General features: G+C 40.1%; 5 protein-coding genes and 1 non-coding gene across 9 annotated transcripts in view; 1 reads left to right on the top strand and 5 right to left on the bottom strand.

Annotated features, from left to right (window-relative positions):
• Nucleotides 1–5,722: 5,722 nt before the first annotated feature.
• On the bottom strand, nucleotides 5,723–54,561 carry LOC122647513 (L-ascorbate peroxidase 3-like). The gene is made up of 6 exons (XM_043840904.1): nucleotides 54,503–54,561; nucleotides 54,249–54,385; nucleotides 53,125–53,249; nucleotides 28,277–28,326; nucleotides 5,951–6,016; nucleotides 5,723–5,870 (listed from the first exon to the last, which is right to left on the bottom strand). The coding sequence occupies exons 2-6, from the start codon at nucleotides 54,359–54,361 to the stop codon at nucleotides 5,814–5,816; spliced, it is 411 nt and encodes a 136-aa protein (XP_043696839.1). The 5' UTR covers nucleotides 54,362–54,385; nucleotides 54,503–54,561; the 3' UTR covers nucleotides 5,723–5,813.
• Nucleotides 54,562–57,619: 3,058 nt separating this feature from the next.
• Nucleotides 57,620–58,859, bottom strand: LOC122647514 (L10-interacting MYB domain-containing protein-like). Its single transcript, XM_043840905.1, has 3 exons — nucleotides 58,725–58,859; nucleotides 58,266–58,604; nucleotides 57,620–58,189 (listed from the first exon to the last, which is right to left on the bottom strand). The coding sequence occupies exons 1-3, from the start codon at nucleotides 58,857–58,859 to the stop codon at nucleotides 57,620–57,622; spliced, it is 1,044 nt and encodes a 347-aa protein (XP_043696840.1).
• A 3,452-nt stretch (nucleotides 58,860–62,311) lies between these two features.
• LOC122647512 (cell cycle checkpoint protein RAD17) lies at nucleotides 62,312–107,812 on the bottom strand. Of its 2 annotated transcripts, none has more exons than XM_043840903.1 (13): nucleotides 107,624–107,812; nucleotides 107,188–107,455; nucleotides 105,388–105,451; nucleotides 97,571–97,647; nucleotides 97,340–97,387; nucleotides 86,085–86,141; nucleotides 85,119–85,221; nucleotides 67,795–68,105; nucleotides 67,336–67,690; nucleotides 66,723–66,842; nucleotides 63,603–63,813; nucleotides 63,458–63,518; nucleotides 62,312–62,709 (listed from the first exon to the last, which is right to left on the bottom strand). In XM_043840903.1, exons 2-13 carry the CDS (start codon nucleotides 107,383–107,385, stop codon nucleotides 62,467–62,469), a joined length of 1,848 nt encoding a protein of 615 aa, XP_043696838.1. In that variant the 5' UTR covers nucleotides 107,386–107,455; nucleotides 107,624–107,812; the 3' UTR covers nucleotides 62,312–62,466. The 2 variants fall into 2 exon arrangements, with proteins under 2 accessions (XP_043696838.1, XP_043696837.1); XM_043840902.1 differs by having other exon boundaries at nucleotides 66,723–66,848; nucleotides 107,624–107,811.
• On the bottom strand, nucleotides 83,441–83,539 carry LOC122647515. Its single transcript, XR_006330913.1, has one exon. It is a non-coding gene; the product is annotated as a U6 spliceosomal RNA (small nuclear RNA).
• A 4,849-nt stretch (nucleotides 107,813–112,661) lies between the features above and the next one.
• LOC122647511 (probable methyltransferase TCM_000168) lies at nucleotides 112,662–116,391 on the top strand. The gene is made up of 4 exons (XM_043840901.1): nucleotides 112,662–112,799; nucleotides 112,892–113,296; nucleotides 115,672–115,932; nucleotides 116,025–116,391. Exons 1-4 carry the CDS (start codon nucleotides 112,704–112,706, stop codon nucleotides 116,379–116,381), a joined length of 1,119 nt encoding a protein of 372 aa, XP_043696836.1. The 5' UTR covers nucleotides 112,662–112,703; the 3' UTR covers nucleotides 116,382–116,391.
• Nucleotides 116,392–119,643: 3,252 nt separating this feature from the next.
• LOC122647509 (synaptotagmin-2-like) overlaps nucleotides 119,644–123,661 on the bottom strand; it is a 16,455-nt gene continuing 12,437 nt past the window's right edge. For 2 of the 3 annotated variants that reach the window (XM_043840898.1, XM_043840899.1), the window contains 5 exons: nucleotides 121,561–121,637; nucleotides 121,221–121,467; nucleotides 120,784–121,134; nucleotides 120,139–120,268; nucleotides 119,644–119,849 (listed from right to left, as the gene is read on the bottom strand). In XM_043840898.1, coding sequence (XP_043696833.1) covers nucleotides 119,701–119,849; nucleotides 120,139–120,268; nucleotides 120,784–121,134; nucleotides 121,221–121,467; nucleotides 121,561–121,637 — 954 coding nt within the window. In that variant the 3' untranslated portion in view covers nucleotides 119,644–119,700. Of the gene's footprint in view, nucleotides 119,852–120,138; nucleotides 120,269–120,783; nucleotides 121,135–121,220; nucleotides 121,468–121,560; nucleotides 121,638–123,661 lie in introns of all 3 variants that reach the window. The other variant, XM_043840897.1, reaches the window with a different exon arrangement.

Genomic DNA, 123,661 nt, shown 5'->3' with positions numbered 1-123,661 from the left:
CCTTGGCGCATTGTGATATTCTCTTAGGGTGACCATGGTAGCAAAAGGCTGGTATCTTCTACGATGGGGCACAGAACACCATCAAGGTGAAAATAGGAGAGTAAATGTACTTGATGTTGCCTCATGCGTTGACGGGTATGCCTCGACGGCAACAGTTCTATCCTCTTAGCTATGAGGCAATCTATTCTCCCCACACATACAAAGGGAATTACACTCTATGTGCCCCCTCAACATCAAGATCATTACAAGGGCATCTTGGGTTTGCGACCTGTTGTAAGTTGGGCAAGTTGAGTACTGTTTCTAGTATATTCTGTCTTGAGGGCATACTTGTAATTTGTACTCTTTCTCCCCTATTATAAATAATGCTTGGCTGTGCCTATGTTTCCTAGGGACACAAGTCATCATTCTCCCATTCTGTTTCACATCATGGTATCAGAGCGGGAATCAGTCTTAGAATCCCCACACTGGTACCTATGCTGCCGCCACCATCGTGACAACACAGCCACACCACCGCCTCCACCGTGCCAGCCACTCCCATTTTTGTTTCTCTCTTGCGATCTAGCTTGCCACCACCGCCTCTCTTTTCTCCACCGACTCACACTGCCTCACCTTAGCACCGCCTCACACCACCACCACCACCACCACCTTACCCCACCGTCGTGACTTCCCTCTCTCTCTCTCGTCTTTGCCTCCCTTCTTTTCTCCATCTAAAGCCCTCTTCCCTTCTCCTAGGCCTTCTACATGAACTAACCCATGGAGGTTCTCTTTTTCCCACCAAGGGTCCTTTGTTGTGCCTAGTTTGTTTTCTTTGGCCTAGACCAGCAATCCTCTTTGTTATTGCTTTTTCTCCCTGTGATGCCCCTTTACTACAGCCTTCTTTTCACCCTTACCTTGCTGTAGCGAGCAGTTGGGTCTACTTTTTGATCAGCCATCATGTCCGGCGAAAGAACCACCTCAACCAACACTGAAGGGACGAGTCGTGGTTCCTCCAGTGAGTTTCGTTCCCGATTAGCTCCATCAAGTTGGATAGTGGCAACTACCTACTGTGGTCACACTCTTGCTTACTCTCTATTGCTGCTCGTGGTTTTACCAGATATCTTATGGGTGAAACTGTGAAGCCTACGATTGCTGGTCCTTCGTTATAGAAATAGATTTCTGATGACTCTCTTGTCATGTCCTTCTTGATTAACTCTATGCAACCTTCGATTGCTCATGGCTATCTTCTCTTGGACTCCGCTGAGAAGATTTGGAAAGCAGCCAAGAAACCTACTCTCAGGTTGGAAACGCTGAACAGGTCTATGAGTTGAGGAAGATAATTCATGGGACTACTTAGAAGGAGATGTCCTTATCCTAGTATTACTCTGAGCTGCGCAGCATGTGGCAAGAGCTTGATTTCTATGAGACCTTGTAGGCTGCATGCTCTACTGATGCTGCCAACTTCAAGAAAGGAGAAGATATGATCCGTGTTTATGATTTTCTGGCAGGATTGAATATGGAGTATGATCATACTCGGTCTCAAGTCCTTATTCGGGATCCATTCCCTTCTCTGGAGCAGTCTTACGCTCTTGTTCAGCTTGAGGAAAGCCGACGGACAGCCATGCTTCAGCCCGTTTCTCAAGAGAGATCAGCTCTCTACATTGGATCTGGCTCTTAGTCTAGGTATGCTTCTATTCGCTCTACTGGCCGTCCTTTATCTGATCGGGATGGTCTCACTCGTGAACCGGTGAAATGTGAGTACAGTGGGAAGGAACGCCACACAAAGGAATACTGTTGGAAGTTACACGACCATCCCACCTCCACTGCTATAGGTGGACGTGGATGTGGTGGTTCTGATCTGGCTCATGCTCACCATACTGAGATGACTCATCCTGCACCTACCGAGGGCCAGTTTTCGCCGGATGAGATGCTCCTTCTCCGCCGCATGATGTCCATGCTGAACATTACCTCTTCATCAGTTCTGTCTCCTGCTCCCTCTACCACCTCTGGTTCGACCTCTTCTGTCTCCAACTTTGTGCACTCAGGTATTCCTTTTGTTAGTCATTGTACTTCTACTCTTACCTCATCTTGGTTAATTGACTCCAGTGCCACAGACCATGTGACTGGCTCTTCTAGTCAGTTTTCTACTTTTTCCCCGATTCATATAAGAAACGTGTTCAGGTTGCTGATGGTTCTCTGTCTTTAGTTTCTGGGAAAGGCTCCATTTCCCGCTTTACCTCTCTACCATTATTATCTGTCCTCCATATGCCAAATTTTTCTACTAATCTTCTTTCTATTAGTAGTATTACTCGGGACTTAAACTGTAAGGTCATCTTTTTTCCATCTCACTGTGTGTTTTAGGACTTGGAGACGGGGCAAATGATTGGCAGTGGTAGATTAAGCGGTGATCTATATCTACTCGAGGAAAGTGCCCCTACAGGCTTCAATTCTTGCTCCACAGGCTCATCAGTTGGATTTATCATTTGTCTGCTTTTGCTTCCGCTTTACAGAGTAACATCAGTGGCATCAACGTTTAGGCCACCCACCTCTTAGGACTATATCTCTTGTTTTTTCTAGTCTATATCAGAAGTGTAATCCTAATGACTTCTTTTGTGATGCTTGTGTCTTTGCCAAGCAAACTTGTGTTGTTACCCTCTTTCAGAGAATGAGTACCGAACCATTAGTTTTAATTCACTCTGATATTTGGGGCCCTTCTCGATGTGCGTCTATTTATGGTTATCGTTATTTTGTGACTTTTATTGACTGTCATTCTCGTGCTACTTGGGTATATTTGATGCATCATAAGAGTGAACTATTTCATTGTTTCCAGCTTTTTCATTGTATTCTTAAAACTCAGTTTAATGTTGTTGTTAAGGTCTCTATAGTGATAATGATTGGGAATATTGTGGGTTCTTTTCAGTCTTATCTTCTTGTTGCAGGCATCATTCATCAGACTAGTTGTATGGATACTCTGCCCAAAACTGTGTCGTAGAATGTAAAAACCACTACCTGTTGGAGGTCGTAAGTGCTCTAATGTTTGAGATGCATGTCCCTAAGCACTATTGGAGTAAAGCTGTCAGTACTGCTGCTTACCTAATCAACGGCATGCCTTCTCGTGTGCTTGGTTCCCGGTCACCTTTGGATGTTCCCCACCACTGGTCCTCTTTTACTCTCCCTCTGTGTATCTTTGGTTGTGAGTGTTTTGCATGCAATCACCGCCTTGCAAGTAAACTTGACCCTCGAGGGCTCTGATGCATTTTCGTTGGCTATTTTGCCACTTAGAAGGGCTATTAGTACTATCATACGCCTTCTCGTTGTGCGTTGTCACTATGGATGTCGTGTTTCACGAGTCTACTGCCTATTCTTCTTCCTCGGTACCTCTTCAGAGGGAGCTTTCTAGTGACGATGTGCCGATGATTTTTCCTCTTGACAGCCCCTCATTGTCCCTTCCTGAGCTTGATGTACACCCTTCTGTGCAAGGGTAGCAACCGAGTATTGACAATGTACCAAGTGTTATACCATTGCATGTTTTTACTCGCTCTCGGTCTCACAAAGATTCAGCAGATATTACAACTACCACTGCTCCACTTAGCCAATCGCTTCCCTCAGATCCAGGGCCGCCCATTACCTCATCACAACTTGGTAATCTTCCCTCTCTTAGTGGTGTTGACTCTTTGAATTTGCCCTACTTCTCATGTTGTATCTTATGATCCCCTTACTCCTTCCTATCGTACATTTGTGTCTTCCTTGTCTTCTATTTTTGTTCTCCAATTTTGGCAGGATGCAATGGCAGATTCGAGATGGAAAGAGGCTATGATAGAGGAGATGAGGGCCCTTGGAAAAAAATGATACTTGGGATTAAGTTTCTCTCCCTCCAGGCAAGAGCCTTGTGGGCTGCAAATGGCTGTACACAGTGAAATAGAGAGTTGATGGAATGGTGGATAGGTATAAAGCCAGGCTGGTTGCAAAAGGGTTTACCCAAACATATGGGATTGACTACCAGGAGACCTTTGCACCTGTTGCAAAATTGAACACCGTTCGAAAAGTTATCTTCTCATGTGCTTTTAATTTGGGTTGGGTACTACAACAACTTGATGTTAAAAATGCTTTCCTCCATGGCAAACTTGAAGAGAAGGTATATATGGAAGTTCCCCAAGGATTCTCAATCAAGGAAACTCAAGGGAAGATGTGCAAACTGAAGTGTGCATTATATGGGCTAAAGCAATCCCCTAAAGCTTGGTTTGGGTGTTTTCACAAGGCCATGGTCACAGCTGGGTATACTCAAAGTAATGTTAATCACACCTTGTTTATTAAGCGGTTTGGTGATCACATTACCGTTCTCATTGTCTATGTTGATGATATTGTTCTTACTGGAAGTGACTCAGCTGAAATAGAAAAATTAAAATCCTACTTAGGAGTTAGGACGAGAGTTTGAATCAAAGACTTGGGGCAATTGTAGTACTTCCTTGGGATTGAAGTTGCTCGTTCTTCTAAGGGAATTTCTCAAAGGAAGTATACCTTAGACTTTTTATCTGAGACTGGGATGCTTGGTTGTTACCCTGTTGATACTCCTCTTGAGGCTAACACTCATCTAAAGGGCCAAGATGGGGAGCCGGTTGACAAAGGAGGATATCTGCACCTTGTAGGAAGGTTGATATCTCTCTCCCATACTCGACCAAACATTGCTCATGCTGTGAGTCTGGTGAGTCAGTATATGCATAACCCACATTCTACTCACTTAGATGTAGTGTATTGTATTCTAAGGTATCTGAAATCTGCTCCAAGCAAAGGGGTTCTTTTTTTCTCCTTATAGCCACAAGCGTGTTGAAGCCTTCATTAATGCCAATTGAGTAAGGTCTCTAGATGATCGAATGTCCAATCTGGCTATTGTACCTTTGTAGGAGGTAACATCGTGACTTGGCGTAGCAAAAAAAAAAGTTGTTGTTGCTCTGTCTAGTACAGAGGCTGAATTCCATACTATGGTCCATGACATATATGAATTGTGGTTGAAGAGTCTCCTTAAGGACCTTGATGTTAGCACTCACTCTCCAATGTTGCTGTATTGTGATAGCAAATCTGCTATTAGCATTGCTCATAATCCAGTTCAGCATGACTGGACCAAGCATGTGGAGATTGACCGACATTTTATCAAGGAGAATCTGGACCAAGGAGTCATATGTATTCCCTTTGTACAATAGGGTGATCAGTTGGCTGATGACTTCACCAAAGGGCTTAGTAGCAAAGTGTTTCATCCTATTTTGTGCAAGTTGGGCATGTGTGATATATATGCACCAACTTGAGGGGAAGTGTTGTAATTTGGGCAAGTTGGGTACTTTTGTTCTAGTATATTCTGTCTTGTGGGCATGCTTGTAATTTGTACTCTCTCCCCTATTATAAATAAAGCTTGGTTGTGATCCCTAGGTACAAAAGTCATCATTCTCCCATTATGTTTCACATCACAACCTAACTCAATGGAGTCGAGTACTTTTAAGAGCGGAAAACTGATGTAGTTGCATATGCTTAGTTGGACCAACTTAAACCGATATGGAAACCCAGACCAAAGAGACGGGGTCCAAACCTAAGTTTTGGTCCAGTCGGAGACTAGGAATTTAATTGAGTTCTTTATCACTATGGTGGGCCCATAGCAACCCAAAATTTGACTTTGGTAACTCGGGGTTGAATTATGACCTTACTGGATGAAGGTCCCTGTTTTCATTAAATGAAAAACAGCTAGCTGGCCATCTGATCCGTACTCCTACTATCTTTAACAACCCTTAATAAAAGAACGAGCTGAAAGCTAGAAACTTCAGATGAATGTCACTATATCAAAATGGTATTCACAAACCTCTCTTAGCATTGGGAAGCCGCCCTTCTTTGGGAGAAACCAATGAATCCTGATGCAAATATAAAACTTGTTACTAAAGAAAAGAGGGTTGGAGCAGCCATTTTACCATGACATGTCACACTACGATACCTTTCTACCAGGAACAAAATCAATGGTGGGGCCTCCAGTGACCTCAACAGCAACAACTCCAGCAAGCTGCGAAAGGAATCAATTCAATCATAAGCTCAATAGTGGTTCATGCATGGACTGAAATACTAGCATTCACATGTTTATATATAAGCAACAAAAATCAATTCAAGCTACTGTTAAACAACTAGCATTACTGATGCAGAATTTAGGCCATACCAGCACAAGAAGAGAAGAAAACAGGCAAAAATAGTCTGAAGTTTCCAATCTGTCCCAGATTTGAACCATTTTTCTGGTTCCTTTTCTGTCCTGCAGTTTCCGTTCTTGATTCTCCTTGTAACCAGAATCATGGGGCTTGGTTTGGGCTGTTATTTTATTAGTTTTGTTTTATTATAAAGTTGTCAAGCCAAGCTGGATTAAGTGACTATAAATCCAGTCGTGTTTTGATTCAGTTTGTCAATTTCCTAGCTACATTAGGAAACCCACATTACAGCTATCAATTGGAGGGTTTCCCAGTCAGTTCATCTGTCCTTTTCAGATCAGGATTTGTTTAGGCCTTTCCTGAGTTGAGTCTGAGTCTGTCCAGATTCCATATAAGCATAGGGCTAAGCCCTACCACACGATTCCTGTGAATGCGAGGCTTTGTTGCTATGTGGGTCTGTGGATTTCAGGCTTTCTCCTGTGAATTCAAAAGGGATTACTCGGTGGATTCTGAGTAGTGCTGCTGTGGATTCAGTAAGTATGATTCTGGTGGATTCCAGGCTTCCAGCTTAGGTGGATTCCTGAACTGGTTTTCTATCCTATCTTTCACCGATTCTTCATTAAACAAGTCAGAATTTCAGTCTCAGCTTTAACTCTTGATCAATTGCTGAATTATTAATCATATACTTTCTGGAAATTCTTGCCATCAATTTTGTAACAGAACAGAACCCCAAATCTGACCAGCAGTGAAGAACAAAGAAGAAGAAGAAGAAGAAGATGGAGAAGAGAAGAGAAGAAGAGAGAGATCGATTGAGAGGGTTAAACTCCCTCACGATTTCTGTGTGAAGTAAATCGTGAGGGGGCAATCTTATTTATAATCTCAGCATTAATAAATTACAAGTAAACTGCCCAAAATACCCTTAAGACAATGGAATATACTAGAAATACAAATAAGACTAAAACACCCCCAGAAACCCCGTAAACTCTAATCGACAACTCTTAACACTCCCCCTCAAGCTGGAGCGTAGACATCACCAAGATCCAGCTTGGAACAACCACTCAAGAATTGAGGTCGAAACAAAGCCTTCATAAACATATCTCCAAGCTGAAACTGGGAATGAACAAAGGGAGTAGTAATTAGCTTATTCTGAACAGCATCTTGAACAAAATGATAGTCAACTTCAATGTGCTTGGTTCGTTCATGAAAAACGGGGTTGTTGGCAATATAAATGGTAGCTTGGTTATCACAATACATCTCCATGGGCTGATCACTAGAATAACCAAGCTCACGAGCAAAAGAACGAACCCACATCAACTCTGCAGCTGTATGAGCCATAGCTCTGTAATCAGCCTCAGCCCTAGAACGAGCAACGGTGGTCTGTTTCTTGCTCTTCCAAGTGACCAAATTACCTCCAAAGAAAGTACAATAACCTGTAGTCGATCTTCTATCGCCATCAGAACTAGCCCAATCAGCATCAGAGAACCCAATAATGCTAGTGTGATCATGGCGACAGTAAACCAGCCCCTTACCTGGAGCACCCTTAAGGTAGCGTAAAATACAACAAGCAGCATCCCAATGTACTTGCTTAGGTGTCTGCATGAACTGACTAACAACACCCACAACAAAGGAAATATCGGGACGAGTAACTATAAGGTAGATAAGTTTACCGACCAGGCGTCGATATTGATGTGGGTCACTAAATTCCTTGTCATCAGAAGTACCAAACTTGACATGTGGATCCATAGGAGTATCAATAGGTTTGCAACCCAACATTCCTGTCTCATCAAGAACATACTTCCTCTAGGACAGGCTAAGACCTCGAGAACTGCGAACAACCTCAATACCAAGAAAGTACCTGAGGCTACCCAAATCCTTGATCTGGAAGTTATCATGTAAATACGTCTTCACCTGTGCAATCCCAGAAGCATCATTACCAGTAGCAATAATGTCATCGACATAAACTGCTAAGATGACCATGTTAGACCCTTGACGTCTAACAAAGATGGAGTAATTTGAATAGCACTGAGAAAACCCACAACCAGCCACAACACTGCTGAATTTATCAAACCCCGCACAGGGAGACTGTTTCAGTCCATAAATGGCCTTATGAAGGCGACAAACCCGGACACTATCCTCCCCCTGAACAACATAACCAGGAGGTTGCTCCATGTACACCTCCTCCTATAGATCACCATATAAGAAGGCATTCTTCACATCCATCTGAAAGAGAGGCCAATCAAGATTGACAGCCAAGGAAAGAAAAATGCAGACAAAATTCAATCTCGCAACAGGAGAAAAGGTTTTGAAGTAGTCGACCCATAGGTTTTGTGTAAACCCCTTGGCAACTAAACGGGCCTTGAGCCGCTCCACAGTGCCATCTGGATTGTACTTAATCATGTACACCTAATGACACTTAACAAGATCCTTACCAGGCGGTAAGTCAACCAATGACCAAGTCTTACGAGAGACCAAGGCATCCATCCCCACATCCATAACATTTTTCCACCCAGGGTGGGATAAGGCAATCGAATAAGAGTTGGGAATAAAGGTAGAACGTAAAGCAGCACCAAAAACACGATAATGAAGTAGGAGATGAGAAACAAAAACATAGTTGGCCAATGGGTAAAGGGGGGTCTGAGTGCAAGTGCGAGTACCTTTCCTCTTTGCGATAGGGAGATCATCAATGTCTAAAATTGGATCCGTAGGCAAGGAGTCAGCTGGTGGCGATGGAGAGGCAGCCTCAATAGGTTGAAATGGCAGTGGCAGCGGCTGCTGTTGGGTACGAGCGTGTAGACCTGCACCTGCGTGGGACTAGGATTTGCAACTAATGGGATAGGAGGAGGAACAGGTTCAGCCACAACACGATTAACACTACCAGTATCAACAGCAAGATCCACACCAATGGAAGAATCAACAAAATAAGGAGAGTTTTCGAAGAAGGTAACATCAGCGGAAACAAACTGTTGGCGAGAGATGGGATCAAAACACCTATAACCCTTCTGGGTACGAGAATAACCAAAAAACAAACACTTGATAGCTCTAGGAGATAGTTTATCAAGACCACGGGAAAGCACATGAACAAAACATTGGCAACCAAAGACACGAGGGGGGAGAGAGAAAACAGCTAGATCAGGAAAAACAATATTAAATGGAATTTGATTATTAAGCATAGAGGAAGACATACGATTAATCAAGAAACAAGCGGTTAATAGTGCATCAGCCCAATAGAGTTTAAGAACATTCATATGAAACATCAAGGACCTAGTAATGTCTAACAAATGGCGGTTTTTGCGCTCTGCCACACCATTTTGTTGAGGTGTGTAAGAGCAACTAGTTTGATGAATGATGCCATTGTCAGAACAAAAAGAGGAAACCTCACGTTGAATTATCTCTAGGGCATTATCAGTACGCAAAATTTTTAAATGAACACCAAATTGAATACGAATTTCATTATAAAATTGTTTGAAAATAGAAACAAATTCAGATTTATCCTTCAAGAGGTATAGCCAAGGATTTAAGTATCGGTATCGGGTATCGTATCGGTCAGGCGATTTTAAGAGACGTATCGTATCGTATCGTATCGGAGATACGTATCGATCGGTGCAGAAACACATGAAAATGATCAAAATACACATGGAAATACACTTTTGGACAATAAAAACAATATAAACAAGCAATTTGTGTCATATATCATGCATATATACTAAGAATTGTGAATAATCAATAACCAGACAAGTGCGGCACATTGAAATTGTTATAAAAGATTAAAAGATGAAATTTCTTACATGTAAAGTCACTCAATTGCCATGAAGAATGTCGGGGTGGATCAAAGTCATGTCTGTAAGGGTCTTCAACAATAGGAGTGACTATTGTGGTAGATTTTAGGGTAAATATATAATCTTCTTGGAATGTGATAGATCTATACATAATATAGTACATATATTATATACATTAGCATTTGTTTTAAATTTTAGAAGAAAATAAAAAAAAAAATTCATTTTAAAGAAGCAATTTTCGGTTTTGGGTAAAAAATGCAAAGAAACATGGATTTTGAACTCAAATCTTTGTAAATGTATACAAAGAATGCAATACTAAGTTAGTTTAACATATTCCCTTTGAATCATAGCAAAAAAAATACCAAAAATCAAAGATTTAAACAAAAGAATCAAGTTTTTTTCAAAAAACCTACCTTGCCCTTCAAGAACACCTTTTGATTTCGAATGTGGGCTGTTAGATGCAGCAAATGATGAGATTTCACCTCCTTTAGGATCGTTTTTGGCAAAGGAATCAAAGCCCTCAACAAATCTTTGGCAAAAACCAAGTTTAAAGATGTTTTTTTATGGTTTCTCAAAGCTGGAACTGTTTTTTTTCCGCCAGCCTGATCCTGCTCGAGTCTTCTGTTTTGAGAAGATTTGGGCCCATGTGGTTTTTAAGTTGCCGATACGTATCGAGACGTCTCGGTATGTATCAATATGTATCGGTCGATACATATCGATACATACCGAGACGTCTCGATATGTATCGTTATTTCAAAAATAATAAAATAATGGTTTAAATCATGTCTCGTCTGTATCGATACGTATCAATCGTATCGTATCGTATCGATATGTATCGGTCGATACATACCGATACATTCGAGACATTTACATTTAAAAAAAAAAAGATGCGTCTCGACCTGTCTCGTCTCGGCCATGACCGATACTGAGACGTATCGGCCGAGACGATACGCTCCGATACTTAATTCCTTGGGTATAGCCATGCCATACGAGGCTGATCATCAATAAAACTAACAAAATAATAAAAACCTAACCGACTCTTGACCCTACAAGGACCCCAAATATCAGAATGAACTAACTGAAACAAAGAAGTACTCCTAGACTCTAGACTCAAAGGAAAAACAATACAATGATGCTTGCCAAGCTCACAAGCTTCACACTCAATGCGGGAGACAGATTTGCAGCTAGGAACAAGATGGCGCAGCTTGGATAAAGAAGCATGTCCTAGCCGATAGTGCCAATGTAAAGGAGAAATGCCAGAAGAAGTAGCAATCGCTGCCGTAGAAGTAGATGCCAAATCAAAGTAATAGAGGCCACCCTTCTCATGTCTGCCACCAATCGTCGTCTTTGTTGCAAGAGCTTGAAAGACACAATGAGAAGGATGAAAGGTTATAGAACAATTCAAAGTCTTAGTTAATTGACTAACAGAGAGAATATTAAGAGGAAACTTAGGTACATGAAGGACATTAGACAAGGAAAGGTCAGAAGATAAGGGGATGTCCCCATGACCAGTAACAGGTATAAAAGACCCATCGGCAATAGAAATCTGAGATGGGACAGCGGACTGTGTCAAAAGATGAAAATAAATTGGGCTTACCAGTCATGTGAGAAGAGGCACCGGAGTCAATGACCCACGGAGAAGATGAGGAGGCGAAACATGCAGTAGATGTACTTGAGTGGGCAAGAACAGTTGTAGTTGTAGAGGAGGATGCCTCACGTTGCTGCACTCGTTGTAATAGTTGAGAAACCAGGTCATTAGAGGAACTACCACCATCAGTGGAAGACCCATGAGTAGTGTCAGGAGGATGCATAGGATCAGCCGCTCCATCAGAGACTGCAGCATTAGCAAATTGCTCACGTGGCCATTGTGGTTTGCCATGTTTCAGCCAACATTTTTCAACAGTGTGGTTAGGACGACCACAATGAGAACACCATCGAGAGCCACCATCACCAAAGGAGGAACCAACAGAATTGAAAACAGCCCCACGACCACGACCAGATCCAGAACCACGACCTCGAGAAGAGGTACCACGACCACGACCACGCCCTCTAGTAGAGATAAAGAGGGCGGAAATATCCTTGGAGACAGGAGCTAGATCAGACTTCACCACCGAAGGAGAAACAACTCTCTGGATTCGACAATATGCTTCATTCATAGATGGAATCTTCTCCTCAGCCAATAATTGGCTTTTGACGGATTGAAGATCAGGATCCAATCCAGAGAGAAACTTAGTAACCAAAAACTCAGATCGTTGGGATTTAATCACAAAGGCATCAGTGGAGATAGGCTGGTACACATTGAGTTCTTCCCACATTCCCTTCAGTGAACAGTAGTATTCGCCAAGAGACTTCCTTCTTGCTTGAAAGAGAAAAATTTCTCATACAGATCATAAATTCGAGACAGATTAGTATCTTGAGAATAGCTTTCCTTGAAGTCTTCCCAAACACCCTTGGCAGTTTTATGAAACATAACATTAGAGGCTATGGATGGTTCCATGCTATTCCAAAGCCAGCAAAGAAGGGTTGCATTTTCAGCCTTCCAATCGTCATATTTGTCATCAGTAGAGGCTGGCAGTGTCATAGTCAGATAAGACATCTTCCGACGAGCAGTAACATAAGCTTCAAAGGCTTGAGACCAAAGAAGGTAGTTAGAGGCACCATTCAGCTTGATTGTAGTAATCTGAATATTAAAGTTGTCCGTGGGAGGCTTAGAATCAGCCATGAGGTCAAATAATATTGTTAGAAAATACCTGGGATAGATAGAGAGCAGGGACAGCCAACAATAATGAAGACAAACCAAAAATCGATTTCAGCCCAAACCTAGATTAGGGTAAAAATCGACAACTTCAGAAAGGAGGCTGAACAGCCCAAAATACAATCAATTGTTGGTGTAGACAATCACTAAATAATGAGGAATAAAAGTCCCCAAACCAGCAGCAAATATGGAGAAGAAATCCCAGGAAAAAAAGAAACTCGATTCTCACAGGGTTTTGAGAAATCGATCACTTCATGCAGCAGAAATCTCGAACAGCACCAGACACAAAAAACACGATCATTCTTCAGCAAAGCATGGAACCCTAGTCCTTCATTAGGGTATGACTAGGGTTCAGACAAGAATATACAGCATCTGGTTGCTGCAGACCACGATAAGGGAGCAAGAGGAAGGAGAAGCCTTCAAAACAAAAGAACTGTTGATCAGAATTAGTGCTCTGATACCATGTAACAGAACAGAACCCTAAATCTAACCAGAAGTGAAGAACAAAGAAGAAGAAGAAGAAGAGATGGATCAATTGAGAGGGTTAAACTCCCTCACGATTTCTGTGTGAAGTAAATCGTGAGGGGGCAATCTTATTTATAATCTCAGCATTAATGAATTACAAGTAAACTGCCCAAAATACCGTTAAGACAATGGAATATACTAGAAATACAAATAAGACTAAAACACCCCCAGAAACCCTGTAAACTCTAATCGACAACTCTTGACAAATTTGTTTTTTTGTTACTCAGTTTCTGCTCTTTTAGTTTTCAAAACCAGATTGATTGCAGGAATACTAGTTCTTTAGTTCAGTTCAACTTCTTAAACTAGGGATTTTCGGAAACTGTTTATTATTTTCCTGAATCTGAATACTGCTTACTGCTTAATCTTTATTTAACTCCTTAATTGATTCCAGCTTTGAACCCTAAAGCCCTTGCATCGATTCCGCTACTTTATTTGGGTTTTCCAGTTTCCTAGTCAAAGTAGGAAAACTCCATATCATGTAATCTGACCATCAGAACTGCATCTTATCTTATAGTCTTGTTGTACCGGTCAAACTAAGCCTTCGACCAAAATTTCTTCCCAATCAGTGCTTTTTATTAAGTAATTGAATTTCTCTATTGCTGGCTATTGTTCTTATCCTGTTCTGGTTTTATTTGAGGTTTTCCAACTCTAATCCCTTAGGTGACTAGATAAGCCCATTAATTATTAATTACATATCTAAATAGCTGATTTAATCCAATGTAAAAGGATAGTGTTCTCCCTTTGATGCAGATTGTAGACGCATGAAATGGCCTGGTTCATTATTGAATCAAATTTTGACCTAAGCCAGGCCATGCGATTGGGATTCTTTGTAATTCATAATTATCGTTTTAAATTAGAGTTTTAGATATATATATATATATGGTCATGAGCCTTTTTGCGAATCTCATACACTTGGGCAGCATTCCCAATATGCCCATAAGTCTCTTTGGCGGCACTCCAGATCTGATTGGCTGTCTCCAGAAGCATGAAATTGTCGGACAGATCTAGTAGTATAGATTGCAACAAGTAGGACAACACCATGGCATCATTGGACAGCCACTTCTCTTGCGGAGCCCCAATGGTAGCTGGCGTGGGGTTAGTCCCAAGCATATGGCCAGCCAGCCCTCGACCAGCAATGGTCTAGTAAGTGGTCCGAGACCAATTGAGGTAATTTGTCCCATCGAGTTTGATAGGAGCAGAAAGTGGAAGGAAGTCTGTCCGGGACTGTCCATCCTGCCCAGAGGTTGCAGAAGAGGCATCTGAGCCAGTCATGATGATTCAAGAAATGCTCCAATAAACAAGGCAGCAACACAAGAACTTACTTGCTGAAAAAAGGCAACAACAAAATCCCCTAGAAATCTCCAATGAGATAGGCTGAAATATTGACTGAGTACTCTTCAATGATGATGGAGGAAAGTAAGAAACCCTCAAAAGTCACACCAAACTGAGAAGGAGAACTATAAGGGGCAATTCATCAAACGCTCGGTGAGCACACTTGTATGCTGAAATCAATGAGTGTTGATATCTTGACCAATACTTGGAGGAAGAGCCTCAAATTTGGATCAAACACTATTCTAGTGTTGAAGGATGCTGATTGGTGTAGAAAGACAATTGATAGCAGCTGGCCAAGGGTGCTGATGTGGATCTTCAAGGATGGAAGACTCAATCGCCAATGTTTGGGCAGATTCGATCTTCAAGAGATGAAGACTCCAAAAATCGCAGAAAGTGGCAGCAGCTAATCAGTCCAACAGCATCTTCTAAACCATAATCTGATTGAGTTAGGTAGAGGACAACACAAGATCAATCAATCACCTCATTTGTGCTTCCGTATTGCAGATTTCAGACCAAGAAGAAAGGGAGAAGAAGAAGAAAAAGAAGGTGGAGAAGGTGAAGAGAGGGCTGTTAGAGAGAGGAAGAAACGATGGGGTTAAAGCTGGTTCTAACCCTAGATCAGATTTGCTCTGATACCTTGTTAGAAGAATGAGATAAGAATGGGAGAATGGCTTGAGAATTGTTTCCTTCACTCACAGCCCCTTCATTTATATTTTTCACTTATAAGCAGAATTACAATACTGCCCCTGTATAGCCGACTATGCTTATAACAGGGAATAAACAAGAGAAAGGGTAAAAACCCCAAAATATCCTTATCGGGTTACATAACTCAACATATATATATATATATACATAGGAAGGTAGCTCTTTGATTGAGTTGTAGTTTCCCAGTTTATGACTTTTTCTGTTTTTATGTTAGATACTACAGGAGTCTTTTCTTCTCTTATTTATATAGCATGTACCTATGATGGAGTTTCAGATGTGGAGAATGGATTGGGTTTGTTTGTGTTGTTCCCTTCTCTGCTCTATCTCTCTCTTTCCCTTCCCTCAGGTACAAAATACTTCCCTTTTCTCTTCTTTGTTTCCTGTATTCCCTTTGAGCCTGGTACCAACAGCCCTTCCATATCAGCTTCTATCTCCCTCATTCCCTCTCTTTCTTCCTGATATTTTGGGCAGTTATTCACCACCCTAGGGCAATTCAAACCATAGACTCTTACCCTCACCAGTTTCTCCTATTGTAAGATTGAAGCTTCAGTTTAAGGTTTTAATAAGTGAGTACCACAAGCAAGGATTTCAGAGCTCCTATTCTGTAGTTGTGCTATTACTTGAGTTTCAGGGGCCCCTTGAGTTGGGATTCCATCCCTAAAATCCCAGCCCAACTGGGTCATGTGTGAGGGTATTCTACTCTTTGAAGCAACACCTCCTCCCGCCGCTGGTTTGGTGTCATGAGGCTGAAGACAAACTCTCCTCCCCCCCCCCCTTCTTTATGATATGGTATATTGTGTTCATCTTTCCTTTTTGCCCTCCCCTTTTATCCTTATTCATGTTTTTATCTTTATTTTTGTTGCTTCCAAGAGTACCCCTGATCTATAAATCATAAACCTCTTTATGTCCTTTACTCTTTATCTTTTTGTTTTTTTTGGGCAAAGAAAGCTAAAGCTTAAAAAGGGAACTCAGACCTAAAACAGATTGGTGAGGGCAACAAGCCACTCACTCACCCAAGAGAAATAATAAAATAAGGCTACAGGGGATCTATGAGGCGCACCAAGGGGGTCCTTATCCTATTCGATCGTGTCGGGGGATCTCGGCATATAAGCCAGGCCGATCAAGAGCCACACGGGCCAAAAGAGCCTCCTCCTCTGGCGAAAAGGAGGATGGAATTTTTTGCAAACCCACCCCTAACTCCTTTTCAACCTGATGTTTTTCTACCGCTGCGTCCACCGCCTTAACACCAAGACCTACGTTCCTTTGACTTCGAGTTCTGCCAATAACTGGAGTTTCCAAATGGGAACCCACAAAACCACCTCGAAGAGCATTCCTACGTCCATCACGATTTTTTCGACCCAACACCTGACACCACCCGCCTTGCACCTCCTCTTGATCAGATTGGTCATAACCCGACCCACGAGAACCCGATCTTTGAACTGAATCCACCTCATTAGGCATATTTAAAACGATAGCCCCATCTTGAAAGTGGGAAAAATGCACCGTTGAACTCCCTCCCTCTCTTTGGTTCGGCATCAAAGATTTACCTTGATGCCCCGTCTCAACAGTACCATGTTCTTCAACACATCCGTCAATCTGATCTTCTAGATCGGATTCTGATCCATGACCCAAATCAGACACTGACCCGATTTGAGCATTCAAGACCCCAGAAACGTGAGTGTATCCACTGCCTTCAAATGCCAGCTCATTCTCTTGTAACCCCTCAACGAGATTTCCCATGTGAGGAGAACTCGGGCTGGCTTGAAGCGCAGCCGTGGCTATCCCTTCTTTCTCTCCACTATTAACGAGGCTCCTGACTAAATGGGAAGATTGCACACCTTGAATGGAAAGAGATTGAAAACGTTCCAAATTCAGAGACTTCCTAGCTTGCGAGTTGATTCTATTACCCCTAGAAACCGAGGTAATCCTTTCCACGTACACTGCTCCAGGAACCTCCGCAGCTTTGTCCATGGCGTCCTGCTTAGCTTCATCAAACTTTATATGGCGTCACTTCAAAACCTGATGACAATCTTGCTTGCAATATGCACAACGGCCTAACCCTTCTTCATATATCACCTTTTGAAAAAAGCTAAACACTGTGTTCGAACCAGGTTCATGGTGCTCCACTTGCACCTCCTCTAGGCGCGAGACTGGATCAGACACATTGATTTCCACTAGGATACGGGCAAAATAATCTAGTATACCCTGACGTGTTCGTCGGTCTAACGCAACTGGCCGACCTACTGCTTTCGCAATTGAAAGAAGCACATTCTCGTGCCAATACTCGAGTGGGAGATCTGGGAATCTTACCCAAACAAGTTTTGTTGTAGATTGCTTCTCATGAATATTGAAATCTGGTTTCCAGCGTTGAAGCCCAATCAGTTGAGAACCGATCTTCAAAGGACTTTGGCGCCATATTTCTGCCATATCTCCCTCGCTGTGGAACTGAAATATAACAAATTCTTTTCCCAAAGGATGCATTATCACACCCTGCTGAAGGTTCCATGTCTTTTGCCTCTTGCCGCAGATCATCCAGAGAAATCAAACGGAAATTCACGCAACCAATAAGTGCAAATCGAAAACTCTGCCTTTTTGATTCATACTCCTGTTGAGGAATGACAATCCGTCTAAAGTTTCCTGCCTGAATCGGTTCTGGAAGAGAATCGATTTCAGGCCACGAATTTACTCCCACAACCCTAGCGTAGGATTTCCTAGCCACCATTAGTAGAAGATGTGAGTAATACTTGGAAAATCCCAAGGGTCTCCAGTGCCCATCAACGGCTCCATCCCTCCTTTACTCTTTACCTAGATAGGGACTCTCATTACAGATTGACCTATTTAGGCACTTGGGTGGGCCCATAGCGATCCAAAACGTGATTTTGGAGTCCGGGATTGCATTATTTGGTATCAAAGCCCAACCTGACCATGGAACCGTACATTCTCAAGACCAGGGTTTGTTTTCCCAATAGGAAAATTGTACTTTATTCATGGATAAAGGGCAAAGAGAAAAATCTGTCTCGCTCTGTGGTGACGTTATCGAACACCGACAAAATTATCATTGAATTTGAAAATGATGTTTTCATTGAATTTTAAAATTCTTCTTATTTTGATGGTACTTATTGTGAGGTGTTTGATTCTTTAAAACACATCATCAGATTTGGTTGACAATGGTTGGAAGATCGCCAGGGTGTTCTCGATCTTGAAGCAAATGTAAGTATGTTAAAGCCTTCTCATATACCATGACAGGGTTATAACGTGATAACTTCTTAATGATGGTCGAAGTGATATCCAGTATGCAGCCTCAGGTAAGGGTGTCAATCAGTTCGGTTCCATGCCTTGATGGTGTGAACCAAAACCGAACCGAGAACCGACTCGGTTCTGTAAGTAGAAACCGAATCCGAACCTGCTCGGTTCGGTTCGGTTATGGTTCTAATTCGGTTCTCCAATACGGTTCCAATTCGGTTCTCCAATACAGTTCCATTCTACTAGGCTCTCAATTGCTGTTGCCTTGTTGTGTTCTCAAGAAACTCCATTTGGATAAATAAAATACTCTCAAAACCTTAAAGGAACCCGAAATATTAATAAATAAATAAGAATCTCAAATGAGTTCTCCACTTTCAAATCTTATATTTTAGCTTACCCATCAATAAAGTAAGAGAAACACATCAAAATTATAGTTGCAAAAGGAAAGGTAACACCATAAAAAAAAAAAACTTATAGGGTTTTGGATTTAAGTGTGGTATTCGGTTCGGTTAATACCGACGGTTTTTAAAGTGAACTGAAACCGAACCGAATTAAATGCTCATATACCAAAACCGAATCAAACCGAATTACGGCTCGGTTTAAGTTTCAGTTTCGGTTTGGTTTTGATACCCTTATCCTCAGGATGAGATGAAAGAAGCATGGTACTAAATCTTGTTTCGTTTCGGTGTTTCGGTTTGACCGAAATTTCCAAGATACCGAAATTTTGACGAAATTTCGTCGAAATATGGTATTTTTCTGTGGGTGTAAAATGCCAAAAATGACCGAAATTTTCGAAACGAGATGACCGAAATTTCCGTCTGAAATATTCGAAATATTGCATTTTTTCATATCGGACTTGCGTTTCGTGTCGGACATGTCGAGATACTCAAAATATTCGATATCTCGACCGAAATTTTGTGAGTTTTAGTACATTGGAAAGAAGACAGTGTGATCCCTCAGCCCACTGAAGCAGAAAAGGAAGGAATTGCAAAGGACTCCCAAAACACACCATTCATGACTATATACTGTTCGTGAAGATGAGAAGATGGTATTCGTGATTCCGCCACAATTCTTCGAAGAGAAAGCTCCATTACTTGAAGACTACATTCCAAATGTCCTTGAACTGCCAAAGTTTTATTATGGATTGAAGTTAGACGTACTTCATGCGAAACTCATTCCTCAACTCTAGAAAATTCGAGGTCAAGTTTTTTTTGAGCCGGGGAGAGTTGATGTAGATCGTAGACAAAGAAAATGGCTTGGTTCATTATTGAACCAAATTTTGTGCAATTGAGATTCTTTGTAATTTTAATTACCTTTTTATATGGGAGTTTTAGATAGACTTAGATACAGAAGAAGGTAGCTCTTTGATTGAGTTGTATTTTCCCAGTGTAAGACTTGTTAGCTAAACTGAGAATGAGAGAATGACTTGAGTGAGTTGTGACTCTCCTCAGTCCCTCTATATAGATTTCATTAATTAGGACAGAATTACAAGTATACCGTCCATAGCTGACTATGATAGCTAAGAAGAGAAATAAAGAAACAAAATAACAAAGGAAATGTCCAAAGTACCCTTATCGGGTTACATAACTCAACACTCCCCCCTCAAGTTGGTGCATATATATCATGCATGACCAACTTGACTAAACTAGGATGAAACAACTTTCCACTTAGCCCTTTGGTAAAGACATCTGCAAGTTGATCTCCTAACTTCACAAAGGGTATACAGATGTGCCCACTTTCTAACTTTTCCTTGATGAAGTGTCTGTCGATCTCCACATGCTTAGTACGATCATGTTGCACTGGATTGTGAGCAATGCTGATTGCCGCTTTGTTATCACTAAACATCATTGGATGATGAACAGAACCACGAAAATCTTGGAGCAAACTCTGAAGCCATAATAGTTCACATATGCTCTGGGTCATGGCGCGGAATTCTACTTCAGCACTGGACCTAGCCACCACATTTTGCTTTTTACTTCGCCACGTGACAAAGTTACCTCCGACAAAGGTACAATAGCCTGAAGTGGACTTTCTGTCAAGGTTACCACCCCAGTCAGCATCTGTGTAAGCCTCAATACGGAGATGATCATGTGGAGATAAGAGAATCCCTTTCCCTGGAGCTGACTTCAAGTAGTGGAGATTACGAAGAACAGCAGCCATATAGGTGGAGTAGGGATCATGCATGAACTGACTAACCAAACTAATAGCAAATGCAATGTCTGGTCTCGTGTGGGAAAGATAGATCAGTTTTTCCACCAACCTTTGATAGCACCCCTTATCAACTGGATCACCATCCTTCTCTTGTAGTCGAGTAGTAGCCTCTAAAGGGGGTGTCACATGGGTGACATCCTAACAAACCAGTCTCTGAAAGTAAGTCTAGGACATATTTCCTTTGGGAGAGGAAGATGCCTTTGGGAGAACGGGCAACTTCAATCCCAAGAAAGTACTTGAGCTATCCTAGGTCCTTGATTTCAAATTCTCGGCCCAAGAATATCTTTAGGTGAGAGACTTCCTCTGCATCATTGCCAGTCGCCACTATGTCATCGACATAGACTATGAGAAGTGTAACCTTATCTCCATTCCACTTTATGAACAAGGTATGATCGGCATTGCCCGGTTTGTATCCTACAGAGATCGCTTTATAGAACCTGCCAAACCAAGCCCGAGGAGATTGTTTCAGCCCAGATAATGCCCTCTTCAGTCTGCAAACCTTCCCATGAGTCTTGTCACAAGAAAAATCTGGTGGGACCTCCATATAGACTTCCTCCTCCAGTTCTCCATGAAGGAATGCATTTTTCACATCCAATTGCTGCGAATCTCAGCTAAGATTGACAGCATATGATAGCAAAACCCGAGCGGTGTTCAACTTTGCCACTGGGGCAAATGTCTCCTGATAATCAATGCCATAGGTCTAGGTAAAGCCCTTGGCCACCAGCCTGGCCTTATATCTGTCTACTGTTCCATCAGGCTTCTGCTTGACAACAAACACCCATTTGCAACCCACTATTTTCTTGCCTGAAGGAAGAGCCACCAGCTCCCATGTCTCATTTTTTGATAGGGTCGTCATCTCTTCCAACATGGCTGTCTTCCACTTTGGATCTACTATTGCCTCCTGCCATTTTTTAGGAATAGAAACAGAGGAAAAAGAGGACACAAATGCATAATAGGAATGGGACAAAGCATCAGAGGAAACAAAATTGGTGATAGGATGTTAGGTGCAAGATCTAACGCCCTTACGGGTAGCAATAGGTAAATCAAGAGAGGATCCTTACCAGGCAACGCAGCGGAATCTGGATTTGGATTGGGTTCTGATGATTGGAGAAGTTGTACAGTAGTGGTGATCTCAACATGCTTTTTGTGTTTCCGGCTGAAGACTTGATCCATAGGAATTTGACTCACAGGTCTTCGTTTCCCCTGAATAGGAGGCACACTAGAGACTGGAGCTTCTGGAGGAGAAGGAGGCTCCCCCTGAGTAGGAGCTAGATCTAGATACGGAGGAGGCTCCCCTTGAGTAGGAGCTGGTAGAAGATCAGGCACATCTTCAAACACTGGATCATGCTCCCCCTGAAGAGGTGGCTGAGGATAGTATGCCAAGGACTCATGGAAGACAATGTCCATGGTAACAAATGTATGCTGAGAAGGGGGATGATAACATTTGTATCCTTTTTGGGTAGCAAAGTAGCCCAAAAAAATACACCGGATGCTCTGAGGATCAAGCTTACCATGAAGGTGATGATTGCGAGCATAGCAAACACAACCAAAGATTTTTGGGGGGACCACAAAGGAGGAAGAACCTTGAAGGAGGTCAACAGGAGTACGCCCATCAAAGACAAGAGTAGGCATACGGTTAATGAGGTAGGCAGCAGTGAGTATAGCATCACTCTAATATTGAGGAGGCACCTGCCGTGCAAACATAATGGCCCGAGCCACTTCTAAAAGGTGTCGATTTTTCCTTTCGGCGACTCCATTCTGGGCAGGGGTGTCTACATAGCTGGTTTGATGGATGATGCCATTCTCAGCCAAATAGGTTTGGAATTGACCTTCCATGTATTCTCTACCATTATCACTCCAGAGAATTTTTAATTTGGCATTGAATTGGGTCTGAATCATACAATGGAATAGCTGGAAACATCGAAAAACCTTACTTTTGTGTTACATCATATACACCCAAGTGATCCGAGTAAAGCAGTCAATGAAGGAAACAAACCATCTATAGCCAGAAATAGAAATACAACGGGTAAGGCCCCACACATCAGTATGAACTAAAGCAAAAGGAGAAGTACTTCCTTTATTGATTGGAGAGTAAGTAGAACGAGTCTACTTGGCCAAGACACAGGCTTCACATAAAAACTCATCCTTGTTATAATCCAAGCCGACAATGCCATAGATGGAGATCCGAAGAAGTTGTTGAATATAACTGATAAGCCGAAGAAGAAATTGGTGGTGGACAAGTCTGACCCGTGTCGAGTATGTAGAGACCACCATGTACCTTACCACCCCCCAATTGTGTGGCCTTTCTCCAGATCCTGTATGACATAATGAGAAGGAAAGAAGGTTATTTTGCAGTTCAAATCTATAGTTAGACTACTAATGGAGAGAAGATTAGTAAGAAAGGAAGGAACATACAAAACAGAATTTAGGGTAATGGTAGGAGAGTAGTGAATAGAACCCTTTCCAGGAATGGGAGAAAGGGAACCGTTCGCCGCTCGAACAGTATCTGTACCAGAACAAGGAGATTAATGATGAAATGCATGAGAGGAGCCAGTCATGTGGTAAGTGGCACCGGAGTCTATGATCCAAGGACTGGAGACTGCCAATGCACAATGACTATCGACCGGAATACCTGAGACAAAGTAAGAACCAGAAGAGGCAGATGATGTAGGTGTCGTGGAAGGTGCAGCGGAAGATGGTTGGAGCAAACGACGGAGAGCAAGTAGCTCATCTTGAGTAAAACCAGTGTCAGTAGAGGGGACTATAGCAGTAGGAGCAGAAGCTTCAGTCAGACAAGTCTTCGGTTTGAGCTTCCCTTGGCCTCGTTTTGCCTCGAAATCAGCAGGCTTCCTATGTAGCTTCCAACACTGAGCCTTGGTGTGATAGGGCCTGTGGCAATGCTCACACTTGACAGGCTCTTTGGAGGCAACATTACCACTGTCAGTAGTGGTAATAGGAGTAGGGCCTGCAGTAGTCTGTAGGGCAGACCTAGCAACACTAGGAGCTTGTAACATCGCAGCCCGACGAGTCTCCTCTGTATGAATCATGGCGAACTGCTCCAGTGTAGGAAAGGGAGACTGGTTCAGCACTTGCATTCTAATAGGGTCATACTCCACATTTAGACCGGCCAAGAAGTCGTACACATGGATACTATTGACATGTTTATGGTAGGCAACAACATCAATAGGTGTAGAGGGCTGATAAGCGGAGTAATGATCCAATTGCTGCCACAAGCTCTTGAGTGTAGCATAGTATGTAGAGACAGACAACTCCTTCTAAGTGAGCTCATTAGCTTTCTTGCGAATCTCATACACTTGGGTAGCATTCCCAACACGCCCATAAGTCTCCTTGGCAGCACTTCAGATCTGATGAGCTGTCTCCAGAAGCATGAAATTGTCGGACAGATCTGGTTATATAGATTGCAGCAGGTAAGACATCACCATGGCATCATTGGACAGCCACTTCTCTTGCGGAGACCCAGCTAGTGGCATAGGGTTGGTCCCAAGGATATGGCCAGTCAGCCCTCGACCAGCAATGGTCAAATAGGTGGTCTGAGACCTCTTGAGATAGTTGGAACCATCAAGCTTGATTGGAGCTAAAAAAAGGAAGGAGGTCTGTCCGAGGCTGCCCATCTTGCCCAGAGGTTGTAGAAGAGGCATCTGAACCTGTCATTGAAGCAGCCCAACAAGGAAGGAAGACCCTATGCACTTAACCAAGAGAAGGGAGATAATCGATCTCAAGAGGCAATTTATCAAACACCTGGTAGGCACTCTTGAAAAAACACAGAATTTGCGGCTGAAATTAAGGTTGAAGATTGTTCTTGATGGTAGTAAGCAACTCCGAAAGAATCAGCACCAACAAGAAGTTCAGCAGCTCTAATCAAGAAAAGTCGATTAGAGTTCAGGTTTTGAAAAAAAAAAAAAAACTGAAAAAGAAGATCCATTAGGGTAGGATCTTCAAGGGAGAATGGAAATAAATGATGGCTGCTGATTAGGAATGAAGGAAAAGGATCTTGAATGCAAAGGGCTCTCCTCCAAAGCAACCAGCAGCAAAAAAAAAAGGAAACCTAAACCCAAAAGTCGATAAATTTCAGGGTTTTGAAAACGCCTGAAAAAAAAGGATCGATTGGAATAAAGGGCTGATCAGAAGGGTTTGAAGGATGGATAGATGCTGTGAATGTGTTGCAGGTGAAGATCCAATAGAGGGAAGAAGGGCCTATAAGAGAAAGTAGGCTAAATCTTCAAGGATTTGGAACTCTTCAGTACCGCAGAGAAGGAGGCAGCATCTATCGAACAGAAAAGTGTCAAAACATAAGAGAAAAAAAGGAGGTAGGGTTGAGGGCAGCAACTAGATCATAAGATCACCTCATTAGTGCTGTCCTAAGGTGAAGGATGGAAACCAAGAGAAGGAGAGAAGAAAGGGAAAAGAGAAGGGAAGAGATGGAGGGTTTGGGAGATTGGATCAGAATAGGGTTAGGTCTGATACCATGTTAGCTGAACTGAGAATGAGAGAATGACTTGAGTGAGTTGTGACTCTCCTCAGTCCCTCTATATAGATTTCATTAATTAGAACAGAATTACAAATATACCCTCCATAGCTGACTATGATAGCTAAGAAGAGAAATAAAGAAACAAAATAACAAAGAAAATGCCCAAAGTACCCTTATCGGGTTACATAACTCAAGAAGACTTTTTCTATTTCTGGCCCGGGCAGTGATGTAGATCGAAGCACAAAGAAGAAAATAGCAAAAATAAAATTCAGGAGAAGTTACTGTTCACGTGAATAGTGCTGCGGGCCCACCTTGACAGCTGGCTTGTAGGAGAATTGTTGAGATTCTTTCAATCTTCTAATTTGATTAGTTTCTATTTTCAAAATTAGAAAGAATATTTCATTGCAAATTGCAATAGAGTCTTAGGTAGTTTCTAATTTCAGATTTAGAAAGTAGGCTTACCTTTATTTTAGAAGTTTCTATTTCTTAGTTCCTAATTTTAGAACATTGTCAATTTAAGTTTCTAAGTTTTGTAAATTGAGGAGCAAGTTATTGCTGCCTATTTATATGTAAGGCTTTTAGAAGCCAAGGAAACGATTTGAGTAGTTGAATGAAAAAAAATTGCTTTGAAGCAAATGATTCTCTTGTCCAAAGGCTGTGACATTAAGGGCTGGGAGGCCTGGCTTAGAGAGCCAAAATCCTAGGGCTAATAGGAACCTGGCTGTGAGAGCCAAATCCTCTATATCCCTTTCTTCTTCTTCTTCTTCTTATCATTTTTATGTTCTTCATATGTAACAGAAAAGTAGCAATAAAAAGAAAATAGAGTTGCAGTTTTAATTTGTTCTTTTCATTGTATCAATCCTGCTGCAAGCCTGCTATCGATCTCCCACTGGTTTCCCTGGTTCGAGGTCGACTTTGCATTAGGCAGCTTGGCTGTTGTTCCCTTCAATGCTCTCTCTCCCTTCCCTTAGGTACGAAATACTTCCCTATTCACTTTCTTCTTTCCTCTTCTCTTCCTCCTCATTTCTCTTCTTTGCTGTTTCCCCTTTGGGTTCCCAAAACCATATACCCTTGGTACCGTGCTCCAGTGGTACCAACAGCCCTTCCATATCAGCTCCTATCTCCCTCATTCCCCCCCACTTCTCCTATCTCCCTCATCCCCTCCCCTCTTTTCTTCCTTATATTTTGGGCAGTTATTCACCAACCTTGGGAAATTCAAAACCACAGACTCTTACCCTTGACCCATAGTTGTCAAGGCGTCGCCTAGGTGACCAAGCGTCCAGGTGCCATGACAACTATGCTTTGACCAGTTTCTCCTATTGTAAGATTGAAGCACAATTTTCAGGTTTCAATAGGTGAGTACCGCAAACAAGGATTTCAGAGTTCCTATTCTGTTGTTAGGGTTGTTGTGTGGTTGTGCTATTACCTGAATTTTAGAGGCCCTTGAATAGCGATTCCATCCCTAAAATTCCAGCCCAATTGGGTCATATGTGAGGGAGTTCTACTCTTTGAAGCAACTCCTCCTCCCACCACCGATTTGGTGTCGTGAGGTTGAAGACAACCTCTCCTTGCCCCCTCTTTACGATATACTATGCTGTGTCCACTTCCTTTTTTGCCCTCCCCTTCTATCCTTATTTTTGTGCTGCTTCCAAGAGTACCCCTGATCTATAAATTGTGAACCCCTTTATGTTCTTTACTCATTACATACCAAGTAACCCCTTGAGAAATCTGGTTAATTACTGGATTGCCATTCCTATCAAATATTGACCAATTTCGGAAGTTAGGTGGGCCCATAGCAATCCAAAACAAAGTGTTCGAACCCAGGATTGCATAACCTTTGTTCTTTTGTTCAGGTAACATGAGGATGTATATTAATGTATGAAAACCTGGAAAACTCATACATTATAGCATTAAAAAGACAATGTTTGTCAGATGCAGAAAATACTTGTACAAAAGAATGACAAATAGCTTCGAATAAGTACGAAGGTGAAAGCATTAAACTTCTTAAGATTGAAGACCAACTAACCTGTAGAGACACATAATATTTCCCAATCCCCCCCCCCCCCAATTACCAACAAATGGCAAAAGGCAAAATTTTAATGATGCATCTTAAAGGATGAAAATATAAATAGAATTTTATTGTTTATAAACTGACAAGTTATTATTATTTGTAGTCAACTTCTATAGTTCTATTTATTGATGAATTTCTATTATTTTTTATCTAATTTACCATTTATTTGTGAGATGGTGCAGGTTAGAAGAAATAAAAGAACAAGGAGCAGGCCAGAAATCACCGTGGGAGAAATAATGCAAATACAAAAAGTTGAACGGAAAAATAGGATTCGTGTAGCCAACCCCATAGTTGGGATAAGGCTTCATTGAGTTGAGTTGAGTTGGATTGAGTCGAGTTGGGTTGTATTCTAATAAAACTTCATTTTCATCCTGAAACTAGGGATGGGACATGAACAAACCCTCATCCACGCTCACATGAAAATGGACATGCACATACATATCCACATGTAAACGCATGATCAATATATGCGCACACACGCACACACACACGCACACACACATACACACACACATACATGCACGTCTACAAACAGAAGTTCAAAGACACAGAGACACAAAAATATACATGCATATGCAGACACAAGCACCCAATCACCTGCACACCCACACAGAGGGCAAATTTCTGGGGTGGGTTGTATTTGCATGAACCCCCTCCCACTTGAAACTATGTAGAGAAGTAAGACAAACTAATCCCTCGAGTTTCAATAATTATTGTAATATGTTGTGGGTTTTTAGAGAGCAGTGATTCTCGTAGGATAGTTTTTGGTCATTTGGAAAGAAAAAAAAAGAAGAAGAAGAAGAGAAATATGCTTGTCCCACCCACAACAACAACAACAACAACAGCAACATAGCCTTATCCCACCTAAATAGGGTAGGCTACATGGATCTTAGCTCTCCAATCAGCAAAATAATGATTAAATGGAAGTCTCAATGTCATTAGATCTTCTTCATAATTTCTAAATGAAACAAATTAATCTCCAGATAACAAATATAGAAAAGCTTTCATTCCAACAGTTACCTGGTGAAGGTCTGCATATGTAATCTTTGGATGCTTTGCCTTCACTTCTTCTGACCTCAGGAAAAGATAAAAAATGAACAAGATGTTAAGAGGAAAATATTTGAGAGAGAAATATTGTTGTTAAGAGGAATTTAAATTCAAAAGTTCCAGCGAAGAAATTCTAATTGAAACAACTTTTTGGCCTCTAATACTCAAACTGAGTCAAGTTAGCATACTAATAAAAATGAACAAGATGCTGCAAGCCTGCAAGAACAAAAATTATTTCATATGGGAAAGTCAATTCAACCATTAGCTAATAAATGGATGTTACAAAGGATGCATAAGAACAGGATGGAACTAGCTATGAGTGTCATGCACCCATTAAGGAATGAAGGAGTACTATCAGAAGGTTTGATGTGATTTGACAAGAACCAGAAAATAAAAAAGACAAGGAGAAGAGTTGCATAATGGGTGCATTCTCGTACTCGAGTCAAACTGATGGATTGTGGTTACACCAACACAATAGAAAGGGAATGGAGTCTCACTACCATATTGGAAGTCTCAGCCCTCAAAACGGAGCAGAAAAAGATTCAAAGAAATTGACTCTCCACAGAGAAGGAAAGGGAGGCAGAGAGCATAGTTGTCACAGCGTCTAGGTGACCCAAGGCGTTGGATGGTGCCTGGACACAAGGCAACACCAACAAGGTGCCAGCCAAAGCAACCAAGGCATCTGGACACCTAGGCAACACCTTGACAACTATGGCACAGAGAAACAATGATATTTATAGATGTAGCTAGGGTTACCTGGGCTCAGCAAGGTTCTCAAATGCATGATGGATCCCATATTCCAGAAATCCATCTATGAATATTGTGATTTGTGACCTCAATACCTCATTTCATGTTGTACAAACCTAAGGGTCAACTTTAATACACCTACTGTGCTTTCTTTCTTAAAATGGGAAAAGTATTCATGATATCTTTGTTTTGCTATTTTTATATTTAAAATAGAAAAATCTGTTTGTCAACAACAAAAATAATTGCTGAAAATCAGCATTCAGCATCCCTGGTTGAAAATCACTTCCCATGTGGTCAATATGAGATGTATGAATATGACCATGATATGCGCCCAAGCCCTTCAACCATCATATATTGTGGGGCTATAACATATAGTAAACCTGCTATATAGTGAGACGACATCCGTGGTAATGTAGCCATTCCAGATCTTAATCTTCCAAATACATCTTCTGTTCCTTTACTCAATTATTCGAAGTCAAAGTTGAAAGAATTAGAAGGGAGGTGGGTGAGAGGAATTGAGAAACTAAAAGGCATTCCCTTGTTTGATGGAGAACTGTTCTCTGTGAAAATTAGAACAAACAAAATGGCCGGTGAGTAGAAGATGATGATAGCTTATTATGTCTAGAATTTGCAGAACTCAACATTGAGCTTTTGCTTCTTTTTTTTTTTTTCTTTTCTGAATCTGATGCAACCATTCCAGATAGATCGCAGTTTAGAGAGAGAAAGGTAGGGGGAATGAACCATGTTGGTTCGGCTTGTCTCCAAACTTCAACCCTAGCAAAGTTGGGAGAAAGATGTAAGGAAAGAAAAGAATGATTCGTAACAGCTTTGTCATGAGTTATTTTTATTTGCCAGAATCCCAACATGCCCTTACTAATAAAATCTTCATTTTAAATGCACCATCAAAAGCAGAAGACACACAAAGCTAGTTTTGTTTCCTTGTCTATAAAGGTATGTTTCTTTTGTACTTAAAAAAAAATGTATTCTTTATCTGTTCTGAAAGAAAACAGAAACAAACTCCAACAAAAAATGTTGTTTTTAAGAGCAAAATTGTTTTCCCATCAGCTGAAAATGAAAAAGTAACCAACCATTCCTTTTCTTTTCTTTTCCTTTTTTATTATTATTATTATTATTATTTTTTTTTGGGGGGGGGGATGTAACCCAGCCACCCATAAATATTTTTTCAACCCACTTAGGTGGCAATCCAGATCTTCATCTTTGTAACCGATCAGAGGGTGGGATACGAGGGGAATATATGGGTTCCTAACCAAGTAGGTGGGGTGGAGTCGAACGCGCGACCCCGTAGGACTTAGGCCAGCGCTCTCCTGAATCTGGCTGCCTCTATCACGCCAAAGGCTCTTCCCTGTATCCCGAATCATAATTGGATTACGTTAGAAAAATATTTATGGATGACCATATGAATGTATAGACCAGATTGAGGATAATATATATTAACTGAATTGTAAACAAGAACACCATGTGACAGGATATCCATTCGGGCAAAGTTTATCTGGTCAGTCCACCTGGAGAAGCCCGAGCAGGATAGCTGTTTGGCACAAAATAACTGCCCAAATATTGTGGACAGGTAGACCATAAGGTCCTCTACTCACATATCAAGAGCTCCATTAGAATTGGGCAAGTGGCAGAATTAAGCTCGGAAAATCCTGGAATACCAATAAAGTATACAACAAGATATGGACTATGGAGAGGATGCATAGCGATCCAAACCATGCATTATTCGAATTAAATTGCCACATCATCCAGCCATGTAGCACAACTAGGTGAACTGTCGAGAGCTTTCTCTAGACAGGACCATGTTTTGTCAATTTTCCCAAAATATTTCCTTCATTCAATTATCCACTTGACCCAGTGGTGCAATCCTGGGTCTTGCAACCTTGCCTTGGGATTGCTATGGGCCCACAAAAATACTAAATAACTCAAATTAAGAGTTCAGCGGCAAAACTGTAAATATTATGAACAGTTGATCTTTTTGGAATATAAAACAGAATCAGGAGTGAGCTGGAAGCAATTGTTTAAGTAAAGGGTATTCCTGGAAACTGAGAGGGAAGCGCTGATTCGAGTGGAAGGATGAGAAAGGGAGGATCAAAGCACACACACTCCCACCGTGAGAATCAATCTCAGTTCCAATTCAATAATATCTAAAGAAAAATAAAGACTCCTAAAAATAGAACCACTAATTGATCTTTCTCAGACTAGAAAACAAACTCAAACAAGAAAATAGGAAACTAATAACTCAAAGCAAATCCCCTACGTAGCTAATTCCTACAAAATAAAATATAATAAAATAAAAGATTACAATGGTATCTCCTAACAACACCCTTTGGACCAAAAGCCAGTTTTGGGTCCAGTTCGTCTCGATCTGGGATTCTAGATCAGATCATGTCGGTCAAGCCATGATATGACTACTGCATCAACTCTCTTCCTCTGAAAAGAACTCGTCTCCGTCGAGTTTGGATAAGGACCAAGGACACCATCTAAGTCAACTTGTTGGAGGAGAGGAAAACGATCCTGCTGTCTGCTTAAGCATAATGGTCGAGAGGTCCTTAGCGGGAATGAGCTTCATCTCGACACCATCAGTATTCTCAATTCTCATAACCACAATGTTGTACCTTCTTGTCAAAGAACCATGGTCGACCAAGGAGGATGTGACAAACCTTTAGAGTTAGAGCGTCACATTACACTATATTAGTCAACCCACCAATAGAATATGTGAGTAAACACCGATCGTCGATTTTAAGATTAGTGTTGTTCACCCAAGCAACCTTGTAAGGATTAGGATGTGTGATGTAAATTGGCTGTCTTAAACCAGTCGCAGGTGCAGGGATTCTTCCCTACACTAGCAGTAGAGTAGTATCGGGTAGGTTTAGGGATTCTGTTAGAACCGTAGAGGTATTCTGGACATATTCTTGTTTCTATTATGTTTCTATTATATGGGCTTTAGTCCCACATTGCTTATTTGTAATTCTATCCTCTATTTTCAATAATATAAATAAAGAGCTTGGGGTGATCATTAATCATCCGAGCCTTACTCTAATTCTAAATCTGTTAACATGGTATCAAAGCAGGTTATGAATTAGGGACCTTCCCCTTCTCGATTTTTTTTTCCCCCCTTCGATTTTCTTTCTTCTTCTCTTCTTCTTCTTCTTCTTCTTTTTCTTCTTCTTCTTCTTCCTCTAGCTTGATCCCCTTGCTTCCATTCTCCCACTAGGGCAGCACTGATAAGGTGATCTACAGATCCAGACGCTGCCCTCAATTACCTCTTCCCATGCTGAAATTTTGTGATCGATAGGAAAGAAAACATACCTGTCTGCGATATTTGGAACTTCAGTTTTTTGGATTGTGTTAACAGCCTTGGGAATGAATGCTTGGATGATCTAGATCGATCAACCAGCCTCTTATTTATAATAAAATCAAATTACAGCTAAAGTATGAATCCCCCCAATCCTATTCCTATTAGGAATTCCCACTATAACTAGGAATCCCAAATAGAGATCGGATAGAAGGAAAAAACAGGAAAAAACAACTAAAACATAAACTAAATAAAACAAATAACTGAAACCAACAAGGACTAAGTTACCCCTATCGAGTAAAGTAGCCAATCTCAACACTCCCCCTCAAGTTGGAGCAAAGATGTCGATCATGCCCAACTTGACTATATTGGGATGAAACAACTTCCCAGACAATCCCTTGGTGAAGATATCTGCAAGTTGATTAGTAGATGTCACAAAGGGAATGCAAATCAACCCTCCTTCTAACTTCTCTTTGATGAAATGCTTATCCACCTCAACATGCTTGGTATGATCATGTTGTACAGGGTTGTGTGCTATGCTGATTGCAGCCTTGTTGTCACAGTACAACATCATATGAAGACGAATAGGAACACCAAGATCTTGTAGCAACCCTTTAAGCCAGAGTAACTCACAAATACCCTGTGCCATAGCTCGAAACTCAGCTTCGGCACTAGAACGAGCAACAACATTTTGCTTCTTGCTACGCCACGTGACAAGATTTCCACCTACAAAAGAGCAATACCCAGAAATAGATTTGCGATCTGCAGAACCAGCCCAATTAGCATCAGTGTATGCTTCTATCCGTAGATGACCATGCGTAGACAACAGAATTCCTTTTCCAGGAGCTGACTTCAAATAGTGCAAGATACGAAGAACAGCCTCCATATGAGAAAAGTAGGGATCATGCATAAACTAGCTCACAGTACTCACGGCGACAGCAATGTCAGGACGAGTGTGTGAAAGATAAATCAGCTTCCCTACAAGCCTTTGGTAACGGTCTTTATCGACAGGCTCACCCTCTTTCTCCTTGAGTCGAACAATAGGATCCATAGGAACATCTGAAGGACGACAGCCTAGCAACCCGGTCTCAGCCAATAAGTCTAGGACATACTTCCTCTGGGAGAGAAAAATGCCTTTAGAAGATCTGGCTACTTCAATTCCAAGGAAGTATCGTAGTTTCCCTAGATCTTTAATCTCAAATTCTAGTCCAAGGAAGGTCTTCAGCCGTCTGATCTCATCACCATCATTGCCAGTAACCACTATATCATCAACGTGGACTATAAGAACAGTGAGTTTTTCACCAGCCCTCTTTATAAAGAATGTGTGATCAGCATTACTCTGCTTATAGCCCACATAAATCATGGCCTTGTGGAACCGGCCAAACCTTGCTCGAGGTGACTACTTCAGCCCATAAAGTACACGCTTCAGTCTACACACTTTTCCTTGGTTTCTGTCACAAGAGAACCCTGGTGGAATGTCCATATACACCTCCTCATCCAGTGTTCCATTTAGGAATGCATTTTTTACATCTAGCTGCTGCAAATCCCATCCAAGGTTAACTACACAAGATAATAACACACGAACAGTATTTAACTTTGCAACAGGTGCAAAAGTTTTCTGGTAATCAATGTCGTATGTCTGAGTAAATCCCTTGGCCACGAATCGTGCCTTATATCTATCCACAGTGCCATCCACCTTCTGTTTCACCACAAAAACCCATTTACATCCAACGGTTTTCTTCCCAGGTGGAAGAACCACAAGCTCCCATGTGTTATTTTTCTTCAAAGCTTCCATTTCTTCCATCATAGCTGCCTTCCACTTTCCATCTGATAAAGCTTCCTGCCAATTGTTAGGAATACGAACAGAAGAAAGAGAGGAAACAAAGGCACGAAAAGATGGGGAAAGGGAATCATAAGAAACAACATGAGATATGGGATGCTGAGTACAAGTTCTGACACCTTTGCGAAGAGCAATAGGTAAGTCAGGAATATTACCAGGTGGAGAGACAGGTTCTAGATCCGGGTTCGGCAATTGGATGGGTACTAGAGCAACAGTTGATTGAACCTGCTTATGTTTCCTTGCATAGGTCTTCACATTACTGTCATCAATCCTCCACTGAAATTCACTAATAGTCCTCTGGATAGGAGTCTGGACCGGGGTAGATTGCTCCCCCTGAATAGAAATGGTCTCCCCCTGTATAGGAACCTCTCCCCCTAACTCAGGGGGAGTACTAGGGGCAGGCCGAACTGGTTCAGACTCGTGGTAAACAGACTGAAGTGGAGGTGGAGAGTCACTAGTCAGCACATCTTCACTAACACTCTCCCCCTAAAGAGGTAGGGACACATAATAAGGAACACTTTCATGAAAGACAACATCCATGCTGACAAAAGTCCTGCGGGATGGGGGGCAATAACATTTGTACCCCTTCTGCGTAGCAAAGTAACCCAAGAAAATGCAACGGAGACTACGTGGGTAAAGTTTACCAGGGGACCTTGTATCTCGGGCATAACAAACGCAGCCAAACACCTTAGGTGGGACGATAAAGGAAGAAGAGCCAAGTAATAGCTCAATAGGGGCTTTGGAAAGAAGAACCCGACTGGGCAGCCTATTAATTAAATAGGTTGCAGTAAGGACAGCATCCCCCCAATAAAGGGAAGGGACATTGCGAGCAAACATAAGGGCCCTAGCCACCTCCAAGAGGTGGCGGTTTTTTCGCTCAGCTACACCATTTTGGGTCGGAGTGTCGACATAGCTGGTCTGATGGAGGATTCCATGGACAGCAAGGTATTTTTGGAACTGACCTTCCATATACTCTTTCCCATTGTCACTCCTCAAAATTTTAAGAGTGGCAGCAAATTGGGTCTTAATCAATTGATGAAAGTGCTGAAAACATGAAAAAACTTCATTTTTTGTGTGCATAAGGTATACCCAAGTGAACCTAGAATAGCAGTCAATGAAAGTGGCATACCACCGATGGCCAGTCAGGGAAGTTTCCTACTAGGCCCCCACACATCAGTATGAACAATATGAATAAGGAAGAGGATCGTTTATTAGAAATAGGATAAGTTGAATGTGTCTGTTTAGCCAAGACACAAGGCTCACAAAAAAAGTCTTCCTTATTACAATCTTTAACTAATGCTGGAAATAAATTTGATAAAGTACCTAAGGGGGAATGGCCTAGTCTAGAGTGTCATTTATGTCTTTCAGAAGAGAAAGATGTTGAAGATAAAGCCTGAGTAGGTGTAGGATCGCCATCAAGCAGGTACAATCCGCCGTGCACCTTACCGGATCCAATCGTCTTCCCCGAGTCCAGTTCCTGAAAAACGCAGTGAGTGGGAAAAAAGGTTACTTTACAATTCAGGGATTTAGTGATACGGCTAATGGAAAGAAGGTTAGTTGTAAATTTGGGAATATGCAACACGGATGACAGTGTAAGGGAAGAAGAACAACCAATGGATCCTTTCCCTGAGATGAAGGAGAGGGACCCATCTGCAATTTTGACTTTATCCTTACCAGAAGCAGGAGAATATGTATTAAAAAGACTAGAAGAACCTGTCATGTGATCAGTAGCACCGGAGTCTATGATCCATGGAGTGGATACTACTGATGCACAATGACCAGCAAAAGAAATACCTGTACGGGCAAAGAAGGAACCTAAATTAGCAGCAGACGTAGTAGAGGCAGCAGATGTGTTCACCATACGACGCAAAGCTTGGAGTTCTTCCTGGGAGAAACCAATGTCAGCAGTGGGAGTTGGAGCTACACTTTCAGTGTGATTGGCTTTGTTTTTAGACTTAGCACGACCACGTTTGGCCTCAAAATCAGCAGGCTTCCCATGTAATTTCCAACACTGAGCCTTAGCGTGATATGGTTTGTGACAATGCTCACACTTCACAGGCTCTTTGGTAGTAGTAGTAGAAGTAGCAACACTGTGAGGCTGATCTCTCAACTTTGGAGTAATCATCATGGCAGCCCTTCGTGTCTCTTCACTGTGAACATAAGAAAAGGTCTCCTCTAGAGTGGGGAAAGGAACCCAACCAAGGACTTGCACCCGAATAGGGTCATAGTCATCATTAAGGCCAGCCAGGAAATCATAGACACGGAATTGGTCTACATAAGTGTGGTAGGCAGTAATATCAGTAGTAGTAGTTGGCTGAAACCGAGCATAGTGATCCAATTGCTGCCATAAACACTTGAGGGCAGCATAGTATTTGGTGACAAACATCTCCTTCTGAGTAGTGGTTTGGAGTGCATTCTTGATTTCATAAACCTGAGCACCACTACCTGAACGACCATAAGTGCCCTTGACAGCTGTCCATATCTGTGTAGCAGTGTCAAGGAGAAGCTACTGACTAGAGAGGTCAGTGGTCATAGAGTTCAGAACAAAGGACATTACCATTGCATCATTGGCAGCCCATTTAGTACGAGCAGCACCTTCTTCAGTAGGCTGTTTGGTGGTGCCAGTAAGATGGCCAGTGAGTCCCCTACCAGCCACTGTTAGGGATAATGATCTGGCCCAAATTAAGTAGTTTGTACCATCAAGCTTAATGGCAGCAGCATAGGGAAGAAAATCAGATCTAGTTTGATCTCCTCCAGAAGTAGCAGTAGTCATCTCTGAGTCTCCCATGATTCAGCCAGGCAGAAAAAATCAGATCTTCAAAAAGAACCTGATTCGAATGTGAATGATGGGTTTTGAAATTGCAGAATTTTCAACCGTCAAAATGGGCAGAAACCTTGGTCAAGTTTCCCTCTAATAGTAGGGAAGATAGCTTCCAAATATTAGCTCTTTCTGATGAGCCAATAAAAAGCCCTAAATTTTGACATATTTAGGAAAAACATCTGATCGCAGAAACCTGATTGCAGAACTTGATTGCAGAAACAAATTGCAGGACTGGTTCTAAACCAATCCTGCAGTCTTCAAACAAGGACTGGTGTAGACCAATAAGGGCAGGAATCAATCTCCATAAGTGCAGAAATCAAACTTCAGTTGAAAGAATAGCTCGATCTCCAAGGATGGAAAATCCTGCCGGCAGATTTAGGTCACACCACTATTCTTCGATCTTCAATGAGGTGACATTGAGGGCAGCAACTGAATTTGCATTAGATCACCTCATAGTTGCTACCCTGATGGAGAGAAAGAGGCCGAGAGTGGTGGAGAGAAAAGAAAAAAGGAAAAAACAGAAACCGAAAAGGGGGAAGACCAGAAAAACAGAGAAAACTGAGAAAAAAGAGAGGGGAGAGAACCAGAAATCGAGAAAAGCTGTTCTTAGATCAGAGTTGGCTTTGATACCATGTTAACAGCCTTGGGAATGAATGCTTGGATGATCTAGATCGATCAACCAGCCTCTTATTTATAATAAAATCAAATTACAGCTAAAGTATGAATCCCCCCAATCCTATTCCTATTAGGAATTCCCACTATAACTAGGAATCCCCAATAGAGATCGGATAGAAGGAAAAAACAGGAAAAAACAACTAAAACATAAACTAAATAAAACAAATAACTGAAACCAACAAGGACTAAGTTACCCCTATCGGGTAAAGTAGCCAATCTCAACAGATTGTTTTCATCTCTACTACAAGGGACCAATCCTCCTTTTTGAAGACCAAGAACTGCAGCAGTCTCTCTCCTCAGGGACTGTTCCTATCTTCCCTTGCATTCAAGACCTCCTAAGATCAATTTTTCACAAAATCAGGGTTTTTTTCAAAACCATGACAATTTTCGATCTAAGAGTTTGTGACGTCTATTGGTGCTGATTTTTTGAAGGCTGGTTCTCCACTTATAAAGACAGATTCAGCTCCAATTTGAGCCTCAACAATTCAGTTTTTGGGCCTTTTCTTCCCTATATCAATTTCAGCCAAACAGGGTTTTTTTTTTCAAAACCCTAAAAAAATCGATCTAGGGGCTACACTTGTCTCCTGTTGCTGATTTTTGGAGACACGTATTCTCCCATTGAAAGGGGATTCTCCTCCAATTTTCAGCCCTTAATTTGAATGATTTCTTGGGTTTCTTATCACCACCACAGCCCTCCTCTGCGATTTGGGTTTTTTGGCTGCATTATGGGTGACTCTGAAGTCTCTACTGGCACCTCTACTGCTGATGGGCTTGGTAGGAATGACAACCGTGATCTCCTCCCTAATCCTATCAAACTGGATGGGAGCAATTATTTGATCTGGCCTCATTCGGCATACTTTGCTATTGCTGGCCGTGGGCTTACTGGCCATATTGATGGTACTATCATCATGCCGACTGCCCCTGGCACTCTCTTAACCAGATGGATCTCAAACAATGGTATACTTATGTCCTATTTGATTGGCTCAATGCAATCAGACCTTGCCGATGGTTTTCTTCTCCTTGATACAGCCCATCAGATTTGGTCTGCTTGCAAGGAGACATATGGGCAACTCGGTAATGATGCACAGGTGTATGAACTCCGGAAGAAGGCCAATAATACTACTCAGGGGGAGTTATCTGTCTCCAAATACTATACTACTTTGTACAGTCTCTGGCAGCAACTGGACCATTTTTCTGATTACCATCCCACTACAGCTGCTGATATCACTGCATAAAAGAAGCATCTGGACAAAACTAGGGTGTATGATTTTTTGGCTGGTTTGAACATGGAGTATGACCAGATTCGTGTTCAAGTACTAGGTCATTCCCCTTTTCCCACACTTGAACAATCCAATGCATTGTCTCCTCTGAAGAGAACCGTCGGGCTGCTATGCTCCACCCTCCAGTCTACTGCCCAGGCTACCCCTGCACCTGTCGGACATGTTTCTCTTGGTGATTCTACTACAGGGACTATTACTTGTGAGCATTGTCACAAGCCTTACCACACCAAAGAGAAGTGTTGGAAGCTTCACGAGAAGCCAGCTGACTTTGAGGCAAAACGGGCTTCCAAGAAGACGACAAAAAAAAAAAGGCAAATCACTCTGAATCTATTCCTACAGCCCCGGCTACTAACACTGGTCTATCCCAGGATGATCTACAGGCTTTCCTACGAGTGCTAAGGTCTTCCGCTGTTGCTGCCTCTACTACATTAGCTCCTGCCACCTCTTCTACTCCTTCAGGTTCACACTTTGCCCAGTCAAGTAATCCATTTGGTGGTCATTGTGCTTTTGTAGCTTTCATCCTTGGATCATAGATTTTGGGGCTACGGATCACATGACCGGTTCCTTTAGCTATTCCATCGGTACTCCCACTTCTGGGAAAGACAAGGTCAAAGTAGCTGATAGTTGGTTCCCTGTCCTCCATATCTGGAAAAGGAATCATCAACTACACTTCCTCCCTTACTTTGTCTTTGGTTTTGCATATTCCTAATTTTACTACTAACCTTCTTTCCATTAGTAGTTTTACTCGTGATCTTAACTATAAAGTGACCTTTTTTCCTTCCCATTATGTGTTTCAGGATCTGGCCTCTGGGAAGACAATTGGATTGGGTAAAGTGCATGGTGGCTTGTACCTGCTTGATGATGGTTGTCTCACTCCACCCCCGTTACCATCTCCACATCAGAACTCCATAGTCTCTTCTGAAATTTACTAGTGGCACTCTAGATTAGGTTACCCTCCATTAGGAATGTTAGCATCTTTATTTCCTACTTTAGTCAAAACATGTGATAAGACCGATTTTTTTGTGAGGTTTGTGTTCTGGCCAAACAGACACGTTCTACTTATTCGATTTCAAATAAAAGGAGTTCTTCACTTTTTCAATTGGTGCATTCTGATGTTTGGGGCCCTAGTCGTAAAACTTCCCTTTCTGGTCATCGTTGGTTTGTTTCTTTTATTGATTATCATTCTCGGCATACATGGGTTTATCTTATGCACTCCAAGAGTCAAGTTTTTTCCTATTTTCAGTATTTCCATAAAATGATCCAAACTCAGTTCCAGGCTACTCTCAAGGTTTTGAGAAGTGATAATGGCACCGAGTATAAGGAAAACCAATTTTAGAAGTATTTTGCTGATAATGGGATTATGCACCAGACTAGTTGTGTCGATACCCCAACCCAAAATGGTGTGGCTGAAAGGAAGAACCGACACTTGTTGGAAGTGGCCAGGGCGTTAATGTTTTCGCACCATGTTCCTTCCCAATATTGGGGGGATGCTCTCCTCACTACAACCTATCTCATTAATCGGTTGCCTTCTCGGGTTCTTGACTCCCGCAGTCCAGCAAAACTTTTACATGGGAATTCCACCTTTGTGGTTCCTCCCAAGATGTTTAGTTGTGTGTGCTATGCCAGAGACACGAAAACTTATGGTAAACTTAACCCTCGTGGGTTGTGGTGTGTTTTCTTGGGTTACTCTCCAACCCAAAAAGGTTATAAGAATTACCAGCCCCCTTCCCATCATACTCTAGTCAGTATGGATGTCGTTTTTCATGAACGTCTTTCCTATTATCCATCCCCACATCTTCAGGGGGAGAATTCTGGTTCTGGTGAAGAAGTGTTTGTGCTTCCTCCCCTTGAGGTTCCTCCTCTCCCATCTACTTTGGAGCCTATTTTGGCTGCTGCCCAGCCTCCTTTAGAGCCTATTTTGGCTGTTGCCCCTTCTTCCGCAGGGATTCCTTTACAAGGGGAGATTGTAGAAAATAATGATGGTTATGTTCCTAGTCAGGGAGAGTTGACTCCAGTCCAGAAAACCATCAGTGAATTTCAGAAGAAAATTGACAACTTGAATGCTATCACCTACCAAAACAGATGCTCCAAAAGAGGGCAGCATCAATCCACTGTGGCACCAATACCCATCCAATTGCCGGCTCAGGATCCAGATCCTCATCCTCCTCCTCCTGGTGAGACTTCTCCTTCTGAACTACCTATTGCTCATTACAAAGATACTAGGACTTGCACCCTGCATCTCATTTCTCTCTTTGTTTCTTATAGTTCTCTTTCTCCGTCTTTTTGTACATTTTTGTCTTCTCTTTCTTCTATTTCTGTTCCTAAAAATTGGCAGGAAGCTTATGCAGATGGAAAGTGGAAGGCAGCTATGTTGGAAAAAATGAGAGCCTTGAAAAAAAAAAAATACTTGGAATCTTGTAGATCTTCCTCCAGGGAAAAAACCAGTGGGAAGTAAATGGGTGTTTGTGGTCAAACAGAAGGTTGATGGCATTGTGGATCGATATAAGGCACGTCTGGTTGTAAGAGGCTTCACTAAGACATATGGGATTGACTACCAGGAGACCTTTGCTCCTGTTGCAAAGTTGAATACAGTTCGGGTTTTGCTATCTTGTGCAGTCAATCTTGGATGGGACCTACAACAGCTGGATGTGAAGAATGACTTCCTAAATGGAGAACTTGGTGAGGAGGTGTACATGGATATTCCACCAGGGGTTTGTTGTGACAGTAATCAATGTAAAGTGTGCAAATTGAAGCGAGCACTTTATGGGTTGAAGCAGTCACCTAGAGCATGGTTTGGTCGGTTTCACAAGGCCATGGTTTTTGTAGGCTATAAGCAGAGTAATGCTGATCACACTCTCTTTATAAAGCGGGATGGTAAAAACCTCACTGTTCTTATAGTCTATGTGGATGACATTATGGTTACTAGCAACGATGGTGATGAGATCAACCGATTGAAGAAGTTTCTTGGGCAGGAGTTTGAGATTAAAGATCTACCGAAGCTACAGTACTTTCTAGGGATTGAGGTTGCCAGGTCTTCTAAATGCATCTTTCTCTCCCAAAGGAACTATGTCCTAGACTTGTTGGCTGAAAGCCTGAAACTGGTTTGTTAGGATGTCACCCTTCAGATACTCCTATGGAGGCTACTGTCCATTTCAAAGAAAAGGAGGGTGATCCTGTTGATAAAGGCCTGTATCAAAGGCTAGTGGGGAAGCTGATTTATCTCTCACACACGTCCAGACATTGTTGTTGCTGTGAGTACTGTGAGTCAGTTTATGCATGACCCCTATTCTTCTCATATGGAGGTTGTTTTTCGGATGCTTCACTACTTGAAATCAGCTCCTGGAAAAGGCATTCTTCTGTCTCCTCATGGTCACCTACGAGTAGAGGCGTATACCGATGCTGACTAGGCTGGTTCTGCAGATCGGAAATCTATCTTAGGGTATTGTTATTTTGTAGGGGGCAATCTTGTCACTTGGCGTAGCAAGAAGCAGAATGTGGTGGCTCGTTCTAGTGCTGAAGCAGAGTTTCGTGCTATGCCACAGGGCATTTGTGAGTTACTTTGGCTGAAAGGCTTGCTACAAGACCTTGGTGTTCCTGTTCATTTTCTTATGATGTTGTACTGTGACAACAAAGCTGCAATCAGCATTGCTCACAATCCAGTACAGCATGATCGCACCAAGCATGTTGAAGTGGACAGGCATTTTATCAAGGAGAAGTTGGAAGACAGCTTGATTTGTGTTCCCTTTGTGAAGTCTACTGATCAAATTGCTGATATTTTCACCAAGGGATTGTTTGGGAAATTGTTCCATCCTAATCTAGTCAAGTTGGGCATGGTTGACATATTTGTTCCAACTTGAGGGGGAGTGTTAGAACCATAGGGGTATTCTGGACATATTCTTGTTTCTATTATGTGAGCTTTAGTCCCACATTGCTTATTTGTAATTCTGTCCTCTATTTTCAATAATATAAATAAAGAGCTTGGGGTGATCATTAATCATCCAAGCATTACTCTAATTCTAAATCTGTTAATAGATTCCCTACACTAGCAGTATATCGTGGGCTGATGTTAGGGTTTTTTTTTTTTTTTTTTAAATATTTTAATTAGTCTTTTATTGAGTTGTAATTCTAGTTAGGATTCCTAGTGCAAGTTTGAATCCTAGTTAAAAGTCCTGGTTAGAAGTCCAAGTTCCGTTTTGAGTCATAATATGAGTCTACTTTTCTTTTCAGCCATAAGGCTATAAATATGTAATAGCTCCAATTGAGCTCCCACGATTTAATGAATAAAGAATTTTACTTTCTGCAACAACACAGTCCTGAGATAGGCTGTGAGGGTGAGATACCTAGGCTGAGATAGCCTTCACTACCTCTCTCCATTGATTTGCATTCAAGTGTTATTCCAGTTTCAGTTCTGCCCCAGCCGATATCTTGAAGACTCATAATCAGTTGTTGGGATTCTGCTGCAAAGTTCAAGAATCATTCAATCTATGAGTAAGTGTACATCCCAACCCCCAAACCCTTCTTCTTCTAATCCTCTAAACCAAACCCTAGCATTTCCCCCCCCCCCCCATCTTTGAACATCATTCCCATACCCTAAATTCTGCCCAGATCCACCCAAACTTGGACCGAATCTCCCTCTCACTCTTAGGGAAACTGGATTCAAGCCCCTGCCCTAAATTCCCATCCTAAACCCTAGATTCCCTCTTCTTCCACTCCCAAAACCCAGAAACCCTAAACCTAATCCATTGTTCGTTCAAGTTTATACACCCAACCTCAACAAAACATCTCAGCACCTTCACTGGAAGACTCCCCCCACATCAACCTACCCTAACCCTACCATTGAACCCTAGGTCCCATCAAACCCTAACCCTAATATCACAATTTCACTTAATTTGACCTAGCCGATATCCCCAATCCATCGGAGAGCCTAGTTATTGGTTCCAGTTGGTCTCCTACCAATCTAGAATTACATTAATGTGGCTCCATCTTCAAACCAAGTTTGCAAACGGCATTCTTAGAAACGACGTTGGTATAACTATCACTGTCAATTACCATAGTGCACAAACTGTCGTTGCATCTCTCTGCCACCCCTACGTGAGTAAGGTGTTGCAAGTTGGTTTGGAAAAAATTGTTGCGACGCCAATCATCCTCACCAAAAACCTTGTGTATGGCAAAAGAATGAACGAAGAACATAGCAATGCTGCTACTCTCCATCACTATCACTGTCGCTGACCTTGCTACGTTTACACTCATGCTCTGCCTCCGAACATACTATTCCGTTGTTCCGTTGCTCTTCTAAAGCAATATCCCTGAGTTCGTTCTTATCAGCAAAAGCAACTAGACAATTAGGAGTTAAGACACTGAGCAAAAAAATGACACACCCTTTGTATGTAAATTGTAAAGCACTGTATTTCAGCCCTTGACTTCGGAGGTGGTCTATCAAAACCATGACCTCCAGGTGGAGAATAAGGGAGGTTTGGTCGTGAAGACGTCATGGAAGAACCACTAACCTGTGTATTGCTGAACAACTTCTCCGGGTAAGAAGAAAGTTTGCTTGCACTATCACCTTTGGAGAAGGAGTCTGGAAGCTTCTCCAACTACAAGGTTTCTTTAGACTGTCTTCTACCTGATATGCTACCTACACAGCATCCTTCATCACAGGCAGTCGACTGGAAGCCAATGTAGCACTAATCTGAGGGTGCAAACCATTCTAAAACTATGCCACCAAGAAATCTTCATCCCACTCAAAATCATAACGAGAGACTAAATAGAAAAATTCTGCACATATTCCTCAACACCCATGGTGTCTTGACTCAGCTATGGAAACTGAGATGCATTTGCTACTTGTAATCAGTACGAAAAAAAACCTTTGATTCATGGCCTCTCACATATCAGTCCAAGTATTTACCAACCCAATGCCTCAAGTCTGATTCTATTGCTGGTACTTGATCCACCAAAACTCAAGCCATACCCTTCAGTTTGGCTTCAGCAAATAAAATCTCCCTGCCTACAGTCAACCCGTACCATCAGAAGAATGAATCCAGGCTGTGAATCCAGTTCAAGTATTGGTTCGGATTATCCCCGTAGAAATCAAGGACATCTAATTTGACTACTCATTTAACTCCATGGGGAACTCATCAAAAGGTCAGCCATATGGTGGTGGTGATATAAAATGTGGTGGCAGTGATGGTGTAAAATGTCACAACGGAGGTGGTGGTGGTGGTGCGGCATGAGGAGGGGCCTGTTGGACGGAATTGGAAGAATCCCCAGATTGGATGAAACTCTTTCCTTTATCCAAAGGTATTAGTTGATCAATAAACGCTTAGAGAGATGACATCACAGTCTGAAGGGTAGTAACAGTGGTGTTGAGGGAATCAACACTATCCTGCAGTGAATTGTTTGACGTCTCTAAGGCAGTCACCCTGTCTGTGAGAAGAGCAAGGTCGGCTTGGGTTTCCTCCTTGTGGGAGTTAAGCTACTGAATAATCTCACTATTGGCTACCATGGTTAGGGTATGGAGGACTTTCAGCTCTGCTGCCAATTGATGCAATCTTGGGTCTTAATGTAGGACAGATTTGAAAGCTTCAATCAATCCCAGAACAGAATCGTAAATCAGGGAAAGGGTCACACTTGAGAGGTACTCAGGCTGTGGTAAAACTCATGGGAAAGGGTATGAAACAGATTAGAAACAAGTCAGGCTGTTAGGTAGCTGTTAGAGATCTGGAACAGAACATAGATATTTAGATATAGGTCTGAACCAAAGTAGAATTCAATATCACAGGTCACTATGCAATCAGCAAATTAAATCTTCCCTAACGATTTCATAAAACAGGTCAAAACTGCAGAAAACTTAACACAGGGACTGCTTATGGGAGAAGATGAATAACTGCAGATCAGGTGGTCAGTTTGGTCTGAAATTCTGATCGAATCCCCCTCCTGGATGGACTAAAACTCGATCAAAATATTGACCAGTTCTGACGGGTTGATTGAAGTGAAAGTGGTAGACTTGGGGAATAAGAAATCAGAAAGTTAAGGCGACAAAATTAGAAACTAACAGAGTTGAATGGCTGAACTTACTCAACAGTGACTAATTGTTGAAGACAACCTTCTAATGGCTTTAGAGAGATGTAGGGATGAAGAACACAATAGGTATCAACCTCCCGGGCTTCCCACCGCAAGGAGTCGACTGGATCGAACACCAGCCCCTTCCACCTTAGATCAAACTCTAAGGAAACTCCATGGGGAGCAAGCAAGCATGGAAACTGCAGCAAGATGTTGAAGCAGAAATCGTGGGTTCTCTTGTGCCCTCTTGGGTTGCTTTATAGAATAACAGAAGGGAGTAGCAGGGTTCCAAAATTAGAAGGTTCCCAAATTAGGAAGTTTCCAATTTGGTTCCCCTTTGCTTAGAGTACAAGGCACAATCAGTTTCTAAACTGATGTGAACCAACTATTGACAATTACTAAAAATAAAAATAAAAAGTAAAAGTAACTAATATCAACTAGACCAACTGGACTAGACCACTACTTAAATTGAACCACATAGAACCTGTTCAATTGAACTAACCCAAAACAACTTAAAAATAAACTAAGTAAAGAAATAAGCTAGCTAATCCCGCCTGCAACCTTATTACCCATACTTTAGGCTCACAAAAGTGGTCTATTACATAGAAAACCCATGGAATCTAAGGCCCAACATATCTACTCCCAACCCTAGACTTATTCCTAAGCAAACAAGCCCAGTTTGGTGATGAGTCTGCATCAACTCTCCCCAGCTTGTAAAAATTCATTCTTGAAATTTGTAGGGGTGAGGGGGAAACAACACATGAGTTGCAGACTTGACCGTTTCCAAACAGAATTATGGTTGCTTGTAGACTTTAGGAATGTAGTCTTCAAGGCGTGGAGTTTTCTCTTCAAAGAACCATAATGGCATAACGAACTCTAAGTGATCGACCTCTGAATCAAAATCAACCATGAACGTCGTATGCATAGAGTCCTCAACGTTGGTAACCTTCTCATTTAGGATTTGAGGCACAAGCTCTTCCACTTCATCATGAATCTCGAAGACTTGTTGTGGAGTGCTCTCAACCACTACTGTATCTTCCACTATTTCAGTTCTGTCTACTTTGATCTCTTCAACATAGACCTCTTCAGCAATTTCTTCTACCTGTTGACCTTCCGTCTTTGAAGTTTCAAGCGCTGCCTCTTCTTTATTATCACAGTTCATTGTGATCACTTCAGCTTTATCTTCAACTTCAAGCTCCTTTTCTTTGAATGCTTCCTTCGTTTCTTCCTTTGATGGTGCAAAGTTGAGTTGAGTTTGCGCTCTAACATTAGTGGTGCTTGACTTCCAATAATCCTCAAGTTGCAAACTGAATTTCATTGATGGTTGCTTTAAGTTGTCTTCAATTCTAAAAGTCTTTTGGAAGTAACCTAGTCGAAGGGCAAGTCTCCTTGGGATATGCTCTGGAAGGTACTGGTTCTTCAACTCGTGCTTCATCTCTTCCCAAGTCCTAGGTTCACACCTTCTAACTTTAAGCCTCCCTTTATGGAATGTCCACCATTTTCTAGCTTGACCAGTCAATCGCAAGCAAAAGTGAAGCTTCCTTGCCTCAGTCGTTCCGTACCAGTCAAAATATTCATCTAGAAAATCTAACCAATAAAGGAATAGGTATGTGTCTGCCTGTCCATCAAAGTAGGGAACTTCAGGCTTCTCCTTCTTTGTAGTAACATCAGTCCTCCTCTGTGGACCTCTATCCATGAACCTATGAGTACGGTTGTCTGTTGTAGGCTGTGTCGTATGTTTTGCCTCACCTTCAAGAGCTGCATAACTACCTTGTATAGGGGTAGCAATTCGGTTCTCCTTTGTTTTCATCCAATCAAGCAATTGCTGGAACATCTCCAACACCCTAGCCATAGAATCAGGTGGGTCTGTAGTTCTTGAACTATTCTCTGCCATAGCTCTAATAACACTTAATGTAGGACAAATTTTAAAGCTTCAATCAATCCCAGAACAGGATTGTAAATCAGGGAATGTGTGAAACCCACCTCTAATTTGAACTTTTTTTGAACTTGTGTGATTACAGGTTCTGGGTCTGTGTCTATGCTAGCCTCTATGTTGTGGGCTGCATCAGTGGTAGAGCAATCCATTGACACACCTATGAAGGATTCTGAGGAGCTAGGACAGCTAACTATCCTTGAGTCTGAGAATCCTGCCAGGTTCCAGCATATCAGTTTCTTATGCCAAACATGCTGAATCGAGCATATGCAGAACCTCACCATCTCCTAGGCCAGTCTCTAGGCAAGAATCCCTTTCTATAAGTATATATATATATATATATATATTTGCTTAAATACTGTATTAGGGGCAGAATAGTAATTCATACCTAGTGGGACCCACACCCTTTGTAAATCTAGACTGCTTAGGTGCCAACATACCTAGGCCCACCTTCATGAGTTCTTAAGACTTAAGTTATAACTTAAAAACTTGAATTAAGTAATTAATTTACTTTAAAAATAGATTTGGAAATTTCATTCCTAAAACTAATTCTAATTAAAATATAACAAACAGCCCTTAGTAGGACTTTCTATATAAGGAATCCTTAGTTTAGGATTCATTTTACACCTAAACAAGGAATCGTTTTCAGCCTTGGAAGCTTAGAAGAAACTAAGGGAAAAGAGAAAGTAAAAGAAGAAGGAAAGCTAGAGTTGATCCTTTCAAACTTAGAGATTCACTTGGAGCTTGGGAGTTGGGGCTGCCATCATCAATTTCACTCTCAATTCAGGTAGGGCATCTAAACCTTGAATCTGTTTTCCCAAATTCCTTTCTTCTCTCTTCTATTATGGCTGAATTCTTGACCCATACCAACCCTAGTATGATGAACCCTAAGTTTGGTTGTTAGTGATTCTAAAACCTAACCTAATTAGACCAATCTACTGTCGTAAGACATCATCCAACCTCAACCCAAATTTCTCAACTTCTTCTCTACTGTTCTTGTTGTTTTCTTCTAAGGGATTAAAACCCAATTTAACCTAGACCTAGGGGATTAGATTGTTTGTGACAGAATCCCAAATTGGACATAGGGGCAGCTTGGTAGATCACCAAAGCCATGCTGAAATATCAGCCCTTTCTTTCTTATTTGGTTTCAGCCATGTTTCCAAATTACAAGAATTTCTATTTTATTTAATTTTAATTAGGAAACCTAATTTGATCTTGCATGCAAATGGGTCATAACTTTCCCTTTACTGTACGCTATTAAAGCCCTAAACCAATTTGGGAAAATAACCCCATACATGTATGATCCATGAGTTTTGGATCTCAAAACAGCCACTGGTTGTCCAACCGGATTCAGACAGTTGAGTCCTACGGTCAACCGGATTCAGCCAGTTCTGAATCCGGTTCTACCCACAGGCTTGGTTTTTTGCTTCTTGTATACTTTGGGCTTTTGCCCAGGGCTATGTTAGACCTAACAAAAGTTGTATATTGGTTATATAGGCAATATTAACATCAAGAGGTGTAATAATTTGTGTGTATTGAAGCTTCAATTGACTAGGATTATCCTCCAATACAGGTAAGGGAATTCTGACTTTTCTTTAGGAGTGTTTCTTCTTTAATTACTATTTATGCTGTTGCATGTGCTGACTGCCATTGACATGCATCATCATAGTAGTATAATCATGTAGTTTTGTAGCTTTTATTTTGTATTAGATGAATGCATGTTATAGCCTTATAGGTGTCATTTCATATTGCATTTACATACTTTTACTATGATCTATTGTGATGTATTGAGAAATGATGTCGGACTTCTAAATTACTATCTATTGCTGCCTCAAATGACATCATGTTTAGAAATGCATATGGTTAGGCTATCATAAACCCAAATGCTACAACCCTTGCCAACAGGGGTAAGGTGTTGGATAACCCGTGGCAAATCTGATGGGTTAATACAGGAATGTCATTCACTATCCCAGGTCTGATGAGTACATACCGGAATGGGAACAATAGTAGGGTTATCACGGGGGGTTCGTCGGGGTTTGATGTGTACATTCCGGAACTGGCAGGTCCCTACCGTAGTAGAGTAGTATTCTTGGGAAGACCGATGAGTTCATTCCGTGACTGAGAATATCATACCTTCTACAGTAGCATTTATACCTCATAAGACTTAGAATTGATGCTAGTAGCATTCTTAGATATAGGTCATGCATCATGGACTATATGTTTGTGTTTGCATGTTTCCCTTGTTGGGCTTAGTGGAGCTCACCCCTGTGGATCCCTCTTCTTTTTCAAATAGTGTTGTTGGTTCTGAGAAACCAGATGATGTGGATATTCTTGCTTCAGACTTCCACACTGATGAGGACCGTACGGTACAGAAGTTTGAAGTTCATGAAGCTTACTGCGGATGCGATGCATGCGCGTTCACTTGATGGTGCCTGATGGAGCAGGCTATTCCTTTTGTGTTATAAACTACTTTTGAGAAATATAATATATAGATACTGTTCTACTTTTGTTTTGTGGTGCCTTGTGAGAACCAAACTATGTAACACAAAGTTCAGTTAATATAAATATTTAGTTATCACATGATCTCTTTATTATTGTTGTTATTATTACTGTTTATTCTCTTCCGCTGCGATGATTTACTGTGTTTTATGAACTGTGAATAGGAGTACTGCACTTATTGATCCTGGGGGATTGATTGGATGCCCTTACTAACCAGGTCGGGGTGTGACAGAATGAGTCACACTTTAGAGGTACTCAGGCTGTGATAAAACTGATGGGAAAGGGTATGAAACAGATTAGAAGCATGCCAGGCTGTTAGGTAGCAAATAGGGATCTGGAAATAGATATAGGTCTGAACCAAAGTAGAATTCAATACCACAGTTCTCTAAGCAATCAGCAAATTAAATCCTCCATATCGATTTCATAAAACAGGTCAAAACTGCAGAAAACGTTACGGACTGAAGTTAAAAGGAGACAAAATTAGAAACAACAGAGTTAAATGGCTGAACTTACTCACTGAGTAATAATTGATGAACACAACCTTCTAAAGGCTTTAGAGAGATGTAGGGATGAAGAACGCAATAGGTATCAACCTCCTAGGCTTCCCACCGCAAGGACTCGACTGGATCGAACACAAGCCCCTTCCACCTTAGATCAAACATTAAGGAAACTCCATGGGGAGCAAGCATGTATGCAAACAGCAGCAAGATGTTGAAGCAGAAATCGACCTTAGATCAAATATTAAGGAAACTCCATGGGGAGCAAGCATGCATGCAAACAGCAGCAAGATGTTGAGGCAGAAATCGTGGGCTCTCTTGTGCCCTCTTGGGTTGCTTTATAGAATAATAGAAGGGAGCAGCAGGATTCCAAAATTAGAAGGTTCCCAAATTAGGAAGTTTCCAATTTGGTTTCCCTTTGCTTGGAGTACAAGGCACAATCAGTTTCCAAACTGATGTGAACTAACTATTGACAATTACTAATAATAAAAGTAAAAAGTAACAGTAACTAATATCAACTAGACCAACTGGACTGGACCACTACTTAAATTGAACCACATAGAAACTGTTCAATTGAACTAACCCAAAACAACTTAAAAATAAACTAAGTAAATAAATAAACTAGCTAATCCCGTATGCAACCTTATTACCCATACTTTAGGCTCATAAATGTGGCCTATTACATTGAAAACCTATGGAATCAAAGGCCCAACATATATACAATCCAACCTTAGACCTATTCCTAAGCAAACAAGCCCAGTTTGGTGAAGAATCTGCATCAGTCTTGAAACCCTACCTTGATATCGCTATGGTCCATAAGAATACAAATAACTTAAATTAAGAGTTCAGTGGCAAAACTATAAATATTGTGAACATTTGAAGATACTTTTGAAAGATAAAACAGAATCAGGACTAAGCTGGAAACAATTGTTTATGTAAAGATATTCCTAGAAACTGAGAGGGAAGCCTGATTCGAGTGAGAGGGTGATAGAGGGAGGATCGAAGCACACACACTCACACCATGAGAATCAATCACAATTCCAATTCAATAATCTATTCTTTTTTGTGTAGCCTTGGATTTACAATCAGATATAAAGAAAAATAATGACTCCTAAAAATAGAAACTACTAATAAACTCTTCTTAGACTATGAAACTAACTCAAACAAGGAAATAGGAAACTACAACTCAAAACAAATCCCCCTTCGTAGCTGACTCCCAGCAAAATAAAATATAATTAAACTATCCAACCCCCTTTAGACCAAAAGCCAGTTTTGGGATCCGTTCGTCTCGGTCTGGGTTTCTAGATTGGGTCATACCGGTCCAGCCTTGATATTGCTACTGCATCACCCAGCTAGACATGAAAAACTCTCACAACTGCATAGTGATTTGAGAGAAGCATGCATGATGAAAACCCATTCATGTTGTTGGCTTGCTACAGTGATATGCCCTCTCTTCTTCAAACTAGCCATGGCCAGGGATCTTTGCACGAAAAAAGTGCAAGCTAAGAATCACTGTGGAAAAAACAAAAAAGGATGCGCTGCTTCTTCCAATAATTAACCACCTAGATTTTTCACAATCCACAAAATGTGTTTATTACCAGTAATAGCCTAATAGGTTCCATTGTCATATATAATGATGAGCATCAACCAACAAGTTATTCACTCTGTAAGGAATTTTCATCCAATTCTCTAGTCATTTCACAACTGAAATCCCTCAGAGAAGAGCACCAAGGTGTCATTGTAAATTTGGAAGGGCAAAGTAATAGAATTACTAAAGCACTGCATTAACCCTATTTCTAAATGGCTCATATTACGCTTATTGATGCGATCAGAGTTCAAAGATGGCTTAAAGAAGGTTAGAGGCAGTACTAAGGCATTATTACATTTCATTTTCATTATAACAAAAGAAACTCTAGTGATGTTTTACTTTCTTCTAGATAAAATGGGATGTGCTTGCTCCTAAAAATGAAGTACCATAGATCCATTCCCATAAAACAACTCTTAAATCAGTAACATATCCTAAAGGAGATGAGTTTATGGACAGCTAATCGAAAAGCCTACATTACTATGGCTTCAACTAAAAGCACAGTTATATTAACATGCTCACATTCAGAATAGTAAATTAATTCATAAAAAATACGAAAGGGCAGAAAATCTCACCACAAAAATCTATTGCTATTTTTAATCCATTATTTGCACCATGCATGTACTCTTCCTCACTACGGATTGAACCATTTGGACCACCCGTATTTGTCTTCGCATCATATGTGCCAGCATCATGCCACCTGCAAGAAAGAAGAAAGCACAATTTATTTTCGATTGGCCCCTGTACACTTCAATCACAAGGTATCAATGGCCTAAAATTTTGTAGACATAAAAGGGTTAACTAAATAAAGAATAATTCAATGAGATGGACTCTATACATAAGTTATGTGAAAATGAAATGAATCCATATGTAACTTATGTCAATAGGATGATCAATATATGGACACGTTGCTCAACATATAGTATAAGTCAAAGGCAAAGGAGTTAATAAGAGCCAGCAAATATGCAGCCAAATTTTCACTCTTTGAATTGAAATTAACTTGATCCCTATTCAGTCCCTGGGGCAAGCCCAGTGGCATTATGGTAGCCCTCTCTGGATAACTAATTTTAAATTGAACTGAAACAGAAACCTTCAGATTGGTAATGAACAATTCAACAATGTAGCAGGTTAACTGCCAATTGAAATCATCAGAGATATGTATTTTCAACACTTAAAGTCCCAACCCAACACCAAGCAAATCGCTACATGCTGATAGACTGAAATAGCCAACAAGGGTAAGGGTCAGAGGAGATTGAAAATTGATTAAGAGCTACTTGAGAATAAGGTTAAGAAGACGTTGCGGTCGAGTGGAAATCATTTGCAGATTACAAGAAAAGATATATTGGATAATGAGATATATGCCAGTTGAAATTGAAACCACTTGGGAATAAGTTTATAGGTTGAACCAAACGTAGGGAAGAGGGGTGTGTGAATTCACTTCTAGCGTACAGGTTAAGATATAAAGAAGATCTCCTCAAAGGGAAACCCGAAAACCAGCAAATTATTAATCCAGCGCAAAAGAATCAAATGAGATGATATCAGGGCCAAGAGGTGAAATAACTCAAATAAACGAAAACTCATAAGAAGGATGCATTACCAATTTAAAAGAAACCCAACAAAATGTGAGAAGCCATGCAGAAAGAAAACCAACATCACCACTAAAACAACAAGAAAAAGAAAGAGGGAATTAAGCAATTACGCCAAACGCAGCATGATAGGGGCACAATTCTTGAAGGAGATGAGCACGCGAAGATCCCTGCGAGCTTTCTCGATTTGCTTCAGGTACTCCGCATCTACTACTGGAGCCGCCATCGTTGTAGCTCACAGTCACTGCAACTGAGCTTCAGGAACAGAGGAGAACCCAAAAAAAAATCCCAATTGGTTCTTGTTAATTTTAAACGCAAAGAAAAGAAGCGAAAGAGTTTACAAGAGAGAGGAAGGAACGGATGGATTTGCCTTGGAATTTGGATAGTACAACGAAAGGAAGAGAAGTAACGTCGCCCACAACTATCCAAGTTATCAGATACGATGAGATTATGAGCTTTTCTGTGGGATTTTATTGAATTCGACTGTTCGACTCTTCTTGTTCAACATCTGTCTTTGTTAATTAATGAAATGGGTTAAAAAAGATAAAATAGTCATCCACGTTCTTACCAATCCATTGCATTATCTTCTCATTCATATGTTTTACGTCACGCATTAACGGCTTAACCACTTCTAGTTGTGACTTGTGAGCTAGTCTTGTGACTCCAAGAATGGAGAGAAAAAAAATATTTTGTCTACCAATTTGTAGAGCTTAAGGACAACCTGCCATCAAGTTCTTGTATGCCATATATGACAGTTATATACTTCTCCTCTTGGTATAAGTTTCCTTCCACTCATAGAAGACAGTTCACCCATCATCCTAGGGTTCACAAACCCCTCTTAGGGTTTAGCATATTCCTAAATACCCTCTTGATAATCTTTCTCGCCCATCCCATTCACCGTTGGTGAAAGAAACTCGATCCCTTCCTCTTTTTCCTTTTTTTAAAAATTCGTGTTTTAGAGCAGAGGGGCCCACCCCTATTGATCCTAATTCAGGGTCGATCTAAGGTATTGCTTCTCCCTTTTTTTTATTTTTTATTTTTTGTAAAATTACAAAATATAGGCCAAGTATAGGAGAATGATAGAAATGTCCCATACTCTATGGTCCCCACACCTTCTTTTTTAGTTATATAGTTACGAGTAAGTTAGTCAAGTAATTAGGTAATTAGGTAATTATACAAGCATGCCTAGGGTTAGTTCTATAAATTAACAATTTAATTAGTATGTATTTAAGTAGATATGCATTACTTAGGGTAATTAATCAATGTAGTAGGGTAAGCATATAAAGGGTCAATATATGCAACTCTCTTTATTTTAGTAGTGTAAATTGGTAGATCAGACAAATAATCGCATGCATGGGTTATACACGTATGGAAAGAATACTCAAATTTAGTATTTAGAGAAAAGACCGGCTTTCGTTGGGCGGAACGGATGTCTAATACCTTTCTGTCTCTGTAACCTGACCGTTACCCAACCTTTGTCCAAACCATGAGTATGGAGCTCACTGCTCTTACCTATAGGGAACACGCCATATACGGGTCCTAGGCCCTTATTCTACGTGGCGACTCCATTTTTTCATCCTCAATTAAGGAAGACAAATTGTATGACTATTATCCAACAGTTAGTTGGGACCCATACATGCATGTGTTTGGCAGTGGCGAGCATTAGTGTGAAGACATGGTATGCTGGCGGGGGGCATACATGCTCTCCACCTTTACTCTTTTGGGAAGAGAGAGGCAATCAAATTAGAGTTGCCACTAGATTAGGTTCTAGAACCCACAAAACAAAGGATGCCTCCGCGACTATCTAATAGGGACTGATTGAACCATCAGTCTAAGTACGATTCAATATTATAGTCCGAGGGTGGTGTTAGGAACTCCAGTCTGCCTAGCAAAACTGATCCTCCTATTATTTGGCCAAAACTAAGTACATACACTATCTATTCTACACTAAAACACAACGAGAAGCATAAAGAAAAGTATGGAAAACAAGAGATGAGATGGAAGTCACACATGCGAAGTGTTTGGTTGCAAGGTAGTGGTTAGTATACAAAATGTAAAATAAAAAATAAAAATGCAATTATCAAACAAACCTTAGAATGCAAAACCTAAATGCATGAATGTATAGAAGATGTTAGAAACAAAAATGACATAACAATATGTCACTGTCAAATTATTTTTGAAAACTTTTCTGTACTCTTATCCTAAATAACTTTTGAGAATAAAATAAGGGAAAATTAAAGGTGTTAAGTTTTAAGTATGCCTATAGAGATATCGTTCATACACTCCTTTAATTTAAATAAACAATTTATTAAGAAATTTGATAGAAACAATTGCAACAAAACCTACACACAGGCAGATACATTTAAAGCCCCAAATAAGGAAATCAAGAAGTGCTAACGTATATAGGTAGATTCATTTAAAGCCACAAACAAGGAACATCAAGAAGTGCTAAAGTATATAGTTAGATTCATTTAAAGCCACAAACAAGGAAGATCATTTTAGGGTCCCTTAATTTAAATAAGGGGAAAAGATCCCTATGACAACAGCTTTTTGGCAATATTGCACGCGGGCAACCTCCTCCCCACCTAGATCACTGTTTACCCTAAAATGTCATAATTAACCCTCTATTTTCAGGGTTCCCGTAATACCCCCCTCCAACGCCAGAAATTGCACAAGGGCATCGGAGGAAATCCTCCCCCCATTAAATAAACATTTTATTAAATAATTTGATGGATAAAATTGCAACAAAATCTACACAAAGGCAGATAGATACATTTAAAGAAGCAAACAAGAAAATCAAAAAGTGCTAAAGTATATAGGCAAATGCATTTAAAGCCACAATCAAGGAAGATCAAGAAATGCTAAACTTACTAAAATCTAGGGTCCTTAATTTAAATAAACACTTTATTAATTGGAATTGTACAAACTTCCACGACTCATTGGAATTGTGAAAGGTTGGAAGGCGGCAAAAGAGCAGGAACCTCGCCATCTGAAGTATGGTGCACCACTAGGGACACTAATTTTAGTCTTAATAATCCAGACAATGCCAATATCCCTTGGAATTGCATATCTATTTTTTTAAGAATTAGCAGACTTAACATCTAATTTCTCCTTAGCAAAGTTTCAAATATGTTCAGAAGACAATTTAGTTAGTTTCATAGAAAGTATGGCTCTCCACGCCACTAGAGATAGGAGTGATCTTTCCTCTTTTGTATAAACTTCCAGTTTTAATTATATAACCAAAAAAAAAAAAAAATTTGGTTGAAAAAGAGGACCTTAATTTGATAGATACAATTGCAGCGAAACTTACATACAGGTAGATACATTTATAGCCGCAAATAAGGAAATCAAGAAGTGCTAAACTATATAGGTAGATACATTTAAAGTCACAAACATAGAAGATCAAGAAGTGTTGAAGTGACTAAAATCTAGGGGCGTGGCAAAGTAAGAAAAAACGCCATTTCAGTAGAAGCCCACTACTTCGTCAACCTATTGATCTGGCGAGAGAAATATACTTTCCCTTCAGCCATGTCAATCGTCTGTCAATTCTGAGGGATAAGAATGTTTCTCTCGCGTTGGGACTATCGAATAGATCCAAAGAAGCAAAATAGATACAATCTTCGAGTCCTTCTATCTCATCTAATGCTTTGATGCAATTGGTTATAGAAAACAGGTCAATGCTCTGCTTCACAGCAGCAGTCCTCAACCTTGAAGCACCAGCCATCTCTAATATGGCTTCAGACATAACACCATCAATTCCATTGTGACCTCTCTTCCAATGACCTGAACTGGGAGGTGTCAATGGGTCATGCTTGTTTTGCCCATTTGATACATTCAGATCTTCATCTTCATAGGGTGAGTAAGACTCCTCGGCCACAAAAGTTGATGGTGCAGCAGGATCCATTGACATGCTCAAAATTTCTGGATATGGCAACCCAAGAGTCTGTTCAACCACATGAGGATTCCCATTAGGCCCCAACTCCGAGAACACCGTGCAAAGTTGTTTGTAAATTGGACAACCATTGTTTCGAATTGCTTCAGCATCAGGGTTTACCTGCAAAAAGGAATTTAAAATGGTGATGAGGGTAGAAAGACAACTAATTAACAAACAAAAAGGGAAATTTTTTTACCTTAATGTATTTATCCCACACTTCATCAGTAGCTGTTATTGTTCCAGTGGCTTCATCCCAATTAAACTCGCCTTGATTGAGAAGTGACTTCACTGTAACATACTGTCTCCTAAGAACACTATACCGATTCTTCAATTGCTCCTTATTCCATTTAAGACCTGTTTCTTTAGGGAATTCATCACATATGTTCTTCCATGCTTTCCTCCCAAATGAATTGTTTGGCCTATTACCCTTCAGAACCTGCTGAACCATCAAGTCTACGAGTCTCTTAGTAAGGGAAGTAGTCCACTTGGCCCTCTGATCCTGCTTGTAATGATGTCTACGGGGACGACCACCCATCTACAATTCCCAGAATATACATTCTGGTGAGGCACCCAGAAGCACATTGTTGAAGTATTCAACTTAAAAGTAGTAATAGAGAAAACAGGGAAATAGACATAAAGCCCATTATGATTTCACCATCTCTACAGAAACATAAGGGTTCATGAATCCATGATGCATAATTACGGGCACTGCATAAAAATCTAGCAAATAACAATTCATGGCTCCAAAGGGATTTTCCTTAGAAGCTGGGTTCAGGAACCCATCAACCATAGCCTGGCCTTCCAATTATGTTGGAGGCTCCAGCCTAATATGGTATCAAAGCCCATGGTTCCTTGGTTCTTTCCCTCATGCATTTTATGTTTCATTGCACTTGCACGTGAAAGGGATGTTGGGAGTTATAGAGTTATATCCTACATTGGTTTGGTTCCTGGGGCCTTTATGTACTTGAGGAGCTCACTCCACTTAATGCCTTAAGGTTTTGGGTTGGTTCCTCCAACAAAATACGAGTTTTTCAAATTTTCAACAATATTCAAGAGGGACTATATAGAATTCAATTGGTGTAGAGTTTTTAAGATTTGCTATGTTTGGGTACAGCCCACCTCAAATCTCAAAAGAAACCAGCAATTAAGCACACCTCAAGGATTGAAGCAAATTAGCCAGAAGATGCCAGTTTCATACCTTCAAACTGTTCCACTCAAGCTTTCAACGTTATACCTTCTTTTAATTTTCATTCTTTTATCTCCCTCTGTTTCACCCAGGCAGAGTTGGTCTCCCAAAGCATTGGTAGGTAATCTCAGCTAACTACATTCAAAACCCACAAAGATTTCTAAGTTGAAAGATGAAATTGAAATCACTGAAATACTTTATACAGAGAGTAGTGTTGGCAGCTGTGAATTCGAACTTACTGACCACAGGCAGTATCGGTATCTAATCAAACAACCAGTATTGCTATGACATCCATTCCAGAAAACAATTCGGGGTTTTGAACCCAAAAACGAACAGAAATGCGCGGGAGTGAACAAAGAAGAATTGAAATAAAACAGAGAAAAACCCAGAGCCTAAAAACCCTACCTGAGAGTTCATGTAAATAACAAAAACGGTAAAACGAAGTAAAACAGAAGGAAAGACTGAAAGAAAGCTGATCACCTCGATAAAACCCTAACGACTCGGAGCTTCGACTACGCCATTTTTTTCTGCTTTTTTTGTTTGTTTGTGAAAGGTAAATAGGTAAAGTTCCCTTTCAGATTTGTTGAAATTTCAGGTTTTTCCCTCGAAAAAATTGTCCATCCAAACCACACCTTCTCCAAAATTTCAAACACATTAACGAATAACAATGCTTGCAGTGCTGCGCGGTAGTAGCCATTGTTCTGTGGTTCCAACGTAGAAACCGTTAATTTAGAATTTTTCTTTAGGGGCATGCGGCCCAGAGAACATTCTCCCTTTTCGGGGCATTGTTCTCTGTGCTGCAGTGCATGCTGTGCCTACGCACATGAGGATAGGCGCAATGACCACCCTGCCCCCCTGAGTGGTAAACCCATGTGCTGGGCGCAGCGTGCACTGTGACCCAGAGAACATTCTCCCTTTGCTTTATATAATAAAGAAATGTCATATAGCCTAATTGTACATAAAATATTCCAATCTAGCAGGGAAATGTAGAAATTTAGGGTCAATCCGAAACAATTAGTTTGCCCTCTTAATTGGTTTTTTTTTTTTTATTATTTATCAAATTTCATGATACAATTCAATTATATAGTTCATATTGTATTAGATTTTCTTATGTATTTTGAACCGTTGAATTAGGAAGTGGGGAATAGGGTTCCCCACAACATGAGTGTAAGAAGGAATGGTATCATACACAAAGGAGTCCACATGGGTTAGAACATGAGAGAATGTATCAATATGGGCAGACGTTGGAATCTGTACTTTGGCGTCGTGCATTTCTTTTTTGAGTTGCATTATTATGCTTCTATTTATTCCTCTTTTGAATTTTTAGCCAAGTTTTGAATATGATTCCATCACGTGTAAGGGGTCGTTGTGAGGCTGTGTGACCCTTGCACCACTAGGACAAGGGGAGTGCGCACAAGGACATTGGTCAGTGGGATTTTCATTTTGTAGAGGCGATAATTTCAAGGGGGTTGTGACTGGGTGCAAGCTGCATGCAGCCTATAGGCATTCTTTTCCCTAAATTTATACAGAAGATTGGTGGATTTTACCCATGACTAAAATTTTAGAAGAATTTTATTTGGGAGAGTGTACTGCACACGCTTAGACACAATGGGGGAATAAATTTTAGATTGGAAGAAGCATCTAAAGTGGTTAAAAGTTGAGAAATCTACGGTTGTGTTTGTTATGCATTCTTGGAATAGCTTTTGGGTCTAGAATTTATTGTTGAATCTTATTCTTCTCTACTTTCTTGCTTCAAAATATATTTTAAGCTAAAATCTATTCCGAGAATGCAAACCCAACACAGCCTAATGTATGATGAAATTACAATAATGATATTTCACCGAAATAGAATCTACTAACATTCTTGGAAGTGATAAGAGTGAAACTCATGCATGGTTGCTAATGTGGCAAATGGTCACAAACAAGAAACATATGAACCTATACATCTTGATCATCTGCAAGGAGATCATGCTACAACCAGTGCAGAACATGCATTTTACCATCCCCTTCCATTTTTGAAGAGCTAATACAACTCTCCCCTTGCCTAAGCTCGGGGTCCTTCATTCGATAGGGGACAGAGCTATCTATAGTTCCATATTCAATATTTTGGATATGATTTTGGACATCATCCAGCCCGATTGGAGTATTCTTCTGAGTATCCCCAGGAGGCCCTCTGGTAGTGGTGATATTGTTACATGGTCTGTACCTCATCGGGTTTGTTTAGTGCCAAGTTTGCTTGAGATCTTATCAAGACTCGTGACTCTTAAGTTTGGCGAAATCTGGTTTGGTTCAAGAGGCACATCCCCCACTACAGTTTCATTGTTTGGAGGATCTTCACTCACTGCCTCCCAACCCAAGCCTTCCTAATTCAACAACAGGTCCCTGCCTCCCCAAATTGCTGCCTTTGTAGAATGCTTCTAAAGAAGTGGATCATCTCTTCTTTGACTACTCATTCTCTTTCTTTGTTTGGAAAGGCATACTCTCCAAGCGTTGGCCCTCAATTGGCAAATTTTGTATGATGGATTTGGGTGGACTTGTCCTTTATTGGCAAATCTTGTATGATGCGGTGCAAGCTTGCTTTTGGAACCACAATCTACCACATCTAGTTTGAGTGCAACCTCCACAGATGGTCCCCCAAGTCTAGATCCTTTCAGTAGATTTGGGGTTCCATTACGTTTTTATGTCAAAGCCAAGAAGATGCAACCCCCTCCCAATGTGCAGATAATTCTAGAAATAGTGGATTGTTGATTCTTGGGGCGTTTCCCACTCTATTCTACAAGTTAATGCATCTCCCCCCATCTGTAAAGTAGTGTTTCTTTGCAAGGTATTTTAAATTTGGGAGAATGTTCTCTGTACCACAACGCAGGCTATGTGCCTGCCACTCAGAGCAGCAGGGTGGTCATTGTGCCTATGCTCATGTGCCTGGGCCCAGCCCTGCGCTGCGGCATAGAGAACAGCACCCCTTTAAATTTTGTCAAATGCCAGATAATCAGAGATGCTTACCAGCTTTAGAAGAAATTTAACTAAGAAATAAACCGGCCTGATGATGTGGTAAATTTGATAAAACATTCACAGCTATTGCTTTGCATTAAAGACCAAGAAGTAAAACTGACATTCCAGTAGGTGATAATTACAAAAGGATATTGCAAAATTTCTTTACAGACGAGAGCCATTTCCAGATTTTCTAGATTCCAAAACCATATAATAAGCCTCACCAATCTTCTATTTCGTCCTCGCCTTCACTCTCCCCAGCATTATCAGTTTCTAGATTATCCAAACTCATCCGATCAGAGTAATCCTCTTCCATCTTGCTTACCTCCAGTTCTTGATTATCACCTTCCCATGTTCGGAGTCCAAGCCATTTCCACACAGGTAAATACTCAGTAACCATGACATTTATGTCAGATGAACTCAAGCTATTATAAGCTTCAGATCTCCGCCGTAACATCTCATTCTACCATCACATGTATCAAAATCACGAAACATAAAATAAATTAAGGTCAGGAAATTGAATCAACATTATGGGATATACAATTGGATTGTCTGTTTGGATCCCTGAGAATCCAAAGTGACACCAAATACCAGATTGACATTGCAGCAGCTAGTACAAATCAAGAATCATGGAGTAATTGTGTTTATCTTCCTGATTCAATTTCCATGATCAACAGAATTTCAAGAGCCCCACCTAGAATTGTGGGGTTTGAATTCCAAGGAAAATATTGAAATTTGCTTGGGTAGTGAAAGTCTAATCCAACAGATGGTCAGGACGAGGCACATAAGCACTCGTTTCTAATGTATGGACTCTCCCTGATAGTTGCCCACACCCTTACTCCTTGGCATCATCATACTACAACACTGAGGACACAACACACATGGTACATAGATGCAAACTATAACACCTACCCACTTATTGAACAGCATAAATTGATTTGTATGCTGGGTCACAGAGGACACTATCAAATTCATATGCATTTATTTATCAACATATATTTGGAAATGCATTTATCTGCAAAGTTTTTCATTCAAATATGTTCTTTAGTTATCAACCAGAACCTATAGCAATGATGCTGCCAATAAAACCTAAAACTTGAGATTTGAGACAGCAGAATCCAGTTGGTGAAGTGTTACATCTGAGTGCCAATGGGTGTGAGACAAGAAAGTTGCATGAAAACCAAGGAACTTGAGTCAAATTCTTAACACACCTTATTCTTCCTTGATGATTGTTCAACTTGCCAAAGCTTTGGACTACGAATCGAGTGCCACCTGCAGCAGATCAGAAAATAACTGATAATGTGGCAGTAGTTATTATCAGAGGAATGCAAAAAATGAAACCAAATGCCATCAGACCTGGAAGGTGAGGGGTGTGAATTTCCAAACAGCACCCCACGCGCAGCTACCGAAGCTGCAACTTCCTGTCCTATGCTTTCCCGCTCATATTTCATCATCTGAGACCATGTGAACTGATGCACAGAGGAAGCTAGAAGACAGTCGGCATCACTTAAATAGGAAGAGACAGCCCATGCATCATCTACTGCTTGGTCACTTATAAAATCTAGGACTGCCCAAACAGGAGGAGAGAGGATTATTGGTTCATGGTGCAACACTGTATCAGACAAAAACAGAGAGAGAGAGAGAGAGAAGCATCATTTCAGCATCCCCTCCCCTCCCAAACATGATTATAATAAAATGGGAAAGGGGAGTTTCATTACTTAGGCTCTGTTTGGTTGCAAGGGACATTAAAGGGAAGGGAAGCGAAATTTTCTAACCAAAAAAAGAAACTTCTGTAATTGTAACAATAGCAATGCAGTAACAAACCAGCAACCTAGGGAGAAGAAGAGAAGAGAAGAGCTTAGAGAAGGCTGGAGAATCCAGCCTACAGTTTGAGAAGTAGACTACCTGATCAAACCGTGTGACTATGATCTTATTTATAATAACATAATACAGCTTAACCGAAGGTCCACCGACTTAAGTAACACAACCACAAATTACCTAAATCACCCTCCACAATATAAACCCAAACCAATACCAACAAATAGACTAAACAGCAACATAAACCAAGACACACTAAACAGTAATCATTACCCCACATGGTTATATCACTAACTCCAAATCATTTCATATTTGGTTATTAAAATTTACTTTACTTTGCATCCAAAAGCCATTGGGTTTGTAAAGTAAAATAAAAATTACTTCTAAAAATATCATTACTAAATATGGAAAGAAAATTAAGTAGTCTATACGATCATGTTGAGTAATGAATACAAAAGTTTCCTTTTTTGTCTGAAAATTTTCAATTCCCTTCCCTTAATTCTCTTGCAAGTAAATGTAGCCTTAGGAGGGAAAACTTAACAAACAAGGAGACCTGTCTAAAGCAATGAAGTTAACTCAACTACTCAAGTAAAATCAAAAGAAGAAGATTCTGGTCATCCTACACAGCAGCAGCTGCAGAAGAAGATGCTGCTGCTGCTGCTGATGATGATGATAATGATGATGATGTTTCTTACTCCTTTCTTTTTTTGGGTGGTAGGATTTTCAATCCACAATGGTCCAAGATGGATGTCCCAGACTAACCAATCATAATGAACCTGTCAAAATAAGTACACACTTCAACTCACTCTTCCAACCGTTATAGCGTATGACCAACATGGTTTTAGGAATCGGTCCCGGCCGATACCATTCCGGATCTCCCCATATCGGTCTGGATTGGATAGATTTACCTGTCTTTCATTTAAAAACGTTTTTTTTTTTTTTACATTTTTACCCTTCGTCCATACCGATTCACCAATATGGGATCAAGCACCGCCGATCCGGATCAGGCAATTCTGCCGATCCCTATCGATTCCTAAACCATGATGAACAGCATCCCAAATAAAATCCTACTTGATTGTAGAGGTGACTGTTAAGTTATTCCTTCCTTGGTGCTGATTCCATCATACTGAAGCCCAGGGATTTGATATTGATTCTAATCCTAGAATATCCACAAGGCTACCCTGAATCTATGTTGTACACCTCCAAATCTACCTTTAATCCTATTTTACCAACCTAACCTTTCAAATTCTAAACCTTTTCATTTTTTCCTTTATGATAAAAGGTAAGAAATCTTAAATCCATCGAACCAGAACATAATCCATTCCTTTACCTAGTTGCTGTTCTGACCTCAAAACAAAAGACAAAATTTGCAAGCAACACTACTACATAATAATTAGGAAGGTCTTGCTGAAAGCTAAGTGAATAACTACAGGTCACAATCCCACACCCTCCAAAATTTGGGGACAGTCAAAATATGAAATAGATTATGCTTCAGGCCTATGCTGCAAAATTATTTAACATATTTCCAGACCATGAACACCTATAGGAATTAGGAAATAAATGGCATTAATTGTTCAGCTCAATCAAGGGAAGAAAAGGAATTTTCCACTCCACCCCTACAGACATGAACACAAATAATTATCACTTGACATAATTGAGTGACTAACAAAAGCAGAACTAACAGAATTTAGGATCACTTTAAATACCACAGTTTGAGAATGGTTGAAATCGAAATATTCCGGTTTTCAGTCAAAATTCAACCAAAATATGGTACATTTTGGTTGACCATTCCGATGGTCAAATGAAGATATTTTGGCATGAAACTTCAGGGAAACCATAATTAAACATCGCTAAACATATTTGAATCTTTAGATTGTAAAAAAAACACACAAAATGGTAATTTGGCTTCGGACCCTACAAGAATCTCTCGAAGTCCAATACAACAGCCCTATAGGTGGAAAATTTGATAATTGGCCAAATGATGCTTCAAATCCACCCAAATGATGAAGTGGATGCTCCACAGTTAACCACCAAGTCTTAATTCAGTAGTAAAATGAATAACTTTGCCAAAAAATTGAAGTTCTCTAGTAGTTCTGGATTACTCAGGAGAAAAGGGGTGAAATTAAATTTAATAAAATGAGTCAAAATTTCACTGAAATCTAGTTGAAATGACTGAAATTTCGGTCAAAAATATGGTAATGGTTGTAGAGGCGACACCTGTTTCGTCTCGAGGCTTCTTGAAACCAAAATATGTTGCTGTCATGTAGAGCGAAATTTCGAACCATATCAAATACAAGGGGGAGGGGGGGTACAATGTGTGTCTGGCCATATGGTTGACCATGGCCCACAACATCCAACCACATGGGACATGTGGCCAATCCAGAAGGCACACTGTGAATCAAACAATATGGATGGCCATACAAGTCCCCTATGTGGCTCAAATTAGGCCATCTATTGCCCTAGGCTTAAAAATAAATCCAACTCTTCATAGAAGCATTTCATAGTCAGTAGCCAGAAAAATACAAACTGGGCATACAGAGTTACACATGCTTATCAATAACAAAAATGTTACTTAAGAGCAGAACATATTATTCCATAAAAAATGTCAACAACAATGACTTTTGAAACAAATATGTTCCAAGAAAAGAGATTGATTACCATTTTCGTGTAAAAAATCAGCAATTGATCTTGCTTTTCCATGGGCTTGATCAAGGATTTTCTCCGGAGCCTCCATCTTCAAAGGTAACCTTGCAAATTTCTCCCTCAGATGCAATATATCTTCTCCTACAGCATCAGAAGGTTAGATAGGGAAGAATTTAAGCAAAAATAACATCTCTTTTTTTGATTGACCTCCTGCAAGTTAAAGAAAGGAGGAGGTCAAATCAAATACAGTACAGCCCGCTGTTCAAGTTAGTGAATTAGTGAAGTTATTTCATTATAATTCGACTTAACAAACAAGAACAGCCTTCTTTGACATCAATCAAACAGCTTCTTACCAGTCCTTTTTGGCAGTAACAAAAAGGATCAAAATAATGTTGAAAAGACAGAGAACTCTACAATTTGATGCTCAAACCAAGAGAGAAAGGAAAAAAGTCACAAAACCTTACATCAAATACGAACAATCCAAAAACTACTGCACTTCTCATTCCCTAGCCATTCTGTTGCTAGACCATGATCAAGGTCTACTATATAGGTAAATGGCCTTTAATTTTGTGTATGTTTATGATAAATAAAAATTCCAGGACCAGAAAGAACCTCTCTAATTACATACCTAAATCAGCACCACTGAATGTCTCTCTTTTGTTGTGCAGAAATTTTCCCAAGGCATGAAACAGAGAAAGTGTCTCATCTCGGCCGAAAGCCAAAGAACATCTATCATCCAGTAGACTAAGTTCCTTTGAATTTTCATTGGAGTGGTTGGTAGACAGAGTGGATGAAGGCAAAGAAAGCAACTGGTTTGGTCTCAGACACAAGTACTGTAAAGATGTAATTGCATGTCTGATGTCACCTCCGCTCGATTTTGCTATCTGATCAATATGTTCGTCAGTCATACTACACTGCTCTTCTTTGCATATTCGAGAAAGCATCTTCTTGATAGAATTTACAGTAACAGGATTAAAGGACACCTGAAATGGGTCCAACAGGAAGAAGTTGAAGTGGATAAACAGTAGAAATTTGGAATTCCTGAAGACACTATTGAAGATCCAGTCAAGTTTGTTCAGATAACTACCTTAGAAGCACCAGCATTCTCAAGAGATGATTTAAGTTCCTCCCAGTAAAGTTTTGTGGGGTCATTGGTGTCAGCTTTTCCATACTCGGTAATCAATATAACTGTTGGGATCTGAGTTGACCGAGCAAGAACATGCAAGCAGTTGCTTAGTCTTCCATAAGCAACTCTGCCATTTGTGAGGGGAAGATCATCAACCAAGAGTATGGCTGGTTTGTTTGATCCTTCCGTAGAGGCCAATGGAAGCAATGGATACTTTCTTATTCTCTCAACAAAGGACTGAAATTCATCCAACTTTGACACGTACTGAATTCCTAACACATCAGGAGTTAGAAAGTCAATAATATGATAGGCAGTTAGGCCCCACAAATCGCCATGTAACCAGTGAATTTTGCATCTACAAACATTAATGGTATAATACTGCTAAAAAAAAAGGGCGTACCCAGTGCACGAGGCTCCCGCCACTACAGAGTTTGGGGAGGGTCATATTGTATAATACAACTAGTTTACAAAAATTTGCATTTACAAACATTAAATGCATAAAACTATTAATTCACAGAAGATGATTATGGTTCATTTATCTGGCAAGGGTTATAGCTTATAGTCAGTGCATTTGATAAGAGGTTTTTTCCCCCTTTTTTATCCTTCAGTAGAAGCAACCTTACTGTTTCACTTATTTGGCCAATAAATGGAGAATAAAAAAGCTCAAGTTGAACCATATGTTCCCTATTCTAGAGAAATACACTGGAAATTGTAGGATCATTAACCGCCTTGGAAATGACTGCCTTGCCCCCATGAAAAGGCAGAAATCCCATGGGGCAAGGCATTCATTTCCAAGGTGGTTATGTGTTTTGTTCCTTTTCCCTAATTGAAAAATCACATTTCTTCATATAAAATACCAAATTTCGAGTAAAAATTGTCGAAATTAGGAAAATGTGTCCAATTGATAGAATGCTTTAAATTTCTTCAAGAACTTACAAATCATTGAGAATTCAAACCTCTCTAAACTCATCTAAGCTCACACGGCAAGATTGCAAAGAGATATTTGGCTTGAAACTCAAGAAAGAAATGTCCCTAAATCTTTCCATCTTGGTTCAAAAGTTTTTCTAGATTACATACGGAAAATGATACAATATGCTACACTATACACTAGCAACCTAGGGTCCGAAGCCAAACACTCGAATTTAGCTAGATGTTCTCCAGTATTAAATGTTTCAGGCCTGCATGTTAAAAACATAGTTTTTTTTCCAATATATTAATTCAAACATACGTAATCATGCTTAAATACATACTCCTTGAAGTTTCAGGGAAAATTTCACTTTTTGAGTACTGAAAAGCACCAGATTTCGGTGGGTTTTGGCCAATTTCAGTGGCACATTTCAGTATGGACCAGTTTGACATAGTCACTGAAATTGAAACCTTGGACCTTGCTTAAAATTTTAACTTCTATACACCATGCAACATGACAATCTGCCATACCCCCATCTTGTTTTAAGTACTAGGTTCCATATATGCAACAAGCATAGTTGTCGCGGCGTCACGGCGATCCAAGTCGATGGAGGGGTGTCACGTCGATATATCGACATGGCGATCATGTCGACCATGGCAGAATTGTAATTAAATCCAAAGTTGAATGGCAAAGTTGAATGGAAAACTAGTAGATAAATCAAGATTTATAAGAGCAATGGCAGAATTGTAATTAAATCCAAAGTTGAATGGCAAACTAGTAGATAAATCAAAATTTATAAGAGCAATGGCAGAATTGTAATTAATCTGAAGTTGTAAAGGCGTGGCAGAACTGTAATTTAATGGAGTTAAAGAGAAAACTGAATGGGCTAAACAGAATAGCAATAGAGAGTATAGGGGGCTTTATATAAATAATATAAGTTGTCCTTACTTGCAATTTTAAAGACTTAATGTCTTGTTCAACCTTGCAATAACACGATAGAAAGAGAGGCAGAGAGGCGGTCAACTGGGGTAGTTCCAGCAGAGGAAACTCTTTATGAAGATGATTCTCCCTGCAATTTCTGGAACAAAAAACCAGGTCTGCCGATCCCAACGAGAAATAGCCCCAAAATTCTGCTGGCAACCGAATGGTGAGATCTGAAATCAGATCTGGCAGATGTCTTAGTTGCAGGTTACTTTGTTGGAAGCAGTGTGATATGCATCTTCTGGGTTAAAATAGAAGATTTAGGGAAACAGGGAGTGGGTCTAAGGTTGGGGAAGAAACAAAAAATTAAAGAAGAAGAAATCGAAGAGGGAAAGAGAAACAGGACGCCATGGCGTAGGTCGATATGAACATGTCTCCAACGCCATGGCGACGATATGGCGACACCATGACAACTATGGCAACAAGAGGGCAATAGAAATGAACGTTCTCCATGAGAACAAGGGGGTAATAGAAATGAATGTTTACCATGACCAGGCTCCATCAAAGCTTATTCTGAGGCAATGGAATCTTAGGGTTAGGGGTGTTTCTAAATCCGACAGAAGATTGCTGCTCCAACACAGTGAATTAAAGAAGCTATCCAAATCAAAGTGAGAGGTACAAATTCATCAAACCAACCCAAAATGATGTCATAACATAGCTTACTGGGCCAAATGAGGCCAACAAATTTCCAAAAAAATAAATCATTAAGGAGTTTCTAAACAACCATTTTCCCTTTATAATCATTGTCAAAATGAGTAGTAGTAAGGATCTTAATAAACACATTGCGTTGGGAAATATGGGTTCAGAAAACTGCTCCAGGACACATGGCACCTTCAGGCTCCAGAAGAGTAGGGAGGGTTAGGGTTCATGTGTTTAGGTTGTCTCTGCATCTCCGGTACACTTCCACTTCTCAAAAGATTGAGGAGCTTTGCGAAGGCTTTCTGAAAGTGGTATTGGCAGGTTGCTTTTGCTGGAAGTTGGGATGGGTGAGGATCCTAGTTAGGACTGTCCTTTGATTTACAGTTCCAGTTAATTTGGTAGACAGAGATTGCCTAGATTTATAAAGGCAAGCTGGGAAATTGCCTTATGCACTGGATGTTGCAAGCTTAAGTCACATATTTTTTTTCACTACATCTTAATATCATGTTGTGTTGTTAAGTGCATTCACTGTCTATCAATTTGAATGCATTTAAATTATTACCGCTCTTGCAATGAAATTATAAGGACTGTTATAAGCCACACCCATGGTTTAAAGTATCAGTCCATGCCATATCGGCCGATACGATACATACAGATAAGTATCTTTTTTATAGAAAATGATGTGTCTCAGTTGGTATCGTACTTACGATACGTACGTTAAAGGAACATCGATATGTATCAGCCGATACAGCTCGATACAGACAGATACATACCGATATGGTCGGTACCAACTGATACACATTGATACGGCCATTAAAGGCCCATTCGACTATCAGACTATGATTTTGTTTTTGAGATTAAAAATTGAAGGAGATTTTCCAGAAAAAGGTAGGTTTCTGAAAAACTTGATCTTTGTGTTTAAACCATGGTTTTTAATCCTATTTTTTACTATAAATCGATATATTTAGGTAAAACTAAGTTAGTTGATGCATAAACTTGATCATTTGCAAGGATTTGTACTCAAATCAGCGAAAGTTTCTCGTCTTGTTATACATTGTTCTCCATTTTGGTGTTTATGCATGATGCATGTTATTTATTGCTTATTTATTAATCTAATTTTGCTCCAAAAGTGTATTTTCATGTGTACCTTGACCATTTCCATGCGTATTTGTAGAGTACGATACATATCTACAATACGATACATCTCTTAAAATCACCCTTCCAATACGATACCTGATACCGATACTTAAAACCTTGGCCATACCTAGTATGGGGATTCATAGTAGCCGAGTCCATAGTTCAAAAACTCACTGAAATTTTCATCGGATATCTCAACCTGCTCAGGACGAAATAACATACAAAATATGAAACATGCATAGTCTCGACCGAGAATTCCGAAATTTTGGCGAGATTTCAGTACTGTTTGTACCATCCCGCCAAAACGATACAAAGCCTTATATAAAAAGGCAATGTCTCGAAAGTTATGTTCGAAACTTCAACAAAACTCGAAAATTCCGTGGGTTTTGACCTGGAGAAGGGGAAAAAGCCTGGAATCTTGATTTTTTTGCCAATTCACCACTCCATATCTAAGATAGCATGTAGATGAGACCATTACAGTGACTGATACCCAAGGATAGATTACATGCAGTATGTAGATGAGACCATTTACAAGGCAGCTGTGGAGGACTACTTTCGTTTCTTCTCGAAAACTATGACGTAGCATTCATATGTGATGCAAACAGAGGACAACGCACGTCGGCTCCATCGGACCATAAGTTGACTTGATCCAGCACATCACAGTTCATATCAGTAGACAGTCACAGACTCACAATATTGTGTTGTTGGGACATGGAAGACTAGGGTGTTTATGACATATGTCGTATGTATTGTTCACAATACTTGGGTGTTTATGTAATATGCATTGTTCACTGTACTTTGTAGTTTCTACTTTAAGTCTTTAACTATTTCTTAAATAATTATTCAATATTATGTGTCTTCATTCATTATTGCATAATTTACTTGTTTTACTTGCCATTTATGTCTCATAGCACTCGAACAATGTGTAGAATAGGCAAATATTAGATAAGGGTTCGACGTGATGCAGGTTTTTCACCAAACTGGGCTTCTTTTATTAGGAATAAGTCTAGAATTGGATAATATACATGTTGGGCCTTTGATCCCATGGGTTTTCTATGTAATAGGCCACTTTTATGGGCCTAAATTATGGGTACTAAGGTTACATACGGGATTAGTTAGTAGATTTCTTTTTATTTGGTTAATGGTCATGTGACTTGGTTAAGTGGTCATTTGACTATGTAATTGTTATTTAAGTTGGGCTGGATTAGGACTCTATAAGTCCAGTCATGTTTTGAGTCTATTTCCTTTAATATTTCAGTTTCCTAGTCAGTTAAAGTTACCTAATAGGTTAAGGATTTGATTAGGCCTTTCCTTTTTAGAGTAGGAGTCTATTTTTGGGTCTTTTATATAAGGTTGTAAGGTGGGCACACATGGAACACGAATTTGATTAATGAAAAAGCTTTTGCTGCTCTTTTCTTCTTCTCCATTGAAGATTTGTCTTGTGTTTGATCAAGGCTGGTAGGATTGGTGTTTGATCCAATCGACACCTTGCGGAGTGAAGCCCAGGTGGATCATTTGAAGGAATCAGTGTTTGATCTGATTGACACCTTGCGATGGGAAGCCCGGGTGAGTTGAATTAGTTATTGTTAACAAAACATGAATTTCGTGAATGGCTTGAATGATCAATGAGATCAGTCAAGCTCTCTATTTATAATAATAATAATAAAAGAGATTACAAAGGGAAATACTGTTCAGGACACTGTTCAAGTGAACAGTGTCACATCCCGAATTACAATTCTACCCTTGTTCAAAAGTAAATAAATAAAGCATAAATAAAATACTAAAAATACCCTTATAATATCGGGTAACACATCTCAACACTCCCCCTCAAGTTGGGGCATAGATATCACACATGCCCAACTTGACTAGACTAGGATAAAACAACTACCCACTCAACCCTTTGGTGAAGACATCAGCCAATTGATCTCCAGACTTCACATAAGGGATATAAATCTGCCCACTCTCTAACTTCTCTTTGATGAAATGTCTGTCAATCTCCACATGTTTGGTACGGTCATGCTGCACTGGATTGTGGGCAATGCTAATTGCTGCTTTGTTGTCACAGTACAACATCATTGGAAGATGAACAGAACCACGGATATCAAGGAGTAAACTCTGATGCCACAGTAACTCACATATGCCCTGGGCCATAGCACGGAATTCAGCTTCAGCACTAAATCTTGCCACAACATTTTGCTTTTTATTTCGCCATGTGACCAAATTTCCTCCAACAAAAGTACAATAGCCGGAGGTAGATTTCCTGTCAGGGTTACCACCCCAGTCAGCATATGTGTAAGCCTCAATGCGAAGATGGTCATGAGGAGACAAAAGGATCCCCTTTCCTGGAGCTGACTTCAAGTAATGGAGAATACGAAGAACAGCAGCCATGTGAGTGGAATAAGGATCATGCATGAACTGGCTCACAAGACTCACAGCAATGGCAATATCTGGTCTGGTATGGGAGAGATAAATCAGCTTGCCCACCAATCGTTGATATCTGCCCTTATCAATAGGTTCACCATCCTTCTCTTAAAGACGGGTAGTAGCTTCCAAGGGAGTGTCACAAGGATGACAGCCAAGCAAACCAGTCTCTGATAGTAAATCTAGAACATACTTTCTCTAGGAGAGCAAGATGCCTTTTGGAGAACAGGCAACTTCAATCCCAAGAAAATATCTTAGTTGTCCCAGATCTCTTATGTCAAATTCCCGTTCCAAGAAAGCCTTCAGGTGAGAAACTTCATCTGTATCATTACCAGTCACAACTATGTCATCAACATAAACTATGAGAAGAGTGACCTTTTCTCCCTTTCGCTTGATGAACAGAGTGTGATCAGCAATACTCTGTTTGTATCCACAGGAGACCATGGCTTTATGAAACCTACCAAACCATGCCTGTGGAGATTGCTTCAACCCATAGAGTGCCCTTTTGAGCCTACAAACTTTCCCATGGGTCTTGTCAGAGGAAAAACCCGGAGGAACATCCATATAAACCTCCTCTTCCAACTCCCCATGAAGAAATGCATTTTTTACATCCAACTGTTGTAGGTCCCAGCCAAAGTTGACAGCACAAGACAATAAGACCCGGACAATGTTCAACTTCGCAACAGGGGCAAATGTCTCTTGGTAGTCGATCCCATAAGTTTAAGTGAAGCCTCTGGCCACAAACCTAGCTTTATATCTATCCATTGTTCCATCTGGCTTCTGCTTGACAACAAATACCCATTTGCACCCGACTGGTTTCTTACCCGAAGGAAGAACAACTAGCTCCCATATCTCATTTTTAAGTAAGGCCGTCATTTCTTCCATCATGGCTGCTTTCCACATTGGATCTGCAATCGCCTCCTGCCATTTCTGAGGAATAGAAATAGAGGCAAGAGAAGAAACAAATGCACGATAGGAAGGAGATAAAGCATCATAGGAAACAACATTGGAAATGGGGTGTTGGGTGCATGACCTAACGCCTTTACGAACAGCGATAGGTAAGTCAAGGGAAGGATCCTTACCAGATGATGTAGCAGGGTCTGGATCTGGATCAAGTGCAGACGATTGTGGAGGTGGTATGGTGGTGGTGGTAGTCTCAACTTGTCCTGTGCGCTCCAGGGTATATACCTTATCAACAGGGATTTGACTGATTGGTCTACGCTCCCCCTGAATAGGAGCCACTGTAGGAGCTGAAGTTACAGAGGGCTCCCCCTGAATAGAAGCCGGAAGAATAGCAGACAAATCTTCAAAACCCTGATCCTGCTCCCCCTGAAGAGGTGTCTGGGAATAATATGACAAGGACTCATGAAAGACAATATCCATAGAGACAAAAGTACGACGAGAAGGTGGATGGTAACACTTGTATCCTTTCTGGGTCGCAGAATAGCCCAAAAAAATACACCCAATGCTCCGTGGATCAAATTTCCTATAAGGATGATGATTGCGGACATAGCAAACACAACCAAAAACTTTGGGGGGAACCACAAAGGAGGAGGAACCCTGGAGGAGATCAACAGGGGAACAACCATCAAAGACACGGGTAGGGACACGGTTGATGAGATAAGCAGCGGTAAGAATGGCATCACCCCAGTAGTGAGAAGGAACCTGCCGTGCAAACATAATGGCCCGAGCTACCTCAAGGAGATGTCTATTTTTCCTTTCAGCAACCCCATTCTGGGCAGGTGTGTCAACACAGCTAGTCTGATGGACAATACCATGTGCAGCCAAATAAAGTTGGAACTGACCCTCCATGTACTCTCTACCATTATTACTACGCAAAATGCGCAAGGTGGCAATGAATTGGGTCTGAACCATACGATGAAATAACTGAAAACAGCGGAAGACTTCACTTTTATGGCTCATCATGTACACCCAAGTGGCACGAGTATAACAATCAATAAACGAGACAAACCATCGATGACCAAAAAAGGAAGTACAACGGACAGGGCCCCACACATCAGAATGAACCAAAGCAAAAGGAGACTCACTTCTTATATTTAATGAAGAATAACTGGAACGAGTCTGTTTGGCCAAAACACAAGCCTCACATAAAAACTCATTCCTATTACAATACTTAATCAAGCGCGGAAACAAAAGAGACAAAGTACTAAGGGATGGATGACCAAGTCGACAGTGCCAGAGATGAAGGTCAGGGGACGAGGTGGACTGTAAATGATGAGCTGTAGAGAAAGCCGAATGCAAAGTAGAAGGCTGACCTGGGTCAAGTAAGTAGAGACCACCCTGCATCTTAGCACTCCTAATCGTGCGCCCCGTCTCTAGATCCTGTATGACACAATAAGAAGGGGAAAAAGTCAGTTTGCAGTTCAGATCTCTAGTTAGTCTACTAATAGAGAGAAGGTTGGTAGAAAAGGACGGAACATGCAAAACAAATTTTAATGACAGGGTAGGTGAGCAGCGTATGGAACCCTTCCCATTAATAGGAGAAAGGGAACCATTAGCTACTCGAACACTGTCTTTGCCAGAAGATGGAGAATAAAGATGAAATACATGGGAGGAGCCAGTCATGTGGTCAGTGACACCGGAATCTATAATCCAAGGACTGGATACAGCCGATGCACACAGACTACTGACTGGAGTACCTGAGGCAAAATTAGAACCAAGAGGGGCAGCAGGTGTAAATGCCGTAGTGGAGGCAGCGGAAAAGGCCTGTAGCATGCGACGGAAAGCTAGGAGCTCATCTTGAGTAAGCCCAATGTCAGATGAAAGGGCAGCAGCAGCAGTAGTAGGAGAATCAGTCATATGAGCCTTGGGCTTAAACTTCCCACGAGCTTTCTTTTCCTCAAAATCAGCAGACTTCCCATGGAGCTTCCAGCATTGAGCCTTAGTATGATAGAGTCTGTTGCAGTGTTCACACTTGACAGGACCTTTAGGGACAGCAGTACCACCATCAGTAGTGGTAAGAGCAGCAGTACTGGAAGCAACTTGTAAGGCGGATCGATCAACAGTAGAGGAATGCAGCATAGCCGCCCGACGAGATTCCTCATTATGAACCAAGGCAAAGGCCTGCTCTAGGGATGGAAAAGGGGACTGCCCAAGTACTTGCGCCCGAATAGGATCAAACTCCATATTTAGTCCAGCCAAAAAATCATACACGTATTTTGTCAATGTGTTTGCGATAGGCAGCCAGATCAGTAGTAGTAGAGGGCTGATAGCCAGAGTAATGATCCAATTGCTGCCACATGTTCTTGAGGGCAGCATAGTATTTGGAGACAGAGAGCTCCTGTTGGGTAGTGGCATTAGCCTTCTTTCTAATCTCATTGACCTATGCATCATTCCCCGTGCGACCATAAGTCTCTTTGGCACCATTCCAGATAGTATGGGTTGTGTCCAGTAGAAGAAAATTGTCTGAGATATCCCCTTGCATAGCATGGATCAAGTAGGACATCAGCATCGCATCATTAGATAACCACTTGTTGAGCTGAGAACCCTCTTCCACTGGTTTAGTTGTTGCCCCAAGAAAATGGCCAGTGAGGAAACGGCCAGCTACTGTCAAATAGGTAGACCGAGACCACTTCAGGTAGTTAGAGCCATCAAGTTTGATTGGGGCAGCAAGGAGAAGAAAATCAATCCAGGGCTGGCCATCAATGCCAGAAGAGGCCGAAGAAGATCTAAACCAATCATTGCAGCAGGCAACCAATCTTCAATGAAGCAGCAAACAGCCAAAAAATATCTAAAAAAATTCTGGAATCGACCCCAAATAGAAGAGTGCTGTATTGGAGCAAAAAAACTCAGATATGTAGGCTGGGAATGATGTCGAATGAAGGCAGCAAAGGTGCCAATCAGATACAGTAGGAACCAGCAGCCCAACCCCAAGATCGATTAATGTCAGGGTTTTGAAAAAAACCCTGAGAAGAGAGATCGATAAGGGGTTGGGGTCTTCAACCAATCTGATGAAGTGAATAGGGGCTGAGAACAATATCAAATAAAGATCCCATAATAGAAGATGCAGCCGAAACAGATGTAGAGGCCTGATCTCCAAAAAAAATAGGAATCTTCAAATCGCAAACAGTTCTTCAGCTCCACTCGATCAAAAAAAGAGGCATAAAAAAGGAGGTATGTTGGGGCAGCAGCTAGATCATTACGATCACCTCAGTAGTGCACTAGTGCTGCCCCTGATGGGGGAAGAAGAACCAAAAGAAATGAAGAAAGAAGAAGGGAAGAAGCTCGATGGAGGGAAGGAGAAAAAAAAAAATCGAAGGGAGGGAGGTGGGTTTTGAAAACCTAGATCAGAGTGTATTTGGCTCTGATGCCATGTTAACATGAATTTCGTGAATGGCTTGAATGATCAATGAGATCAGTCAAGCTCCCTATTTATAATAATAATAATAAAAGAGATTACAAAGGGAAACATTGTTCACGACACTGTTCACGTGAACAGTGTCACAGCCCAAATTACAATTCTACCCTTGTTCAAAAGTAAATAAATAAAGTATAAATAAAATACCAAAAATACCCTTATAATATCGGGTAACACATCTCAACAGTTATTTGTTTTCTCCATTGCTGTTACGTTCAAGTTCTACATTCAAATTCTGATTTCAAGAGTGATTCTACAGCATCGAGCACCGTTCAAGTCTACAACATCACCCCAAGTTTGATCCAATCTGTTCTTCATCCACAAGTAAGTCCAGAACTAAAAACCTGCAAACATTCTTCCCTTCTAGAAGATCACATGCAAGATGATTTTCGCGAGAATTTTGCCCAGCCAAATCTAACCATTAGATACTGCTAAAATTTTGATCGAATCTTCCTCAAACCCTACAAGAGACTCTATCCAAATTTCATTATCATCCACCCAGCCGATTGTCTGAAATTATACTTTTACCCCTCTCTCCTATCGCTACTAGGAAACGTCCATAACTCCAGATTTAACCATCTGATTTAGCCATAAATTTCAGCATATATTCCCCTCCATCATCGTCCACCTTTCAAAACCCTAAACCTAACTTGCTGCCAATTCATTCCAGCATACATTCCTCCATCAAAACGTAACGTAACCTTCATTGATAAACTCCCCTACATCTTCCTAGCATAACCAACACCTCAAACCCTAACCCTAACCAAACCATAACCCTAATTTTGACCTAAAACCAATTTTTACCATAATCGGACTACCAGTTCATAGTAGATCCTGTTGTACTGGCTCCTAGTTGGTCCTCCACAAATCTAGGACTACATTATGACGTTTACTGCCAATCAAGGGTGCAAATCCAAAACACCAAATTGGGTGCTTTTTTTTTTTTACAATTTGAAGATTTAAATATGTTTTTTAAACCTAAAACAAGCTTCCCCTAAAGTTCCAGAGCCAACTATGGCCATTTTCCCACCAAAAAATCAAAACGAAACCAAAAAAAAATGTTTCAAATTTTGAAGTTTTGGTAACACCGAAACAAGACGAGTTTTCGAACTATGGCTGAGTCACATATACATCTTTAATGGTTAGACATAAGTGAGCTTGCATACAGAGCCCATACCCAACACTAGCACCTGAACCCAAGTAACAGACCCACTGAATGAGCCTACAAGTATCATGATCAGATTATTAAGTTAAAATTTTATTTTCAACCATACCTGTCATGTACCACATTTTAGAGCATCAAATATAAAACTTTAGGCCTAGGAAATTGATTAGGCAGGATTCAGGGTGGCAATGCCATAGGATTAACAGGGGCTGTGCCCCTACCCTAATGTTTAGGGTATGCTGGGACCCTTATCAAGTATGGTATTTGAAAAACCTTGGGTACCCATCTTGTTTATCTTATGATTGGCAAGTTCCATGCATGTTTCATGGAAGCAGGGAGTAACGGGGTATTCTAATCAGTAATCACCTAAGGGATTTGGGTTAGGAAAACTCATGATCCAGGATTGCAGAGTTGGGACTCAAAATAGAAATCAGAATTTAGCAACTTCCCAAATAGCATCCTCAATTTAGAAACTCAGAAAATAACAAGTTGCAAAAATTAGTAACTAACAAAATAGCAACTAAAAGATTTAGAAGATAGAGAATAGAAACTGAAATTGAAATTAGAAACAAGGAACAGAAATAGAAAGTGAGTTCAGAACCAGAGTTAAAAACCAGAAATAGTAACTTACAGAATTAGATAGTAAAGAACTGAAAATAGAAACTGGAACCAGAAATTAGAAATTAATGGAAATTAGAAACAAGATGGTTAAAAATAAAAACTGAAGAATAGAAGTTCAGTCTCATACGCAGAGATTTCTGAAAACAAACTAGTAAATGGAATTCTGAAATCGAAGGGATTGCTCCGGTTTGACATATCAGAAAATAGAGCTAGTATGTGCAAACCTGAGAGGAAACACGGCAGGAAAATTGTCATTAGACCATCAGTAGCATCACAATTCACACAAGATAGTAATCAGCAACTAACATCCAACAGAATAGTGCAAGGTTCAGGAAAGTGCAAAGTCTGCTGACTGCAATGTATGAATAGAACAGAAACTGACTTTAACAAATTCATAAAGAAGTAGAAGATATGTTAGGTTTCTCACCCAACTGAGAAGGAAACACACCAACTCCAGCCTTGGATTCCCACCAAGTTTTCCCTACTACATCTCACAGTAGAGCAGTTCTATATCCCACAGAACCATGCTCTGTCTCTCACAGAACTCACAAACTCAAGGCTAAATTGATGCAGATTCATCACCAAACATGGCTTGTTTTCTTAGGAATAAGTCTAGGGCTGGGTTCTATACATGTTGGGCCTTTGATCCCATGGGTTGTCAATCAAATAGGCCACTTTTATGGGCCTAAAGTATAGGTAATAAGGTTGCATACGGGATTAGCTAGTTTACTTCTTTACTTAGTTTATTTTTAAGTTGGTTTGGGTTAATTCAATTGAACCGGTTGGTTCAGTTTAAGTTATGGTCCAGTCTAGTGGTCTAGCTGAAGTTATTTACTTTTTAATTTTCATTGTTAGTAGTTAGCTTCTATTTTCATAATTAGTAGCGGTCAACAATTAGTAGTTCACATCAGTTTAGAAACTGATTGTGTCTTGTACTTCAAGCAAAGGGGACCAATTGGAAACTTTCAATTTTTGAAACTTTCTAATTGTGGACCCTTGCTGCTCCTTTCTAATATTATACAAAGCAACCCAAGGGGCTGAAGAGCCCACGACTTTGGCTTCAACTCTGTGCTGCTGTTTGCATGCTTGCTCCTATGGAGTTTCCTTAGTGTTTGATCTCAGATGGAACTATGGAAGGGGCTGGTGTTCGATCCAGTCGACTCCTTGCGGTGGGCCCAGGAGGCTGATTCAAGCTTGGTTCTTCATCCCAACACTGTTCTACTGCCATTAGAAGTTATCTTCAACCTTCAAACCACTCTGCTGCAAGTCTCAGACCAGCACTGTGGTTAGTTTTTAATTTTGAATCAACCTTCTATTTCTGTCCCCTCACTCCTTTGCACTATCTACTCATTACTTTTCTTCAAACTTTCCAGCATACCTTCCCCTCTCTAAGACCTCCATTCGATCCCTGTTTCAGTCTCCTCTGCCCAGCAGATTGGCTGCCATTGAATTTCTCTCAAGATTCCCAAAACCCCAGTTTTCTGTACTAATTTTGAAATCGGCAAAGGGGAAACCTGCTGCTGATTTGGTTTTGGTTTATCCCCTTCAATCCCCTACTATTTTAGACCTATTCCATCATCTAACCTAACCCTAAACCTGTTCCTTAACCTATTCAATAATCCCATCCCTATTCCCATCGAGCTGAACCTTTTCCCTAATTTCAGATCCTGTTTTGGGACTGGTTGAACCTTCATTCCTGTCCTACATTATAAATTGTTTCTCAAATCGTTGACATAGCATGATTCCCTACTCCATTGTTTATAACCTTGCAACAATACAAGAAAATAGTATAGGCCTCTAGACTACTACAAGATAGAAACAAACTACTTAGTCCTGTATAGGCCTCAAATCCCTCATATCTAGACTTATAGAATTGGTTCATTACAATAGTAAAGGCAAAAATACCAAGCCCAAGGCCCATTAACCCATTTGGCATTCAAATTTAAGCCTAACTTGACCCAATCTTGAACCATAGGCTCAGTACTTCAGTTTGACCCAAGAAACTGAACTAAACCCAAACAACAGGCCCATCTTCTCTTCTTGCTGAAATTCCACATCAGGGTGGGTTTGGGTTGAGCAAAATTTAAGAGGATCAGTGGTGAAACTCACCCCAAAACATGCTTCATTGATGTCCCATTATTGATGAGTCCTGATTCTCTCTAAATGAGAAATTTCCCAAGACATAGTGGCTCAGATTGGTGTAAGGATTCTGCATTCATATGGAAAAATATGTGGACAGTAATTATATGATAAGCTGGATCAGCACCCATCCAAAAATGGCACATCCTGGATATTTTCTAAGGGAAAAAATAGCTAGAGTTTGAAAGAATTGTTATCATATGATATTTAGCTCTTTCACTAAACATTGAGACATATTGCACTGTCAAAAATGTTGAGAAGGATGAAGACAAGACTGAGGATAAAATTTGAATGAATTGTTATCACATGATATTTAGCTCTTTCACAAACCATTGAGACACATTGCACAGTCAAAATGTTGAGATGGATGAAGGCAAGACTGAGGATAAACATAAACAAAGGCATTGGAGGGAATTTAGAAATAACACCTTAGGAGAGAAGATTCAGGATAGTCAATTGTAATGGTTTGACCTGGCCAAATAAAGACCAACAGATAGACCAATGGGAACTGGAAAGGAATCATATGGTGCAAAATGGAGGCCTTAAAAAGAGGAGAGGAAGTCTGAATATCACTCTAGATTTAAAACACACACACGGAGAGTGAAGACATGAATGCTTACCAGTTAACAACAGAAAATATGGCCTTAAGTACAGTGGAATGGAAAAACATGATTCATGTAGCTGAACCCAAGTGGTAACAAGGCTTAGGATCTGTGTCACACCTCATGGTGAACTTGCCAAGATCTCAATGTAGTATGCACCAGAGTCTGACCAGACCCATGATTTGAGCATTATTAGGTAGTGGGAATTTTCTGAAAAATCATAAGAGTTATGTCCTTATGGAGGGATGCAAGTCATACTTCTATACATAGGTGATCTCCATGCAGGCATAGCAACAATATAATGGATCCTATGGGCTTCATCAATATTGTAGATTTCCAAGCAATTTACTGCCCTCAAGCTGGGTTGGGTAGTAAGATTCCTTTTGGCATGAGGAGCGGTGCAAACCTTACTTGGTAATGAATACAAGCAAACGAGAAATCCACAATTGAGGATTGCTACAAGTTCATAGCTTGAATTTAGCATGTTTTTCACTATTCAAGAGGCCACAAGTCATGTTCCCATCGGAGATGCTTCATCCCCCCTCTTTTTTCATGGTTGAGAATGATCAATGATATAAATTTTCTTTCTTTCCATTCTCTTTTCCTTCCGCCTTGCAAAAGATTAGTATTATTGCTTCACTTCTACATGTCATCATGCACAGCCATGCTAATCTTCGCTCCACTATTCCAATTTTATTGTATGTCTCTAAAGAGACCAAAAATTCATGTATCTAGTCTCACAATATGTAGATATGAGAAGTTTGAGAATCTATGTTTTACCTGAGAAATGTTGAGATGGATGGATGAAAAAACTAGAAAGACAAGAATCAGAAATGAATACATTCAAGGAAACTTTGGAAAAAGAGCAAAGAAGTGAAAGCTCAGAAACAATCATTAGAGATAGTTCCAGCATATAGAAAGAAGACCATAGGATGCAACATTCAGCAGTGACATGGTGCAAATTAGTGGTAATAGAAAGGCAAGGGGGGAGGCCAGTAATGGCAAAACCGAATAGGCTTTAGTCATGACACAGTACAAATCAGTTAACAGAAACTCTGGCCTCAAATAGACTCAGATAGTGGAACAGATTTGTATATCTGATATCAAATAGATGGAATAACACTTTGTAAGTAGAGCTGAGAACTTGTTTCTCCTAAGCTGAAGTGACAGGGATAACAATAAGAATATAGATAGGACACTCTTTTCCAACATCAAGCTAGGGCCCTATGGATATCACCTTGTATATCCTGAATTCCTGATAGGAGAGTATCCCCAACACCATCTGGGAGCATACTTTTTCATCCTCCCAGTTCGTCCAAAAGAAAGGGAAGCTTGTCAACCAGTTTCAAAGCATCTTCCTTTTCCTCGTTCACTCTATAGACTGTTCTGTCATTTGCTTGTTGTGCCATTAAGAGGATGAAAACTTGAAAAAAACTCTCCTTCCATCAGTTATGGCACCTATTTCCTTGAAAACTGCTTTAATATAGTATTTACAAGTGTCAAAAGGAATGAACTTGTGATCTTTGTAATTGTGACATCTTTAATAGTAAGTACATCGGCAAATACTTATAAAAAAAAAGGGGGAAAGAAAAAGGAAAAAGTGAACAAAATAAGAATGGTACAAGAAGGAAAACTTCATACTTCTGAAGCAGTATGCTATCAGTATCATTTCATGTTAACATGGAAAGGTAAGCTAAATAATTGGAAGCACTTGGTAACATAGAATTTTACTATTATTAAGGAGATGCTCGGGTGATGGGAAGGGTCTAAATTTGCTCAGATGCTAGTCATTTCGGAAAATGTAGTGTTTTTCATCACCACTAGAACTTAGGTTTTCCTAGGTCTCAAAATGGGGAGCAACCAAGTCAAAACCTGTTACTTTGGGTCCTGGCTAGGTTGCAAAAACCTTTGTAAGAAGAAATATTATGTCAGGATGGATTGACAGTTGATAATCATCAGTTTGACCCATATTGTAGACATGTGAGAGAAACATGAGGAGGGGTCTTAACCATCATTCAACAGGTACCACCTAGGAGATCCCAGAAGAAAAACCGGAAGCACTACATGCTGACTTACCACATTGGTTTCAAAGCTGTTTTTATAACAGAAATTGGTCCAAGACAGATTAAACAGATCATCTTCTTGGTCGACATTTGGCATAAAAGATCTCCTTGGTGGGGATTTTAGAGTAGTCCATCTTCATGTATCAATTCAGTACAACATTGACCCGAATTAGCGGATCCAGACCACCAGAATTGTTCAGTTGTTATTTTATTGGGAAAATGAGTGAAGTACCTGAATTTGCATTATGCATGTGTTCTTGCCAAAGAGTGGGAGTAGGTGTGTTCCACTCGCACAAGCTTACTCCAAGATGTGATGCGATTACATGGACAGTTGCCTGCAGGAGACAATGCCCTCAGGATATAAAGTCTCTGAATAGTATGACAAATGACAACCTTCGAAAGTTAAAGGGGTTGAGGTTCTAGGTACACATTTAAAGGAACGAGCAAAACTATATTCCTCGTTACCCTGGTTGGTATTTGTCAATCATTTTATTGAATTTCTTCCAGTCCATACAAGCTCTATATAATGCAATCTCTAAAAAAAATAAAGAAGAAGAAAGTAAGATGAATCCTCTGGTAAAATAACATGGGCTGCAAAAAACTGGTCATGGCATATCTCGACGAAAAATAGTAAAACAAATCTGTATCCAAAACCATGATAAATAAATGACAAATCATTCTTAACATTAAGCTCTATCCACACATCAAATGGTAAAAAGATTGACCAAATGCTGAATAAAACATAAGGTCCAAACTAGGGATGGCAATGAGGCGGGTTGAAGCCCACCCAACCCCTAATGGATCAAGTATGGTATGGCTGTTTTTGGGTTTGGGTTGGGGTTGGGTATGATCTCGATCATTACAATAGCAGGTGGGAAATGGATTCACAGAACACAAATGACCAAATAAAAACTCCATATCACAAGCAATGGTTCTTATCACATCCAGAAAGGACTCAGCAAAGGCTTCACCAAAACATGAGTTTGCGATCTCTTAACCATGCTGCAAGAGGAATTAATCAGTTTATGAGCAACTATTCGATATCATAGATATACTTCCTGAGATTTAAGGCCAAGGAGGAGTAACTCAGATAGCTTTTTATGTATGATAAACATCATATATTAGGTATAACCAAGAAGCATAACCTGAAAGAAATAAAAACATCCTGATATTATCAGAATAGAGGGGAGAAACATACAGATTTTCCAACCCCAGCTTGTCCAGCAATGAGAAGAGTGTGACTATGAAAATTCTCCTACAGATAACAAGGAAAATCCTTAGTTCCAACTTCCAACAAGATTTTTTCATTACAAGCAGATGGTACTAAAACACAGCACACTCATGGAAAGTTTTTTTTTTTTTAATTAGACTTCATGGAAAGTGATTAAAATGACTTCGCATTTTCTTCTTCTTTTTTGAGGGGTGGGGTGGTCATAACAAAAACTTCAAATTCTGGACTATAAAAAGCCAGAAACAAAAACTATAAGCAATAATGAGAGAAAGAAGTGAACAGAAAAATGAATTACTGTCTACAAAAGCAACCATTTTAAAGAAGACTTCATTAAAAACATAAACATGAATGACACGAGCCGAATCATTAAACAGATACAGAACTAGAAGGGAGAGATGAAAAATTATAGTTATTGTAATATGGGTATAACGGTAGAATATTAGCCCTCGGTGAAGCTTCTCTAGACCACCAAGGGTCCTTGATCCTTGCTTCATTGATGTCTCTCAGGTCCTATACAACCTAAGTTCTTGATCTGATGATCTGAGAGACTTCTCAAGATCTTCACAGGGACCAATCCTTCCTTTTTGTGGCTTTCGGTTTTTCTTAGGGCCAATCCCTGACCTGCCAGATCTTCACAGGGCCACTCCCTGATTATTATTTGGTGATTCTACACAGGGACCAATCCCTGAATCCCCTGATTGTTATTTCTTTACATGATTGTGGTAGTTTTTTATCATCTCTTCTGAGTGTGATTATTGTTGGCGACTCTCTTCCGTACCTGGAGTACTTCTTGGACTGGTAACAATGTCTGAGATTACTACTGCATCAACTGGAATTGAAAGGATGAGTCGCAGTGATTTTCCTTCATTCCTTGTGAGCTCCATCAAACTGGATGGGAGTAATTATTAGATGTGGTCTCATTCGTACTACTTATCTATTGATTCTCATGATTATTCCGAGTATCTCACGGGAGAGACAGAGAGGCCTCCCATTGCCGGTTCTACTCAGAAGAAATGGAGTTCAGATAATTCGTTGGTGATGTCGTTTCTCATCAACTCTATGCAGCCTCATATTGCTCAGGGTTATCTTCTTCTTGATCCTACTGCTAAAATTTGGAAAGCTGCCTAGGATACCTGGGTAAACATTTCGAGTTTGTTTGGCTAAAGCACAAGCCTCACAAAAAAAATCACTTGAATTACATTGCTGAAATAAAGAAGGAAAAACCCTAGCTAAAGTCCCCATGGGGGAGCTGACCTAAACACCTATACCAATGTAGTAAATTAGATAAAGTAGGGGAAGAGGAATCCGTTTGATGAACCTGACCAGAACTAGTAGAAATTGAAGAGAGATCATCCTCAAGCAGATACAGACCACCTTGCACTCACCATAACCAATCGTTCTCCCTGTCATTCGGTCCTGAAAAATACAATGAGAAGGATAGAAAGGGTAAAAGTGTTATCATCCTCCTTCCTGGCACCTATTTGTCACTATGGATGTAGTTTTTTCATGAATTTGTGGCCTACTACCCTGTGACACCTCTTCAGGGGGAGATTTCTACTACTTGGGAAGATGACCAACTCTCCAATCATCATTGGACATGCCTCCATCATTGCCAAATACTGTACATGACACCATTCAGGGGGAGAATGCTACCAGACCACCAGATTTGCGTGTTTATGTGAGATCTCGTAAACAATAGACAGATACCACTACCACCACAATGCCTACTCTACCTATCCAATCGGCCTCTCTTGATCCAGGTTCAGCTTTAGTTCCACTGGCTTCACCTGCTCCTTCTAGGAATATTCTTCCCTCTAGTGCTATTGATCCTTCTCTTGAGCCATCTCTGGATTTACCGATTGCTATCTGCAAAGGTAAACGGTCTTGTACTCAACATCCCATATCTCAAGCTGTTTCTTATAATTCATTTTCTCCTTCTTATCATACTTTTGTATCTTCTTTGTCTTCTATTTCTATTCCTTAGAACTGGCTAGAAGCTCTTACAGACCCATAGTGGAAGGCAGCCATGGTTGAAGAGATGTAGGCACTGGAAAAATGTGACACTTGGGATTTAGGTAGTCTTCCTCCTCAAAAGAAGGCTGTCAGTTGCAAGTGGGTTTTCACAGTGAAGCAAAAAGCTGATGGCACAGTGGATCGCTACAAAGCCAGGCTTGTTGCCAGGGGATTTACCCAGACTTATGGGATAAACTATCAGGAGACCTTTGTTCCAGTTGCAAAGATGAACACTATTTGTGTCATCATTTCTTGTGTAGTAAATTTGGGATGGGAACTACAACAACTTGATGTCAAGAATGCATTTCTTCACGGTAAACTTGAAGAAGAGGTTTATATGGAGATTGCCCAGGTTTTGAATGTCATAAAACTTAGGGGATGGTGTGTAAACTGAAACGTGTTTTGTATGGGTTGAAACAGTCTCCCCGTGCTTGGTTTGGGAGATTTCACAAAGCTATGGTGTCTTTGGCTACACCCAAAGCAATGCTAATCACACATTATTCATTAAGCGATCTGGTGGTAAGATTGCAGTCCTCATTGTATATGTTGATGATATTGTGGCCACAAGAGATGATACCACTGAAATTTCTCGCCTCAAGGAATATCTAGGCAAAGAATTTGAAATTAAAGATCTGGGTAAGCTTCATTAATTTCTTGGTATTGAAGTTACTCGATCTACCAGGGGAATTTTAATGCGAATATATCCTTAACTCTCAAATACAGGTATGTTGGGGTGCAAGCCTGTAGATACTCCTCTTAATAATACCCATCTTGTGAGCAAAATGGTGAATAAGTGGTTAAAGGAAGATACTAGAGGCTGGTTGGAAGATTAATTTACCTCTCTCATACTCAGCCAGACATTGCTCATGTCATTAGTTTGGTAAACCAGTACATGCATGATCCATACTCCTTTATATGGAAGCTATATTATGCATTCTTCATTATCTGAAGTCAGCTCCAGGACGAGGGGTCCTTTATCCTCATGATCATTTACGATTCGAAGCTTTCACAGAAGCATATTGTGTTGATTCTTCTGATGATCGCAGGTCTACATCCGGCTAGGGTACGTTCTTAGGGGGAAACTTGGTTACTTGGAGAAGCAAGAAGCAGGTTGTTGTAGCTTGATCCAACACTGAAGCAAAGTTTCGGGCTATTGCCAATGGTATTTGTGAACTTTTTTGGCTCAAACGTCTCCTAATGGATCTGGCTGTTCTTGTTACTCTTCCTATGATGCTATATTGTGATAGCAAATCAGCCATCATTATTGCTCATAATCCAGTTCAGCATGACCGGACAAAGCATGTGGAGATCGATCGTTCACTTCATCAAGGAAAAGTTGGACTCGGATCTTATTTGTGTTCCTTTTGTCAAACTTAGAGACCAATTGGCTGACGTGTTTACCAAAGGTCTTAGTAGTTCTGTTTTTCATCCTATTATATGCAAGTTAGGCATGTGTGACATCTATGCACCAGGAATTGTCCTTGGGGTTTTTTAGTGTTTGCCCTAGAGGCACTATTGTACTTGTACCTTATCTTTATCTATTATAAATTGTTAAAAAAATTATTTATCCAACCGTGTCCCCCTTTGGATAGTCCACCGTGTTAGAGCTCATGTATGATATACATATTGTTTCCTCCCTTTCCTACAAGGTCGGCCTTTTAGAGGAAGCGGTTCCAACATGGTATCAAAGCAAGCAGGGATCATGATATCGAGTACCCCTGGGAGCGGGAAGGTGTTAAAAAATTTATTTATCCACCAGTACCCCCCATTGGATAGTCCGCCGTGTTAAAGCTCCTGTATGATATACATATTGTTTCCTCTCTTTCCTACAAAATCGACATTTTAGAGGAAGCTGTTCCAACATAAATAAAGCCTGGCTGGTGTCTCATTGACACATGTCATATTCCCCAAACAACAATAGTCTTATTTCACGAAATAACCTTATTTAGCATATAGATGAATAGCAACAAGAACTAGTGTTTCAAGTAGAAGAACAAGAGAAATTAGGTTAAAGGGGCATAAAGGAAGTTAAGGAAGTATTTAAATAAAGGTTACAATTGGTCCAGTTTGGTTTTCATTGAAGATCTTCGAAGGTTCATAGGCCAAAGTATTTTCTGGTTTGATGTAGAATATAAGTAACCTATGGATGACATGTAAGGATAGGGGTAAGGTTTGAAGGATAAGAGTTGCTGCCAAGGTGATGCAGTTGCACTTCCATGGCTGGATCAGCTTGATGACCCAGTCTGGGGACCCAAACCGAGAAGAACCAGGTCCAAACCTGGCTTTTGGTCCACAAGGGATAGTTAGGGGTTTATTTAATTGTTAGGGATACTTTTGTAATTTTTCATTATATTATTATTCTGCCCTTGTTGACACTTGATAGCTATTGTAGGAGTAGGAAGTTGAGTCACTTTCAAAATCTATTTTCAGATTATGATTAGGAATCAGTCTTGAGTCTTACATATGTTCATGCAAGTAATTCATCGATTAAGTTGAATGGATTGAATCATTGAAACAATTGATTTTTGGTGATAGTTGTGTATGCTCATGACTCTCTTCTTCCTTCCTACTCGATTAAGGTATGAGTTGATCACCTCAGTTTTGAACTTCCTTATCTCATCTCTCTGGTTCTATTCTTCCTTTTCTTTCCCCTTCCATACTTTATTCTTTGTCCTTCTTGCTGGTTCCTTGTTTTTCCTCTTTTATTTCTGCCCTCTAATTCTGTTATTGTTCCTTTATCCCTGTTAGTCAATATTATTGGGACTGAGAAGAAAACTTGCAGACCCACCAAATCACACCTGTTTGGCCTGAAATTTTAGGCTGAACTTGGCTTTACTCAGGCGATTCAAGCCCTTGAATCTCATTCCCAATATCCCCTTCTATTGGGTGCTATTTACCAGCAATCAAAACCGAGTCTACAACTACCGCCTGGTAGCACTTGCAGGGGGAGAGGACAGATACTGATATTGCCAGTGGAAAGAGGGAGAGACCTGACATTCCACCGGCACCATTGGAAGAAAAAGGATCCACTCTGTTAGAGAGTATAGATGAAGAAAACCAGAACCGAGAATGGAGGAAGAAGAGAGAAAGAGACGAAGATGAGGAAGAGGAGAGACCTGTTAAATTTATCAGTCTCCCTCATAATGCTTGTATTTATAATCTCAAATTACAATAGAAAGGGGAACTCCTAATCAGATTAGGAATTCCTAATCATGATAGGATTCCAAGTTACAATAGGAAAAGAACAAGAACTAACAACTCAAACTGAAACTAAGACTAACAACTCACAGTAGAATTAGGACTTGACATAATTAGAAACTAGGACTCCAACTAGGACTAGGAAAATAGAAGATAAACATATCAACCAAATCACTGTTCACGTGAACAGTGTCACATGAACAGTACTTCAACACTCCCCCTCAAGCTGGATTATACAAATAAGTAAAGAAAGAAGATCCAGCTTGAACTAAAAGGAAAAAAAAAAAAAAAAAAAAAACTCCATAATAATGCAAACACTCCCCCTCAAATTGGCGCATACAAAGTATCAATGCCCAACTTGAACAAAATGAGAAGAAACTAAGTTGCAGCAGAATCCAGCTTGACAGATGAATGTAGCTCCCAAATAAACCTTCAAGAACTTAAAATAATTGATCTTCAAAACCTGAACAGACATGATCAGCAAACCGGGATTAGAATTTCTTCTAAAAAAAGGCAGCTTTTAACGATCTTCAATAGCTAACCAGTGATGAATCTCAGATTGTCATAATGACATAAAATCTTGAAGTTAAATAACTAGAGCAGCAAGTAGTGGAAACGAGCTGAATTAGGCAGCGGAAAAACACTGTATCCACCCAACTGAAAGTCCTCAAATAGGCAACAACCAAATATCTTCAATACTCGTCAATACTTCAATCTCCCCCTTACAGCAAACTCAACCCAATAACGAAGGATACCCAATGGCAATGGTGGAGAAAACTGATCTTCTATGTTTTGCACCAATGTTCCTGCAAGTTTTGTGTTCTGCAATGTCTGCAGGTGTATTGTACATAATCCCCCCCTCACGTGTAGTAGTACACGTGGACAAATAACGGAGATTATGTCAGAGATAGTGCAAAAGTATAAACTTACAGAATTCTCCAAAGGTGCTATGGGTATAAAAAAAAAGGAAGGAATGGCAAAATTGGAATTTACTAGAAGTTTCCAAAGGTGTTATGGGTAAATACCAAAGGTATGGGATATGAAGGGAATTAGAATTATTGAAAGAGAACGGTGTTGAAAAAAAATGATGGCATGGCTGTAAGTTGGTGGAAATCCACTTTTAAATACAATCCAAGCCAAAGGGCAAACTGGTAATAAACCAGAATTTTCAAGGGTCAATTGGGTAATCAAATAGGGGAATGGCAGAATTGTAATTTAAATGAAATCCATACATATATATATATATGCATAAGCAAGGCCAAATTTAAGGGAGAAGTGGCAATCTGGTAATAAACCAGAATTTGCAAGGGGTCAATTTGGTAGTTAAAGAGGCAATGGGACATGATGGGAATTAAAATTATTGTAAGGGGACAAACTAGGAAGGGACAATAACTAAAGGATATGTTTGAATTAAGGGTAAAAGGAGGGGCATATATGGAATCACAGAAATTAGATAAAGACAAGTAAGGGGGAGTCATCTCCTACCTCTTGATAGAAAGGAGAAGGTAGAGAACTGGAACCAGCGTATATCGAGAGAACTTCTCCATTCGACTGCCAATCACCCTGAAATTTTGGGTGGAGAATCGCAACACAATGCCATCTTGAATACAAGCAACAAAAAGTTGAATAACAAAGGTAAGGTTGAACAAAAAATTCCTGAAACCAGATAAAGCGGTAGTTATGGTTTCAGGTCTGATTTCAAGGACATATCTCACAACTCCCTTTGAGTTTCGACCTAAAACTCAGTATACTAGGTTGCCTCCAAGAGAGGTAATGGTACCCCAAGCCTCGGGAAGAAAGAAGATGCAACTAACAGGATCAACTCGATTCTGTTGATCGACTATTACTGCCACAAACAGAGCATCAGTAATATTGCTGATTCAGCAGCAAATCGAGTAATGACAACAGATCAGCAAATAGCAGCAAGCCAGCAATCCATAGAAGGAAATAAATCGTAACTTGCAATAGCAGAATAGCAGCGGAATAGAGCAGGAAATACATATCGATGGAACACAACATTAGTTCTTCAGCAGAAATTAATAGCAGCCAGATTCAGTAATCGATGCACACCCAACTTCAGGTATGATCTTCAGACACTATTTCAGCTGTCATCGAAACCAGTATGTGAAACCCTAGTTCCTCTTCTTCCTCTATGAACTAGGGTTTCCTTCTTCAAATCAGAATTTAAAATCGACTCTCAAAACAGCAATCTTGGAGAGAATCAGTCACTGGTTGCCTAGCTCTGATACCATGTTAAAGAGTATAGATGAAGAAAACCAAAACCGAGAATGGAGGAAGAAGAGAGAAAGAGAAGAAGATGAGGAAGAGGATAGAACTGTTAAACTTATCAGTCTCCCTCATAATGCTTGTATTTATAATCTCAAATTACAATAGAAAGGGGAACTCCTAATCAGATTAGGCATTCCTAATCATGATAGGATTCCAAGTTACAATAGGAAAAGAACAAGAACTAACAACTCAAACTGAAACTAAGACTAACAACTCACAGTAGAATTAGGACTTGACATAATTAGAAACTAGGACTCCAACTAGGACTAGAAAAATAGAAGATACACATATCAACCAAATCACTGTTCACGTGAACAGTGTCACATGAACAGTACTTCAACACACTCAATTATTCTCGACAGAAGAAAAATCCCATCTCCAATCCACCATGTCCATCTACGCTCCCTAATCTAGCTCCTTCATCGCAGACATCAAGTAATGATATTTTTTCTTCATCTGATGATGAAAATGTTCCTATTGTTACTAGGAAGGGAGTTAGGACTTGCATCCAACGCTCTATTTCTAACATTGTCTCCTATGAATCATTATCTTCATCCTACCGTGTCTTTGTTCCTTCGTTGTCCTCTGCATCTATCCCGCAGGGCTGGAAAGAAGCTATCACAGACCTTATGTGGAAGGATGCTATGGTAGAGAAAATGCAAGCTTTGAAGAATAATGATACTTGGGAGCTTGTCCCTCGTCCTGAAGGGAGAAAACTAGTAGGATGCAAATGTGTGTTCATTGTAAAGCAGAAGGCAGATGGAACCATTGGCTCGTCAAGAGAAACAAGGCAAGGCTGATTGCCAAGGGCTTTACCCAGGCCTATGTCATTGACTATTATGATACATTTGCCCCTGTTGCAAAAATGAATTATGCTCGAGCATTGCTATCCTATGCAGCAAATCTTGGATGGAATCTTTAACAATTGAATGTACAAACGCTTTCCTTAATGGTGATCTCAAAGAAGAGGTATACATGGATATCCTTCCAAGTTTTGCATCATCATCTATAGCTGGTAAGGTGTGTAGGTTAAGGAAATCCCTCTATGGTCTTAAGGAATCACCTCGGGCTTGGTTTGGTCGGTTTCAGAAGGCTATGCAACAGTTTGGGTACAAGCAAAATCATTTTGATCACACCGTGTTTGTCAAACACAAGGATGGAAAGTTACTGCCTTATCATCTATGTTGACGATATAGTAATAATAGGCAATTATGATGCAAAAATCTCCTTATTAAAACGTCAGTTGGCTACAGAGTTCAAGACCAAGGATTTAGGACCTCTCAGATACTTCCTAGGGATTGAAGTAGCCCGATCTAGCAAGAGTATCTTCATTTCCCAAAAAAAGTATGTCCTAGATCTATTCAATGAGACAGGTATGCTCGGATGTAAACCTGTGGATTCTCCTATTAAGATTAATCATCAACTCAGATGCAAAGGGGGTGATTTGGTAGATAAGGAGAGATATCAGTGACTTGTAGGAAGATTGATATACCTCTCCTATACCCAGGCAGATATTGCGTATGTTGCAGGTGTTGTTAGCCATTTTCTACATGATCCACAGACTACTCATCTCGAGGCAGTATATCGGATTCTAAGGTACTTGAAGTCAGCATCAGGAAAGGACACTTTATTTTTATAGTAGGGCTGCCTGAAATCGGCTGACATAGCTAGATTACTAGAGCGGGGGTCTTGCTTTCAGAAGCGAATTATACTCATGCAAAAGGAAATGTCAAGCTGTGGAAACCGTCCATTTAGATGTTCATTCTGTGCACCCGCACCTTCTTGAGAGATCTTGCAAGAGACAGGAATGAGCCGGAGCAGTCCAACAATAGCAATCTGAACTTCGAATCCTTTGTTGATGCCGACTGGGCCGGCTCCATTGATGATCGGCGCTCTACTTCAGGATATTGTACGCTCCTCAAAGGGAATCTTGTTACCTGGTGAAGCAAGAAGCAACCAGTGGTATCCAGATCTAGTGCAAAAGCAGAATACCGAGCTATGGCACAAGGTGTATGTGCTTAACTGCTTATATGGTTCAAAGTATTACTTGGCAATCTGGGGATGACATCTGAAGAACTTAGGAGGCTCTACTATGATAATAAAGCAGCAACCAGTATAACCTATAACCCAGTCTAGCACGACAAGACCAAACTGATGTATTCACAAAGGGTTTGACATCTAAGTCATTCCATCCTATTGATTCAAATTGGGCATGAGGGATATTTATACACCAACTTGAGGGGGAGTGTTAAGGATAAGAGTTACAACTAGACTGCCCAGGTTCATTGTATGTTGGGATAAGTCTTGTGACTCAGCCTTACCTAACATTCCTTATTTGTAATCACTATCCTCTCTATCAAGAAGAACGACCTCTATCTTTCTAGACAAGCCAAATCCATTCTCCAATCTTCTCTTCTCAACTGATATGAATGTGGTAATAGTTTTGACATCTTGGGAGATATGAATGTGGATTCAAATTTTGAATCCTGTGTGGCTCGAGTAGAAGGAGAGATTGTTGGGGATAGGGTGCTTGTTGGGAATTTGCCTCTTTTGTTGAAAAAAAATATTGCTATAGTTTCTTCTGAGGTCTATGGATGGGAGCCTATTTTGGAGGAATCAATTGTAAATGGGAGGTCATTACGAGGAGGTGCAGTTGCTGATTTGAGTTTTGTCATATCCAGTAGATTTAGTGGAGGATCTTCTTTCAAATAAGGATATTGAAGCTAAGGGGGAAAGAAAAAGAGAAGTCCCCTTCATCTAAGGACCACTCTAACTTAGGGCTTGGAGTGGCAATATTTTGCATTTAACCTTTTGGAGCCTCCATGTGATGCGTCTCTAAATCTAAGTAGAGCTTTGACTTCTAGTTCTACTATTTGGGCAGGCAAGAGGGTAACTGCCATTCTTGGACTAACTAAGGTGGGGACTCTGCCGATCTGGGTCCTCTATAGTGCAATCAATCGATCAGGGCTCCCTCTCTATTTTTGGCCTCCTATTTGCCTTCCTTTGGGAATGGGTCTGATTCCTCGTGGCTAACCAGGGTGTCCTCTTCTTCTCTCCTCCGGTGGTACGGTGACTTCTAGTGATCAACCAAAAGGTGGAATTTAAAATAAGATGAGTGTGAGCAGCGTATAGTCTTGCTACTGGCCGAGGATACTACAGGGATGCCCTTGGGAATGTAGGGAAGTCTACTTGACTCTGGAAGTTCTAGTCGAAATCTCGTTTGTCCTCTATTCTTCACCTACAAAGGCTTAGCTCATTGGTGAATTGTTCGTCACTTTGAACTGAAGACTTCACTTATTCTCGAGGCTGACAGCTCCTCTGTCGCCTCTTTTGAAGAGCTCCAGGAAACTTTGCCTCAAAAAGCTAGTGTGGATCCAAGCGAGGAATTTTCCTTCTTTCATGTTATTGAGTGGTGGCCTTCCTCTTCTGCCTGCCTCACCAAGGTTGGTGCGACTGTTTTTGAAGAAGCTAATGTTTCAGAGTGCTATAATATTTTTACAGCAAGACGGAATCATCGCATTAGGCTCTCCACGTGCTATCTTCGATCAGCAGACTGGGAAATTTGATGTTTTGTTTCCCATAGGATCGTTCTTGGCCTATGTTGTTAGCTTTGTCTAAGGCCTTTGAGGTGCCTTCTGGTGTTCTTTTTTTTGGGGCCGTTATCTGCCTTCTGACATTGATTTTTATCATCAAAAAAAACTGAACATAGAAAACAAAATCACCTTTGACATTTTTAAGTGTTCCTCCAACCATGTTTTGACTTCTTCAACCTGCAAGAAGAAATTTAAATATCAACAAAAAATTCATGCCCATAGCTACCCTAGGGAAAAACTTTGGCTGCCTTCTGTTAGTATATAAATACTCACACCTCACCAATCCCCGCCCCCACAGACAAACATATTACATTCATCTGTTTGCATATCGAAGTGTCTGACAGAAGAAAAATGCAAGACCTTTTTTCTGTGAACAGCAAGTTCTCCCAAGGAACGTGGTTTGTATTTGTCAACCCATAACTCCTCTCCTTCCCTACCTTCAGAACCAGAAACAAGTTTCCTTATACTCTCAACTTGAAAGCAATAAATGACACAGGAAAACAAACAATTCAAATACAAGTAAATGGCAATCTAATCTACAGTGGTGCCCCACAGGTCCGTCCCTCTAAAGGATAAAGAGAAAATTAAGGAATAGAACAAAGATAAAGAGAGGGTGAGGATGCTATTGAACCAAGTAAAAAGTCGCAAAGGAATGAAAATAGTATAAGCTTTGTCTATTTCATGCAAGGATTAGAAAAGCAAACCAAACAATTATGCGAAGGAAAAGTAATTAGACTAGCCTTAACTATCTAAAATACACAATAAGAATATATCATACTCAAACCAAGTGTAATATGAAATAAACAATTAAAGCAGTATGGCAAGTCTCTTCAGAGCCTGACTAAAGAACCCTGAGTATGCATGCAACTTAAGAATGTCTATTCTTCTACATGTTTGAAAGTCGAAAGTGGTTAGAATTTTGTACAAGACTGGACATAATAAGATGGTAGAGAAGATCCACACACACACAGGCATGTCTTCCCATCTACTCCCACACTCAACCCTATCCCAACTGAACATGCACAACAACAACTCGATCCAACTAAGCATTACCCCAATTACGTTGGGTCAGATACAGCAACATTTTCGGCTAAATCGTACACTTTTTAACTATAATTACTTCTACTGCCCTCTTTTTATAACTCCTCCTAGTTAAATTGTTTCTACAAATGCAAGGATTGAAGAATATGACCATTTAAATAATAAGCATGGCTGCATTGAGATGGCCAATAGAGGATCACATGTATCAATTTGTTAGTATTGTAAAATGGGTGCAGGGGTAGTTTAGTCTTTTTGGCCATTCTATTGTAACCCTATTCTAACCCAACTTCATACATCAACAACAACAACAAACTCAGCCTTATCCCAACTTAATGAGGTCAACTACATTGATCCAATCAAACAAAGTAGGTAAAAACTAAGAAGTGAAAGAGAAGAATAAGAAATGAGACAAGAAGTGAAAAATGAAAAATGACAAATGAACAAAGGAAAATATTACAAATAAGTAGGCACTGTAACCCTACTTCATACTATTATAAATAAAGGGGCTAGTGTCATTATTGACACACGTCATAATTTCGCAAATCCCCTCTCTCCCTCCGCCCACGCCGCCTCTCCTTCTCCTTCCTCTCTCTCTTTATGTCTCCACACAGTGCCTCCACCACTTACCGCCTCCACCTCTCGCCGCCGGAAAACACTGCCACCACCACTTTCATGCCTTCTAGCGCTGCCAACAGCACTGCCACCTTCCGCCTCTCGCCTCCCTTTCTCTTGCGGTTCCTCTCTTGGAACCGTGAGCCGTTTTCACCCTTGGTTGTGAATTTTCTCTCCCACCAAGGGCCCCTTTTTGTTTGATACTCGATCTGATTTTTTTGGTTGTTCATGCTACGTTTTTTTCCTTGTGGCATGCTTTTGTGATTTCTTCCGGTGCCTTTGTTCGTGCAGTTGCTTTTGAAATTATCTGCTTCAGATGGAGGGAACAGATATGTAAAAGACTTCGACCGTGTCTTCTGTTCTGGATGGAGGGAACAACTATCATGATTTTCCAACCATTCCTATGTGCTCTGTTAAACTTGAAGGGAATAATTATTTTATATGGTCAAAGTCTTGCTTCCTTTCGATCAATTCCCATGGTTTTTCTAAGTCTCTCACAGGCGATTTGGAGAAGCCTACAACTGCCGATGCTTCTCAAGAGAAGTGGAGTTCTGACAACTCTCTGGTTATGGCCTTCCTGTTGAATTCGATGCAACCCGATATTGCTCGGGGATACCTTTTACTTGATACTGCTGCTCAGATCTGGCAGGCTGCAAAGGAAACCTATTCCCAGGTTGGGAATGCTGCCCAAGTGTATGAATCGAACACAAAATCAGTGGCACCAAGCAAAGGGAGATGATCCTCTCTCAGTATTATTCAGAGTTACGAGGTATGTGGCAGGAACTTGATTTTTATGAAGATTATCACCCCCTTTGTCCTAGTGAGGCTTCTGCTTTTAAGAAACGGGAAAACAAGCTTCGTGTCTATGAGTTCCTCGCTGGCCTGAACATCAAATTTGATCCGATTAGGGCTCATGCCCTGAATCGTGAACCCTTTCCAACTTTGGCCCAGGCCTATTCTTTGGTTCAGTCTAAGGATAGTCAATGTGTTGCCATGTTACAGCCGATTTCCCAAGAAAGGTCCACCTCATTTTCTGGTTCTCAATCTCATGGAGGGAGTTCTTCCAACCGATCAGGAGATCACAGCCAGACTATGAAAGAGGTTCTGAAATGTGACTATTGTGGTAAGGTGCACCATACCAAAGATAATTGTTTGAAGCTTTATGGGCGTGTCCCGAGACTGGTCTTAGCCGTGGTCGTTCCCGTGGTGGTTCTACTGGTAGACGTGGACGTGGTACTCCACCTCTTGCCACCACATTGAGACCACTACTGAGGGTTTCTCCAGGTCCTACAGAATCACCTTTATCCCAGGAGCAGCTCTTTGCGCCACATGATGACCCAGCTTTCCTCTCCATCTGCTGCACCAGTTGTCTCTCTGCCAGTTCACTCTGAGTCTCATTCTGGCCATTCAGGTATTTATGTTGATAATCCTAGTGCCTCGATAGTATCCATTCCTTGGATAATCAATTCGAGTGATACGGATCATATGACTGGTTCTCCCAGCCATTTTCTCAGTACTCTCCTTCGTCAAGTAAGGAAAAAGTTCGCATTCCAGATGGTTCCTTTTCTCCTATTTCTGGGAAAGGAGTTGTTCAAATCTCTAATTTATCTTTATCCTCTGTATTACATGTTCCATCTTTTCCTACTAATCTCCTTTCCATTAGTAGTATTACCCAAACTTTAAATTGCAAAGTAACATTTTTTCCCTCTCACTGCATTTTTTAGGACATGGTAACGGGGGCAACGATTGGCAGTGGTAAGGTGTGTGGTGGTCTCTACTTTCTGAACAGTGGTTCTTCTCCTGTTCTTTCTACTCAGGCTCATCACATGGACTCCTCTACTACTGCTTTGACCGAGTTACGTTTATGGCACCAACGCTTAGGACATCCTCCGTTGGGCAATTTGTCTACTGTTTTTCCCACTTTATTTTCTAGATGTAACCTGAACCAGTTTTTTGTGATGCTTGCATTTTTGCAAAGCAAACTCGAACCAGTTACCCCAGTTTGGGCAATAAAAGTTTAGTTCCTTTCTCTTTAATTCATTCCGATGTATGAGGCCCGGCCCGTTGTGTGTCTATCTCTGGTTACCGTTGGTTTGCTTCTTTTATTGATTGACATTCTCGCCTTATCATGATATACTTATGCATCAGAAGAATGAGATCTTTGATTGTTTTAAGCGTTTCCATGAATTGGTGAAACGCAATATGATGCTCAGATTCAAATTCTCCGTACTGATGATGGGAAGGAATATATGGAAGGTTCCTTTCAAACATATCTTGCGGACTTGGGCATTATCCATCAGACCAACTGTGTTGATACCCCAACCCAGAATGGGGTTGCTAAGCGCAAGAATTGTCATCTCCTGGAGGTGGCCCGTTCTCATATATTCGAGATGCATGTACCAGCCCAATACTAGAGTGAGGCCATTCTCTTTGTTGCTTACTTGATAAATAGGATGCCGTCTCGCATTTTGGCTTCCCACTGCCCTCTTGAGGTTCTTACTGGGTATTCTTCTTTAATTGTGCCTCCCAAGGTTTTTGGCTGCGTTTGCTTTGCCCGTAACCATCACATTCATGGGGAACTTGATCCTCGTGGTCTCTGATGTATATTTCTTGGATATTCCGCCACCCAAAAGGGGTACAAGTGCTACCATCCTCCTTCCCGTCGAATGTTGGTGACAATAGATATTGTGTTTCATGAGACAGAGGCTTATTATTCTATGTTAGTTCCTCTTTAGGGGGAGTCTATTGCTTTACATAAAAATGTGCCGTTGGTTGTTCCTTTGAGGCAAGGCGGCCCTTGGTTGAGATGGGAACGACAGATAGTGTGCCTAGTACAGAGCTTGAGCCTCCCATTTAGGGGGAGCCCAGATTGTTACGAGTTTTCTCAAGAAAGAACTTGAAAAAGACCACTCCAGCCCCTCAAGTCGATACCACAGCTACTGCGCCACTCCAATTGCCCTCTGATCCAGTATCCACATCTTTTCCTGGTAATCTCTCTCCTCCTAGTACTCGTGATGAAAATCTCTCTCCTAATTACTCATGATGAATCTCTCGATCTGCCTATTGATGTTTGCAAGGGAACTAGGACCTGCACACAGCATCCCATTTCCCATGTAGTGTCATATGAATCCTTGTCTCCTTCATATCAGATTTTTGTCTCTTCCTTGTCCTCTGCTTCTATCCCTTCAAATTAGCAAGAGGCTTTGCAAACTCTAGATGGAAGGATGTTATACTTGAAGAAATACGAGCTTTATTGAAAAATAATACATGGGATCTAATTCTTCTTCCTTCCACTAAAAGACTTATAGGCTGCAAGTGGGTGTTTACTGTTAAACAACATGCCAATGGGACTGTAGATCGGTACAAGGCTAGATTGGTTGCCAAAGGCTTTACTTAGACGTATGGCATCGACTACCAGGAGACCTTTGCCCTTGTAGCCAAGATGAACACGATCCACGTTATTATTTCATGTGCAGTGAATTTTGGATGGGAGATGCAGCAACTTGATGTCAAGAATGCCTTCCTCCATGGTGAGTTGCAAGAAGAGGTGTATATGGATGTTCCTCTTGGGTTCTCTTCTCCGCAGATTCAAGGGAAGGTGTGTAAGCTAAAGAAGGCATTTTATGGGTTAAAGCAATCTCCACGGGTTTGGTTTGGTCGATTCCACAAAACTATGGTGTCAGTGGGATAGAAGTCGCAATGCTGATCACACCCTATTTGTTAAGCGGGTTGGTAATCACCTTACCATCTTAATTGTATATGTTGACGACGTAGTTGTTACAGGGAATGATCCTACTGAGATAGCTACTCTAAAGGCCTACCTAGGCAAGGAATTTGAAATCAATGACCGAGGGAAGATGAGATATTTTCTTGGTATTAAGGTGGCTCGATCTACTAGGGGTATATTTCTCTCTTAACAGAAACACACTCTAGATCTTCTTTCAGAGACAAGTATGCTCGGGTGCAAGCCTGCAAATACTCCTCTCGAGGCTAATTCCCATTTGAAAGCTAAGGATGGTGAGCCGGTTGATAAGGGCAAATACCAACGTCTAGTCGGACGTCTCATTTATCTGTCTTATACCAGGCCGGACATAGCCTATGCTGTGAGTTTGGTGAGTCAGTAAATGCACGACTCATATGGAGGCAATATTTCGGCATCTGCGGTACATGAAATCGGCCCTAGGGAAGGGTATTCTTTTTTCACCTCATGATCACATGTGTGTAGAGGCCTTTACTGATGCAGACTGGGCCGGTTAACCAGATGACAAGAGATCAACGTCTGGATATTGCACTCTTGTTGGTGACAACCTTGTTACCAAATGTAGTGAAAAGCAAACTGTGGTAGCTCGGTCCAGTGCGGAGGCTGAATTCGTGCTATGGCACATGATGTTTGTGGGTTGTTATGGCTTCAGGGTCTCCTTTGTGATTTGGGTCTTCCTATCCGTGTTCCTATGATGTTACATTTAGTGACAACAAGGCTACAATCAACATGGCACACAACCCGGTTTAGCATGACCGTACCAAACAAGTTGAGATTGATCGCCACTTCATCAAGGAAAAGCTAGAGCAATGTCTTCTCTGCACTCCTTTTGTGAAATCCAGTGAGCAATTAGCAGATGCCCTTACAAAAGGACTTAGCAGTAAAATGTTTCATCCGATTTTGTGCAAGTTGGGCATGTGTGATATCTATGCTCCAACTTGAGTGGGAATATTGTAAAATGGGTGCCGCGGTAGTTTAGTCTTTTTGGTCATTCCATTGTAACCCTACTATAACCCTACTTCATACTGCTATAAATGAAGGGGTTAGTGTCATTATTGACACAAGTCCTAGTTTCCCAAATCCCAACAGTTAGCTTACCGAGAAGATATGCAAGTATCAAAAGAATTCAAAAGTATCAAGCTCTATCATTAGTTTCAAAAAGTTTCAACTGGATACAGACCAATAAATCACAAAAATCAACATTTAGCTATTGAGGTAAGTCAAAAGTCTGTCAGTTTTCTCAATCTATTCGCATCAAACTTCACCACTGCTTGCCATTTTCTCCTCCCAGCAAAGATCCATTATAATGAGCAAAACTCTACTGACAAAAGAGCAAATGAGAGAGAGTAATGGGGACCCAAAAAAACAAAGGCTGGGGTTAGGAAACCAACACAAGATCTAGAACCGCAGGACAAGGTAATAGCCAAACTAGAGATAAAATCGAGCAAACTCATCGAGGTGGATCAGATCCAACCCAATTTCTGATTGAATGGCCTAGAAGGAATGAGGAATGGTTCAGCAAAATTAGATGTCAATCCAACGGTCAGGTCTAGAAATATCAAGAGGTAACTAAAATAGCAAGTAGCTGCTATTAGAAACTCAGATTTAGTAACTACAGAAAATAGTGACAGAACTCCAAGGAATAGCAAGTGAGAACCAAAATGAAAACATAAAATAGATTTAGTAACTAAGGAGGACAGAAATAGCAAGTGATTCAGATTTAGTAACATAGGAAAATAGACAGTAAAGAGGAAGAACAATATTGTAACAGCACTTAGAATTAAGCAGAGAACTGTCAACAAAACTTGGAACCGAAGGACTGAACTGAAGGTGCTATTCAGCAGTAAAACCAGCTCTGAAACTCGGGAAAAAAAAATTTGATAATGGTTGGAGATCAGAATAGCAGGTCAGGAAATAAAACAGACACTGGAGACTTGTATATGCAGAAAATTCATTGTAGTTCTAATTGTAGGAATAAAGAAGAAAGATAAACCAATAAAAGAAAGGTTAGGGCCTTGGAATCACCACCAAGCCTGTACATATGTTTATAAGCTTGCCCAGACTTGAAAATAGAAGCTCTATAAAATATAAACTAACACCTAATCCCATATAGTACTCAAGTCCCTCATATTTCAGCTTATAGAATTGGCTCATTACAATAGAAAACCCAAAAATACTAAACCCATAACCCAGATAACCCATTGGGAACTTAAAATTAAGTCTAACTTGAACCAATATTAAACCTAAGGTTCAGGATGACCCAGAAAACTAAACCAAACCCAAAACAACAGGCTCTTCTTCTCTTCTTGCCGAAATTCTGCATCAGAGAGAGAGAGAGAGAGAAACAGAAAGACAGACAACTTTGATCTAAAGAATGGAAATTTTTCTTTTCATATTATAATTTATTTTTTTTTCTATATTAACGTCTAATGCTTGAAGATGATATATCTATGATGAAATATTGTGTACTCAATCAAACCTTGGTCCTCTCAGGTCATGCAAGCAATAAGGGCACCCTGGCATGATCTTGAACTTGAACTTTTAAGGAGAAGAAAATATGAACTCAACAGACCTCAAAAATCAGCAAAGTCTAGATCAGGATGCAAAGTGCTTATTTTAGGCAATACAAGAAGAATTTAAACAAAAGCAGAGTCAGGACTGCTGAAAATTCTCCACTCCCCCAGCATAAGAGAAGCAAATAATCCAAAGTACAGCAAGAAGACAAGAAGCATGATAAAAGCAAAAAATTATTGGAGTGTCATACCACTGACAACTTTGAACCCTCGAAGACATTCATAAAAATCTTCATCAAGTGAATCGAAACCAATCTGCATTAAGACGCAAGCAACAAGATCAAGTTGGGAATATTTACAAGAACACGAGAGATGGCCATTTTGTAAGGGGGGAAAAAACATCTTAAAATAGCACTGGGCCTGGTTCTTCACTTAAGTAATCTATGTTATTTATTGGCCTACAGACCATAAGGACACTCTACCAACTGTGAATTGCTATAAATATGGGCACTTTAAAGCAAAGAGGGGGTTCTAGACCCATCCTTCAGAAAACCATCATATATCTCGAGGCCAAAAATCAAACCGATAGGATATGTTTTGTGGACTTTCTACACTTATTTATACACAAATTATAAATGTTAATACAAGAAAAGAGTTACTACTCAAAACCAAGATGCTGAATTGTAAAATATTATCAGTTGGAGTCGCAAGCTGCAATCAGTAGATAAAGATAGCAACCAATTAACCAAATAAGACAGTCAGATGGTGGAAAGTGGAACCATGCAGAAAAACAACCTGTGAGGAAGAGCTACGTCGGTGAGGCTGCAACAGCCCTTGTTTTTTAATTGCTTATCATACAAAGAAGACAGGTTCACCAGATCCATGGAATTGTTACGCGTGTACACAATGTGATAAATTCAATCCAACCATGAAGACACGATTAACAAGAAAATAGAAATGGATGAATTCAGAATGGGGAAGAAAGTCAAAAGTGGGATAGGAATGACCTATCAAGATTAAAAATAAAAATAAAAAAGGACATTGATAGTTCCATGCCAAGTATGACGATAGGTGGTGGCTACAAGGCAAGGTACGATGCAAGACTCTAAGCAAGGTCCCCGCAGACAAGTACGATGCTGATAATGAAGCTGTTTGATCCTTTATGTGTTCTCATCAAGCAAAGCTATACCATTGATAGTAAAATATAATTAAAGCCCATGAGTTGTTTCATGAAGGCCATTTATTAACATGCTGTTAAGAAGAAATATTTCTGTAAAACCCAGGGATTTCCCTTCCCCCATCCCCCAAGAGGAAACCAAAAAAAAATATTGAAAGGATTACAGAACCCTATTTGAAGAATAAAAATCTTCAATTTGTAGAAGATATCATAAGATCCAGTGAAAAAACAGAATTGTGGACCATATTCATGAGAAAGCTGAAAATTTGTGCTCCTATGAAACCTATAGAATTAGCTGATGCTTGTTTACAGTGCCAAGCAAAGCTGCATTGTTTTCATTGCATTATATATTTGTGACATTTTTATTACCACTATCAAGTATCCATTTCAATTGTTAAATGAATTATATACAAGGCCAAATAAAATTACAATGACCAACTTATTGATCTAATCCCCGGGGGGGGGGGGGGGGGGACGGGCCAACACTTGTACATCAAAGTTTCTCTTTCCCCTCTGAATAATATATGCCCATTCAGCAGTATTAATGGCACATATTCACTTTCCCCACCCAATAAATCCTGGTTGTTTAACATCAGTACCACAATTTTTTAGTTCGCCCTTTCTTATTATAAGCCAGTCGTATTTGTCCTCTTACTGTTCTCTGGAAATTATTGTCATTTAGAAGTAAACATTAAAGAGCAGCATTGCAAAGGCATCTACCATCCAGTGCCTGATGGAAATTTTCTTTAGGAAATAAGATAGTTTGATTTGCAGTACAGGGATGTCTGCTCACTAAAAACCTCCTAAATGTAAAAATACAAGTAAGCAAAGTTCATTAATTAAATAAAGAATAAACTCGAGAAAATAAAACAACCTCTTCTACTCCACTGAATTCTTTACACGAACTAGAAAAAGATTCTGAAATGCGGGTCCTTTTAGAACTTCTCAAATTCACACGCGGAACAGACCATCTTGATTTTGACTTAGAAGAGTTGCTGCCTCTCGTGCTTCGTGGACGACCTCCCTCCTCGTCATCTGATGAAGAACCAACAACCACATGTTTTTTCCCCATCACCTCGAAGAATAAAACCTAGCTATTCCAGTCAGCATGGTCTGAACAATTCCACGAAATCTCCCCTAACCTGAAAACCCGATTTAGCAATCTCTAAAAATCGTATCCATGGCACACACAAACACACAAAAAAAAAAAAAACTTAGGTAATGTCATGGACAACATCGACATCTCGAGCTAAATTCAATTTGATGTACGAAAACTGAAATGTATGGAGAGGAGATAAAACAGTACTAACCAAATTGCAGTGCAGTAGAATAGCAAGAATAATATGAAAATTGCATGAGAGAACAGAAAATAATAGTTTCGTCGGCAATATTTGCAGTAGAATCGACTTCGAGATTTCAAGGCTTCAGGCTCGAGCGTTCGAAAAAGCGCGGGTTTTCTTTGGTTATAACTTGACACCGATACTTCACAATGGCGTAGTCGAGAAGCTGGTCTGAACTCTGAAGACAATATAAAATGGGGAAAGCATAAAGAGAGCGTCAGTACTCGGTACTATCGGAGTTAGTAACCCTCAGATTAGAATCCACAAACATTTTTCAGTAAGGCGCCTAAGGCCCGTTTGTTTGGGATCAGGCTCCTCTCCAGTGGACATCCAATGGCTGGGCTAGCTGGATGCGTGCCGGTACACATCCCTGCGTTCTCCAGCCAACCAGCCCAGCCGTTGGACGCTCATTAGGTACTCCCTGGGCGCTAGGCTCACTGGAGATGATCCCAATCCGTTTGCTTGTATGGTGGTAAAAGGGAAATCATGTAGCATTTCCCAATCCATGTTATAACCTAGTAAATTCCTCATGGGTTATATGATAATGAGATTAACATCTTCAAACTCATCTAGCTATAGTGGAGCTTAATTATGGAGGCTTTAACACATAATATTTTTCCCTTGAACTACGTTTGACTTTATCCCTTTATAAGGTATAGATAACTTGATGATGTGATGACCAAGTTTGGTCCATTGACATAGTCTTTATCCACTTATATCATCTCCATACGATATATTCATCCAATATAAATCGCCATTCAAAATCTCTCTCTCTCTCTCGCCAATGGTCTATAGTATAAGCTGATGATAAAAAGAAAGATCCTATATGTCCTAACCAGAATGAGAGTGAGATCCAAAGTTGGTGTTACTGTCATGGTTCAAAACTTCTCCAAACGAATATTCGGCTTAGCCTTTGTAGTTGCCTATAGGTCAATTACCTTATATTCATCCTTGTCGAAATCGATATGATCGTTGGTTATGAAAAGAGTGAATATGTTTATTATTGTTGAGACAAATGATGCCATGAATACAATCTTTGGAAATAAGTGAATTTCATGTTTTGATGAATACATTATATTTGTGAAGGAAAAAACTATAATGGTCTTCCTTGTGCTTTAATGAGTATACAGGTTCCAAGAATTGAGAAACATGCCCTTGAACCCAAACATCAAATTATAAGATTTCAAGATGTTTAAGAGACTGTGTCATGGATTGGTAGAGCTCCAATTGGAGGATCAATCCAAACCATCCATGAGGATTTAAGCAAGTATAGTCATAAATAGAAGATTTATTTCAGATTGCTTGAATATATCCTAAGTGTTTTGTTTCATCTTGTAATATCTAGATGATCCTAAAATGTAATGATCCCAAGTGCTCAAGCTCAGCTATTCACCCAAGGACATAATATAAAAAACCTAAGATAGGTGGCTTATAGTATAGACTAAGTTAACTGGACCTAAATGGTTAACATCTATCATTGATCAATGACTTAACCTTGTGGTAGTCTAAATGGACCTTAGTTTGGTTCACTTGGCATGGCATAAAAGAGCCTACTATAAATTATGTCCAAGTGATGTGCTTAAAATTTAAGAAAGGCCATTTATTGCATTGGTGGTACATATATATACATATAAATGTTCACAAACACATATTCAAAGATAAAGTCAATTCACCTAAAAGAACACATGATCGGACAAAACCCCGATTAGGGTACTTAACTAGCATATTAGGTGACTTATATCTACATTAGGTTGGAATTATTAGGGAGGGTTAGGAGAAGAAGTTGCTTATAAAAAACCCAAATATATAACATAAAAAAAGAAAACCAAATAGCTAACTACCCTTGGTTTCCGACTTGCCTAGGGAGATATGTTGACTCAAATGTGTGGGGCCCTTATCGGTGATCTATAGATAGCTAGGTGCCTCCTAGCACAATTTATAGTCCAGTGGGGGTCTCAAATACTTTGTTTTGCAGTTGCCTTTTTTATTATGTGCTTTGTTGCTTCTTTGGATTATCAGGGGTATTTTGGTAATTTCAAGGTTAACCAAGCGAGGAGAGATAATACTCTAGCTTCATTGATTGAAGGAGAGCCTCCACTTTGCATTTTGACTTTTACTTTCTATTCTAAGGCTATTGGACATTTCTGGTGTGTGTGTGTGTTCCGTGTGTGTGGGGTTTGTGGGGGGGGGGGGGGGGGTTTTTTTTTTTTTTTTTTGGGGGGGGGGTTTTTTTTTTTTTTTTTTTGGGGGTGGGGTGGGGGAGGGTTCTAGGAAATTTGGGCAAAACCCTTCCTTGGTTTCCTCTCTCTCTCTCTCTCTTCTTAACCCCTCCCTCACGTATGAGAGGCAGAATTTTTATAAGCAAAAATGGGCCCTGCGGCACCACAAGGGCTGTCTCTGGTGCCGTAGAGACACCCATGAGATGCCTAAAAAAGGTGCCACATGGCAATCCTCCATTGGTCAATTGGGTCATTTTGTGCATTGAACTTCCGATGATGATTTCGAGAGATCCGGTGGTTCGATGTTCACGGTCCATGTTTCATTGGAAAGGTATTGAGATGTAATATCCAATGATGTAAGAGTTATGTGGTGATTTGACAAAAAAAACACATGCTCAAAACTAGGCCTGAAGTTCTAGGTACTTTCTAGGAGAAATTTTGGTAAAACAATGGTTAAATCAGATATTTTTTACGCCAACTATCACGATCTGTTTTAAAATGATAAAGCACAAAATTTGGGATCATTCTAAAAGATTTGGATTATTAATTAATACGAGGGGTATTTTAATCATTTCACCTAGAAAATCTTGATTTTTTCTGAAAAAGCAGCATCATATACATCTAGGCTAAATATGATAAAACATATATATCCTAGGAGTTTTGGTCCATTATGAAAAGATTTGGGCACAAAAGTGGCATTAAAGGTAAAATGGTAATTTTATCCGACAAAACTCTAATTTTCTAATATTGTCAATAACTAACATTTTCGATGAGATTCCAAAAGACTCCTTCCACCACTATCGCCACACTTCCAAGGGTGACAAAATTTAGTGTCCACAATCGACTATAAATTGAAAGGACCCCAACTTTAAAAAAAAAAAAACCGCAAATTGATATTGATCAATGTTAAGAAAACAACGCCCAAGAGTGACGATTTGCAGAAAAAAAGCGAAAATGAAGAAAAAAACACACAATGCACAACACCATGATTTACGTGGTTCACCCTCTAAACTAGAAGCTACATCCACGACCGCGCAGCAAAACGAATTTCACTATTCTTTGAAAATGTTACAAACCCTCAGATTTCACAGTCACTCCTCTCAAAGAGTTAATGATATTTTATAGAAAAATCTTAACCCAAGAAAGTACAAAAATACCCCTGAACCCAGAAATTGTCAAACCAAACAGGGTTGGACCAAAACATAACATATATAAAAAAATATATCATTTCAAAGGTCTCGACAAGCCCAACACAACACATTGCCTTTGACAGTGATGTATACCATTTCTTAGCAATCTGAGATCGTTTTGAGGCCGAAATGATCCTCTAAAGATCTCAACCACACATTTTAGACCGAAATCAGGATTCACCAACAACAACCACGACATGGTGTCCTCCCCCCCTCCCCCACTCCGCCAAAAAAACAAAAACCAAGACATGGTGTACGTTCTCCTCATGTCCTAGTAGTCAAGGATGGCTAACTTGATATGGCACGTGAAAAAAACTAAGGGCCTGATCAGAAACCCCTTCCACACCCACACTCCCTTTAGCTTTCCCTTTTCTCATTTACTTTGATCTTTCGAAAAAGAAAAGAGAAAAGAAAAGGAGGAAGGAGGGTAAGGGATTTGGCTATCTCAAAAGCTAAAATGTAGAGTTGTGGACCACACAACAAATCCAAAAAGGTCATGGACAAAATCCTAAAGAGGGTTTACCTTCAGAAAAGTGCATATATTGCAAGTGGGGGATGGTTGATGGAATGATGATATAGACAAAGCAAAGTGGATAACACTTGCCGGAAAAATGGGTAAAAGAGGGTTAACCTCCCAAAGGAACAAACTCTGAGTGGAAGAGATGACAAAGCAAACAAAAGTGAATTAATCTTAACTTTAACTCCAAATGCATGCATGGAGGGTTTTATCGGTGGCGTGTACGATAGTATGGCCTATTTTTAATTCATAATTACGTGATTTGTGTAATATCTAGCCATGAGTTAAATTTTAACTTTAACTGCAAATGCATGCATGCAATAGCTAGTTATCTGGTTATAATCACTATTAGTAAAAAAGCGCTTAAAACTTCGTTTTAAACATGTTCCCGTTTTTTACCGTTTTAAACAAGTTTTGTTGTATGTTACCCCAACATATGGTAAAAAATAGCAAACGGCAAGCATTTTCGTTTTAAACGCGTTTAAAATACCTTTCCCTTTTTTTGACGTTTTTTAAGACCTTGGACTTAACTGATCATATCTTTTTCTTTTGAACTCTGATCAGCCTGATTCTTTCACCGACATAATGATGACTCGAAGGGCTACATTTTTCATGATATCACCTTCAACTCAAGGTCAATGCACGGATCCCAAAAATAGAAACATATATTTTGAATAAAAATTCCTCAATTTATTTGAGAATATATAGTGCCTTTTTTTTGTTCCATTATTTTGAAATATAAACGTTTAAACCCCGTATTGTTTGTTTTCCATTTTTACTTTTTTGACTGTTTTATTTGACCGTCCATTTACAATTTTTACCGCTTAAAACCCGTACCGTAGAAGTCCGTTTTTTTACCATTCTCGATTTTACTAACTATGGTTATAACTCCATGCAACAGCTGGTTATCTGGTTATAACTCCCATGCATGCAGCATGCTGCCTGGTCCACTTCATGGATAGGGAGAGAGGAATCCTTCCCCTCAAACCTCCTCCATCATTACTTGCCATTACAACCCCACATTTCATGATTTTAATACAATAAATGGATGATGGAAGCTTATAAAAATACAAAGTGGAGCTTAAAGATAGAGATAAAGAGGAACAAACTTGAGGGCTCAACATATGAATGAGCACTCAAAGGCCATGGAAGTGCAGCAAATTCTTCACATGAATGGAGGCACTGGAGAAACTAGCTATGCTAAGAACTCTGCTTCCCAGGTTAGTCACCTTCCCTCTTTCTCACTCACATCAATAAGCCCAAAAAAAATTGCATTTCTACTAACAAATTTTTTTTTTGTGGGCCTTTCTAGAGTAGGATTATCTCCATGGCAAAGCCCATAATAGAGAAAGCCATTTTGGATCTCTATTTCACTACCTTCCCTGAGGCTATTCGAGTTGCAGACTTGGGTTGTTCATCAGGACCAAACACCTTACTAGTTGTCTCTGAGATCATGAACATCATTGAAGAAATATGCCATCAACTAGGTCGAACACCACCGGAGTTTCATGTATTCTTGAATGATCTCCCTGGAAATGATTTCAATACAGTTTTCAGGTCACTGACTGCTTTCCATGAAAAGAGAAGGAAAGACAAAGGAGATAAGTACAGGCCATGCTTCATTGCAGGTGTTCCTGGTTCTTTTTATGGAAGGCTTTTCCCAAGCAGGAGTTTACATTTTGTGCATTCTTCTTCTAGTCTCCATTGGCTCTCTCAGGTAAGCTACCAAATCATCTCACATGAAACATTATATTAACAAAATATAAACTTGATGAAATTTATTTGACACATTGATGGGTTTCTACAAAACATGAATAGGAGTCCCACATCTTTCATTTTGGGGAATGGAGATTCTCTATTTTATCATGGATGGTTATACTAAACTGTCACCATATTATGTAAAGACGTTATTATACGTTACATAAATGGGTAAGTGTTTCTACGGGAAAGCGTAACCCTTGTACGTGTAGAAGTCAATGAAAATATGTGTGGAAGCATCAAGTGGGATGGTCATTTCGCATTTTAGGGGTGGGGCAGTCATTTTGTCCCCCCATGAGCCTGAGCACAGGCACCACACTTCCCCCACAGAAATCATTTCCCCATTATACGAAAGAAGACAAATTCAATATGATAACAGTTTCATTGTAACCAACCTGATTGCACAGAACAAAACCCGAAGGCAAAAACCCATCAAAAGAAATTTCAGTGTGTTGCAAGTATAAAAATCCTTTGCGGTACTGGAGGACAACACAAGAAATGCCACGTGTGTCAACGTGACACACATGGCTCACATGACCTCTGTTAATATGTACCGCACACCCTATAGTACGGCAAAGGATCCAGACTCGTGTTGCAGAGTGAGTTGAGAAAAGAAAATGAGCACAGAGATCTTTTACTTGCAGTCAATCCATTCACATTTATGCATGGATTGGATATATTCTGTACGTAATCCACGTTAAAGAGAAGTATTATGATGGTATTTTGTTTACATCTCTATTGATTACCGATGGGCACCACTAGAAACACAATGTGGTGGGCCTGGCTTTCCCCACTCCTAAAGGTTATGGTTTAATTTCCAAAAGGGTTTTGTATTACCCTTAACAGGCTAGGGTCAGGTTTGATATGTGAGGATCTCCAGACCATGGTTCATCATCTCGGTATCGGAACGGATCGGTGTCCCGGATCAGTATTGCCCAGAATTGGGCCACATAGGACACATTTGTCCCTGTTTTTATTATCGTTTTACCCTTGTTCATACCGGTGTCTCAGATCAGTGGTTTCAATCGATACCTATCCAATCCGGCCAATATCGAGAGTTTAGTCATAGACACTCTCAACAATCTCAATTCCTATATCCCATTGTTGTACCTAACCCTGAGAATTACCCCTTGAGCCGATGGTCCACCGCAACCATCGGAAACCATCATACATAGCTAAGGGGATAAATCCCTTACTCGTACTCGGTGGATAATTCTCAGGGTTAGGAAGTAGTTTATGTTTTGAGCTGTTGGAATTTTTTCAAATAATAGATGTGGGATTTAGTCCCACATCGGTTACGGACAAGTGTTTCCTTTGGTTTATATATGATTGTATGTTATTATCACATGTTATGTTTGGAAAGGGTTGTACGGTGCACTTGCGAGCGAGGACGGTGACCGTTCGAGAGCATGCAAGTGTGCAAGGCGCGAGGCGCACTATAGCTTGAAGAGGTTACTGATTCTGCAACCAGTAATCTATTTTAGCTTGATTTATCTTGGGAGGCAGGTTTGCTGCAACCTTTTGCAGGAATAGGAGGGTGCAAATACTGTCTTAAGGACAGAACGACCTCGTTCGACTCAGGCCATCTTTCTATCCTCTTCCTTTTGATTCCAATTTTCTAACATGTAGGTAGGAGTAAGGGATTTATTCCTTACTCGTTCCTACTTCCTACATAGTTTATCTAAATGGAATAAATCCCTTACTCCTACCTATAGAGCTCAAAACATAATAAAACTTTACCCTTACCCTCTAAATGAGGGTAGGTAAGGTAGATAAAATTTGCACCAAGACTAAATTCTTGTTAATTCCTATTAAGCTTTGTGAGGATGACCCATGTGTAGAACAATAGAACCATGGATCATCTGTATGTACGTGCAGCTGAACGTATATTTTACAGTCAATCACATATTTATTTTGTTTCCATAAATATCCCTCTTCCCCTTGTAAATGGTTAAAATATGACAGATGTCGTGGTTGCCTCTTACATGTAAATGCACCTGCATGCAGAGTAACTGAACTCCATGTATATGCTATGTTATTTCAACATGTAAAGGTTTACAGCTTGTGTTGGTTTTCAGCCCAAATAGATTTCGCCTTGTAGGAAAACAAAGCTCTAAAAATCCAGGGACGTCTAGAGAGTGCTAGGGCATACATGGATGGATAAAAAAACATACAAGGATACTTATCAATATCAATAAATTATTTGATTGGAATAGATCCTGAAATTTGACATGTGGTAAATTTAATCTTAAAACTATAGAATTACCATATCATCCTGCCATGTGGCTAAAATTTGATAAACCACAAAAATTAAAGGTGTGTTTCGTGGCACAGGTTCCACCAGGACTAAATGAGACTGTAAACAAGGGGAAGATATACATTTCCAACACAAGCCCAGCTGCAGTGCAAGAGGCGTATCTTGCACAGTTCCAGAGGGATTTCTCTCTGTTTCTCAAGTCCAGATCGGAAGAGTTGGTTCCAACTGGGCGTATCGTGTTTACTGTTTTAGGCAGGACCGCTGCAGACCCTTCCTCTGAAGAGAGTTGCATTCTATGGGAACTCCTCGCTCAGTCTCTTAGAGACTTGGTTTCAGAGGTTAATCTCTCTCTCTCTCTCTCTCTCTCTCTCTCTCTCTCTCTCTCTCTCTGTGTGACAAACTCACAAACACATAGTATGCATGGATGCAGGGCCTTGTTGAAGAGCAAAAGTTGAATTCATTCAATGCACCCTATTATGCACCCTCTTCAGAAGAGATTGTATCTGAGATTCTAAAAGATGGATGTTTCAGCCTTGATTGCCTTGAGGTAATTGCATTGGATTGGAGTGGGGGTATTAGCAATGGCGATTACTACTGCAATAAACCATTATCGACAAGCCACTTCCATATGGCAAAAGCCATCAGAGCTGTTGCAGAGTCGATGCTTCAAAATCATTTTGGACAACAGGTCATGGACCCTTTATTTCAAAGATTTGGTGAGCTGCTGGGGTCGACCAGTAGGAGTGTACAGCATATCAGCTTCGTGGTGTCTTTGATTAAAAAGTAGTCGTAAAAGCGTAATTTTCCGGAGGGAAAGGGAATGTCGTCGATGTTGGTGGGGTATTTTAGACCCAAGGTAACGAGTTTGAGGGTAGTTTCGGATATTCGTAAATAGGTGGAGTCATTCTCATGCAAAAAGATTCTATTTTACAATATGTAACAAACAAAATTTTCTCCTTAATTAATTTTATGGGAAAAGGCTGGGCACACTACCCGTGCACCATAAACTAGAGGGTGTTGTGAGGAATTTTTTTCCTCTCCTGTCCGCTGTGGGAGCACAAAATGACGACTTAACCTCGCCCGGGCAATGTGTTCGGGCAGGGGGTTAGGTCATCATTTTGCACTCCCATGTGAGGGGACAGCACGGTCCTGTCCTGGCAAGGGATAGGAGAGGTTAACGATTCGTGTTGTGTGTCTATGTCTCTCTCTCTCTTCCCCCTTTGAAATGACCTCCTTGCCCCTCTTGTATGACACCTTATCACACGCCCCCCAATGGTGCCGCCTGTTAACTTACCACATGCGGGTAAACTAATAAGATGTTACTAATCTTTTGTTGAGGGGAATAGGAAAGGGCTTGGCAGTAACCTAGGGTATATTTGGAAAAGTCTATTAGGTGTTGTAGTGATACATCCTAGTGAATGAAATGCACCTCGTGGGAATTAAATGGTTTTTATTCTTTTTGAGTTGCTGCCTAGATAAGGGTGCAGGACCCATAAATGTCTCCTCTCCTTTCAGGGTAGAGAATTGACTCTAATGGATAAGGCAAAAGTGATTTCAATTCTATGGGTAAATTTAAGGTTATGGACAAGGAAGGTGTTAGGCACCCAACCACACCTGACCGATGGATGTTCTCATTTTATTTGGGTCATTCCTATTCTTACTAGTCCTACTAACTAGTAGACATAACAAAATCAATAAATTAAACCTAGTCTAGGTATCGAGGCCAAAAGTAGTAAATCATGTAGGAAAACAAGTAAATCTAAAGTAAACATGACATTAATTATCATGGTTAAACTAAAAGATATAAACATGGCATAAATGAGAAAATATTTTATATATATTATAGGGGACCGAGCTTGAATGTGTTGTCGGCAAACTACATATGTACCATTACTAGGGATTAGATCAATCGTAGTTCTACATAGGATAATTACATGCAGAGGAGATAGAATTCATATAATATATTGCATCTACTTCTAAAAATCTCTTCGGAAAATCTGATAGCACAACGGTGTAACCAGATATTTTTGAAAAAAAATTGGCATTATAACTGTATAAAAATAGGGAATTTTGATGTAAATATTGCTATTATGTTTTAATGAGTAACTTTTCTTTCTTCGCCACAAAAAAAAAAAAAAGGAATTTTGAAATTACATATGTACATATATATCATATTAATATAAGCATAATTCAAAGTACTATAAAAGGGGTGTGGTATAGAGCAGAAACCCTAACGAGGGTGCTCAAATAGGCAAAATATCCACATATTATTAATCTAAGTAAATATGAACAAAACTACAAAAGGAATGAGAGAGAAAATACCTTTTTGGGACAAAAAAGAATACTAGCACAATTTTGCTAATTTCGGACACTTCAGATTGGGGTGAAATTCTAACATGCAGGAGCATTTTGAAAATTTTTTATATCTTTCGGATTTTCCTGTTCTCACAAGGATTTTTCAGAATTCCCTTGGATTTCAAATCTTCTCCAGAATTTTTTCAAAGGTTACGTTTGATTGCAAGGGGAATTAAAGGAAAGAGAAGTGAAATTTTCATACTTTAAAAAGAAACTTTTGTTATCATTACCCTATGTGACAATATCACTAACTCCAAATCATTCTTAAATTTCCCTTTACTTTGCGTCCAATTCCCTTTGGCTCCGTTTGGTTGCAAGGGGAATTAAAGAGAAGGGAAGTGAAATTTTCATACTTAAAAAAGAAATTTTGGTAATCATTACCCCATGTGACGGTATCACTAAATCCAAATCATTTCATATTTGGTTATTAAATTCCACTTTACTTTGCATCAAATTCCCTTTGGTTTAAAATGTAAAATATATATTTACTAAATATGGTAAGAAATTTAAGTATTTTATATAATCACATGAGATAATGATTACAAAAGTTTCTTTTTTAGGTTTCAAAAATTTTCCTTCTCTTCCCTTTGATTCCCCTTGCAACCAAACGGATCCTTTGATTTAAAATGTAAAATAAAAATTACACGTAAAATGTACCATTACAAAAAATGACAAGAAATTTAAGTAGTTTATATAATCACATGGGATAATGATTACAAAAATTTCTTTTTTTAGGTTTGAAAAATTTCTCTTTCCTTCTCTTTAATTCTCTTTGCAACCAAACAAAACCAAAGGGACTGCCCGAGAGACGGGAGAGAAAAGATCTTCTTATGTAAGAATGAAGGAGAGGTTCGACCGAACAAAAAAAACAAAAAGAAGATCGAAAGAGAGGCCTATTTATAGGAGAGAGGTGAAGACTCCCAAAATGGAAGTTGGACAGCCCCGCCCAACCTGCACTTGGAGACTCCAAGGGACCCCGCGAGACATCCTACGTCTAGATTTAGCTTTTAAATGATAAAATAAAAGATCTTTACTAAAAGTTTCAAGTTTCGGCAACCAAATCACCCTAAGGGCAAAATGATCATTCTAAGAATAATTTTTAATCTTATTATCACTGCAAGGGTTTTTCAATAACTACATGTTAGGTACTCGATCGATACGCTAAAAACTCCGAAACTGATTGAACGCGTTAAATCAAACCCTTTAACCTATCCCATACTAGGCTGACCCAATCTAGCACCCATACACTGAAATGACAAAATTCAGTGACTTACAAGTGTTCTTGGATTTGCTTTCAGAAAAAAGGTTTTTTGAAAACCACACATCAAGGAGTTAACAACCTAAGGCCACATACTTGGATATACTGTCAAAAGTGGGCTACTGCATCAGATACATGATTAAGTGACCTAATAATCAAGTGAACAAGTTTGCAACCCAAAAAAAAGTGAATAGGTAGTCAATAAAGTGAGAGTGGCCTACTGTTCATTTGGTGCAATAAATACTAAATGAACCGAAGCCTGAACAGAGGTTATTGCAGGGGAAGGGAGAAAGACGGAGGTTTTTGTTCACGTTATTTATTTTTATTTTTTTGGGAGGGGAAATGTTAGGGGTGGAAGGGGATCCGACATGTACAGTGATCCAATTTTGATATTATTACTGTTAATATTTACAAACAATTTTATTCAGAAACAAGAAAAGTAATGAAACGTTTCTTCCATTTCTACACAGGGCCAAACTCACCAATGTCTGGGTCAGAGAGAGTAAGTAGTAACCTTAGGATGTTCTCCATTGCAGTTCAATGTGGATTTTTCCATTCCTTGAATCAATGAGGTGATATTTCCCATTGATCCGTTTGTTGCTGACAACATCTGCAAGGCCAATGTCCACATAGCCAAGAGTTTCCTGATTGGAAAAGCCGGGAAAAAAAAAAAAAACCCTTCAATCATTAATAACAATAAGTAAAATGGGCGACTTATTGCAATGGTCCCAGCCCAAAAATACAAAACACAGAGGGTAAGGACTTATATATCTTAGATAGACAGCCTCATTTCCCAGAAGCAAACAAGTATCCTTCCGAACCAAAAACACCGAAATAAGGGAATTGCATAGCTATCATGCTTGTCAAAATAGAGATCTATTAACACATGACCTATGTTTAACTGAGAAAGCATAAAATTGATAGTTTTGTACCTTAGGATGAAGTAATTTTCTTGATGAGGTGCTGATTACTTCCAGATGTAATTTATCATTAATTGGTGGTTCCTCGAGTGTAAACGTGAACTCTTCTTCCCATTTCGGATCTCTGCATTTCTTCACACGCTGTAACAGTACAAGAAAAGGAATATTCAACTTGGACAATATAATTATAACCACCAAAGTCAAGTCACATTTCTTTAATGATCTCTTCTCATGTCAGTGAAGCAAAGATGGCTTAAGCATTTTAAGGATTGAGAACTCACACTCATCATTTTAAAAGGTAATTGAAAAGATACTAACTAAAGTCTATACTGAAGTCAATCCCCCAAGATAGAATGAATTGGCAGCAGGACTCATTTATCCAAAACTACAGATAGTTGAAAGGCTTAGATGGTCCATAAGCAAGGAAATTGGCTTTGGAAGGTAACAAAAATTTAGAACAGCAACGATGCAAAAAAGACCTTGGACAAAAGGGAAAACATTCTTGCAGAGTGCAAGCAAGAGCATGCTTCGTATTTCACATCATAGTCTTTCAACTTCTAGTTCTGAAGGAAGGGGACTAAAAAGGCAGTAGTTATTCATTTACTTTATCTATGCTAGTACTAATACCATTGACATGAATCTCACGATATAATTACCTTAGTTTTCTTTTCCTCTCCCTTCAAAAGGATCTTTACATAAGGATTTGTGTGGTACTTTCCTTCAAGATCTTCAGCCTCATGGACAATAACCACAAGCACACCTCCACCAGCAGGTGTTCCTTCAGGGGCTTTCTGTATTGCGTTGGACTCTTCAAAATCTTTGGGCATATCCTCCTCTTTAAAAGGCTTATATGTAACTTCAACAACAAGCTCCCCTCGTGACTTCTCGTTTTGGACATCATCAGGGTCCATGTTTTTAAGAAGATCAAGAGTCAAAACTTTCGGCTCATCAGGAGTAAGATCCTTTATAGGAATAACATTCATACCCATCTTATCATGTTTGCCAACCTAGGGAGAAGGAAATATACAGCTTCACCAACACCAGAAAGCAAAAAATACATTAAAAAAAGTGCACACACATGTGAAATATATACCTGCTCCCAATCATAAACATGCAATTCTAAAACTTGAGATTCTGGGTCTTTAACAACCAAATTAAATTCCTCGTTCCATTCAGGGTTCAAGTTTTTATGCTTCACTGTTGTCTTCTTTGATGGAAGCTTAGTGTCAGAGAGCTTCAGTTTGACATATGGATCTGATGCTCCAAGAAGGTCTTTCTTTTTCAGATTCATAGCCCGCAGAACCTTCACATGGAGAATTCCAACAGGCCTCTTCAGAGCTCTGTAAATTTCATTAGAACAATACAATGTCAAGGGCATAGCCTGCTAAGGAAATAAAACATCATTTACAATTAAATAAAATTTAGAAATTTACTTTGTGGGATCCAAAATTGGTACTTCTAGGGTTTTTGGCCATAGATATATATTCGCAACCTGATCCTTGATTCGCTCCTGCAGGAAACCCCATTCTAAGGGATTAAACAAGAAATCAATAAAACTCGATTTTTGTTTGTGATGGGAAGCATTTTTCTTCAGCTTATATGATACATACTGCACATCTCTAGATTAATCTGAATGAGATCAGTTGATCCTGTCGAAGTAATGTTCACGTTCACGTGACACTGTTCATGTGAATAGTGACGTGAACAATGATTTAAACTCCTAGTCCTATTTTGAGTTATTTACTTCCCTTGTTTTAGTTTCCTATTTTCCTTTTGTTTCCTATTTTACTTTTGAGTATGAGGTGTGGATTCCCATTTGTTCTAGGAGTCCACATTCCTAGCTCTTTCAGGTAATTATGTTATTATAAATAAAGTGGTGTGTGAGAGGCTGGATATTCATTCAGTTCCAGTTCTCCTCTCCTTCATCTTCTACATTCTCAATCTCCACTGCAGGTTTCTCTTCAGTTTGGTTTCATGGTATCAGAGCAACTCCTTTGAGAAGTTCTTTGCTATCCTGCGATTCGAATTGAAGATTCTCACAGGCTTCCAGTGTTGGGTGCAGCACCCTTTGCTGCTTGTGTGTACTTAAACCCTAGTTCGATGATCACAAAAGAACAACTTGGGTGTTTCTCCTTCACGCATGGAGTCTGATCTGCAATTCTGTCTTTTCTGCTCCTGCGATTGTGTTTTTTGATCTGCAATTCTGGTCTCTATGTCTCTGTGGTTCTACTTCTGAAGATCACAGAGCTGTTGTGTGTTTTCCAGATTGATTTCATATCAATCTGCTTCTCGGATTGTGTGTGGCTGCTTCATCTGCTTCTCGGTTTGTGTGTTGCTACTTCCAGATTGATTTCTATCATTCTGCTTCTCGGTTTGTGTGTGGCTGCTTCTCCAAGATCTCGGTGGTGTGTTGCTGCTTCTCCCAGTTTTTGTTGGTGTGTTCTGTCTCAACAAATTGAATCAGATATTGTTTGCATTCAGGTATTTACCTTCTACAGTTTTTTGATTTTCACATTGTGTGGCCATGGCTGAGACTAAGGACAATTTCAACATTCAAATTACTACCATTAAACTTAATGGTGCTGGCAATTATCTCTTATGGGCACAATCTGTCCGTGTGTATATCAATGCCCGTGGCAAGTTAAAGTATCTTCTCACTGATCCTCCTGACATTGGGGATTCTAAAGACCCTGCAACCATCAAGGACTTTGAGGATTGTACTTACTTGGTTATGGAATAGTATGGAACCCTCCATTTCAGCCAATGTTATGTTTCAACCCACTGCTAAGGGATTTTGGGATGCCTTGAAGCGACATTTTTCTTCAGAACAGAATTTGACTCGGGTCTATGAGTTGTATTCCACATTGTTCAATCTCCAACAAGATGAAAAATCCCTTAGCAAGTATTTTAATACCTTACAAGGTATTCGTGATGAAATTCGTGTACATCAGCCTTTGACCCTTGACCTTGATATCCTTCAGCGCTGGGAAGAGGATTTCTATGTGTCCAAATTTATAGCTGGTTTAAACTCTACTTTTCAATCTGCTCGTGGACAGCTTCTTACTGGTGAAGCAGTCCCTTCTCTTGATGAAGCTTATTCCAGACTTCAGAGGTTTATTACTCCGTCACGATCTGATCCACCTCCTAAGGACACGTCTGCGGTCTTTACTACTAGCTGTGGACTTGGCTCCAATCGCAGTCGTGGTGGTCCAAGCAATCGTGACCATGGTGGTGGAGGTCGTGGACAGCAAAGTGACAGACCACCACCAAAGTGTACGTTTTGTGGCTCTCTTCATACTGAAAGTCAGTGTTGGAACAAACATGGCAAACCTGACTTTGCCAATACTGCACAATCTGAGGGATCTTCTGAAAAGACCATAGTGAATGAGCCATCTACTTCGGTATCTGCCCCTGTTTCTCGGGATGAGTATCTTCAACTACTAAAGCGTCTACAACAACTTGAACCATCATCTCACACTAGTACTCCAACTTCTGCTACTATAGCCCATACAGGTACATCTGCTCTTTTCTCTA

This window comes from Telopea speciosissima, unplaced genomic scaffold (assembly GCF_018873765.1).
Source record: "Telopea speciosissima isolate NSW1024214 ecotype Mountain lineage unplaced genomic scaffold, Tspe_v1 Tspe_v1.0070, whole genome shotgun sequence".
NCBI classification, from domain to species: domain Eukaryota; kingdom Viridiplantae; phylum Streptophyta; class Magnoliopsida; order Proteales; family Proteaceae; genus Telopea; species Telopea speciosissima.
Note: the sequence above shows the minus strand (reverse complement) of the source record. Positions and strands in the feature narration are given on the sequence as shown.

Coding starts and splice junctions, on each gene's coding strand:
- LOC122647513 (XM_043840904.1), bottom strand. CDS start 54,361: ATGGCGGCTCCAGTAGTAGATGCGGAGTACCTGAAGCAAATCGAGAAA. Junction 28,327..53,124: donor AATAGCAATAGATTTTTGTG/GTGAGATTTTCT, acceptor TCCTGAGGTCAG/AAGAAGTGAAGGCAAAGCAT. Junction 6,017..28,276: donor CATATGCAGACCTTCACCAG/GTAACTGTTGGA, acceptor TTCCTTTCGCAG/CTTGCTGGAGTTGTTGCTGT.
- LOC122647514 (XM_043840905.1), bottom strand. CDS start 58,859: ATGGTTGATGGGTTCCTGAACCCAGCTTCTAAGGAAAATCCCTTTGGA. Junction 58,605..58,724: donor CTTATGTTTCTGTAGAGATG/GTGAAATCATAA, acceptor TGGGAATTGTAG/ATGGGTGGTCGTCCCCGTAG. Junction 58,190..58,265: donor TGTGGGATAAATACATTAAG/GTAAAAAAATTT, acceptor TCCTTTTTGCAG/GTAAACCCTGATGCTGAAGC.
- LOC122647512 (XM_043840902.1), bottom strand. CDS start 107,385: ATGGGGAAAAAACATGTGGTTGTTGGTTCTTCATCAGATGACGAGGAG. Junction 85,222..86,084: donor AAGCTGGGGTTGGAAAATCT/GTATGTTTCTCC, acceptor TGTCTCCTGCAG/GCAACTGTCCATGTAATCGC. Junction 66,849..67,335: donor ATTCAGTGGTGCTGATTTAG/GTATGTAATTAG, acceptor CTGATGCTGTAG/GAGAAGATATATTGCATCTG.
- LOC122647511 (XM_043840901.1), top strand. CDS start 112,704: ATGAATGAGCACTCAAAGGCCATGGAAGTGCAGCAAATTCTTCACATG. Junction 113,297..115,671: donor GTCTCCATTGGCTCTCTCAG/GTAAGCTACCAA, acceptor TTCGTGGCACAG/GTTCCACCAGGACTAAATGA. Junction 115,933..116,024: donor TTAGAGACTTGGTTTCAGAG/GTTAATCTCTCT, acceptor GCATGGATGCAG/GGCCTTGTTGAAGAGCAAAA.